The sequence below is a fragment of the Neltuma alba genome, unplaced genomic scaffold (assembly GCF_004799145.2).
Source record: "Neltuma alba isolate B1F8T4 unplaced genomic scaffold, ASM479914v2 tig00010134_pilon, whole genome shotgun sequence".
Classification (NCBI taxonomy): Eukaryota; Viridiplantae; Streptophyta; class Magnoliopsida; order Fabales; family Fabaceae; genus Neltuma; species Neltuma alba.
Window position 1 is genome coordinate 435251 of NW_021635082.1, and position 143516 is coordinate 578766.

The 143516-nt window shown below is 32.0% G+C and overlaps 12 protein-coding genes, 2 long non-coding RNA genes, 1 other non-coding gene and 1 pseudogene across 24 annotated transcripts; 4 read left to right on the forward strand and 12 right to left on the reverse strand.

The window, feature by feature from the left end:
* The first annotated feature begins 3478 nt into the window (after positions 1–3478).
* LOC114754362 (E3 ubiquitin-protein ligase KEG) lies at positions 3479–17159 on the forward strand. Its single transcript, XM_028943129.1, has 16 exons — positions 3479–4575; positions 5165–5530; positions 5639–5869; positions 6058–6183; positions 6288–6624; positions 6710–6867; positions 8014–8171; positions 11294–11415; positions 11504–11638; positions 12369–12493; positions 12699–12803; positions 12917–13150; positions 14045–14378; positions 14470–14658; positions 14764–15069; positions 15550–17159. The coding sequence occupies exons 1-16, from the start codon at positions 3830–3832 to the stop codon at positions 16762–16764; spliced, it is 4887 nt and encodes a 1628-aa protein (XP_028798962.1). The 5' UTR covers positions 3479–3829; the 3' UTR covers positions 16765–17159.
* Positions 17160–18728: 1569 nt separating this feature from the next.
* On the reverse strand, positions 18729–22553 carry LOC114754380 (nudix hydrolase 16, mitochondrial-like). The gene is made up of 4 exons (XM_028943147.1): positions 22297–22553; positions 20416–20527; positions 19266–19349; positions 18729–19007 (listed from the first exon to the last, which is right to left on the reverse strand). Exons 1-4 carry the CDS (start codon positions 22365–22367, stop codon positions 18729–18731), a joined length of 546 nt encoding a protein of 181 aa, XP_028798980.1. The 5' UTR covers positions 22368–22553.
* A 2720-nt stretch (positions 22554–25273) lies between these two features.
* On the reverse strand, positions 25274–27722 carry LOC114754409 (uncharacterized). Of its 3 annotated transcripts, none has more exons than XM_028943177.1 (7): positions 27633–27722; positions 26926–26997; positions 26742–26813; positions 26567–26666; positions 26399–26485; positions 26243–26323; positions 25274–26042 (listed from the first exon to the last, which is right to left on the reverse strand). In XM_028943177.1, exons 1-7 carry the CDS (start codon positions 27696–27698, stop codon positions 25426–25428), a joined length of 1095 nt encoding a protein of 364 aa, XP_028799010.1. In that variant the 5' UTR covers positions 27699–27722; the 3' UTR covers positions 25274–25425. The 3 variants fall into 3 exon arrangements, with proteins under 3 accessions (XP_028799010.1, XP_028799011.1, XP_028799009.1); XM_028943178.1 differs by having other exon boundaries at positions 26243–26317; positions 26567–26669; XM_028943176.1 differs by having other exon boundaries at positions 26567–26669.
* A 1386-nt stretch (positions 27723–29108) lies between these two features.
* On the reverse strand, positions 29109–34776 carry LOC114754381 (uncharacterized). The gene is made up of 5 exons (XM_028943148.1): positions 31753–34776; positions 30851–31489; positions 29727–30341; positions 29223–29611; positions 29109–29148 (listed from the first exon to the last, which is right to left on the reverse strand). Exons 1-5 carry the CDS (start codon positions 34774–34776, stop codon positions 29109–29111), a joined length of 4707 nt encoding a protein of 1568 aa, XP_028798981.1.
* A 3929-nt stretch (positions 34777–38705) lies between these two features.
* Positions 38706–43969, reverse strand: LOC114754416 (uncharacterized). The gene is made up of 4 exons (XR_003741171.1): positions 43382–43969; positions 43045–43166; positions 42395–42550; positions 38706–38735 (listed from the first exon to the last, which is right to left on the reverse strand). It is a non-coding gene; the product is annotated as an uncharacterized LOC114754416 (long non-coding RNA).
* LOC114754417 (uncharacterized) lies at positions 38872–41853 on the reverse strand. The gene is made up of 3 exons (XR_003741172.1): positions 41828–41853; positions 39787–39791; positions 38872–39536 (listed from the first exon to the last, which is right to left on the reverse strand). It is a non-coding gene; the product is annotated as an uncharacterized LOC114754417 (long non-coding RNA).
* Positions 43970–45273: 1304 nt separating the features above from the next.
* Positions 45274–47577, reverse strand: LOC114754355 (pentatricopeptide repeat-containing protein At1g09190-like). The gene is given in 2 exon segments (XM_028943123.1): positions 45274–47067; positions 47070–47577. Coding segments are annotated over 2 exon segments (1452 nt in total). The 5' UTR covers positions 47332–47577; the 3' UTR covers positions 45274–45877.
* Positions 47578–51906: 4329 nt separating this feature from the next.
* Positions 51907–54587, forward strand: LOC114754356 (uncharacterized). Of its 3 annotated transcripts, none has more exons than XM_028943124.1 (3): positions 51907–52614; positions 52988–53121; positions 53666–53810. In XM_028943124.1, the coding sequence occupies exons 1-3, from the start codon at positions 52471–52473 to the stop codon at positions 53760–53762; spliced, it is 375 nt and encodes a 124-aa protein (XP_028798957.1). In that variant the 5' UTR covers positions 51907–52470; the 3' UTR covers positions 53763–53810. The 3 variants fall into 3 exon arrangements, with proteins under 3 accessions (XP_028798957.1, XP_028798958.1, XP_028798959.1); XM_028943125.1 differs by having other exon boundaries at positions 53729–53810; XM_028943126.1 differs by lacking the exon at positions 53666–53810 and adding an exon at positions 54508–54587 and having other exon boundaries at positions 51908–52614.
* Positions 54588–71971: 17384 nt separating this feature from the next.
* LOC114754425 (thioredoxin-like protein CITRX, chloroplastic) lies at positions 71972–76870 on the reverse strand. The gene is made up of 4 exons (XM_028943192.1): positions 76562–76870; positions 75825–75947; positions 73408–73488; positions 71972–72172 (listed from the first exon to the last, which is right to left on the reverse strand). Exons 1-4 carry the CDS (start codon positions 76817–76819, stop codon positions 72056–72058), a joined length of 579 nt encoding a protein of 192 aa, XP_028799025.1. The 5' UTR covers positions 76820–76870; the 3' UTR covers positions 71972–72055.
* A 1922-nt stretch (positions 76871–78792) lies between these two features.
* Positions 78793–78866, reverse strand: TRNAN-GUU (transfer RNA asparagine (anticodon GUU)). The gene has a single exon. It is a non-coding gene; the product is annotated as a tRNA-Asn (tRNA).
* A 3187-nt stretch (positions 78867–82053) lies between these two features.
* On the reverse strand, positions 82054–91873 carry LOC114754414 (U-box domain-containing protein 4). Of its 2 annotated transcripts, XM_028943183.1 has the most exons (2): positions 91869–91873; positions 82054–83158 (listed from the first exon to the last, which is right to left on the reverse strand). In XM_028943183.1, exon 2 carries the CDS (start codon positions 83123–83125, stop codon positions 82289–82291), a length of 837 nt encoding a protein of 278 aa, XP_028799016.1. In that variant the 5' UTR covers positions 83126–83158; positions 91869–91873; the 3' UTR covers positions 82054–82288. The 2 variants fall into 2 exon arrangements, with proteins under 2 accessions (XP_028799016.1, XP_028799015.1); XM_028943182.1 differs by lacking the exon at positions 91869–91873 and having other exon boundaries at positions 82054–83261.
* A 3013-nt stretch (positions 91874–94886) lies between these two features.
* On the reverse strand, positions 94887–98586 carry LOC114754363 (aspartyl protease AED3-like; annotated as a pseudogene).
* A 10820-nt stretch (positions 98587–109406) lies between these two features.
* On the reverse strand, positions 109407–115783 carry LOC114754364 (hydroxyproline O-arabinosyltransferase 3). Of its 4 annotated transcripts, none has more exons than XM_028943132.1 (10): positions 115684–115783; positions 115121–115188; positions 114163–114684; positions 113137–113204; positions 112854–113055; positions 112299–112396; positions 112119–112188; positions 111933–112004; positions 111574–111687; positions 109407–109984 (listed from the first exon to the last, which is right to left on the reverse strand). In XM_028943132.1, exons 3-10 carry the CDS (start codon positions 114562–114564, stop codon positions 109922–109924), a joined length of 1089 nt encoding a protein of 362 aa, XP_028798965.1. In that variant the 5' UTR covers positions 114565–114684; positions 115121–115188; positions 115684–115783; the 3' UTR covers positions 109407–109921. The 4 variants fall into 4 exon arrangements, with proteins under 4 accessions (XP_028798965.1, XP_028798966.1, XP_028798964.1 ...); XM_028943133.1 differs by having other exon boundaries at positions 114163–114648; positions 115121–115191; XM_028943131.1 differs by having other exon boundaries at positions 115121–115191.
* A 10709-nt stretch (positions 115784–126492) lies between these two features.
* LOC114754382 (cell division cycle 20.2, cofactor of APC complex-like) lies at positions 126493–129535 on the reverse strand. The gene is made up of 6 exons (XM_028943149.1): positions 129500–129535; positions 129160–129418; positions 128803–128903; positions 128137–128358; positions 127117–127335; positions 126493–127014 (listed from the first exon to the last, which is right to left on the reverse strand). Exons 1-6 carry the CDS (start codon positions 129533–129535, stop codon positions 126493–126495), a joined length of 1359 nt encoding a protein of 452 aa, XP_028798982.1.
* Positions 129536–134391: 4856 nt separating this feature from the next.
* Positions 134392–137134, forward strand: LOC114754389 (biogenesis of lysosome-related organelles complex 1 subunit 2). 2 transcript variants are annotated; one of them, XM_028943157.1, is made up of 4 exons: positions 134392–134596; positions 135789–135866; positions 136506–136630; positions 136787–137134. In XM_028943157.1, exons 3-4 carry the CDS (start codon positions 136520–136522, stop codon positions 137051–137053), a joined length of 378 nt encoding a protein of 125 aa, XP_028798990.1. In that variant the 5' UTR covers positions 134392–134596; positions 135789–135866; positions 136506–136519; the 3' UTR covers positions 137054–137134. The 2 variants fall into 2 exon arrangements, with proteins under 2 accessions (XP_028798990.1, XP_028798989.1); XM_028943156.1 differs by lacking the exon at positions 135789–135866.
* Positions 137135–141845: 4711 nt separating this feature from the next.
* Positions 141846–142896, forward strand: LOC114754383 (uncharacterized). Its single transcript, XM_028943150.1, has 3 exons — positions 141846–142118; positions 142308–142523; positions 142723–142896. The coding sequence occupies exons 1-3, from the start codon at positions 141846–141848 to the stop codon at positions 142894–142896; spliced, it is 663 nt and encodes a 220-aa protein (XP_028798983.1).
* The last annotated feature ends 620 nt before the right edge of the window (positions 142897–143516 follow it).

Consider the following 143516-nt stretch of genomic DNA (forward strand, 5'->3'; position numbering starts at 1 on the left):
TTTTTTTCCCCCATAATTTATATAAGAAACTTGGCATCATTAGAAGAACTTTGATAGTTAAAAAAATTTTTAAATTTGAAAGAAAAAATAGTATATATTAAGATCTTATATTTATAAAAACAGAACTCGTAAATTTAAAATTGGAGGGATTACGTTCTTTCCTAATTTCTTCCAAGAACATTAATTTTTTTTGCCCAAATTCTCATCCTACTCAAATAGCAAATCCAAGCAAACGATCTTCCAGCAAAATAGGATTTTTTTGGCATGAAACAATTTGAAATCACTTATTTGCCCACTTCACTATGATCAAATATAGAAATTTGGTCCCTCAAATTTGTCTTAATTAACAACTGGTTTTTGAAGTTTAACTCAAATTCGCCTCAGTTATCGATTGGTTTTTAAAGTTTGATTTTTATAACCAAGTCTCTAAAGTTTCACACACAATTTCATATTTATATTTAATCATCATCGCTTCTACAATTTTTTTCTACGATCCATAAAAAGGTTGTCATTCTGGAGTTAAAGATTACGCCAAATACATTTGTTTAGGATTATACATCTTCAAATCATAAATGACTAACCGCAGACAGTTATAAAACTTCAGGGATTTGATTGATAAAAATTAAGCTTTAGAAATTAAATCAATAATTGAGACAAATTTAAAGGACTAATTCTAAAGATCATCTGCTAGTTATTTCACCTCCTAGTTGCAACCAGCCTTCTACTGCTCTTCTTCTGGACTAAACCAAAAGCCAAATACAATCTAATTTGAGTGCATACATTCTTGAGGCATTGTCTAAAACCTCCTTGGGATTTGGGGTTCCTTCCTTTTGAAAAAGATTTCATTCCTTATATCTTTTTCTATTAAATGCCCAGTCCATAAGTGTTGGCTGTTAAATTCCTTTATTATATATCTTAAAAATCCAAGCCTCCAAATTTCAAAGGTTTGCAAAGCTTGTTGGAATCGATCATATTAAATGAGTCTCTCTGAGTCCTCCGGCCACCCAAGAAATCAACTACAATAATCATGCCAATTTTATGACATATATGTTTAGGAAAAAATAACGAGAAATAATGACTCAAAAAAAATTAATAAATTGTACTCTCTCTAGTCCTATATATAGAAACCAGATAACTAATTTACAAATATTAAATAAATTAGTTATACAGTTTGGTCGCGTTTGGTATGAAGCATTTAAAATGAGAGACAATGATTAAGATTGAGACTGAGATTGACAAAACTTATTAAAATAGTGTTTAATGTGAGAGATTAATTGTTATTACCTAGGATTAAATAAACTTATATAAGTGGGATTAGAGAATATCGTAAAAAAAGTTGGAAACATGAACTAGGTATCTATTAAAGAATGTTTTGTTTAACCTCATCAATCTCAAACCCTACCAAACTAAAATTCTAATCAAGAGCAAATCACTTACAAACCCATACACTCCCTTCATTCCATAATATAAGTCACATTTGATCCGAAATATAAGTCACTTGAAAAATATTTAATGTTTATTTGTCAATTATGTTCTTGCAATTCATGCTTAGTTGTCATTGTATTTTTCTCTCTCCTTCACAACCTAATTTAGTATGGGTAAAGTTGAAAAAAAAAATTGAATTTGAAACACATTTAATAAACTAAGCACATTTAATAAACCAACTACCATTTTTTTATATTAACAAATATGTTAAAATGACTTATATTATAAACTGGATGGGATAGTAATCATAATTTTCATTCCCAATGCATTACATAGACCTTCTCATAGCATTTCAAGGCTTTGTGGAGACAACATGTGGATAATTTAGTTAATGTTCATCATTCAAAGAGACCATAATCTTACACATAAAGTAATATTACCCATGATTTATGTTTAGAGAACATGACTAAATATCCATAACAAATCTCTTACAAGGCTTCATATGCGTCCCAACTAAGGCACAACTTAAACAAAGATAGTGTAATAATTAGAGAATGCTTAGATAAAACTCTCACCATCCCCTCTCTTTATATCCTAAAACAAGGCCTTCCAAATTCAATCATGATTATCAAAGTTCCTTTTATTGGGAAAAAAACAAATATTTTTTAATTCCAATCCAATTTTAGTGATACAGATTAATTTAAATATTAAAAATCATCAAATCTCAATTATGAAATATAAATATATAATCCAATAGCCCACCATAATAGATCATACATTTTGTGCAGAGAAGTCATAACCTCTATATATATTTTTTTTCCTTTTCTAATTCCAATCACTTAGCTGTTGCTTCAATCTTACAATTTCTTGAATCATATTTACAATTATTCCATTAATATATATGATCTAATCATGATCAATTTTCTAAGTTACTAACATAATCATAAATCCAGAATTTAATATGAGTCAATTATAAAATAATTATTTACTTAAAATTTAATATCTCTCATAGCCAAATAATATTGTAGCAAAAGTTTCTAATAAAATTATGCAAAATTACAAAACTTATATATATATTATTTATTTTTAAAATTATCCATTAATGATTATTTATACTCCTCCGGTCCTTAATATAAGACCCATTTAACTAATTTGATTAGATTAAGGAAATTAGGTAGGTTAGTTAATTATAAGAAATGTGACACGTTTTTCCTAAAACACCATAATCATCTTTTTTAATACCCCCTCTCCCTCTTCTACTTGATTATGGTTGAGGGAGTATTTATAAGGGTAATTTAGAGAAAATTGATAAATATGAGAAATGGGTCTTATATTTAGGACCAAAACCAACTCAAAATTTGGGTTCTATATTAAGGACTGAAGGAGTATTATACTAACATTAAATAATTAATAAATATAAATAAAAATTGTAAATTTTTTCTGTTGGGCACATGTATTTTTTAATTAAAAATAATAATGCCATTCGAGTTATTATCAGATATTAAAGTTAGATATAAGCACTCCTCGTTGGTGATGTTGCGTCTAGTCCCGTTGAAAAACTTGCACCTGTGTGATCGTACATAAATTGCACATAGATATATTATGCTTTGGCCCTCTAACTTTATACAAGATTTTATTTTAGTCCTTTATCTTTAGAATATAAACTTTTAATCCTTTAGTCTTAAAACTGTTAACAAAAAAATGATGATATTAAACTTATAAATATTGATAAAATATTACTAAATACTAATATATTAAGTTTAATATTCAAAATAATCATGATTGTTACAAAAAATTATTATTTAATATAATAATTTTTAGGTTAAAGAACTAAAAGTATACTTCTCAAAATTAAATAATCAAAATAAAATTATAAAATCTTATTTATAATATATAAATGAGATTTTATAATTAAAAAAGAAAGGATTATTATTATATGAATATGTACTGTACAAGCAGACGAGAGAGACGGGTTGGGGACTTGAAAGTCCAAGCAGGAGCAGCCAGCCCACTGCATTACCCACCTAAGCCCCCTTCCATAGAAACCGAAAGAAAAGGAAAAGAAATTAGAGAGAGCTGATTATAATACCAAAATCCCTCGCATATCGCTCCCTTCCTTCTTCTCTTCCCACTCCTTCTATCACCGAGCCTCTCTCTCCCTCTAGATTTCTTCCTTCGTTAGCTTATTTGATCACTTTGGTCCCAGCGTAATCTCTCTCTGCAATCTTCCTCTTTTATTCGGTTGCGGATCTACCATTTCTACCTCCTATCAACTTCAATTCTGCGTGAATAAGATCTTTGGGAGCTCGAATTTCGATCGAACAATATCTGCTCTGGTTTGAGGCAAGTGAAGGTTTTGTTTTCCGGGTCAGTCTGAGATTGGAAGTTCAGGGAGCAGGAGAATATGAAAGTCCCCTGCTGTTCGGTTTGCCAAACGAGGTACAACGAGGAAGAGCGAGTCCCACTTCTGCTCCAATGTGGGCATGGGTTTTGCAGGGAGTGTCTCTCAAGAATGTTCTCGGCGTCTTCAGATACGACGCTAGCGTGTCCGAGGTGTCGCCATGTGTCCATCGTTGGAAACTCTGTGCAGGCTCTGCGCAAGAACTACGCCGTGCTGGCTCTTATTCATTCGGCTTCGAATGCGTCGGGTTCGAATTTCGATTGTGACTTCACAGATGATGATGAGGAAGTGGGTGATGGTGGTGAAGAAGATAGGGACAATGATGAGGACTCGGTCATGCGCCGCCGGTGTAGCCGCAGGTCCCAAACATCGAGCTCCGGCGGCTGTGGACCTGTTATAGAGGTCGGAGTGCACCAAGAGTTGAAATTTCTGCGCCGGCTAGGAGAGGGGAGGAGGGCCGGTATGGAAATGTGGACAGCGGTGATTGGTGGTGGTGGTGCAAATGGACGGTGCCGACATCAGGTGGCTGTGAAGAAGGCTACGATAGTGGAGGATATGGATTTGGATTGGATGCAAGGGCAGCTTGAGAATCTGCGTCGTGCTTCAATGTGGTGCAGGAATGTATGTACATTTCATGGGGCAATGAGGATGGAGGAGAGTTTGTGTCTCGTGATGGACCGGTGTTATGGATCAGTTCAGTCGGAGATGCAGCGCAACGAGGGCAGACTTACTTTGGATCAAGTCCTAAGGTTTTGAATTGCGCTTTCTTTTTTGCTGTTCTGTTATCAAATTTTGGCTTAAGCATGCTTCTATCTGATGGGATTTTTTGTTGACCCGTAGGGAGGATGTTATTGTTAAACTTGGTAACAAGTAATTAAAAAGAAAGTAAATTGTCTTTCTCCTTCAATAGTTTGAATTAATTTCTCGATGGGAGTTTGATGAATAATGCTGCAAATCCGCAAGTAAAAGATGAATGCACTGCAAAATGATGAAATTTTAATGTTAATTTGGAGGTAAACTGACGAAATGTATCTTCGCTATCATCTGGACTAAGGCTAGCATAGAATGTTTTATTTAACATTTAAAACTATCATTGTCCGCTGCCTTTGTCTTTCGTGTAGCCTCTGCGTGAACACAATGGAAGAGTTGAGTAATTCTCTGGGAAACAATTTTATGAGAACAAGGGCACCCATGTCCTGATTTCACGTCATCTTATTCATATGATTTAGCTAGCTTTGAAGTTAAATAAATGGAATTTGAATTCTCCCTATTGCATGCTAATTTTACATGATAATTATTAGAGTTGAGGTGGTGACACTTAGTTTTTGCCAAATATAGATATGGGGCAGACATTGCTAGAGGGGTAGCTGAGCTTCATGCTGCTGGTATTATTTGCATGAATCTCAAACCATCCAATCTTCTTCTTGATGCAAATGGTCGAGCAGTGATTTCGGATTATGGACTTGCCACAATTTTGAAGAAGCCTTCCTGTCGGAAGGCCCGACTGGAATGTGATAACTCCTCAAAGATCCATTCATGCATGGAGTGTATAATGCTCAGCCCACATTATACAGCTCCAGAGGCTTGGGAACCTGTGAAGAAATCATTAAATTTGTTCTGGGATGATGCAATAGGTATATCTGCAGAGTCGGATGCCTGGAGTTTTGGTTGTACATTGGTGGAAATGTGCACGGGTTCTGTTCCGTACGTGGAGCAACTCATTCTTTATTTATGAATTTTTGTTTTTCATACCCAAATATTTATACTGTTCATATTTTAGAAAGTCTCAGTGGAAGACCTTTGCTTGTGCAGTTGGTCTGGCTTAAGTGCAGAAGAAATCTATCGAGCAGTTGTCAAGGGAAAGAAACTGCCACCGCAGTATGCTAGTGTGGTTGGTGGTGGAATACCAAGAGAATTGTGGAAGATGATTGGAGAGTGCTTGCAGTTCAAACCAGCCAAAAGGCCCAGTTTTAATGCAATGTTAGCAATATTTCTTCGCCATTTGCAAGAGATACCGCGCAGTCCTCCTGCAAGCCCTGATAAGTGAGTTGGAATTTACTGTAAACAATGATTTACACCTTCTAAGTTGGTTTTATGGCATCTGGTTGGGAAGCCAAAGAGTAGATTGTATGGCCTGTTATATTTATTTATGAGCTTTCTTGTGAATGAGAGCGACATACACAATTTACATCAATATTCATTAACTGTCATTGTGTTATTTCTGTTCATAGTGACATTGTTCAATCATCTGTGTCAAATGCGGTAGAGCCTTCCCCTCTACATGAGCCAGAAGTTCCACGAGAAAACCCAAACCATCTTCATCGACTTGTGTCTGAAGGGGATGTTAGAGGTGTTAGGTTAGTCAGCATGGCAAATTACATCTGATCTGCTTCAATTTGCTTTCATTTAGCCTCATTTTGATCTTGCTCTTTCTGTATATGATCTCTCCTTTTTGATACAGGGATCTCCTTGCAAGGGCTGCATCAGAAAATGGTAGCAACTACCTGTCGTCTTTATTGGAAGCACAAAATGCTGATGGACAAACTGCTCTTCATCTGGCTTGTAGACGTGGTAGTGCTGAACTTGTTGAAGCTATTTTGGAGTACAGAGAGGCAAATGTAGATGTCTTGGACAAAGAGGGAGATCCTCCTCTTGTTTTTGCGTTGGCAGCTGGATCTCCAGAATGTGTCCATAGTCTTATAAAAAGAAATGCTAATGTGAGGTCTCGGTTGAGAGATGGCTTTGGCCCTTCTGTTGCCCATGTTTGTGCTTATCATGGACAGCCAGATTGCATGCGAGTATGTTTTACATGAATTGTACTCTGATTCTTTTTTGTCTTTATTAGAGCTGTCTTCATATAATTTTGTCGTGAAAAAATAACAGGAATTACTGTTGGCTGGAGCGGATCCTAATGCAGTGGATGATGAAGGAGAAACTGTACTGCATAGAGCAGTTGCCAAAAAGTACACAGACTGTGCTCTTGTGATATTGGAAAATGGAGGCAGCAGATCAATGGGCATCTTAAATTCGAAGAATCTGACGTAGGAGTTTTTATCCTCCCATCCCTTCTTCTTCTTTTGTTTTTGTTCCTTTTTTTTTTTTTTAGGGGATCAAATCCACCAATTATCCTTTGAGTGTAGGATATGCATGTTGAGTAGTTAAAACATTCAATAATTAATTTTAATTAACTGCTGAGAAATACAATAACAGCCTTTATATTATAATGTGCGTGGAATAATGTCATAATGATTTATTTTGTGAAATTTTAAAGGGTAATTTGTGCTGGACAAAAGCGGGTAGGTTTTTGTATTTAAATTAGAATTAGGGTTTTGCTAAGTGGTTTAAAGCTCTCAAGGGTACAAATTTGGGAATTGATTAATTGAAAGCTCTTTTGGGATTTATGCAGCGCGTGCATCTCATATGAGATGGCCATGACCATCTCAATTTTCATTATTTATGAAGAAGAGAGAATTTTGAATAGGATCACCGACTTACAATGTTGGGTTCCCTCATGCGTCTACTTATACTAATACGAGTATTTCAAGTACAAGAGTAGAATAACCAATACAAGCCCAGCCCATTAATTTATGACATACCTATTATTTTAATCTGCACTTATGCGATTCTAAGTGCTGCTTCAAATGATCTCCTCAATCACAGTTAATGCTTGATGCTAGTCAATTTCCTGGTAAATCATGCCCTATAACTTGGATTGTTTAGCTTCATTGATACAAATGTAGAAAGGAGAATCGCTTCAAGCATCTTTTTTCTTTAAGTTGATTCAACATTCACCAAACTCTGAGGGATTTTTGGGCTTTTGGATTCCCAAGGTGACGTATACCTAATTTAGTTTCTCAATGTTGAGCGTAGCCTTTGGCTCAAGTACACTCTACTGGCTAGTTTAGCACTGATCAAGAGTGGAACTATGTTCCTTCACTCCTAAAGCTTTTAGGAGAGCTAGCTATGAGCTTTTGCTACATGGTTGGGTTTCAAATTTTTTGAAGTAGTATAGATGAATGTTGGGGACGAGATTCCTTTTGTTTGTTTTTGAAGCCCTTTTATCCTTTGGAATATTAAATGCTTTCTAGTTACTGTGACATTGATGTTGAATTTAGATATGTCTTTGTTCAAGTCTCATGCGAAAACACAAACATCTGCTCTTACTGTTGTGGATTTTGATGTTACAGACCACTGCACTTGTCTGTGGCAACATGGAATGTGGCTGTTGTGAAAAGATGGGTGGAAGTTGCAACCTCTGATGAGATTGCTGAGGCAATTGACATTCCAAACCCTATTGGCACTGCACTGTGCATGGCAGCTGCTTCTAAAAAAGACCATGAAACTGGTATCTGGAAACTGGGATTATTGCTTGATAGTGATTTAAAATTTGTTTGTTTATTTGATAGACCTGTAACTGTTTCCTATTTAAAGATTACCTCTTATATTTTGCTGAAAATTGCGCGTTTCCTTTGAATAGATTAGTGATGTTCCTTGATGCTAAGGAAAGTCTTACAACAAGTAAAGGGGATTATCACGTTATAACTGCGTCTGTTTGAAGGGGCTAAAGCCATTCATGTTTTACCACCAAGCTGCAATAAAAAGTCAAAGAGCTTCAATTTAATTCAAAAAATTTGCGCAATATCATATACTATTTCAAGGCTTTGCACAATCAGGAAAGCTATTTTTCAATAACTTCTGTCATATCAAGGAAACAAATCGAGCATGTATAATTTTTATCATTTATTTGCTTGTGAAAAGTGACCTATATACGTGTTTGAAAACTCTGTATTGGTATATATTTCCCCGATATTGAAAATTTTTGATTCAGCGTTCCCATATTTATTCACTTTTGGATCCTAACAAAAGTGAAACCTCCGCTTAGGTGAATTTAATGAGGATTATGGACTTGTTTCATGGTTCTTGCTACACTCAATACTCGCACTTGGACAGAAGTTCAGCAATCACATCTTTGTTTTAGAAAGCTAGAGAATAACGACCTCATCAGTTTCTCAGCCTCTCTTACAGATCGAATAGCTGCATGATGTTTCCAGAATAAATGTCTTGCAGCTTTTGTAGAAAATTGGGCATGTCTTGAACATTGGAGGGTTTCCTTTCTTATGTGTCTAAAAAGATTTTGAAGGAAAAAGTGGCTAAAGTACCATAGCAATTTCCAGTATTTGCAGTGTATCTCTGTCTTTAGAGATGTGAGAAAATATGGTATCCATGTCCTTAGTTTGGTGTTCTTCTCAAATTTTTTAAGGAGTTTGCTACTTCAGATTTACAGCAAGATCGGCTGTTCTGCTGCTTTTCTTTAGATTGTTTTATGTTTCGTGCTTATCTCTCCATTTGTATAATTATCTTCTCTGTTCATATAACTTCTTTGTCTATAAGAATAAATATGAAAACTAATAACATAAGTAGGTTTGTTTGTGAAATTCCTTTATTTAAATCACCATGAAGTATATATAAAGTGGATTTGGGAGAATAACACTTAGGTTGAATTTAATGATAGTTAAATTTGGTCAAAGAGAACACTTAATGGAGTTATTGAGTGAGATATTTCGATTAACAATCTATCTGAAGATTTAGTTATTGGTAGAGCTCAATGGTGTCGTGCAATACATATAGTCAATCCCACTTGAGTAGGTGGGTTTGTGAAATTCCTTTATCTAAATCAGCATGAAGTATATATAAAGTGGTTTTGGAAGAATGACACTTAGGTTCAATTTAATGATAGTTAAATTTGGTCAAAGAGAACACTTAATGAAGTTATCAAGTGAGATCTTTTGATTAACAATCTATCCGAAGATTTAGTTATTGGTAGAGCTCACTTAATGGAGTTATTGAGTGAGATATTTTAATTAACAATCTGTCTGAAGATTTAGTTATTGTTAGAGCTCAATGGTGTCGTGCAATACATATAGTCAATCCCACTTGAGTAGGTGGGTTTGTGAAATTCCTTTATCTAAATCAGCATGAAGTATATATAAAGTGGTTTTGGGAGCATGACACTTAGGTTGAATATAATGATAGTTAAATTTGGTCAAAGAGAACACTTAATGAAGTTATCAAGTGAGACTTTTGATTAAGAATCTATCCAAAGATTTAGTTATTGGTAGATCTCACTTAATGGAGTTATTGAGTGAGATCTTTCGATTAACGATCTATTTGAAGATTTAGTTATTGGTAGAGCTCAATGGTGTCGTGCAATACATAGAGTCAGTCCCCGTTGAGTAGGTGGGTTTGTGAAATTCCTTTATCTAAATCAGCATGAAGTATATATAAAGTGGTTTTGGGAGAATGACACTTAGGTTGAATTTAATGATAGTTAAATTTGGTCAAAGAGAACACTTAATGAAATTATCAAGTGAGATCTTTTGATTAACAATCTATCCGAAGATTTAGTTGTTGGTAGAGCTCAATGGTGTCGTGCGATATATATTTATAGCTAATCCCACCTCGTGGGACAAGGCTCTGTCGCTGTGCTGCTGTTGTTGTAAGTCCCAAAAAGTTTTGGTGGAAGACAAGTTTTAAATGTCAAATTAAACAATTACAGATATAAGTGTCTCAGTTTTTAATTAATCATTTAAATTTTATGGCCATTTCCATTGAATACAAGTGAGATTCTTATATTTGTAGTTGTCTAAATTGATATTTGCTACTTATCTTTCAGCAAAAGTTTTTGGGACTTACTGTTATTAAGTTCATCTTTTGGAGCTTAAATATCATTCCCCCAATGGTTTCAAGTGTTGGCGATCTTAATCATTGTGAAGTTAATTGAAATCTATATTTCTGATTAGCGTGAAGATGAAGATTTCCTTTGGTATGAGAAAGAAAGTGGTAGACTCCATATTCCCAATTTAGTTGGATCTCTAATTTCTTTTTCTGTTTTCAATTTTTTTTTAAAGTTTTAATCCTATTTGAGTTCTATTATGCCTTACAAAATGACAACTGTTGCCTTACTTCGCCAGTTCTTCTTCTCTCTATATCTCTTTCCATTGTTCTTGTATGTCTGATTCCTGAACAGTTTTCTTGGGTCAATTCCTTCATATTTACACGAGATGTTTGTTTCTGTTTGAAATATCTTGTAATTTCTGCTGTTGTAAACATTTTTATTATGTTGGTACTAAATCAAAACTTTGGACGCTAAAGTGCCTTTTCATTTTTAAAGCTTTAAGTTAATGTACTTGCCATTTTTATCATACATATTAATGCTGTTGACAAGCATGAGAATGGAAGCTTTGGTTTGTGATATATTGGATGGGGTAACTATTAGCCTGTTGCTGGTTGAGTTTGAAGTATGTCCTGAGTTTATGATTGAGTGCTGTCCTCTTGGATCCCCTTCTTCTTTTCATCTGTTAAATAAGTCAACGAAGTATGAGCTTGTATGAAAAACCAGTTGTGTTGTCTTTTCTGTTCATTATGCTAGTTGAATAATCTGATCTTTTTTGTTCATGCCAAATGTAGAGGGCAGAGAATTGGTGCAGATATTGCTTGCTGCAGGAGCAGATCCGTCTGCTCAAGATGCACAGAATGGGCGGACGGCTTTGCATACAGCTGCTATGACTAATGATGTTGAGTTGGTCAAGGTGAGTGAATAATTAGTAATTAGTCATGTCTTTTTGGCAAAGTGTACGCATTTTATAACATAATTGTGTTTGTGGGTGTTTTGAGTAGGTTATTCTTGCTGCTGGTGTCAATGTGAACATCCGCAATGTGCACAACATTATACCCCTTCACTTAGCTCTGGCTAGGGGGGCAAAGTCATGTGTTGGGTTGCTTCTATCTGCTGGGGCTGATTATAATTTGCAGGTTTTTCATTCAAGCCTCCATTTCTGCCATTTCATATAATGACATAAAATTGACATCTTTCGTTGGTGTATTGTTTGATCAATGGAGATGGTGCTTTTGGTGAGGGATTTCATTTTTCCCCCTTAGATTTTTTTCCACCTTTCTGATTTATTATAATTGTTTCTGTTTGTCTGTGTTGGATCTGAAACTGGTCTTTGTTATATACAACTTACTCATCACTGAGTTGAATCTCCACAGGTGATTCAAGTGTAGTGATATTTTACAAGCACCGTATTAATGTTTTTACAGCCTTCAAGCTGGTTGAATGTATGAGAAATTTAAGTCACATGAATCCTTACAAAAATTCAAATGGGCAGAATGTGCTCAAAAAGGCATGTAACGGAATATCGAATCCATTTACCTTTGTTAATACAGCATACATCTATGTAGGAGTGGGTTGTGAATCATATGATATGTGGATATATCTGGAGTTTAGTGCTTGTTACTTAGCACAAATTAGAAAACTTCTACTTTGAGGAAGAAGCTTTTTATTATTTATTTCGATCATTGCCTGATCTACAATTCTATAAATCTTACTATTATAAGTGGTTTGAATGAAGCTTTCCTTAAGCTTTAAATTTGTTACATGTGCTAGAAATATTTGAGGGTTGACGGCCTTCTGGCTTTTGGAAGGAAACCCTTGTTAAGATCTCTGTGATTGCAGATTCTAATACTGATTATTTTGTATCAGGATGATGATGGTGACAATGCTTTCCATATAGCAGCAGACACAGCAAAAATGATTCGTGAAAATCTTGATTGGCTCATTGTGATGCTGAGAAATCCTGATGCTGATGTGGAAGTGAGAAACCACAGGCAAATAGTCGTGAAACATTCTTCCTTTTTTTCATTTTATGTGCATATATTTGGTACAGACAGACACTCTTATACATATGTGCGAAGAACTTGTCAAATAGTGTGAAAACGAAACTCCTGAACAATTGATGGTTGGATCACCTTAACATCTTAATCACAATGAGTACCAACGCATGACTGTAACTGTTGGTTTTTTTTATGACAGTGGCAAGACATTACGTGATATCTTGGAGGCCCTTCCCCGAGAATGGATATCTGAAGATCTGATGGAGGCACTAGCTAATAGAGGTGTTCATCTATCTTCTACAATGTATGGGAAGTAATCTATTTCTGCTATTATTTTTTATTTTTGGGATACCATATGAATTGTCAACTCAGATTTGTATAATATATATTATGATGTTTGTTTTTCATTGTATTTAGATTTGAAGTGGGAGATTGGGTGAAGTTTAAAAGAACTGTCACAACTCCAACGTATGGGTGGCAGGGTGCTAGACAAAAGAGTGTTGGCTTTGTGCAGAGTGTTCCTGATCGGGAGAATCTCATTGTGTCCTTTTGTTCTGGAGAGGCTCGTGTTTTGGCAAGTGAGGTTGTAAAAGTCATTCCATTAGACAGGGGCCAACATGTACAGCTCAAAGCAGATGTGAAAGAGCCCAGGTTTGACTTGCATAGATGCTACATTATGATATATGTGCGCGCGCGCTGTGCACACACTAGTATTACTAATGCTCAATGTGTTACTAGTCCTCAATATATCGAGGTGATAACTTCAGCTCTTTCAATTATGCAAGAAAGTCCACATATCTGCTATGAATAAATAGGCTTGTGGGTTATTAAGTCATTAGATAAACAAAGTTCTTCTGCCAATCCTGGGCTCTTTTCTGAGCTCTTTGGTGATTAGCTCCCACCCGTGGCATCTCTGATGACCAAATTTGTTCTGAAAAAATTTGCAAGCCGCAAGCCTACAAACTACTACAATTGAGAGGATATCATCTACTTGCATACTTCATCCCCTCTGTAAAGATACAAAAAAAGACGGAGAAATTAAGAAAATTCTGTCTGAGCATGTAAGTCTAAAGGAAGAGGAGAAGGACGGATTGAGGCAAGAGAGAGTCCGTTTAAAACGATGTATGAGGTTTTCAAAAGATTAATTGGAATTTTCTATTTAGTTAATCACTTAAATGCTTACAAGACTCGTCTACTTTAGGAGAGTGAAAACAACTATTTGTTCTGTTGGAAATTTGGAGGTTGATAATTTTCCACATCCCCATGTGGAGGTTAGTGTCCTCGACATTGCACTGTACCTTCTCTTTTGGATTTCTCCCTTAACTCCTAGGATCGATGTGGGTAAATTATATAATAATAGTGGGAAAATTTGAGTCATTTCTAAATGCGGCAAGCTCTAATTTCATGACAAACGAAAAGTAAAATAGAAAAGATGCATATGTGACTTGACTTCTTGTTATTTAGTGCTTCATGCATTTCATAAGTTCTTAGTTCTTGCTGCCTTTTAATTTTCCTACACTATTAATAATTGATTGTCTGTGTTAGGTTTGGTTGGCGTGGACAGTCACGGGACAGCATTGGGACAGTTTTATGCGTTGATGATGATGGGATCCTCCGAGTAGGGTTTCCTGGAGCATCCAGAGGATGGAAAGCTGATCCATCCGAAATGGAACGGGTTGAGGAGTTCAAGGTTGGAGACTGGGTTCGCATTCGCCCCACTCTTACATCTGCAAAGCACGGATTAGGGTCTGTGACTCCAGGAAGCATTGGTATAGTATATTGTATCAGACCAGACAGTAGTCTCTTAATTGAATTGAGCTATCTGCCAAATCCATGGCACTGTGAGCCAGAAGAGGTTGAGCATGTTGCTCCTTTTAGGGTAAGAAAAATGTAGATTGCCATTTCCTTTCATTTTTAGTAGTTGTTGTTGTTATATAGTAGTGTCTAACAAATTGTTGATATTATTACAGATTGGTGATCAAGTTTGTGTGAAGCGATCTGTTGCGGAACCTAGATATGCTTGGGGTGGCGAGACGCATCATAGTGTTGGAAGAATAAGTGAGATAGAGAATGATGGTTTATTAATAATCGATATACCAAACCGACCCATACCGTGGCAGGCTGATCCATCTGACATGGAGAAGGTGGAAGATTTCAAGGTGGTTATTCTTGCTGTTTGCTGCCTTGGAGTTTATGCCTTCAACTATCTATTGCTGGATGCCTAACACATATTTTTTCTATTTTAATTTATCAATTTGCTGCAGGTTGGAGATTGGGTCAGAGTGAAAGCTTCAGTGTCTTCTCCAAAGTATGGATGGGATGATATTACAAGGAGTAGTATCGGGGTAATTCATAACCTGGAGGAGGACGGGGATATGGGTATTGCCTTTTGCTTCAGGAGTAAGCCTTTCTGTTGTTCTGTCACTGATGTGGAGAAGGTTCCCCCTTTTGAGGTGGGACAAGAGATTCATGTGATGCCATCTGTTACTCAGCCTCGGCTTGGATGGTCAAATGAATCACCAGCTTCTGTTGGGAAAGTAGTGAGAATTGACATGGATGGTGCTCTAAATGTAAGCCTTCTAATTTAGTTTTTCATAAATCTAGACCAGATATTTTCTAGTTCTCTAACTGAACAAAAATTTTTGATCTGTCGTCCAAAACGATTGCTAAATAGGACCTTAGTTTAAGTAGAGGCATTTGCTTAAATCATACAAGTCGCATAGTGCTGTTCAAGTAGAGATAAGCATTCATTTTGTCTTGCAAAAGCCACTAAATGGAGCCATATAACATCACTTGTAAATAGCCATTCATAGCAGTTATTACTGCTGTTAACAAGTTGCCATATAGCTGTGATCGCCCATAAGTTGAGGCATTTGGCATTATGACACAACTGCTTTGCTTATATCCTTGTAGACACTGACCAACCCCGGGGGGGGGGGGGTGTTGAAATGTTGGTCACTTTTGAGATAAGAAAAAGGAAGATTTGCAATGGCTAGGTTAACTGAATTTACCTCTAAATTACTAGACTCTGATTCTGCTATTCTTCACAGGTGAGAGTCACTGGTAGGCAGAGCTTGTGGAAAGTTTCTCCTGGAGATGCTGAACGACTTCCTGGATTTGAAGTTGGTGATTGGGTACGCTCAAAACCAAGCCTGGGAACCAGACCAAGTTATGACTGGAATAGTGTTGGAAAAGAAAGCATAGCTGTTGTGCATAGTGTACAGGATTCTGGATACTTGGAGTTGGCTTGCTGTTTTCGTAAAGGGAAGTGGATCACTCACTATACAGATGTTGAAAAGGTTCCTAGCTTTAAAGTTGGGCAATATGTTAGGTTCAGAACTGGTTTGGTCGAACCAAGATGGGGCTGGAGAGGAGCTCAACCTGAATCACGAGGTGTTATAACCAGTATTCATGCTGACGGAGAAGTGAGGGTGGCATTCTCTGGTTTGCCAGGTTTGTGGAGAGGAGATCCCGTGGACCTTGAGATTGAACACATGTTTGAAGTTGGAGAATGGGTGAAGTTGAAAGATGATGCTGATAACTGGAAATCTGTTGGACCAGGTAGTGTTGGTGTTGTACAAGGAATGGGTTATGAAGGTGATCTATGGGATGGAAACATTCATGTTGGCTTTTGTGGGGAACAAGAAAGGTGGGTAGGACCAACTTCATATCTCGAAAGAGTTGAGAAACTCATTGTTGGACAAAAGGTTAGAGTTAAACAAACTGTAAAGCAGCCAAGATTTGGATGGTCTGGACACACCCATGCTAGTATCGGAACCATATCAGCTATTGATGCTGATGGAAAACTTCGAATATACACTCCGGCAGGATCAAAAGCATGGATGCTGGATCCATCAGAAGTAGATTTGGTGGAAGAGGAAGAGCTCCGGATTGGAGACTGGGTCAAGGTTAGATCAACTGTTTCGACCCCAACCCACCAGTGGGGAGAAGTGAACCATTCAAGCCTAGGGGTTGTGCATCGTATGGAAGATGATGATCTGTGGGTGGCATTCTGTTTCACTGAGAGGCTATGGCTTTGCAAGGCATGGGAAATGGAAAGAGTTAGACCATTTAAAGTTGGGGATAAAGTACAGATCCGAGACGGATTGGTGTCCCCCCGGTGGGGATGGGGAATGGAGACACATGCCAGCAAGGGACAGGTGATTGGAGTAGATTCAAATGGTAAGCTAAGAATTAAGTTCCGATGGCGGGAAGGGAGGCCTTGGATAGGAGACCCTGCCGATATTGTTCTCGATGAGAATTGATCTAGGATCCATATTTACACCATTTGAGATTTGTATCATAGCTTGCTTTTCTCATTCAGCCCTTCAGCCTATTGTTTTTGGGGCCCAGACTTGTGCAAAGAAGTGGAGAACTACTCCTTGCTCCCACATGTGCTCTGAACTATAATAACTTAAGCTCTGGCTGTTGAAAAGCAGTTTTAACTGGATTTACTCTTGTGATAAACAGTTAGAAAAATGGGTGGAGTTGGGGGGGAGAAAGGAAGGAAATTTGGCTTGCCATGCCAGAGATTATTGGAGATTCCAAGGCAGACACGGTGGAAATTTGCAATATGTCATTCATTCATAACTCATAAAGCATGTATTCCCAGATTTTGAGGTATATATACGTTACATATATTATTGTACAAATTCTCTTCTGATCGGCTTAATTCATTTTTCTTCTCTTTCTCTCCATTTTTCTTTTTCACGCAATGCAGTCGCTTTATTTTATTTTATTATTTTCCAATGGAATGGTCCCATCTGCAACCGTTTTGTTTTTACTTGGAGTTGGCTTAATGTGAAGTGAGCTGCTGTTCGTGACCCTGATCCTTGGGACACTCGTGTGTTGAGTCAAAAAGTGTTTTAGAAAAAGGAATAATTTGCCCCAACTGTTTGAGAATATTTTGTTATGCTGTTAGAACATCAAAGTTTAATCTCGTACCTCCACAACCATGTGCAAATGGCCCCCTCAGTTTTGAACCCCCCCCCCCCCAAAAAAAAAAAACTCTTGAAATTTTATTTTACCAAGTTGTCGAGTTCATGAGATAATTTTCTTGGCATTTAATACTCAATTATGTTACTGATAATGTCGGATTTTATTTCCAGCAAATAAACATCATCTGAATTGTTATTTGTATAAAGTTTTGGGAAAATTGTAAATAAAAACCCCCAAATATGTAAATTGCAATTTGGAACCCTAAATTCAGAAAATAACAAAGAAGGACCCAGTTTTATTTTTATAAATATGAAATGTGGGTGAAATGTCTAAAATCTTTTTTTAGTCAAATGACAAGTTGACTATAAAAAATGACAAGTTTATTTTAATAAATGACAATTTTGATAAACCAAATGTTTTATTTGTATAAAGTTTTTTTGGGTCAGGTATAAATATAAAGGCTTAGAGGGCTTGCTACTAAGAGAGATGTTTTCATATGATTCACGGTTCACAAAGATCGTGCATAATTTAGCCAAAATATAGGTAAAATCCTCTTATAAATTAATACTATATAATTGATCGAGAAATTATAGTTTTGGAATAAATTAAAATAGGGTAACCATAGGTAAGAATTACATGAATTTTTTTCCAGAGCAGCAGCGCGAGATAAACCCATGTAATGGTGAAAATCAGGTAGGACTAAGAACTACTTGAACTAGTATGTCAATATATATAAACTCAAGAAGTATGGAATGCAATTTAATACTCCTCCAATCCTTATTATAAGACCCAATTTGACTTTTTATTTGGTCCTAATTATAAGATCCAATCCATTTTCTCTCTTATATTTATGCATTTTTTTCCAAGATAATCCTTCTAATAATGATAGTTTTAGCCAATATACTTAATTAGCAAGGATATTTTAGGAATGACAACACTTATTTATTATAAATAACCAACTTAACTTACTTCCTTAATTTCCTCAAATAAGTCAATTGGGTCTTATAATTAGGACCGGAGGAGTACTTAGATTAATCCAAAGACTTAAAACAATAATCATGTAATTATAATTATTCTACAAGTATTATAAGAAAACCCTACGTATCTCATAAATGATGAAAAACTAATCAAATTTATGATTTGCCATCAAGTTTTTCAATAAAAAACATGTTTCTAAACTTCTGCTCAGGCCATGACAACTAATCAAATTTATGATTCATCATTCCAAAAATATTCTCTCACATATTATATTTTCTTATTGAATAATCTGATAGCAACCATCTAAAATATTTTATTCTAGTTTTGAACTCAAGGAAAATTGTCCCTTGCGCGTCAACCCACACTCATGACATTTGCAGAAACAATCCAAAGCATCCCTCATCCATGCATGTCGACAGCTTCCAAATGATTCTGATAGAGACAGCCAACTCCTATTTCTAAACTTCTGCTCAGGCCATGAATGAAGCTCTTCCTTGACAAACAATGCAAACATTGCTGCTTTGCACAATCCTTCTGGATTAAACTCATCTTGGTGAGTCTTACTCCTAAACTCAAAGTACCCAAGAAAATCCTGAAACCGTATAATACCCGATTAAAGAAAATTAGGAAACAAATAAATGAATACTTCAACAATTTTCTGCATTTAACATGTAAATTCTTTTCATTTTTAGAAGAGACAATCCCCTCCCTGATGGGGAAAAATTTCATTCTTATTCCATTTTTAAAGCACATTAACTTTAGATTTGAAAAAAAAAAATAGCATTAAATTCTTGAATAATTAAAATCACAAAAATAGAATTGAACTAGGTGGAAGATTAGGAAAATTCACCTTTAGGTCTCCTCGAACTCCTGCTTCTTCAATTGATTCTCTTATAGCTGCCTCCTCAACAGTTTCATCGTTCTCCCAACCTCCCTTTGGTGGAAATAACATCAGAAAAAGCAAAACATATGAGGAGACTGCCGAAGTTCAACAAAGTCGATCACAACCAAAATAACCAAAATAATTATGACTTAGTATATTTTTAGGCACCTTGTAAACATGATAATTTTAGATTTTTGGTATACCAACTTGCATAGGTCAATTTCGGCAAAGGATTAAAAGAAAAAGACAGCAATCTTATTTATTTAATGCACCTTTTTTATCATAAAAAATTTCTCGGAGATAGCTGACTTTTGTTTTAGATTTTATATCAAAGATTGTCTATCAATTTTCTAGCTTTTTAAAACCAGCAGCCAATGGAGAACCTTAAGCTCTACACACTACTTCATTCAAGATAAGCCAAAAACCTATAGGAATGAGCTACAAAAGTATAAATCGTTAGTCACAGCTGTGTTGCTGTTACCCTCACATTTATATGAACGCCTTGAATTGATGTACAGTGTATGATTTCCTTTTCTCAACAAGTTACTAAGATTAATATTAAATGGCACAAGAATTGAAAAATACAGTTTTCATTTCCATGTATACACTGAAAACAGAAAAATTCACAACACAATAGACTGTAAGTACTTTTTAAGCTTTACAATTTTGGCAAAAGTATTTTAGCTATGCAATAGTGTACAGAAGGAAGTTGACACAGTTATGTCACCACTGCCCCACGCACAGTAAGTTACGGTTTTAAACTACCTATAAAATAAACATCTCGATATCAATAAATATGAGACCTTCAATTTGAAAAAAAAAAAAAAATTACTGGAAGTCTGACACATTAGAACTCTTTATGCCTGCTCCTCAAAACAAATACATCCATCAGCAAAAAAGTTCATCATATATCAAACACTAGTTGTTAGTTAACTTGTGGGGGGAAAAAAAAATGGAAGGCTAGACACTGTGGATCAGCTTAAAAAAAGCACTGAAGCAATTTACGAGATAAAACTTTTCTTGCATAAAAACCTTGTATAGCACAAAATCAATTATCCACAACTAATTCAAAATGGCACTAAGATAAATATAAAAATGAACATTTTAACATTCATACCTTTGGAAACAAAAGGCCTGGTCCACTAGGTGAGCTAATCATAAGGACTTCGACAGTCTTCCCGGAATTAGAATCACAAACATCAGAACCTCTATACCTAAATGGAACACACCTGCAACAATTGGAAATGGCTGTAACATTATCATTGGAAGATCAAGACCACACATGGATATAGCTAACACAATCATATCAAAGTTCTCTTAATCGTCATGCAATTAACAGCCAAAGAATATGGTTGACATGGTTTTAGTTGCTCCTTGCTTCAACTAAGACATGCAAGGAATGTCACCACCAGCTATGTCCATCCTCTCCCTCTGTGGTTGCCTTCCACTTTTTGCCCCCCAAAATATTCACAATTTTGCCAGCTCAAAATTGAGAAAGACTATAAATTGGTTGCAACAAATGATCTATTAATGCCTATAAACTGAGTTACTTGATTAATAATTTTGGAGAAAGAGAAATTAAAGGTTTCTCTCAATTTTTCTTAAAAAAAAAGGAAGAAAAAAAATAACAAAATAACAAAATAAATAATATATCAAATGATATGACAAGTCAATGTGATGATCTAACGACTCCATCCCCATCAAACGCCATGCATGCAAGTTTGCTTGGATTATATCACTATAAGGAAAAGGAGGAAGAGAACAAAGAAATTCCACTCAAAATTTGCCTGATGACAGCAAAATTCATGTCTGAAAGCCAACAAGACTAATAGAAATTCAAGAGAAACAAAATGCAAAAATTACAATTGAACACCAGAGTGCTTTTGCAGAATTGTTGATAAATTAAACTACCATGCACTACACAGGGCGAAGGGCATGCTAACAATTTCCAGAATTCTGTTGTGTATCACCGACATGCAAAAACTTACTAAACTGGACAGAGTTACGTCAAATCCTGACCTCTATATAAACTAATTTGTTTAATAGAAGAACCCACACCCAAAATAAAGCACAAAATTCAACCTAACCGGGTCAGCCCAAGTGTGCTCTCAAAAACCTCAAAACAGGAAAATATCACATCAGATTGGCAAAACTATATAACATTCTTCCAAGCACCAAAATTCAAAGACCCAAAAATATACTTTTACGTTGACTGATTAATTAGTTCTGCATCTGTAATGGTGAGACAAAGCATCCATTTTACCTTGATTAAGCAAGGTAAATTTAACTCCGAAATCCAAAAAAGCCTCTGTTTTGAGAATTTACATTGGAAAAATTTCACTTTTTGCCTCAGTTTGGAATTATGTGAGGATCCCAACTACGTTAATTGCATTAATTAATTTTGACGTAACGAAAAGAGAACAAAGAAACGACAAGGCATGACTGCTAAGTAGGCCTGCTCATCAAAAATGAAGAAATTAATTGGCTAAAACAGTCCTCGACCCACAATCATAGGAGCAAATAGAAAATTCAATAACTCAATGCGTCCGGTCAACCCCAAGGTCCTTGATAATCCTATTCCTTCTGTATTGGAAGGATGATTTGAATTTTGAAATACTAGGTAAGAGTAATCATCCGGAAAATAGAAAATTTAGTCAATATACTACTATAAACCGTGCAAGTTGCAACCCAACAGCACCACAAGACTCAGAAAAAAGAGAAGAATAGAAACCAAAAAACAAGATGTAGAAATCAAACCATCAATCAACTATTAATAAAATAAAAACTCAACCACAATGTGATGAGCCAGATTCTAATTTCTTAACATGAAAGGTACGTTTATACATATAGCACCTCGGCCTGATAATGACATTTCTCCCGTACATCATCCAACAAAGCAACATTTCAAAAAGAAAATATACCAAAAAAAAAAGTCATCATAATACCCACTAAATGCTCACGAATGGCATATCAAGAAATTGGGTGGGAAAAAACATACCCGGCGACAAGGCGATATCCGTTCTCATACCGCTGCTTAAGCCGACCCGTACGGGCCACCAAATCAGACATAATAAAGACCGAAAACAATAACAATCGCAGTCTTCAGTATTCACGAATCCGAAGGGCTCTTCACCATTGGCAATCCGATCAGACGAATCCGACAGTGCTCAAGTTCGCACTAGAAAACCATTCCACAATGCCGCATATCTTTTCAGCGATAGTAACCGAACGCAACGAAGCATCAGCCAATGGCTCCTCGAGAATGGTTGATTAGGGTTTTTGCTCAGTTTACAGGACCAAAAAGAAGAGACAAGGAGCGAACTGAAACGAATGCGAGAAAGAAAGTACGGAGCGAGGGAAGGGGGGGAGAGAGGCGCTCAGAACGGAACGGACGGTGGGGTCCGTCAAAGATGACGTGGAAATGTGGGGCCGTCATAAAGGTCGGGACTAAAGTGTTAGAAGCGAGGCTAAATGTCCAGAAATGAACAAATGGGGTGGAGACGCGTGGCATATTTGAATTTAAGAGGAACGTGATTGGTTGGGTTTGCGGCGATGTTTGATAGTCGTAGCTGGTGATGTTGAAGATGAGGAAGAGGACATAGAACGGAGGTTTGAGTCTGGCGTGGATGATTGGTTTTCGGTTATCATGTACGGAAAGGGTGGGGATGCAATATGGGAGAAGATCTTGTGGGCCCTCATTTTCTTTGATCCAACAGCAAAACAACCCAAAAATATTACATCTCAAATTAAAAATTTCCACAAAAATACTTTTCTGTTTCTTAATATATATTAAGTTAATTTTAATCTTAAATATAAGACTTATTTATCATATTTATTAGTTTTTTCTAAATTATCCTTATTAATACTCCCTTAACCATAATCAAATAAAAGAAGAAGGAAAGATGTTAAGAAAGATAATTATAGTGTTTTAGAAAAAATATATCATATTTCTTACAATTAACTAACTTACCTAACTTCTTTAATCAAATTAAATTAATTAAATATATCTTATATTAAAGACCAGAGGAGTATATTGTTATTTTCTTATTATAGTTAAAATAAAAATGTAAGAAATACAACTAATTTGAGATTCAGTATTTTTATGTTCTTTTTGTGAGATTTTCTGAAATGAGTTTTTTTAATAGTAAAAAAATATAGCAAAAATATGATTTAAAAACAAAATATATAATTTCTCTATTTTTTTTTTGTTCACATGTTTCATTGGAGGAAATTTTATTAGACACTGTTCCTGAGTATTTTTACGGAAAATTATCATATCAAATTCAATTATCATCGAACCTAAATAAGATGGTTGTCTAAAAAAATTCGTTTATAATGTGAGACATTATGTTTTTACTCATCATAGCCTTTGGATGTGGTCCTCAATTCAAACAATGTTATTTTAGTTTACTACTTCTCCGATTCTTAATATAAGGCCCATTTAACTAATTTAATTAGATTAAGAAAGTTAGGTAAATTAGTTAATTATAAGAAACATGACATATTTTTTCTAAAACACTATAATCATCTTTTTTAATACCACATTTCCCTCTTCTACTTGATTATGGTTGATGGAGTATCCATGGGGGTAATTTAGAAAAAATTGATAAACATAAAAAATGTGTCTTATATTTAGGACTAAAACCAATTTAATAATTGGATCTTATATTAAAGACCGAAGGAGTACATAGTAATTAGTTTTGCAAATAATATTGACAAAGAATTCAAAAATAATATATAAAAATTTGAAGACCAAAAGTTTTGTTTTAATCATATTTTTCAATATGTGCTATTCAAGGTCAAATGACAAAACAAAACAGGAAAAAAAAACCTATCTTCATCTGTCTTTACAAGTCCGAGAGCTGAGAATATAATTTTTTTAATAAATGAGAATATAAGTTAAAATGGATTTATTTAGGTTCATTCGAGTCTTTTCTGGTGAGGTTGGACTGCCAAAAAAGCAACTAAAAAAAAAACCTTTTTCTTTAGCCAGTATCTTAACCCACAACTTGAATAAAACAACCCATACAAATTATCAGTCGACTGATTTGATCCGTATTTTTTAAAATCAATCTTATTTGTCTAGACATGAAGAATCAGCTTAAAAATGCTACTTCTTTATCATGTTGTAGGAGAAAATTAAATTTTTATTGGACTCACAATTATAAACTCAAGATAAACTTATATATTTATCTTGTATACTATAAACTATGGCTTAATAAAAACAAATGAAATATCCAATATATGGGTTAAAAATGGGTCATATGACCCATGGATTATATTTAAGGCTGAAAATTTTTTGGGAAAAGTTTAGTGTAGGTTGGTAAATAGCCCAAATAACCCATAATTTGGGTTGGATTGGAAAAATACTAATTCATTGGAAAAAGGATTAACTCAACTAACACAATTTTACACTGAATCGATCCAGCCCATACGCTTTGGGTATGTTTACATTTCCCCTTCTAAGCTGGAGGAAGTTTACTTAACTAAATTAAAAAAAAAAGGAATTACATTAAATTTTTTTTTAGCAAAGGAATTATATTAAATTTGAACTGTCCAAATTGTGCTCTTGAATCCACCCCTACGGAAAATAATGCATCAAATTAAACCAACTCAAAAACACACCAAATATTTCCAAAAAAAAAATTATAACAAGTTTTCTTTTTATTAATTTGTTGATAAAAAAGGCACAAAAATGAAAGTTTTAATCTCCCACACTACAATGAAACACAAATTTATTTGTGGCGATGAAATGTAAGGATATTTTGGGAGAGTCAAAATCATTTTAAAGCATAAGTTATTGCATTGCAAACCGGGAAAAAAAAAAAAAACAAAACAAAACAAAGAGAAACGTACGCATCATCAATTATCAGTTATTGCTTCAAAAATCATACATATGCCAAACAGCTAAACAATGCATCATTCTTTACGTTGGATTCAATTTAAAAGTAAATGGATAAACACGTTTCTCAACATTACACACACAAACTTCTGAACTGGGAAATAAAAGTATGACGATATTACAGAGTCAATGACAGTATTAATTTTTGGGAAATAAAAGCATGTGAATAAGCACAACTGAAAAAAAGAAAATTGCAAAAGTAGACATGGCGCGCGCGCGCACATGCTAAAATCCAAAAGGCTTATATTTTGCAGCAATTGTTTCCCAACATTGATCTCGTTGTTCCAGAATTTCTTGGCATTCCTGGAGAAGTTGAGAATGAAGTTCCCTACTATTTGCATGCTCTTGCTGTGCAATGTCAAAATGGGATTGAGCTGCCTCTAACTCTTTCTGAGCCATTTCTGCTAATTGTGCAGCTTTGGCAAGTTCTGCCTTTTTTGTGTGGAGCTTATTGCCCAAATCATTTAGAACTTGTTGCATGAGTTGAACTTCAGATCCATCATAATTGAAAACCTTCATTCTAACAGACCCAAGCCAATCTTTGTCAAAACCAAGAACAGAAGCATCATTTAAATAATTTTCCAACATTCTCTTGTCTGCGTCGGTGATAGTGAAGGGGTTCCTAGTGGCCAAAATGTTCAAGATATTTAGCAGAACCCTATAAGAGAAGCACAACAAGTCAGTGCTTCGGTACTCTGAAGAAAGACATAGTTGTGGGTGAGTCTTGAATGCCTCTGCTAACATGGAAGGCTCAGCACCCCCTAGTTTCATCATATCAGCTATCTCTTGCACCCCAGGAACACTCAAAGCATTGTTGGCATCATAAAAAGAAGGTTCCATCCCTAACAAGCATTAGAAAATAATGAGATATAATAAAACCAAGGGTTAAAGTGCATCCAACACCCGACTTGTTTTCTCAGATGCATCCAGCACTTTGAAGTATTTTATTAAGTGCACCCAATACCTTGAAGTATAAAATCTATCCAAAATTTGAAAATGCAAGAAGGGAAAGTTAATAAAAGAAGATAGCAAAGGAACTCACCATAAGTGGACTTGGAAGGAGTAGATGAAGGAATTTGCCTGGGACTTGCTGGTAAGGGTGGCAGAGAAGGTTCACCTATGACTATAATAAATCAAATATATAAAAATATAGCTAACCAAAGGTTGAAATATTTCATTTAAAGAAAGGAATATGTACCATGAAGGGAAGTCTCGTGCTCTTTTCTTGATGAAGAATCCTCTGCCTTCATTCTACTTCTCTGTCTCCTGGTAGCTATCAAGCCACCTATAAAAAAACCCAAGATACAAAAGTAATATTCAAATTAAAGGAGCTACAAATTTTGAAATTAAGGCACTAAGATCTTACGTTCCTCTTCCTCTTCCTCTTCAAGAATTTCAATATTTTTGCTGGTGATGCCTCCAACCGAAAGGACATCGAATCTTGGACTCACAGGAACAGGTACCTTCTGCTGAAAATGATGGACACGTTATAATACCAACGACAAATTCATTAAATGTTTAAATGATTGCAAGAAGCCCACCGTTTTAGAAGTTAGGGAGCTTGGACGTATGGTCTCTGTTGAAATACGTTCTTCAGGTTTTGCTTCAACAATCTGCACATCACCAAAGATATTTATGTTGGATTTTTGTATAATATGAAAGTATGAGGAAATCAGTCTTCAGTGAATTGTTAATATTTGTTGAATTATAAGATCATATGCCAACTCTGGTTTTTGGAAGTGACTGGGGATCCATCTTCATCGTTTCTTGTTCCTCATCTCTGCCTACCAACTCATCCTATATAAAAGTGAACAAGAAAGACGCGTAAATCAGCTCATCTAGCATAACTCTGTGTGTGTGTGTGTTTGTTTGTGTGCGCGCACACACACACACACACATAAATGCATACATCTGGTCTGAGAGAGAACTAAAGTTTCATCTTTGAATATGTATCTTGTGAAAAAAAAAAATGTTGTGAAAAAGAAAATATTGGTTCTAAAGCTGTTATTTGATTTGTTGTTTCAATTGTATTTGAATTGAGTAAGATATGAATACCCTACTTTTTTATTAGTCTAAATAAAACAAAATGATAAATCAGTAATTATATTTCTTTATTCAAGAAATATTTTTGCTACCAGCATTCCAAGGAATTTTAAATTAGATGATGAAGTTGCCATTTTTTCTGTATTTCGAACAGGATGCTCTTTACCAACTTATTTTCTTATTTCTTGAGTACCCTGACAAACAAAAGCGCTAAAAAAAAAAAAAAAGTTTCTAGCTAGGTAATGTTGAATTTGTAAATAAATGAATACATACACAAATGAATTTTAATTCATCTTTGTTGAAAAACATTTGGATCAAAATATGGCTGTTTCCTTATAAACATGCCAAATACCTGATATTCTCAGACAATCAAATGCTATCAAATATACCTTTGTCGATTTTGAGGTGCCATTCGTGGGTTGTTGTGGATCCATCATAGTTTTCCCATTTTTCATTCCTTTGCCAACCGATTCTTCATCCTACATAAAGATATAAATAAGAAACATGCTTAAGTTCTAGACATGTCTTGTATACTTCTGTACGTCCATAATGGAAATGATAATATTTTCACTTTTGGTGATGCTTTACACAGATATGCTATCTGTAGAAAACACTTAATAGTTAACCTAATTTTTTTTAATTATCCCATATTTAAAAAAAAAGGTAAATTAGTCTTCAAAAATTTTTCCTTGCTTCTTTAGAACGCTTACATATAATGATGCATGTGATGTAGCAGTAGAAATAAAAAATGATGAGCAATATATATGTTGAATTCATCGTGTTTGTGTGTCTGATCGATCCACACAAAAAATTATGTATTCCTCCTTCACTTATCTTTCCACAAAATTCCTAATATTCTCAAGAAAATAACATTAGTACATTCCTTTGTGATGTCTGGTGCACCAACTATTGATTGTTGTGGATCCTTAATTATTTCTTTATTTTTCACCAATTTTCTTCCAACCAACTCATCCTACGTACGTATATAAAGATTAATTAGCAAAGGGTTTAATTTGTAATAGACAACCTATCTACATTAGAAAGAGCAACAATATTTAAATTTTTGAAAAAAAATTTTGTAGCAAATATTTATAACTTATTTGATTGATTATATATTTATTTAAAGAATTAATCAAATTTCATTCAAATTTTTTATGGTTATATTAACTAAATTACTTAATTTTGTGTATAAAAACATTAAACAAATAACTGCTTAAAAAATAAAAAATAAAATTAAGCTAAAGAAAAAATTCTTAAATTTTTTGAAATAGTTTTAGCCAAAATTTAGGGATGAAGGGTAAATCAGTAAATAAAAAGTAGTTCCACATAAATTTTAATTAAAAAAGTATTTTTTTTTTTAAATATTCTTAACGACATTAACGGTTTGGAGTTAAGTATATATTTTCAAACTAGAAGGAATGTCTGTGTAATTAGAACAAAATATAAAAAGGGTTGGGGCATATATAAAGATTAATACGCAAAGGGCTTAATTTCTGATAAACAATCTATGTATATTAGAGAGCAACAATAATCTCACCTCTTTGACGTCTCCCATATTTACATGCGAGGAAAGCTTTTCTGGAACCTGAGGAGGAGTTGTAGTTTCTGCACAAGAGATTTCCAATGTTATATTAAAATTAACGTAATAATCTTTAATTTTGAAGAATCACTTCTCTAAATGCATACCGTAGAAAGAAAATCGAGGACAATCATTCACTCTAGAAGATTTTTCCAATTTGCGAAAATCAACTTCATTACAGATACTGACAAGGCTTGAAAGCTTTTCAAGGGTTAGATCTGTAATTTTGGGAAGCACTTCCCTCATCCCCATCTCTTTTGTCTCATCTTGTCCGATCAATACGCGCTCAAGTTTGGAAGATTCTTTTATATCCAAAACTTGTAAATCTGGAAGGATACCAGAAACTGTGATAGAGAACAAGTATCTCAACTTGTCACAACCTTCAACCGTCAGATAAGACAGGTCTGGAAAGCATGGTTGATGACACAAATGATCATCATCAGCATTTTCCCCAATGATGTGAGTTAACTCCTTGCATGATAATATCTTCAGCCGCCACAACTTCGGTAGGCTCTTCAGTATAGAGTTCGAGAAGATAACTTTAAGCTTGTTGCATCCTCTGATTATCAATCGTGAAATGTTGTTGAGGCTAAGCATATATTTGGGGCCCACACATATATTCTTCAACTCACTTAAAGTTTCCAACTTCAACCAATTTAAGGTTGATGTCAGTGGTTCACGTCCTTCCCCTTTTTTCTCTGTTTCCATATGTGTTAAATTGAAAATCTCTTCTATTTTAGATTCACGAAATACAATAAATCGTAAGGATTGCAAGAGCATCTGCACTGCCTGTAATATCATATTTAAATTATAAATAGCAATTAACGTTAATATATCAAAATTAACTTATCAATTGAAAAGAAAATTACAAAACACCAAAAGAAAACGTTGAACAAAGCCATACCTGTGCAGGGGTGGAATCCTGTTGTCCTCCAAGTGCATGAACCGTGAAATCAGTTAAAGATGTAATATTAAACTCTGGAGTCCCTAACAAAAAATAATTTAGAGAAGATAGGCCTCTCAAATAATAATTTTTAGGATAAATGCTCAAGAGGCTTGGTAGGGATTCAAAATTTAACCATTCCAGAACAGGGAAATCAATGTAAGTTTGGATATTTTGATTCTCATGATGGCTTGTTCCAAACACATATTTCAACTCAGAAGCATTACAAATATCTAGAGATTTCAAATGTGTGGGTGATCTGAAAGCATATGCTGGAAATAGATATTCCAGTGCATCACAATTTTTAACCTCTAACTCTTTCAACTTTGGAAAGATGGATCTGTGATTCATGAGAGCTCCAACTTCTCCCTCATCCGCCACAATGTGCTTTAGTTGCTCACATCTTCTGATTGTCAAATTTTCCCACATAACCATGGAGGCCATTGGTAGAGTAAACAATGTCTTTGATTTGGAAAAATTACAGAGAGTCATCTTTTTAATATTATCCAATGATTGTACTGAAAGGCACCGAGTTGCTCGAGTAGGAGGCATCACATTTTCAGATGCATCTGATTCCTACATGCAAAAATTAAAAAAACAAATTAATGTACAAGGAAAAATAACTTATGAAATAATTGATAAACCACTTGAATCAACTATTGACTTTATATATTCACTTTAATTTATTAATAGTTGTTCAAATTTTTCTAATAGTTTTAAGAACAAACTGTTGCATTTAAAACTTCATTTACAAAATAAAAAATTATAGCTAGATGGGAATGTACTTTACCTCAATTTTCATCGATAAAAAAATAGGAAAAATAAACTTTTCTAAATTTGATGTATGTGAAAGCTAATTCATTTAATATGATGACTTAAAATTTATATTTACTTCTCTCTTTTTTTCTTCCTATTCTTTCTTAGAGCAAAATAAACTTTGTGGAGTTATACAATTGGCCTAAAAAGGTTAACATATTTGAAGATTCAAAAATAATTTTTTTTTATCAAATCAGAGTTTCAATTTTTAGTAGCAATTCGCAAATATATAAAATAAATAATATTAAGTTAAATGGAGCATTAAGTACCTTGATGGTTTCCTTGTTTGGTTGTCCTTCAAGGCAAACCAGCAAATCATCAGTAAAAGATTCAACGTTGCGATTCTCCAAAGTAGCATCCTCTAGAGAAGGCCATGCCAAGTTATAATTCATTGGAAAAATACTGATAAGCATCGGTACATCTTCAAGGCAGAGTGACACTAAATTCGGGAGATCAAAGTGAAGCTCAATGTTATGATTTTGATTTGATGGATGACCCACATAATGGTATTTTCCAGCAACATATTTTAACTCAGGAGCATTCCGGACCATCAAAGACTTCAAATTTTGAAGTCCTATAGATATTGAAGATGGAAATAAAAATTGCAAGTCCTTGCACTCCAAGATTTCTAGTTTCTCTAACTTCGGAAAAACAGAGTGGCAACTCATCATCATCTGATCATTATAATCATCTTCCTCCATTGTTATCACATCCTTCAACCCATCACATCCTTCAACCGTCAGCTCTTCCCACAATATCAACGAGGCCATGGATAAAGTAAATAATGACACTGAATTTAAAGACACTTGTGCCAATTTCAACCTCTTGATATGACCGACATTGAAATATAGTTGTCTCAGAATGATTCCAGAAGTTTCAAACCATGTCTTGGATGCAAATGATGATCCCTACAAACAGAAACCGTTGTTCAAATACCAGACCACATATAACAGTTTGCTATTTAAAATATTTAATGGAATGCTATATCCACATCGATGACGAATACTGTAAATTTTGAACCCAGAGTAGTGATATTTGAATCAAATATTTTTAACACTCCTACCTTATTTTATTTAGTTTTTATGAATTGTTTTATTACTATTCTATTAATTGAACATATCAATTAAATATCAGAGAAAAACGAAAATAGGGAACAATAAGAGTAACACACCTGTTGTGTTGCGTCGTTCGGAACTCTGTCCTTACACACGACGACGTTGGTCTCTTCACTCGATTTATGCCCAAAACAACACATTTGAGCCCAAGAGAATGCAGATGTCTTTGTTCTCAAAATTGGAGGTGATGGCTTTTGCATTGACAAAGACACGGATTTGTGATATTCTCGAAAAATGCTGATGAAACTTGGTACTTGAGAAAGTTCCATTTTCTTTAGTGAGGGCAGCATAGTATGGTCTCCATTTTGGAACTTATCAAATATATAACTCAGCTGCTCACAGTCACTTATCGTTATCTCTTCCAAGGATGCAAGAGCTCCGCTGAAAAGAACTAGCAAGATCATTCGTAATCTTCCACATCGTTTAATTTGAAGAGTTCTTAATTTTGGGAACAATGACTCATAACTCTTCTCTTCATTATCACCACCCGCTATTTCTCCTTCCGAGCTCTTATATGCTATGATGTGTTCTAGGGAATCACAATTCTCAATACTTAGTGTTTCCAATTGCGTGAGACTCTGAGCGGTGAATGATTGAAAAATTGATGTCAATTTTGGACAAGCATTCAATTCCATGACCTTAAGATGACACAGGCTCAACTTGCCATCAAATGATATATTTCTCAATTTTTGGCACTTCGTCAACCTCATAGTCTCTAATTGCTCTAGAAAGCCAGACGGCAAAGAACCTCGATATAAATCTTCAACATCCATCTCTTTGAGATTTAGTTCAACTAACTTGGAGAAAGTAGTCACATTAGTTTCATGATTCTTACTGTCAATGAGGCACTGCATGTCAGGCCAAGAATACAAACGAAGAACAATTAAATCATTCATGCCTCCTTCTTCCACTGGAACAATATCTGGGACAAGATTCTTCCATCTTGTTTCTTTATACCCTCCTAATATAAGAAGCTCGGCAGTTCGTACAAATTGCTTGAATGTTGCCTCTGAAATTAGATTCCGCCAATCACATGGGTAAAACCATCTTGATATGAAACCATACTTTTCTATTCCCCGAATCCTTTCAAGATTCCACCAAGATATTTTATATCTATGTAACGTAGAAGGAGATAAATTTTCAAAAACAACACATGCTTCTTTTATGTCAAACTGATTTCCTACAAAGCTCAATTCTTCCAATTGGGAGCATTTTCCAATCACTTCAAAAGGATTGTTCTTTTCAATTTCACATTTATCTACCTCCAACAACCTCAACTTGTTTAGGTTTAAAATTTCTTTTGGTAGCTCAATGATTGAACAATCAAATAACCAAAGACTCTCAAGCCTATGTAAGTTTCCTAGCAAGGAGATGTCGCCTAATTTCAAATTCAATAGGTTGAGAGTCCGAACATCCTTTAATGATCGAAATGAATATATTAGTGTTGGAACTGAAATTTGTTCATCACTTGCTAAATACAGAACTTTCAGCCTCATCATCTCTATAAAAAATGTATCAGGTACTTCCAAATTCTTTGAACCACCTAGAAATATCATTAAAATTTCTAGGTTCTTTCCATCGAATTTACCAGGAAAACCATCATTCTTCCAAACCAAATACCGCAAGTTCTGTTTTATAGGCTTTTTAAGATCCATGATCCATTGAGTATCTTTCTCTCTTATCCATAAAGCTACTTCACGAACCAAATCATGCATCTTCATGCATTCTTCATTGTCAGTCAACAATAAAGAAGAATCGATCACTTCTAGTATGGCTTCACCCACTTTGCTTCTTACTGAATGGTACCTGTCCACCTCTCCAAAAAGGCCCAATCCTATAGCAAATTTGCTTAAAATTTGTATAGAAATTTGAAAATCTTCTGGGAACAAAGAAGATATGACAAATATTTCTTTGGCTTTTTCATTTTTCAAGTAATCATAGCTCAATTTCAGGCATTTATAAGCCTCTGTCAAACCTTGCTTAATATCATTGGATTCCAAAGCTTTCAAAGCATCTGTCCAAGCAAATAAAGGCCGATTTTTTAATGCTCTTGCTATTGCTACAATTGCAACTGGTACTCCTCCACATTTCTCCACAATTTTTTCTGCCACAACCCTCAAACCACTAGAGGAACCATTAATGCTAGCCTGTGCTAGGAAAAGATCCAATGCATCTTTGTCAGTCAATATCTGAACTTGAATCAATTTTTGGCACTTCATTAATGAACAAACATGTGGATTACGTGTGGTTATTAATACACTGCAATCCATGTGTTGGTGACTAGATGGGATTCCCAACTTTTGTATAAGATCAAGCTCTTCCCATACATCATCTAGGATTATAAGAAGCCTCTCTTTCATATTAGTGATTTTGGACCATATTTTCTTTGCATGTTCTTCTTCCTTTCCTTCCTTTAATTCCAAATCAAGATCTTTTGCCAAATCATGTTGAATCTTTTTGAAATCTAGAAGCTGAGAGACAACAAGAAAGATGACTTTGTCAAATTTGGATCCTCCGAGTTCAGCAGCCACTTGTAATGCCATTGAGGTTTTGCCTGTTCCCCCAGTGCCATGCAATCCGATCATATTGCAATTTTCATCTTCTAGTGCCTTTTTTAGATCTTGAAACTGTGACTTTCTGCTCTCAAAATGCATGAAATCCTGTGAAGATTGGTATTTTATGCTAGGAAAATCAGCTGCCCCTGCCACTATGTTAAAGTTACATCTTTTCAAAAGTCTGTCAATCTGTTGTGTCTTCTCCTCCATGTCTTTGCCTTTCCGATATTGTTGCCAGCAATTAAGACACTTATCATTAAAGCATTTCTCTTTTCTAGTGTCACACTCAATGAGACTTCCAGCTTCCCGTGTCCATTGTAGTGCTTCATCTGTAACCCTAGAAACACCTCTGGCTTTTTCTATAATTCTATTTACATCTAGGAGCTTTGCTTTTAGTTCTTCCTTTTTCTTATCAAATGTTGCAGCATAATTGTGAAAACAACATAAATATCGAACTTCGCCTTTGACAAAATTTACTAAACTTTGGACCTCATTCTTTGCAATTTCCGCACCGATGCCCTCCATCTAACAAGGATATATATAAGGTTACTATCAATATCTTCTAGTCTACGGTTTTATTTATGAATAATGATTAAATCTTAAAGTCATGACTATAATATAATAATCTATGATCTTAACAAGCATACAAATAAGAGGTAAGAAGACTAATTATTAAATGATGCTACAAGTCATTTATATATATATCAGAATTCGATCGTGAATGTGACTTTCTTTGAGAACCAGTCATGGGACCTAAAGTATCAATTTATGGGGAGAGCATGGAGAATAATAATAACATAGAAATAAGTAAACAAGGCAATATTCCTTTCCTTGTCACTAATGCACTTGAGAACTTCTCTCTTCATGAATTAAAACCACTAAAACTTGACCTGAACTTGACAAGGATCCACAAGAAAATGAAACGAAAAGACATGAAACAAAACGGAATAAGTCACTAGAGAAAACTAAGCTCGTGTCTAGGATCTAATGGTCTTTCCTAGAAAAAAGAAGGATTTCTCATAGATGTTGCAATAGCTAGAATCAACCTCAATCATGAAGAATCCTTCATATACAAGTCCTGAATAGAATCGATGATCAATATGATATACCTACTCCAAATTCTTAGTAGTCGAGCAATATTGTTGATGAAAGTCATGAGATCATATAATCAACACCCAATCAGAAAGTATATATCTTATCATAAGCTATCACCTAATTTGTGGGCTTCACAAGTCCAGTGTGGTATATAAGTTTAAGGGTCTTTCCCACGCAATAGACCAGTGTTTTGGAATGGGCTTTTCCTTTAATTTAGTGCACTAACAACACTGATTCATTAATTTAGAGTCTGATGCTTGCGAAGAGGCGGGGCTATCGATGGAGGATTTTGACTCGCAGGAAGCTAAGTGAGCTATTATGGTGTGGAATTGCGAGGGACATCAGCTCTCGAACAAGGTACATTGTTACATGAGTCTCACATTTGAGAGATTCATAAAGTGAAATATAGTTTGAGTTAAAGGGTCTTTCCTGCCTGGTAGGATAGTCTTTTGGAAAAAGCCATAATGCATCCCACATTTGGAAACTTGAAATGTAGTTTATAAGTTCCATAGCCCCTCACACCTAATAACTTAGTCCTTTGAGATGGATTCTTCCTTTTGACTTATGTTCGTAACAGAATTTTCAAAAAGAAAATGAAGGATCTGAAGTGAAAAGAAGCTATGTTTGATTTATGCAAGACTCCGCGGAAACAACTTCTAACAGATTCCGTGTAGGCGTATTATATATAGGTAAATTAGTTTTGTCCACATTATATAGTTTTGAAATTCCCCCGTTATTCACTCGTGCAAGTTTTGCTTCAAATCCAACAAGCCTGACATTGGATCTACCTTAAAAGTTTCATAAAAACCTTTTCTAACTCCTCAACACAACTGAAATTAACCAGTTTAACTTGATTGAATATGTTTTCAATTAAGAGCATGCATATTGTAACATTCAGTATTTTAAATACTGATGGCAAAAATTTTTTTTAAAATACTGATTAAACAAGTAAAATGAAAAATAATATGATATGTATGTCTAATAAAATGTAAGCAAGAAGTTTTGGATACCAAGTAAGCCAAAATAAGAGGAAAACTTTTTGGGCCAAAAGATGAAATAATGAGAAGTTTGAGGGCAAAAGTGTATATAAATTTTAAGGAATTAGAGAAAAGCTCCTTAAGGGCAAAAGTGAAAAAAAAAAAGTGTAATTATGAAAAAAAAAACAAAGTCCAAAAATTAGAGAAAAAATTTCAGAAAATCCTGAAAAAAAAAAAACAGATTTCTACGGTGTTTTTTAAGCTTAGAAAAATTATTTAAACTGAAAATGCCTCAAAAACTTATTGGGCCAAAAGCAGGTGAAATTTTAAGGAGATTAATGAGTACATGATTATTAAAATTATGTAAAGGCTCAGAAAAAAATATAAATCATTATTTTGGGAATTTAGATATTTTTTGAAAATAAATATTTCTCAAAAAGGGAAGCAAATAAGTTAAAAGCTATTTTGTTGTAATCAAGGGCCTATTTTTCCAAAACAGATAAGAAAAAATAGTTAAACGTTAATATTTAGCATAAAAAATTATTCTATGTGGTAAAGAAGATAATTAAGGCAAAAACTTGTGGTCAAGAAAATAATTAAGGCAAAAAGTTCTTATATTGTGGTCAAAAACTTCTTACAAAGTCATAAATAAGCATGTAATAAAAACTATAACACATAACAACACCTTACCACTTTATAACTAGCTAGATAGTGAACATGGCAAGGGCAATGAACTCAAGCAAGGAATTTGCATGTTCTATTACTTAATTACAATAAATGTGGTACAAACAAATACGCAAAAACCAATACATAATTAACATGAGAATAAAAGATTTAGCCACCTTTAAATTTTTCTCCAAACTTACACTTCTTGCTTGCTCCTTTTGCTCTTGGTTTCTTGTGGGACTTGGGCATAAATCAAAGCTTAACAATTGTAAGCATATAGTCATATTAATACATATAATTTTTATGCACTTTCATTGCATAATTAAGTTCAACCCTTTGCCCAACTCTTAGCTCCTCAAATTTAAGCCTTAAACTTTGGTTGTTTAACGTTAATTCTTGAAAGTATTTCTCTGCTCTTACTTAAAAATCATACCTCATGCTATTCCTACCGCAAAATCGACAAATCCTAGCTCTTGACTATGTCATTAGGGGTGAAATAGGTTAGACCCCCTATCAGGGGCTTATAGCCTAGCCTACATAAAGTCTAACTTAGCCTATTTTGTAAATAGATAGGGCTCATATTCAAGCCTACTTTATGGTCTATCTAGGCAAACAGGTCAGTCTATTTCCATATGAACTAACCCACAAGCCTACAGGCTGACCTGTTTAGTTTTTTTTTAAAAAAAACAATTTGCATTATTATATGAAATATAATATAAATCAATCTTATAAATTATTTATAAACTTAAAAACTTTGATTTGACCTTAAGTTTCACATCACAGTATTCCTACATATGATCAGCTTTCTTTCTGTCATCAGTCATTTACCTCTACCTTCTTTTCAATTGCTCAAGGTGACAATGTTAACTCACTTCCTCTTCCTGGTTTATGTTGTTTATTAAAGCATAATAATTATTGTAAGTTTATTTTAGTGATTCCCAAATGAAATATTATAATCTCAGGAGAAAGAATGTGTCACAATTTATGCAGTAAAACCAAAACAGGTAAAATTCAGTTTTACATGTCATTTGATGTGCTTAGTTGATTTTAGAAAATATATCTATTTAGTCAATAAATAATTCATTTTTCTTGTTCCTACTTGATCTAACAATGTTGTCACCATGCATTCTTCTCTTTTTCTTGCTAAACTCTTATATTGCAGGTGAGAATGTATTCTAACTAAACTTTTAACACATAACATAGGTTTTTAAACAGGTTTGAAAAGATTTTATATGATTTTAGAAGTATAGATTTTTAAGCCTATTTAAAAGCTTGCATTTTAAGTAGGCCTTTAAACAGGTTTCAGACCTTGTCAACCCTTTAAAGGCTGATGCTCAGGCCTTAAAAAAGCCTATATGCAGGCCCAGACCCATGTTTAAATATCTATTGCAGGCCCAAACCTATTTATCTAAAGTTTAGCCTAAATTATTTTCATCCCTAGATGAGAATAATTTCCCTTAAAAAATATTATACATTAAAATTTCAAATAATCTTCTAATACTCCAGACCAATTATATAGCAAAAGACAAATATACACACTGATACGCATATAAGAATAACGTGAAAAGAAACATGATCAATTTACCTTTTTTTGAAAGAGATTCCAATGTTGCTGGACAAAGAGACCTCCTTTTTTCTTTCACTTTTTGCTTCTTTTTTTTTTTTTTTTACTTTTTGAAATTTGGAGCAAAACAAAGTGATGAAGAGAAAAATTAGAAGATCCTTCAGAGCAGAAGAACAGTAAATCTGTCAAATACAAAGACAAGATTTAGTGACAAGAACAATTGACACAAACTACATATAATATTCATTTTTTTTTTGGGCCAAATATATAATATTCATTTGGCATCACAAAATTAATTAATTTAGTAAATATATTTAGATCCGGTCAATCTTCATTTATTTTTTTCAATTACGTTTCTGTGGAAATTATTTTCCCTTTCTCTATTTGGTTGTGATTCTTCATTTTTCTTGTATATTTAAAAATATAAATAATTCTGACATAATAACGGAAAAAGGTATACAGAATCACACAAAGTAAGGGTTTTATACTTTTATTTAATATTATTCTCATTGTATAATTTATATGTTGATCATATTTCATCCTCATAAAACTATATAATCCTTTAATTTCTATAATATAAAATAATGATTGTAGAACTAATACACAGAGAGGACTAAAAAATATTTGAGAAAATTTGATGATAATCAGTACGAGTAAAAACAAAGTCTTTTTTTTCTTGTGCAAAAAGAACAAGGTCTTTTTAATACATAACATTTAATTAGAACATCATATTTACTTCTAATCGTAAAGATATTGCAAATATTAATTAAAATTAAAAAGCGTAAGTCCAACCCTAATATACAAAAGACAACCATATAAACGTAACATGATGACAAAATCACAATCATAATAAATTCTCACCTTTTTTTTCAGGGATTTCAAATTTCAATGTTTTTCAACAAAGAAACCTCCTGTTTTTTAATTTGAAGAACAAAGTTAATGAAGAGAAACTGAAATATTTTCATGCAGAAAGACAATACTACCTCCGGTTCTAAATATAAGAGCTAATAGACTAATTTGAGTATATTAAGAAAATAAGTTAAGTTAATTATTTGTAATAAATAAGTGTTGTCTTTCTTAAAATATTCTTAGTAATGAAGTTTATTAATTAGAACTACTATTATTAGAAAAACTATCTTGAAGAAAAAATGGAGAAATATAAGAGACAAAGTTAATTGAGATTTTATATTTAAGACCAAAATAAAAATCAAATAAGATCTTAATTAGCATTACAGAATCTGCCAAATAAAAGATCAAAAAGTTTAGTTTGTTGTTTAAGGGGGTGTTTGGGTTTTTTTCCAAACCATGGTTTGGAAAAAAATTTGCCAAACACCCTTTTTTTTTTTTGGAAAACCATGGTTTTCGTATATGGAGAAATATGTTTGTTGAAATAATAATTGCTCTAGTCAGAGAAGCTTTAACGGTGGAAAACAAAATTCTCTCTTCTCCCATTCTGCCATTATTTGTAGTGCTTTCACCTCCTCCCATTCTGAAATTTGTCGCCACCGGTGACAAATTATTTTACAAAAAACATATTTAGTTATTTTATTAATATATATACGTATTAATTTTAATTATTTTATTACTATATATTATTTATTAATATATATTTAATTACTTTATTAAATTATTTTACAAAAAAACATATTTATTTATTTTATTAATATATATACGTAAGGTATATTTTATTAATATTATTTATTTACTTCAAATAAAGATATATTATGAAATATATCTTATATGTAATTATCATTTAAACTTATGTCCTTTGTAATAATTTCTACATATAAAAAAACATTTCTAATAACAACTATCCAAACACTCTCATTTTATCAGAATCACTTTTTCAGAAAATCTATTCTTTCAAAATCTATTCTTTCCAGAATCTATTCTCCAGAAACTATTCTCCAAAAGCTATTCTCCAAACCATAGTTTGACTTCATCTAAACACCACCTTAGTTTTGGTGAGATATCATAATCATTGCAAATGTACACAACCACATAGAGGGCAAGAGACAAATTAATGATTTAAATTCCAGCTCATCATTTATAATGATGATAATACGCATTTGTAATAGAAAATTTTTCTATTTATTCTATTTTTGGGATCACAATATACATATACACTCTGCATTTCTCATTTCCTTTTTTTTTTGGCCGACGCACATCTCATCTCTTACAAAATATTCTTCAATTTTAATTTTTGACAATATTAAGAATCACAAAAACATTTTTATGGATTAAAATATATGCACGTACATAACATAAAATGAAACAAGATAAAGATATATTCTTATTATTTTTTTATTTAAAAAAATTGATAAAGAATAAAGGGATAATTAGGAAGAAGGACCAGAAAAAAACAATATTTATTGGGAAGGATCTTAAAAACTATAATTATTTATAAAGACCAAACACTAAAATATAAATATAGAGATGCTAAATTACCCTTAACTAAATTTCTACATTTTCACTTATTACACCTCCATTGAATTTTTTTTCTTCACAACTTCTTAATTTTTACTAAAATTCTGTAAAATCTTTTTATCATGATTATTTAGAAAAAAATTACTGAAATCAAATCAAAATTATTTATTTGTAATCCAAAATATATTTTATATACCTAAACACGGAATGAAATGAAATTATTCATGTAATAAACCATGCTACCAATAGTTAATTTTTTTCATCTTTCATCAGGTTTCAATTGAAATTTACTTTTTTCAAATATCTCATTCTTTACCTTTTGTAGTATAAATTGTTTTACTGTGTGTGTGTATACATTTTATAAATATATATAAATTTAAATAAACATATTTTAATGTACAATAATATAAATTGATGTTTAAAGTATGATGCTTGGATGCTTTGATAATTATTTTGCGGTTTTGCCTGATTTATTTGCATAAAATATATATTTAGTTATATAAGATATTTTGGGTTAATAATAAATAATTTTCATTTGATTTCAATAAATTTCGTTGCAAATAATTATGAGAAAAAGATTATAATGGGTTTTGGTAAAAATTAGGAGATTATGAAAAATCAATGGAATAAGAGAAAATATAGAGATTTGGTTAAAGGTAATTTAGTAGTTTTACATTTATATTTTAGTGTTTGATCCTTATAAATAATTATAGTTTTTAAAATCCTTATTATTAAATATTATATTTTATAGGTCCTTGTTCCTAATTTTTCCAAGAGTAAACAATGAAACAAGAAGACAATAACACAAATTTGAATAACAAAATGATGAAGTAAAGATGTATCTCACCAGAAATCCAGAACAGCACAGAATCTGCTAAGAAGGAAAAAAACACACACAAACAAAAATTTTAATGTTAATAATGATAAGTAAAATTATATATAATCATATGAATTAATTGGCTAGTCTAAAATTAATGTAACCCGAGTACTCTCCATAATTTTATGGATTCAAATGTAATATGCATTAATTACATTTGTCATATTTCCTCACGAAATGTTCCATTATTTATTATGCCAAATTGCACATATTTAAATAAGTTTTTTTGCCAACATATTTAAAAATGATACAAGTCATTAAAAATTAATAATTGTTAATTAAAGATATAATATAATGAAAATATTTAATGCTTGATTTGGACTTTGGAGCAAAATCACAAAGTTCTTTTTCCAAGCATCAAGTTCAACCTCCAAATTAAATCTTACATCTCATATTTTGCAAAATAATAACCTTCAAAATATAAAATTATAAAATTTTAAATAATTTTCTAGCAGTCCAATCTAGTTATATAGCAAAGGGCAATGATATATAAGCATTAAAATAAAATGAAACATGCATGATCTAATATATTCTTACCGTTTTTTTTTTGGTGAGACTTCAATGTTGCTGGACAAAGACCTCCTTTTCTTTTTCTTTTCTTTTTTTTTTTTGTTTTTTAAATGTGGAGCAATCCTAAGTGATAAACAAAAAAAATGAAAAGATTCTTCACAGCAGAAGTAAAGCACACAAACTCTGCCAGATGTAAACACACAAAATTAGTATAAGCAAAAGGAAAATTAATAAAAAATTAAATGACAACTATATATATATATATATATATATATATATATTGTATATACAAGATGACATATACAACATTTGGCATCATCACTACATTGATTTAAAGGTTAAGAATTTGTGGATCTTAAGAATAGTCATGAGCTTTTAACATTTCTCATGTTAAATTTTGTGAAAATATTTGGATATAATCAATTGGGATAAAACTTAATTAGATCAAGATAATTAGATATTTGCACATAAAATCTCTTCTTAATGCCCAAAATTTAGAGCGTCATATTTAGTTTTGACCCAAAAACTGTTTCTGTATATAAAGGTCAATATTATGATTATTGCAAGATAATGATTAGAACTAGCTAAATTAAAAGTGCAAACCCATCATATAACAAAAGACAAAACTATAAAATTATAACATGGTAAAAAAACTTCAAATCAAAATAAATCCTCACCTTTTAGTAGAGATTTCAATGTTGTTTAACAAAGAAACCTCCTTGTTTTTTTAATTTGACGAGGAACAAAATAATGAAGAGAAAATGAACAATCTTTCCACAGGAGGATAAGGACACAGAATCTGCGGAGCAAATGACAAAAGAAAAAAAAAAAAGGGTTTCAGTTTTAAAATTTAAAGGTGGAAGAATCGATCATTACGAAAGTATAAGGCAAGAGACAAATTAATGATCTAAAATGCAAGCCTATTACGGCGACCTCAAGCAGATTTCTTTATACAGAATTGAAGAGAATGGTTACAGAAGAATTTGAGAGATGGAAAATTAATAAATAGCTTACCGTGGAATGTTTGTGTTTGGTGGAGCTTGCTAGAGAATCTGGAAGCAGCGTAATTTGCAGATCTTCGAACATCAAAGAAAGGATCTGGAAGGTTGGCAAATCTGGAGCTTTGCAACGGACATAGTTAAAGCTAAATCCTTCCAGAGGAACCCCGGTGAGGTAAGAGAGGAAGAAGTGAGAATGGTTTGAGTAGTTCCAGCTGAAGGTTGGATCAAGGTGAGTTCTGATGGATCGAGCAGAGGAAACTGATTCTGAGGAGCTTTTTGTTGCTCCAAAAGGAAAGGAGGTTGTAGGGGAGAAGCCTGCTGACTGTGTAAGAATGGTAAGAGAAGCTGTAGCTCCTTGTAGACAATGAGTATCCCTAGTACGCAGATCTGGTGATCAGTGTGCTGATGTCATGACGAAACTAAGCTTCTGGACAGCTATGAACAAGGAGTGTCGGCCGTGCCTTCAGATCCCGTTGGAAGTTGCGAATGTCTTGGGTGAGGATGAGGAAAGAAGGAACTTTTGGGACATGGGTTAAGGAGTTTTTGGGTCTTCTTTTGTTTTTAATTTTTTCAGTTTAGGCCTTGGGCCTCCCTGTTATCAAAAATAAAAAAGTGCTAATAATATGCATATAAGCTATTATCTCGGGTCTTTTGTATAAGAATTTGTTGACTAATTTTAAAAAATTAGTTAAATTAGTTATTTGTAATAAATAAGTGCTGTGTTTTCTAAAATATCCTTATTAATCAAGTGTATCAGCTAGAACTATCATTACTGCAAGAACTACCTTAGAAAAAAAAAATAAATAAATATGAAAGATAAAAAGAATTTGGATCTTATATTTAAGATCGAAATTAAAATTAAACTAGCAATAACTAATTTTTAACATACAATTAAGTGCTAACATATAAGTAAATCATAAAAGCATAAACTCTTTTTTGGCATTAACATTCTAATACGAAAATACCTAATTAAATAAATAAAACACAAAATAAACTAAAAATAAATCAATTGGTCAATGACACATAAAACCTTATCTCATTTAGTCATTAGACCCCGTAGTTGTCCACTTAGAAACTTACTCAGTGGGTTAGAGTTGTTTTTTCATATTGTTCCTGTGCATCTTTCTGTTCCCACCCTTCACAATCAGGGAGACTTGTTCCTACTAAAGAAGAGTTTATTCATAGCTTCCTTAATCTCCATAGTAATTTTATGTTTCTACTCGAGTTATCATTATATTCTATCACTTGTGCCATCCTTTATATGCCATCCATTTTTTAATCTGAGTTTTCATGTGATATTTGCGTACTTCACTGTTCTCTTGAAGGCTTGATTGGTCTTTTTTTTTTCCCATCCATCAATAATGTTTCTTCTCTAATGCTTCTCCAATCTTAAATAACCTATTTTGTAGTACAATTACACTATAAAATAAATCTTATATTTAAAGCCAGATGAGTATATTCTTATCCTGCTTTCTTCTTGGGTTAGCCATGAATAATTCGCAGATGCATGTGGGATGTGACAACCATATACATTAAACCCCTCGGGGAATATTAATGCGTTTGTGTAGGGAACTTCAGTTTGGGAGATCACGTTGGTGGAGAAATAAGCACTGCCTCCAAGTTACCAATTTGGATTAAATTCTATGCCTTCGTCCTGGTGGAAGTAGCAGTTAATTTAATTCAATGTGACACAATGACCAGCATTAAGAAACAGAAAATTGCATGACCTCTTTGCGGCCAGATTGATAGGTTATTAGGTTCCTTGTAACCTTAATTGCTTTCGTACTAATGTACTTCACAAAATAAAATCTGAAGAAAAACCTTCCATACACAAATCTACATTATGCAAGTGCATTTCTGAACTACTGGGCAAATTCTACAACGAATCAACCGCAAGGAAAATAGAAATTTGGTAAATGTATTACATGTATGATGTAATATGAATCACAAATAATCAGCCCGATACAGAAGAAATTACCTACCGATCTTCTGTTCAAGGAGATGTAATACGAATAAGTTAATGATGCAGATTAACCTGTAATTATAGCTAAGAATGATAAGCATGCAGAGCCGTCTCAGACCCCTTAAAATATAGAATCCTCATCGACCACAATAATTACATCCATTTTCAACCTGACATTGGTAGTTTCTTTCTTAACTGCCATGCCCTTCTGGTCTGCCTTAGAGATTAGTCCCATACGAACATGAAAGTGTCCTTAGCATCCTCAAAGTTTCTTAGCAAGCGATGAGAGATAGGGTTCATTCAACCTCTTTCAAAGCAGCACGTCTCCATCTTTGGCTCATCAAACATTGTTATTGGGAAATTGTGAAGTTGAATGCACTTTTCTGGTTTATTGCACATGAGGCTAATAGTAAAGACAATGAGAGACAGTGTTCATGCAACCTCTTCCGTTTCCCTAGCACGATCTTTGAGCATGAAAATCGATAATTCATGTAGTTAGTGAAGACCAAGAAACAAAGCCATTCCTCAACTAACTCAAACTTGCAACTAACCAGTTGCACTCTGTCCAGGACTTTTCATGATGCTGTTTTGCCGCATCAGTAATCTAACCTTTTCAACCTCATCCCATTTTCCTTCTTCTGCATAAATATTTGACAATAACACATAATTGCCAGAATTCAATGGTTCCAGATTGATAAGCTCTTTTACTGCAATTTCTGCGAGTTTCCTTTTACCATAAGTGCGGCAAGCACTAAGCAATGCGCCCCACAAGGCAGCTGTAGGCTTCATGGGCATGCTTCTGATCAAATCATGAGCTTCCCATACCTGTCCACAACGTCCAAGAAGATCTACAACGCAGCCATAATGCTCCAGTTTTGGCTGAAGTTCAAATTTTGCAGTCACCCAAGCAAAGAGTTCAAGCCCTCTATCTGCTAAGCCTGCATGAGCACAACAAGCTAAAACACTGGTAAAAGTCGAGTCAGACGGGCTAACGCCCTTCTCTATCATCTCCTGGAACAAGTCAACCCCCACTTCACCCTTCCCATTATAAGCCAACCCAGATAACATGGCGTTCCAAGAAATAACATTTTTGTGAGGCATTTCATTAAAAATGCTCCAAGCAACTTCAAGATTTCCAGACTTGCAATAGAAATCCACAAGTGAATTTCCCACAGCAATGACATCTCGTTGAAACCCTCTGGAACAGGCATAAGAATGGATCCATTTCCCAGAATCTAAGGCTCCTAGGTGAGCGCAAACAGGCAGAATAGTGACCACAGTTGCATCATCTGGTTCACAGCCCTGTTCCAACATTTCATGAAAAAGTTCAAGGGCTTCTCGGTCCTTCTTATATTGTGCTAGGCAAGAAATCATGATATTCCAAGAAACAATACTGCGTTCCTTCATATATCTGAAAAGCTTAAAACCTGTTTCCAAAGAGCCAGTCCTACAAAACCCACGAATCATCAAATTACAAACAATTACATCTGTATCAAACATTGGATCAAACACCTTCTCGGCATCTCCAATTCTCTCACAAGTTGTATACAATTCCACCAACCCAATGCGAATGGAACCATGGCTTTCAAATCCAGCTCGAATAACCTGGGCGTGAACACACTGGCCAAGTATGTAGTCCCCGAGGTTTGAAGTGGACTTAAGCAAAGGCGCAAAAGTATACTCATCAGACAAAATACCACGGGTTTTCATAATGGAGAAAAAGTGGACAGATTGCTGGAAGGGGCACATAAAGAAAAGCCTTTGATCATGGAATTGAAGAGGAGAATATTGGGATTACGGGTTTGGTAAAAGACACGAGTGGCGTAAGACATTCGATGTAGAGCAGCGCAAATGGAGACGAAGTGAGCAAGGATCTGGTTGGAATGATGGAGGGCATGGCGAAGGAAATAGGCATGAATTTGGGTGATTTGGGTGCGAGTATTGCGACCATGAAGAAGACGAAGAACTTTTCGCTCAATTTCCTGGCAGTTTCTGCTCATTCTGTGTCAATACAATCACCATGCAAGAGGACCCACCCTTTGTTGTTAAATGGAAAAGACAGGATTGGCAGGAACAAGCCCAGGCCTACTAAAGAAACGGACTTTCATGTTACAGCAGTATCTGCATTCCGCAGCGTTGTTCCTCCTGCAGTGGCATCAATCTCATTCAACAACTATGACAGTATTCAGGGGTGGAATGAATTGAAGATGTCAAAGAAGATGATCCCCAAATCTGAATCTCTCTCAAAACGCATCGTATCACGAGGTCCTTTTTGCCACTTCTATTAATCTCTGGTCCTTGGCTGTTATATGACCAGTCCCTTCAGATCATTACTGGAATTTAGGAATTTTTCTCTTTAAACCTGCAGACAAAATCACATAAAATATTTTAATATCATGTAGTCCCAAAATATTCAACATTAATACAATTTAACCCATAAAAAAAAAACCGCAATCTCACATGTTAGCATAATAAATTATGGGTTTATCAATGTCGTTGGCCAAACACCTGATTTTACCCTCCATGGCCACGGATCAAACTGACCAACTTCTACTTCCCGCGAGTGTGAGAAATTTGTTCGTTATCTCCAGTTTGAAATAAAGCCTATGCATTCAACAACAGAATTTGTTCTAATAATTCTAAATTCAAGAGTTCTCACTTATATGCTAACACCACGAAAATGTAAAAAGGAAAACAACTCATTAAGGGGGGAAAAAATCAAAACCAAATCTTCGTTAGCCAAGGTAGAACTTGGATATCCTAAACAGTAAGGTTTTTTTCCCCCTAAAATTAAGTTGTAGCCAGTTTAAATGTGCTAATTTCCAGCAAGCGGAGGAATTGAATTCCACAAACCAATTTATAAATAGCCAACAATCTTAATTTAATTAAATTCTTCTACAAGATTGCACAAACATTCCAAGCATATCTTAGCTTAACTCATACAATAAACACTAAACTTTACCAATCAACAACCATATAACTCTTAAGCACCCAAATAGCTTCCAAGATTAGTTACAACACCTTCATTATGGCGTTATATTGTTAGCCAAGCAACTTCAAATTCCTTAGTTAACTTCTCAGCATTATTTACAGAGCACATAATTGGATTCCATAGTTCTCCTTCCGCAATCATCAAAATTTTTAATACAATACATATCCAGATACACTTCATTCTCTCAAGTCTAAGCCAAACAAGATCTCCAAGTCTCTTTCTTCTTTCACACAATTCGTCAAACACCTTATAGGCATTCAACTTAGTTCAACAACCAGCCATCTTAAGCCACAAGTTAGCAGCCATAAATTATTGTTAATACACACACATATCAGTCTCCACATTCAAAGGAACTCGTCAAACCCATCAAACCAAAACTTATCAAAGTTCCATGCAACACCCCCCGGGCAACGCCAAACTTGAAAAATAAAAGAAAGAATTAATAAGTCCAATACAACATCACACACCCCGATTAAATAGAAATGAAGCAAGTTATCTCCAATCCACTCCCCACAACAGCAACGACGAAAACAGGGGAGAAGAACAATGAAAAATCCTCTCAAATGCACCGCTACCCAAGCTTTGGAAAAAGATATCGGACTCGAGCTTACTTAAATCCTTACTAGCCACGGTTAAGAAGGAAGAAGAAAAGGGAATGAAGCTCAATCCTTTTCAAGCTACCAAGGCACCGATCAGAGCAAAGAAGAAGACAGAATGGCAAAGCTTGAAGGAAGAAATGCGGAGATTAGCATTACCGGCGAACCCACGGCGCATACGCAGCCGACGAACGCGCGGACAGGGGAGGACAGTGGGGGGAGCGATGGAATCGCAAGTTCACGCACCAGAAGCTCTTCTTCAAAAACACCCCCCCCCCAAAAAAAAAAAAGGCAATGAACTGATTGGGAAGGGAAGGAAAATAAACTCTGATTTTTTTGGCAGAAAATAAAATCTAATCTTAAATCTTCAGATTTTTTTAAAAGGCAATTTTACAATTTAATTCGTAATAAAAAAAAGCTGATTAACTTATAACTATTAAATTACAAAAGTTATTACAATTACTATCTGTTTTCTTTCTCTTTTAATGAGCTTTTTGTTTTTTTCATTTCAAGATGAGGTTACTACTTTAAAATTTACTTGATCACATAATTGTTATTGTTATTCTTAATAATTCTCAAATTTTGGGTTCATTACAATTATATAATATAATTGAGATCTTAATTTAGCAACTGATATATCTAAAATTATACTCCTCCGGTTTTTAATATAAGACCCATTTAACTAATTTGATTATATTAAAAAGTTAGGTAAGTTAGTTAATTATAAGAAATGTGACATGTTTTTCCTAAAACGCCATAATTATCTTTCTTAATACCCTCTCTCCATCTTCTACTTGATTATGGTTGAGGGAGTATTCATTGGGGTAATTTAGATAAACTTGATAAATATAATAAATGGGTCTTATATTTAGGACCAAAACAACTCAACAATTGGGTCTATATTAAGGATCGAAAGAGTATATTCAATGGAGTTTAGAACACACTTAATAAATAATCCGAAATTCCAAATGATTTAGGGGGTGTTTGCCTAACTCTAAAAGTGCTTTTGAAATCACTTTGTTGCTAATAAAGCAAATTCTCCATATATTTAATTCATATATGTAAAAATACTTTTAAAATTATGGTTTTGTATCTATCCAAACACCTGCTTAATTGAAAATCCTTCAAATATGAAAATACCTAATTGAATAAATAAAACACAAAATAAACTAAAAATAAACCAACCGGTCAATGGCACATAAACCTCAAACATTCTCATTTTGTCATTAGACCTCGTAGTTGTCCACTTGGAAACTTACTCAGTGGATCTTGCTTTGAACAACAACAGTGTAGAAAATGTCTACAAGATGTGAAATAGTATCTCCAATTTTAATATAAAAATAGTTAACTAATTTAAATAAATAAAAATTTATTAAATTATTTATTTGTAAGAAATAGGTGTTATCTTTTCTAATAAGGTATGTTAGCTGTAATATTTGATTAAACCTTTAATTTTGAAAAAAAGAAGAAGAATAAATATGACAGACAAAGTAGATTTGGGTCTTATATTTAAGACTAAATTAAAAGTCAAACCAACTCTTATATCAAGGACCGGAGGTAGTATTACAATATTAAAATATTTAATACCTATAATATTAAATATTTGTTATTCAATTTTATCACTTAATTATGCTACAAATATTTAAATTATATAATTTGATTTTAAACTATATACTACATCCGATCTTAAATATAAGAGCTATTTGACTAATTTGAGTAGATTAAAGAAATAAGTTATGTTAGTTATTTGTAATAAATAAGTGTTGTCTTTCTTAAAATATTCTTACTAATTAAGTTTATTGGCTAAAACTACTATTCTTAAAAGGACTATCTTAAAAAAAATAAATATGAGAAAAAATAGATTATGATCTTATATTTAAGACCAAAATAAAAATTAAAAAAGATTTTATATTAAGGACCGGAGATAGTATTTTAATGTAACGCCAAAATACTTTCTCTTTATCATGTTTTATCTCATCCATGTAAAGAGAATGAGAAATAATATTTTTTTTCTTCTCTCTATTTTTTCTATTTCTATTTTCTTTCTTCTTAAGTTTTTTACCATGCAGATCAAGGTAAGAGTCTCTCTATCCGCATTAAACTCTTAGATAGAGTTTATGTCCAAAATCTATAAAACCTTTTTCAGAAGGAGATCCCCTCAAAATCTTCCCTTTTCTTTTCTTCCTAAAATTTCATTTTTATTGTTGGATCAAAGAATATAAGGTTGAAATTTAATAGGTAGAGATAGGATTCTAAGAGAAAATGAGGAGAATCAGGACCCAACTTTTTTCCAACTTTTTTTAAATAAGACAAAATGATATATACTTAACTTCATTTATTTATATACATATATGTGTGTATATCAACATCATTAATAACCAAATAGACTAACAATGCATAATACTCCCACCTTTTTTTTAGTCAATCAAAACTGACTTTTTTTAAAGAAAAATTAGGGATAAATCTCTCATTACAAATTTAATTAAAAAATAGTCCCTAGAATGATTGATTGCATAAAAAAAAATTAGTTTTACGCAAAGAAAAGTAAGTTATACAAAAAAAAAAATTGTTTGCACAAAACATTATTTAGATATAAGTAATTAGTTTGCACATAAAAAAGATGACTTGCACGTAAGAAAATTTTATTTACACAAAAAGAAATTGAGCTACGCATAGTACAAGGAAAGATTATTGCATACAAGAAAAAATAAATTACACCCGCAAAAAATTAAGTTGCACACAATGAAAGTTGAGTTGTAAAAAGTTTTTATGTTCTATTTGCCAATTAATTTTTTAACCAGGGATTTATTCTCAATTTTCTTTCTTTTTTTTTTTAATTTTATTTTCCTTTCTCTTTATTGTCTATTTTGTTGGTTTGATTTCAACCCTTGAGGTCTGGTTCATTGCTCGGTATACGCGTCGTTGCCAAACTGCAATGTGGCCTGGGCCATTCGTTCCAACCTTTTTGTAGGGTTCTAGATGCTAAGTTCTCATCTTCTTATCTGTTCTGCCTCCACGTCTTATCTATATTCCGCCCTCTTCTGCTAATTAGATAGCTCAGATTCTTAAGTTAACCAATCATAGCCATTACTTTCGGTTCTATTGTTTATTAATTTTTCATGTCGCCTTTCCTAATGTTTCCTAGATTTTAGAGTAATGGGTTTGGCATTGGGCTTTTGCTTGGGGCTTATGATTTCCATGCTTGCTTAATTGGGGCAAAATCTCGATACAATTAGCTGGATTAATTAAATTTGTTGGATGTTTACACTTGGGGTATAATGTGTTGTTGCTGAAATCGTTTATAAGTTCAAGATCCTCAGCGATTTCATCTTCTGATGCATGATTTCGTATGTTCCAAGACTTTTGAGTCCATCATTACACCCGGTACTGATAGTGAGGGAAATGTCCCCCACAAGAACGAATGTATAACAGTTAGAAAGAGAGATTGATAATGTCCTGTTGGTTTCATCCTTCCTGTGACTTTTGATTACTTGGGTAATTTTTTGTTCTTAACTTGCTTTCCTGATAGGATTGAGACCTTATAAAGTTAAATGGCTGAGATAAAGATAGATGAACCAGGAGAATTTGGAGAGAGGCCTATTTTCAGAGATATTAGACGCTATTCCTGTGAGTATTGTGGCATCTGTCGATCAAAAAAGACCCTGATAACCTCTCATATCAATTCTTGCCACAAGGTACTTCTCTTCTCATGTTTTGATTTTCTAGTGCCATGAGAATGTTAATTTTAAAGTCGTAGACGTGATGAATGATTCCTTTGAAGGAATTAGGAAATTTACTCTTTTTGAATTTAAAACGATTATACTGTGAATGACAGTGATTGATGAGTATATTTTACTTAGTTATATTGGAAAGGTTTAATCATAAGAGAATGTAATTCTGGGAACTTAGTTTTTGTGCTAGTTTTTTGTATTAGTTTAATGGAGATTACTATAATTTTGCCATTTTTGGCAATATGCTATATTTCCTGGAGATGTGTTTTTTTTTTTTTTCATCTGGTGATCTCTGCACTTTGAAACCATGACTATATCGTGATCTCTTATCTCTTAGGAGGAGTTGGAAAGAGTCAGAGTGGATAAAGATGAGGAAGCCACGGCACAAAATCCAATACTTGCAAGGAATGTGGTGCTAGTTTCAAAAAACCAGCCTATTTGGTGCCGCACATGCTACGCCATTCTCTCGAGGTATTTGTTGACAATCTATTACCCTTAACATCTATTGTTCTAATGTTCTAAATTTTTTATTTCCACCAATACATCTTCGGACCACCTTGTATTGGTGATTCTAAAATTTTGTTCAAGATTGTTTGTATGGGTGAAGATAATTCATAAAACAATTGGTTCTGAAATAAGTAAAGCCTTTCTGATTACTATATTCTCCATGCTCTGCCAATCATCCTCTTCAATATCAAATCCTTAAATTTGCATCCAACATAAAACATCAGTCTACACATTTGACTTTTTGTGAATTTACTCACAGACAATAAATTACATTTTAACTCAGGAACAAACAATACATGTACATTCTTTATTTCTAGATGCTCAAACAGTTTAACTACTCTAATACTGCACACCCTCATGACAAATTCCATTAGCTACTTTCACTTTAAAATCCTAATGGAAATACTTAAGAGATTTGGACATAGATTTCTCACCGATTTGTGGCTCTTAAGTTAGCAATATAGGTTTCATCACTAGTCACCATAAACGGAATATATGTATTTTATAGGGAAGATATTTATACTATCAAAAATTATGGATATTGTTGCGTGAAGCATTGGATCCCCAACAGAGAACTCCAAAATTCAAGAGGCAGATGTTATTGACTTGATGGATCAGTATGAAGAAGGGAGAACTCTTTAGAAGCTCCATCAAGGGGGGCCTCAGTCACACTGTTTAATGAGGTTTGCAGTTGGTTTGCTTGTGTTGCTTTTATTAGATCTCACATGACACCTTAGTTTGACGTTCCAAATTTAACAAATTTTTTTAATGATTCAGAGGCCATATGTGTGTTCTATTGATGATTATCAAGCAAGTTATAGAAGAAAGGACCACTTGACCCGTCACCTTCTACAGCATAAAGGGAAAACCTTTAAATGTCGGATCAAGGATTGCAACCGTGACTTTGCATTCCAAGGGAACAAGACCATCTGTATTTTGCAGTTAAGCTAGACCTAGTAGAGGTAGTCTGCTTGGATCCTGGTTGTATGAAACATTTTACTAATGTTCAGTGCCTTAAAGCCCATATCAGAACCCGTCATCAATTTGTAACTTGTGAGACTTGTGGGAAAAAGGAACTGAAGAAAAATATCAAGCGGCACCTCTGTTTGCATAAAACTAGCTCTTCATCAGAGGAATATAAATGTGAACATAAAGGCTATAGCAGCACATTCACTAGTGTAAGTCATTTCTACTCGTAAGATTGTATGATTTTCATTTAACTGAAGAGGTTTATTTGAAGCTAATATTGGTGACGTTCTGTTGGTTTGCATTGACAGAAATCTAGTTCCCCTCCTTAAGTTCAAAACTTTCCATGCTTCTAATTTACCTTCTTTTGGGTTGCATGGACAGAAATCCACTCTTCATGAGCATTTAAAAGCTGTACACTTCAAAGAAAGACCATTTGTGTGTAGCTTTCCTGATTGTGGCATGAGATTTTCCTACAAACATGTGAGGGACAAGCATGAAAAAATTGGGATACATGTTTATAGACATGTAAGTTGTTACCAATGCCTAATCATTCTAATTTTCACTAATCATTATGCTTGTTGCATAAGCATTTTTGAAGTTATTGAGTATATATTGAAAGAAAGTTTATGGTTGCCTTGCTGTACGGGGATTTTGAAGAATCTGATGAACAATTCAAGTCAAGGCCAAGGGAGGGCGAAAGAGAAAATGTCCTTTAGTTGAAATGTTAGTTAGGAAGAGGGTCACTCCTCCCAATCAGTTGGAGCATTGTTTGTTTGGAGAGGATGCAGAGTAAATGCATTGAACTACCTTGAATATAGGGAGCCTATAGATGGTGCAATTTGGTTGGAGTTCTGAAGTCCTGTGATTATGTACATAGGAGCCCATGGATTAATTAGTGTAATTCTTATTTGTTCATAATATTGTTGTGCTTGCCTTTTGTTCCATGCATTCAACTGTAACCAATGTAGGCCAAGAACTGCGCAAAAGAATCCCTATACTGTTGTCCAGCCTAGAAAATGCCTATCCCGAAAGCAAGCTTGATATGCACCTCCTGTTGTCATCATCATGTTATATTGGGTTTGAAATCATGTTAGAATGCTTCCAGAACGACACTTTCAGCGAAAAACGAAAATCTATCACGTCTTGACGCTTCCAAGCATTTAGGCTTTCTTTAGAAACGTTTATAAGCACTTGAAAATATATTTCACGTAAGCCGTTTGTCTTTTCTTATATATTTATTTTGTCTTATGTATCACGATGAAAAAGTTGTTTATAAGTCATTCTAAATAAACTCATAGTATTTTTCTGAAATCATTTAAATAACCACTTATAAGTAAGTTTCACGCAAGTCGAGATAAAATTTTTCATACATATATGCTTTGTATTTCATAAATCACGATTGAAAAGCTACCTAAAAGCTATTTCAAATTGTTTTAGCCTGTTATCAAGTGGAACACAAGCTCGGTTCAAAACAAAGTGTTGAAGATTTTACTAATCTCAGGAGCCGCTAGGTTATGGTATGGAATAGAAAATTCTTGATGCAAAATAGGTAAAAATATATCCATATAGATGCCAAGATATGTCATCAACGCGCCTTCATATATATTAGTTTATAAGTCAAATAAAGATAAATATAAATATTTTTAAATAATTTATGTAATTTTATTAATTTCCTCAAATTAATTAATTGGGTTTTGTATTAAGAATCAGGTATAATATTTAGTAGCAAGTTAAAAGTATAGGTAATTTTCAATATATTGTTTAAGTTTTTGAAATTAAAGTAAGATTTAGAATAATATTTTTTTTGCAAATAAAAACAATAAAAGTGGGTATACAAATTTATAGTTTGCTTTTCCCCTCCTTAAAAAGGAAATCCTTGTCTATGAGATCTTGTAGCGAAATACAATGAACTAGAACCGGTTTATTGCAGTTGGCAATGTGGATTATCGTATTTGTTCCTTTTCCCTTTCTTCCTTTATTTATTTATTTTTTTTATTTTCTTATTCCTCTTTATCAAGTAAAGCCGAAAGGCTTGCCGCTTTCCAGCTTGGAAAAAGACAGGATGTTTTGTTTTCTTCGTAATTATTTTGTTCTGCCAACTTTTCTTGGAATTGTCTGATGGCTTATATTTAATTGGTATTTCATTTATTATTTTTAAATATAATCATTATTAAAATCATAAAAATAAACTTTAGATCATACAAATCAAACTCCAGATCAAAAAGAAAGATCATACAAATTAAACTTATACAGTATAAATATGGCTAAAATATAAGTTTTCTCTTTTAAGATTACATCAAAGTTTACCTTTAGTCCTCTAAGTTTATCAAATTTATTTTTAGCCACTTAATCCTAACAACATTAGTATCATTTTAAATGTTGATTCGTATCGAAAAAATTAATTATTTGATATAATTATATTCGTAATTTGTATCAAATTTGTTAACTCATTATTTTTTATTAAATGAGATTACTAAATATACATTTAACTATATGAATATTACTTAAGAGAAAGAGGGAGGCTAGAACGACCATTCGTTAAGATAAATGCAAAAGAGGCAAAAGCTCTTTAAACAAACATTTCATTAAATTCTGTGAGAAATTTTCATTACTCCCTCCAGCCTTAAATATAGAAGGTAGTCGGCATAATTATTTTGATCATAAAAAGAAAACTTTAATTTATTTTATCTTTCAAATTTATAATTTTTTAATAAAATAATACATAGTAAAAGAGGCTTATATCAATGAAGCAGCTTCCAATGCAAATAATTAAATGAGATATTTTATATAAATAACCACATAATATTTTTATAAATAACCAAATTAATTAATTTTTTAATTTTTATGAATTAGTTATCTAATTCTTATACTACCTCCAGTCCTTAATATAAGATCCCGTTTGACTTTTTGTTTGGTCCTAATTATAAGACCCCAATCTATTTTGTCTCTCATATTTATGTATTTTTTTTCAAGATAATCCTTCTAACAATGATAGTTCTAGCCAATACACTTAATTAGTAAAGATATTTTAGGAATGACAACACTTATTTATTACAAATAACTAACTTAACTTACTTCCTTAATCTCCTCAAATAAGTCAACTGGGTCTTATAATTAGGACCGGAGGTAATATTTAAAATCAAAGTAAAATATCACGTGTAGAATATCATAACTAGAAGAATAAGAGGGGTATTTGTAAGTCAAAAATTAGAGGATTGATCATTTGGAATTCTCCAAAACAAATTTACAACCAAATGGCTAATTGGATTGGTCTAGTAAGTCAAAAAGCAAAAAGTTGGTGAAGTTGATGGATGGCATCAAAAGAAGCAAATGAACGCAGCGCGTCTTGGTACGTACGGTCATCGTTCAAGAAATTGCACCATTCATATCTTTGGATTCACCTCGCGACCACACTAACAAACAAATGAAGAAGGGTGAAGAGAATTTGAGAAGGATTAGTCTTATTAAAAGTGCTACTTTCGATTTTTAATATAGGATTTAATTAACTCTTCGACTCATTTGAAGAGGTTAAAAAATTTATTAAATTATTTTATAGTATTTATATTTATCCTTTTTCTCCAAACTAATTTGACTTACTAATAAATTAATATAAATATTTTAGAGAGATCATGTAACATATATTATAATTAAGTAATTTAATAGCTTTCTTAATCTCTCTAATTTAGTCAATTGGATCTTATATTACAGAGGGGAGATAATAATTGATAAAACCTTTTGGAATCCAATTGAGTTGGCTGACTAATGTGATAGTATATGTTGTTTTTGCTAATTAAACGCGGGGTTTGGTCGTCCCACTAGCTAGTTAATTAACCCGCCTTTTCTATTCTATTCACTATTATATGGTTGCTTGGAATTTCCTTCGAAAGTTCGTGACTTGGGTGAGTTGTTTAGTCTATAGTCTCCTACGAAAATTGCAAATTTTACTTATAATTACTACTTTTGATTTTAAATATATTAACTAGTATATGGTTTTGTTTTTATCTTAAATATAAAACTTTACTGCCTTCTAAATTTATAGTTTTTTTTATTATATCTATCAATTATACATATTAAGAGAGTTTCTCAAATTACTCATTCCTTCTCTTATTATAATTTATAAAAAAACAAGTATCAAAATCATACAGTTTAAAATGTTAGATAAATTTAATTTAAAATAATAAATATGTGAGATATATGTATGTTTAATTTTACCTTTGTTTATAAAGAGAGTAGATGAGATATTGAGTGAAAATTTATTATATAGAGACAATAAATGACATATATTTATAAAAGTAAAAAGACAAGTTGAAAATCTCAGACAAAGAAAATTTATTTTATATATTAAAAACCACTATTATGAGGAAAACAAATTTTATGAAAAGAGACTGAAACCGGGGAATATGTTTATAGAAAAAGACAAAGTTGTGTGAATGCCGAGAAATGAAATGGAAAGATTTGGCGTGACCTGAAAACAGAATATGCCACCATGAAATAAGAAAAGAAAATAACAATAAAATATTTTCTGATTTTTAAAATAATAAATAAGGCATTTGAATAAACAAAATAACAAAGAAGGCATCAGGTACTGATTTAGAATTTTGATTTTTGGCCTCACAACATGTTACAAAATCTATTAACAAAGTAGTAACTCTCACTATGAAAGTTGTAAATCCCACTATATGTTTTGTAAAATTCAGCATGGAATTGTATTTTTTTTACAGAAAAGTTGCCCAACCCCTCAAAACAGGTTGCAAATCCCATTGACCAAGCAGTAGATCTCACTATGAAAGTTGTAAATCTAACTATATGGTTGTAAAATTTGGCGTGGAATTATATCTTTTTTTACAGAAAACTTACCCAACTCTTCAAAACAGATTACAAAACCCATTAATGAAGTAGTAACTCTCACTATAAAAACTGTAAATCCCACTATGTGTTTTGTAAAATTCAAAATGAAAATTTCAGATTGGTACCTGACACCTTCATTGTTATTTTGTTTCCTCGAATGTCTTATTTATTATTTTAAAATTCAAAAAGTATTTTATTGTCATTTTTTCAAATAAGGAAGGACTTACATTTTCGAAAATAACAATTAAAGAGCCAGTTCCTTTGTTGATCTTTTGCTTTTGAACCCCAAACAAACAAAAAAATGTAGTGCATTAAAATGTCCTCATCATTACTACGTTCGAAGTTTGGACAGCAAAAAATTTGGGTAAAGATGTACATTTATCCCTAATCTTATTTTTTAGGTATACCGAGCATCCCGATCTTGTTAATAATACAATTTTACCCATATTTTTTTAATGATGCAATTTTACCCATAATCTTTTTTGTGCAATTTTATTTTGGATCTTTGAGCACAATTTTACTTAAAAGGGACAAGTTGCATCAAAAAAATAAGATCATGAATAAAATTACACCACTAAAAAAATTGAGATATTGGATGTATCTGAAAAATAAGATCATGAATAAATTTACACCTTCACCCAATAAAATTTAGTTATTTACTTTTTTTTTTGGAGTTCCATTTAATTTTGCTATCCAAGTGTCACCTTTTCCGAGTACATTGAAGCAAGGTTTTAGATAATTTATCACTGAATTTTCAGTTGTTACTAATGAGCTTTCAATTTTTAAACTTTGTGTTTTCCCAATTATTAAATCTTAAATTTGGATTCGTCATTATACTTTAACATATTTTAACATCATTTTTTGAACAAAAAATTTTAACAGCATTTAACTTATAAATAATAACATATTTTTGTAAGAATTCTTGCTTTGAGATTTATTAATTTTCATGATGTTTTTCTGTCATTCTACCTTCCAATTAAGTAGAAATATTTTGGTCTATTATTTATATATATTTTAAATAATTCTAGCACAATAACTTGATTCCTGATTGTTATTCCAAAGTGTCCTCTTGCCAGAGCATGCTTGGGGTTTCTTAGAGGACCCGTGATAAAATCATATCGATATCAAAAAGACAAAGTAGTTAAAATTATTGTTTATAATTAATATGTATAGAACTTGTGATGCTTTTTTCCTCAATTACCATTACCATTTTATTATAAGAACTTAATGTGCAGGGACAAAAATATTCCAATAAATAGAGGTATTATGAGGAAAAAAATAATTAACATAAGAGATGAAGGAAAATTAGCTCTTATATTTTGAATTAAGTTTCTCTTAACTGTTCAGATATAATCTGAACAGTCTAGATTTATGTTTTTGTTTATGAAACAATTATTTTAATAGTATAAAATTTAAAATAAAGATAATCTATTGATTGTCAATTTTTCAAAAATATAATTTTTTTATTTAAAGATCATTAGTTGAAATTTTTAAATATGAACAGTTGAAATTGTAGTTAGACACTTATCCGGTTCTTAATATAAGACCTATTTAATTAATTTGATTAGATTAAAAAGTTAGGTAAATTAGTTAATTATGAAAAATATAATATGTTTTTTCTAAACCACCGTAATCATCTTCCTTAATATTATTGCTCATTTTCTACTTGATTATAATTGAAGGAGTATTAATAGAAATAATTTTTAAAAAGTAATAAATATGAAAAATATGTCTTATATTTAGAACCAAGATCAATTCAATAATTAGATCCTATATTAAAAACCGGAGAAGTAGTTCATATCTCACTATAACAATGGAACAATGGCCGCTATGATGGTGATGGTCACTAACTTATATTTAAGGCTAAGTTAGAATTTTCAAATGCACTTTATAAATTACAACGTGATGAGGTGAAACATTAGGGACGAATCCGTCCCACTCATAATAAACATGTGCTTTTGGACAAACTAATTGACCTGCTCTCTCTTTTTGACCTTTCATATATTACTCCACGACGTATGAACCTTCCTATATAATTTCCTTTAAATTATTGTTACACATATATATTTGGAAGAACCATATGGTTGGAAACCAGCAACATAATAGAACACCTTTTTGCCCTACCAATATACAATGAACCTCCAAGAAGGTGTTCAATTTGAATTTTATGTATCCACGTGTAAAATAATAATTATCATGGCCGCAATAAATTTATGAAAAAAAGCAAGTGAAAGAGAATGAGAGTGAAAATGAGACAAAGCATGTGGTAATTAATGTACATTCATATATTTAATGGGAATAAAGGTAAAAAAAAAAATTGATTAAAATTCTAGAAAAAAAAAGTGTAGAGTCACTCTTATTGCAAAAAAACAAATGTAACTATACGGTACTGTATTAAGTAATATTGTGAGTAGCTATGATTAAATTTAAGGTTAACATCATTATTTTTAGTTGTTAAAATTTGATTTTATTTTGATTTTGATCCTTAAAAGTTGAAACCAGTGGTTTTGATTAGGGGTGTTCATGAAGCTCAGCTACCCACCATGCCCGCCCAAACTCGCAAAAAAAATACCCAGCCCGTCCTAAAAGAAATGGCCCGAGGGCATATTCGGGCTGGGCAAACTGTTGGGCAGGGCTGGGCATCGGGCACGGTATGCTGTCCTGCCCATTTGGCCCTACCCGCAAAAATATATATAATTTTATTTATATATATTTTATTTGCCTCATATTTATTTTCTAAGTCAAACGTATTGTTGTATCAATATTCAGTATTCATTATACTTATTTATTTTTGAATGATTTTGAGAGCTAGAAACTAGAAAAACAATTAAGTTTAATAAAATATACTAACAACATTTTTTGTCATAGTCCACTCCTCTTAGCTACTACAAAAAGTAGTTTCATAGTATATTAATTAGTAATAACAAAATTAAGGTCAAGTTTCCATTTTCATATAAAGTTACATTCGATTATTTACAGGGATATAAATAATTAGTTAATTAATATAATATATTGACTTGTTGGGCATAGAACCCCATCCTGCCCAGCCCGCATTTGCCCAGCCTAAACTTATTAAAGCTTTTCATGTGTAAGGCTGGGTAACGGGCTGTATTTTCCAGCCTATTTATTTTTCTGGCTGGGTATCGGCTAAGGGTCCTGCTATGCCCAACCCTGCCCATGTACAACCCTAGTTTTGATCCCTAAAATAGTAAAATTTGACTTCACTTGTATTTTGACATCTAAAATTTCATCTCATTTTAGTTTTATCTTTATTTCAAGGATCAAAATCACAACGCTAAGGACCACAAATCTCTTGACAACCAAAATGAATTTAAACTTTAGGGACCAAAATTACTGGTTTGAAATTTTATGAATCAAAATCAAAATGAAGTCAAATTTTAATGATCAAAATCACTAGTTTAGAATTTCAGTGATCAAATGTAAAATGATGTTAAATTTCATGGATCAAATATAATATTATTAACCCTTGAATTTAATGAGTTAATTTAGTATATAATTCCTTTTCATTCCGCCGCTACAGTATTGATTCATTTAACCTTAGGTTGCTTAAAATAACGTTTTCCTTTATGGTCGGTGGAGGTTCGTACTTCATATAATATGTATTTCCATGTGCCACATTATTTGTAATGCCAAAATGAAATAAATGCTGTGTCTTATGCAATTAATTATTGAATATATTTAGCCCTCTTCTTGTTCCTTCTTTGGTTTCTTTTTTACTTGAATGAAATCAATGAATTATGGCTTCAATTCTTTTATTAAGAATTTGCTCTCTTCAATCTTAATCATGGGATCAAGTTAGTTAATTTGATGGATTTTAAGGATATTTTTAAATTTATTAAAAAAATTTTTAACTTTTTTAATTTTAGCTTTTACTGAAATTAATTACCACAATAAAGTACTCTTCAAAATTAAATATGTAATTATATAATGGTGTAAATTAAAAAAAAAGAGATAAATAGATTAGACGTGTGGATTTATAAGTTAAACCTCAAAAAACCAGGCTTGATCTATTTCTCCTAAATGATTTGGTAATAGGCTTGAACCAAAACCTAATCCGTTTATTAAATAGAATAGGCTTAGATTTAACGGAGGTCAGTTCATAGGCTCCGACTGGAAGCCAAGGCTACTCTTCCACCTCTAATTCTTGGACTAAGCGATTTTCAAAATTTTGCACTATAATTAGAATCAAATGGAGTAAATTATTATTTAACCGGTTTAAATTCTAAAATAAATATAAATTGTCCTTAGTCTCTTTTCTAGTTTCCCTCAAATTTAAAAGGAGACGTTGATGAAAAATATTTAATAATTCAAATATTCTACAATATTTTTTGTCATTGAAATTTCCCATATAAAAAAGAAAAATATAACATAAATTGACAGTAGCTTTCTAACATATACGGAGAAAATTATTTAAAGGTAATTTAACTAACTGAATTTGTATTAAAATATAAACAATTATGTTTCAGATTTGCCCCTAATTGAATGGTAAATTAACAATGGTTTATGTTTGTTTAACTAATGAGGAATATTTACGAAAAAGGCATTTAATGATCCAAACAACGTAAAAAATGACTAATATTTTGAATCAACAAAACTCTTCGAGTGATTCTTAGGACTATTTGAGAACGGAGGAGTATTATTATTTATATTCAAGTTATTATTTAATAATAGTATTATTTTATTGGATAAAAGACATGTATGATGTATCATTAAAAATTATATATTTTTTTAATTTTATTCATTTTCTATGTCCTTAAAAAGTAATATAATGATATATCGAACCTTCATTTTAAATTTATTGAAGAGTTTTCATATAATTGGATTACAAGGTTATTCGCGTAATCTAAAATTTGCAATAGACGAGTTGTAAATGCAAGAATTTTAGTGTGTTGTGAATTACTGGGAATGACGTATGAGATTTAAATGTTAGATTAGCAATTAACAATCTTATATTTATAATTATTTAAATTTACATTTGCAGCTCATTTTTTGTTAAACCTACTTATTATTAATTGATTTTTTTGAGATATAGTTATTGTTCTCGCAAAATTATTTGTGAAAGGAGCCAAATGATACCTTGTTATACGTTTTTCTCTTGCTTGTTTAACCTTGTTGTTTATTTATTGTTCTTATTTGTGCCTTCAACTAATTGATCTAAAATATTGATGAATTTGCCATTATCCATGTCATCTGGATGAAGGATTTTTTTTCTTGACATTTGTAAAAGAGTAATTTGAAATCAGGTGTTTGGATTGAAATCAAATCATAGTTTTAAAAATATGTTAGAAAATTTTTATCTTAACTTATATAAAAATATTTTTAAAAAGTGTTTTGGAGGGGGAAAAAAAAAAGAAAACACCCCCTTAAACCTGGAAGTTAACAGAGAAGAGAGGGAGAGTGAAGAATAGAAAAGATCCTCAGAAAAAAAACTAATGCTTAATTTATTCAATTCATAGGGTGTTCACAAAATAAGGGGCGGTGACAGCTATTTATAATTTCAAATATAATTTTATAATTTAAATGCATAATATTTTAGAAATCCGAGAATTAAATAAAAAACATAGAAATAAATAATAAATGTTAAAAAGATAACAATAAATCAAAATTAAAACAAGATATTTTTAAATCTCTTCCAGTAAAGCTAAATATTTAAAATGTCTAAAAATCTTAATTAATCATTATCTCATATCTCATTATTAATATTATAATAACTAAATAATAATAATAATTCGACTACTAGACGTTGGCCTGAAGTACTTGTTATATTCGGGTTGATCCAAATAAGTCTAACTTGCCCGAATAAATCTTCTTTTTGCACGATCTCAAAATGTCATTTTCTTATGAATGCAAATAAAGAAATTCTCTATGATTTTTCTAGTTTTGTATTTTTCTTCTCTTGCTGCGCAGACAATGACTAAACAATTTGAAAATGCTAGTGCCAATATCTTCTTCACTTATACTATCATCGTTAATGTCAATTAATTTTTATTTAAAACTTCTTACTTTCAAAATTATTCTTTCCATAACCACTACCATGAGATTGAAGGAAGGTTGAATTTCATCACACACCTTTGCAACAAATTTAATATTAAATGAGAAATAAAGAATTTAATATTAAATACTACCTCTGGTTCTAATTATAAGAGTCAGTTGACTAATTTGAGGAGATTAAGGAAGTAAGTTGAGTTAGTTATTTGTCTTAAATAAGTGTTGTCTTTCCTAAAATATCTTTGTTAATCAAGTGCATTGACTAGAATCATCATTGTTAGAAGGGCTGCTTTGGAAAAAAATATAAATATGAGAGACAAAGTGGATTTGGGTCTTATATTTAGGATCAAAATAAAAATCAAATAGGGTATTATATTAAGGATCGGAGGTAGTAATATCCAATGATGATATTACCCTTCATTTATTTTAAAACAATCATTAATTACTACTAGAGCCTTAATACCACCATATGAACTCGCAATCCAAGTTCTAACACTAAGAACAAAAGAAATGCTCAAAGAAAAGATGAAATAGGGTTTGAACTCATCACTCCCAAATTCACTAAAAACATATAAATATCAAGGAGTTATAGGTTGAAATTCCTTAGGTCGCCTTTGAGCATTTATTTCATTTCTGGTAGAGATGAGTAATATTTTTTTCCCAAATAAATGAAGGAGATTTTTGTTATTTGATGATTAAAACATAATTTTAGTTTAGTTTTGTGGCCGCCAATATAACTTTAAAATGTTTTATGCTAAAAGGGTCCTGTAATAAGATTCTGTCTTGAAGGAATGTGATCACCTTTTCTTAAATCCACCAAATCTTGATTCTGGCAATGATCTTTATCGTCATGCGCTTCACTTGTTTTTTTTTTTTTTGGGTGAAAGAATTTTAGGAAAGAAGTTAGGCTCACCCACGATCTAAGGGTAGAACAATTAACCCTTGATCCCAACCCTGCCCAACGCCGTAGCTTTACTAGGACGGGAGAGCTCCACATGTGGGGATCATCACATGTTACGAGTCGAGGCCTTGGTTTCGAAGATGCCTCCCCCAGCACTATGATTGGAGCCATAACAAAGTGTCACTCCCCAGGGTCGAACCCCCTCTCTCTTTGGTGAGAGTGTCCGACCCCTTCACCAGCTGAACCCACGAACGAGGGGTTGCGCTTCACTTGTTTAGAAGCCTGGAATAATTTCTTTCAAGACCCATGTCTTATTATTACTCAATATTTATTTCTAAATTATTTTATAAAATTCAATAATTATATCAATTTAAATACTACATAAATAACAAATCTATTAAAAGGAGTCAATCAACATAGCTATTTCTTGTTTATTGATTTTTCTGTTATAATTAAAAAAACTACTCAGGTAAAAAATTGACTATTATGAAAATAATATCATAAAAATAATATATATATATACACACACATATATATGGGAAAAGATTTTCAGCAATTGAAAATTAAAAAATTAGTACATGACCGACGTGGCAGATAAAAGATACTGTATCTCCTGCTTGTGATTCGGCAGATCCGGATCAGTTCACTGTAACAGATTTTCCGACCACATTAGTTTTTTATTTTGAAAAATTTAACTTGTGTGGGTCCTACAGAGACTGGGGACCACAGGAGTCGGACCTATAAATGAACACTCGTCCTTGCACCTTCATCTCCTAATCTCCATCACAGCAACACGCTGGCGCCGATCTTTTATCGTTTAGCTTCGTCTTTCTTTTATTCTCTCTCACCTGTGGTTACGTCATCGCCGTCGCCTGATCTTTTCGATAACCATCTCCGGCCGCGAAGAGGAACAGTTTCTTAAAGGAGCGCTTGGAAATATTGATGCGGATCAGATCAAAATACGACAGAAGAAGAAGATATATACAGGGATTAATACAGTTTATTAAAGTTTCGGTGTGATTCCTCTGAAAGTAATAAGAGCATGGAAAGGTGTTTCGGATTAGGGTCTATTGTGATTCTGGTGGCTGTAGCGGCGTCCATGGTGGTGTTGCCGTTGATGTTACCGCCGCTTCCTCCACCGCCGTTGGTACTTCTTTTCTTTCCGGTGGGGATAATGGCCGCGCTTTTGCTATTGGCGTTTTCTCCCGTGGAAGCACGTCTAGAAACGTCGTCGTTGAGGTGGCGCGTGTAGGTTAGGGAATAATCTGTGCGGCGTACGCGATGGCCGCCCCGTTCTGCTTTTTCGCAAGGCTAGCCACTGTGATTATTATCCGCGTGAAAATTGTGCTCCATTTTCGTCTTTACATAAAAATTGTAAAATCAGGAGAAACAATAAATATTCATTCATCATATTTGTAGTGACTACGGAGATATACAGAGGGATTCTTTTGTTGATTCTTAATTGCCTCTGTTTTTTTTTTTATAGCAAATTTAGTAATAAACAAAAATAAACTTTTAGCATCTTAATTTTAACATAAAAATTTGGTAATTTTAATCAATTTCGATTTTGATATGATCTATTTAATTTATAATTGTATTTTTATCATTTACCTTAAATTTGATTACTTAATTAAGTGGGCTCATGATTGGTCTGAAGTTTGATGATGGATCGTTTTCATTTCTTGAAAAAGGCTAATACTATTTTTAGTTTATGAAATTTAAGTTCATTTTAATTTAAAATTTTAGACAAATCAAAATGAGAACAAATTTCAAATTTCAGAAATTAAAACTATAATAAGGTTTAATTTTAAAGGCATTTCAATGATGGCACTTTTTTAAAGTCTAATTTCATCCTTTAATTTTTTTTGAAAAAAAACTCCTATGATCCTTAATATAGGACCTAATTATTGAATTGATTTTGGTTTTAAATATAATACCTATTTATTATATTTATCATTTTTTTTAAATTATCTATATTAATACTCTCTTAACCATAATCAAATAGGACAAGGAGGGAGGATATTATAAAAGATGATTATGATACTTTTAAAAAAATATATCATATTTTTTATAATTAACTAACTTATTTATTTTTTTAATCTAATCAAATTAATTAAATAAGTCTTATATTAAATACCAGAAGAGTACTTAGTATTATTAAGTGTTTAAAAATAAAATAGAAAATAAAGTGATCAAAAGTTTACTTACGTTATCGTGACAAAGACTCAAATATCCAATTGCTGAACCAATCTGCCAAGAACAAGTACCGAGGTAGTATTACTGTGGGGAAAAACGTATATACAAATTAATTAATGAAAAAATAAAACAAAAGAAAGAAAAGAAAAACAAGCAAAGTGTGCCAAACATGCATGTTCTTCATATGAAACCACATGATTAGTTGAGTTTGTTCTCTCGTACCTTACTTTGCATTTGAAGAAAGAAGAATTTACACGTAACCTTTTTGTTCAACTATATAATCATTATACATAATTTTTTGACCAAAATTTTATAAGCACCATATTTTTAACATTAAAGTATAAACAATTCCCATAAACTTTTATGTCGTGTGCAGATGAATCTCATTTGTTTTTGAAACTTCACATTAAATCCTCTAGATTCTTACATTTATGTAATTAACTTTTTTCAATTGTAAGTCTGTTCATTATTTATTTATATAATTTATTTATTATTAAATTTTAAATGTTATGGAGTTATTTGTATGAGTTAAAGTCTACGAGAGTTTTATATAATTTATTCTATTTTTTTATGTCTTAAAATAAATTACTTTACATATTTTAATTTAATCAAAGTTTAATTTAATTAATATAACAAACACTTGCTTCAATTGATGCATCGAATGTGACTATACCAAAAAGAAAAAAAAGGAATGGAATCGCACGTCATTTGGTACACGCAAGTGAGACTGTGAAAGAAAGCTTATTAAGCAAGGATTAATATACTTTTAATTAATTATTCATTAATAATTACAACAGTACCACATTATTTAATATTAGTGGGAAGGCACAACGCTTGAAAAGGAATGCTGCCCAAGATTTTAAATTATTAAAAAGAAACCGTGTTGGGCTTTATTTAGCTATCCCTTTTCTTCTTTGACTAGATGCTTATCTATACATTGTCTTACAAAATTTATATTTATTAAAATTGCACAATTCAAGTATCATACTACCTTTGGTATTTTATATAAAATCCTGTTTGATTTTTATTTTGGTCCTAAATATAAGACTCCAATCCACTTTGTTTCTCATATTTACTCAATTTTTTTCAAGATAATCATTCTAATAATTATAGTTCTAGTTAATATATTTGATTAATAAGGATATTTTAGGAAAGACAATACTTATTTATGACAAATAACTAACTCAACTTACTTCCTTGATCTCTTTAAATTAGTCAACCGGTTTTTATAATTAGGACCGGAGGTAGTAATTCATAGATAAGAGATCCCCTTAATCATTCATCACTAATTTGGCAAACACTACTTGTTTTAACCAAAATGAATTACAGTTTACATTGTTGTTCTTCACTCAACTCTTTACATTTTTATCCTATCGATTTTATATTTTGTTTTGTGCTGACATGTGTATTCAAAGTATTTAGTATTTACCACTATTTTTCCAAAAATTTCTTTCAAGCTTCATATAATCAGTGTTGCTAAAACTTGGTTAAATATTTTGTGGATAATCAACAGGCATTGGTCTTAATGGAGGGAGTCTTGGCATATGATGTCTGAGAGTTATCCTGTTAAGGTCTAAAATATTAGAATAATCATCTTATATGGGGTCTTTTCTAATATTTTACTAATACATCAAATTATATTAAGCCAATTTTCCATTTCAGTACAACATGTTGAGGGTAGATAGGATCCAACCAATGATGCTAGATTGACTGAAGTGAGATATGTAAATGGACAAACAAACAGACCATGGAGCTTTGGAATAATTACAATGTGTATAGAGGTGATCAATGGTTTCAAGATTAAAGGAGCCAAAAGGACAGTTAATTATTGTTTACAAGATGATGTGGCTGCAGAATGTTACCCACTAGTAAGGCTTGCTGAACAAGATTTCAGATGAAAAAATGTTTTAATGGTAATTTTAATTGGGTAAAGGTGCAATTTTTACCTTTGATCTTATTTTTTATGTGTACATAGCACTCTGAGAGGTTCATCAACTTTATGGCGTTATTTTAACATGCGAGAACTTCTATAAATGAAATTTCATAAAATTTATGAAGTAGAGGGATTTAATTCAAAATCAAACAATGAGGACCCAATTCAAACAACATAAATTATAGGGACCTTATTCAAAATTACAATAAATTATAAGAATTTACAAATTAATTTTTTTAAAAATAATACAAGCTGAATCAATCAGCATTGGGCATCACGTTGATACTGGAAGCAGACAACACCAATTTGGTCAAAATTAATCAAGAATTTAATTAGGACTTCACGGTAAGTTATGGATTTACAAATTAAGTTTTCCTTTGAATTAATTCTGGAAAAAATGACAGAAAAGGAACCTAAAAATTATCAGATTTATTTTCTACACTTTAACAACTTTTGATTACAATTGACTTGTAAATAAAAATATATTTTTGTAATAATTTTTAATTTGGGATTATGTAATTTTCAGGTTCTTTTTCTATCATTTTTCCTTAATTCTACATTTTACTGAGGACTTTAGATTAAATTATGGATTTATTTCTCTTTACATCCACGTGAGAGCTAAGATGTTTTCCTAACTCTTCTAGAAGGCCAACCCAAAGAAAATTAATTAGGCAGGCCAATTTTATCATCATGAAAAAAAAAATTAGGATTGAGTATATGATAAAGTATTTGCTTTTATTAATTTCTTCACCTTAGGTCTTTCGATATGAATCACTGAGAATGAGAAATGAGACTTGGGATTCGGACAGAAAAATTTATTAAAAAAACATTTAATATAAGAGATTGTTTGTCATCAAAAGATTAAAATTGAATAGATTGCTTAACTACTAATACAAAATGATTATAATTATGTTTATGTGCCGGTGGCCAAAAACATTGAATGTGGTATGTTCATTAAATCTTCTAAACCAATTTGCTGAGATTAATCTCATCACAAGCCATAGAATACACTTTACAAAATAATAACAACCATCAAAGATAATCAATTCACTTCATTTTTTCCCCCTCGATAATCAATTCAACGGACAATAGCAGTTTTAAATGTTGTTAACCATTTACCCAAAGGAATCCATCAATTTTTTTTTTTTTTAAACTTCGCATGATCCGGATTAGAATTAGGCAATTATTATTTTAATTCATTTTATTCTTAATATTTTAATTAATTTTTTTTATCTTTACTGATGCAAAAGATAAGGTTAATATAATTTTCTAATTACTGTTTTGAATTAAAAAACATATTTTTAACATAAAAAAGTAAACTCAAAATTTAAATATTAATTGTATAAATTAAATTTAGATATTCCTCATTTTATTTTAAAAATGAGCACATGGTGCTCGTCCTCCCAAGCGGATGGGGAGCAGAGCAGGGCTTAATTGTTTTTGTGTTGTACTTCTGTAATTTTTTACCTGTCTTCCTCTTTTCATTCAAAAAAAAAAATACATTCACCTATTTGGCACCAAAATCCAATTGTTAAAAAAATTATTTTTAAATTTCACAAAAAATAAAATATGATATATTTTTCCTATTTCTATAATTATTCAATAAGAATGATCATTTCCTTGTATAATTCTTGCATTCTTGCCCACAATATTCTTAAGCAGTAAAATCAAAAAAGTTTTTGGTCAAAAGCTCAATCATTTTGTTACTCCTCATTCATCTTACTACCTTGAAAACAAGAAGAAAACACGTTTTTAACTAAATAAGCTCAACTCTCCAGCTACCCCAAAAACAGAGCAGCCTTCAACAACCATTATACCATGTTCGATGAATCAAATCTGACCGTGCCCAAAAGGTCGTCAAAATTGGCAACATGAATTCCCATTGAATATTTTTCTTATCCGACAGAAGAAAAACATGATGGCTTTGAACACATGTAATTGCCATCTTTGTGAAGGGTCGATTCGATTCATGCATCAGATGTGTCCTACAGAAGCTAACATTACAACAGAATTCACAATGTCTCATGGCAAAATCACTATTTTCACATCTCCTTGTCGAGGATATCTCGCATCATCTGTATAGGGATAAGTCCTTCGGTTCGAATTGCTTCTTTGTTTGGATCGGGACTGATGAAAAACAGGGTAGGCAATCCTCGAACCTGAAACATGATCAATGTCAGTGTTAATGAAGCGGTTGGATTTAAAAACTAATAAATCCATTGGATCTAAGTCATTTTCAAAGTTTCATAAAGGGGATTGAAAGCATAAACAGAAACCTATAGAATAATAAATGAATCTAACTATTGTAGAGTTATTATCTTAAAAGACTAATGAACAGGATCATTTTAACATTTTAGCAGCAGTGACGTGGAATTTTTTTGGTGATTTAGTCCAAAAAAAGTTAGGGTTGTTCATGGGTCAGGATGGCAGGCCTGAAACCTTGCCCGCTGCCCCTCTCAAGATAGGCATGGCTGCTTTTCGCATCTTGTAGCCCATCACGGCCAGTTTTAGCCTGAAGACCAAATGGAATGAGCTGGGATAGAACCTAGCTAAAACAGATTCCTCTCTTCTTAATTTGATCATCCTCTTTAAGAATTTCTCCTAATCAAAGTGGCTCACAAAGTTATGATCAATTGAAAAACTTGTTAGAATGGAAAGGATAAGAGCTGACAACAAAAATTGGTCTAATTGGTAAAGAAGTTACTCATATCTTGGATGTTCAATCTCCTTTCCATGTGAAAACTTCATTGGTGCATGATAAGTAAGTAGCTCTACAAGAACTCTTTAAGCTGTGAAGCTTACTCTAATTTTAGAGAACGTCTAGAACCCAACTCACCTAAACTTTGATCTATTCACCAAAAAAAAAAAAAAAAAAAGAAGCGGGAGTCATTCTTGATATTAGCTCCAAACTGGGATTAGCCTAACTGTCAGTGTCCCCCAAAATAAAAAATTCTTGGGAAAATTATAGCCAGGTGAGGCGGCACAGGATGATGTCTTGTTTGCCATCAACGTTTCTTTTCTTTTTCTTTTTCTTTTTTCTTTTTAATGATAAACATGTATATCATCAATTGCGTCTAAAAGATGTCATTTTAAGGAAGGAAATGACAAAAGGGTGAGTTCAACTTATAAATAAATGCTTATGTAAGCTCTTGTTTATGCCGCATCAGGAAATCTATTAAGTGACTGTCACTTTGCCTAACATAAGGACTGATTTGATTCAGAAAAAGAAATATTTGGAAGTTTAAATTGATAAGTTTTATCTTCAAAGGACCAAATCCCAAAAAAAAAAAAAAAGGCTATCTTTACTAAATAATTAAATTAATCAAAGCTGTTTTGCATAATCATCCAAGTAAAGAGTCACTTCAATAAAGTTACACATAAAGAGGCCTATTACCTGCATGTCACGTGCAAATTCATACTCATCGTCTGTATCAACCTTGACAATCATTGCATTGTTCTCATACTCCACCGCAAGCTGCAGAAAATGAAATCCAGATGAAGAAAGTCATTTCTCAGCTCCCAAATTAACCGATCACCAATGAGAAACATGGCTGAAACAACGGTGTTAAATTATATATGGAATGCTTGTAATTCCCATGAGTCAATAAATTTGAGAAAATAAATGGTAGTTATCAGAAAGTGTAAGCCAAACAATTCTAAAACTGATCTAGTAGCTCTGGATAACGATTACAATGATTTAGCTAGCTTTTGGCTAATGCCTATTAATAAATATAGTTAGCAATCATTAAGTGGAACATAAGTTCAATAATTTTTCTTGTGCAGTAGTCTCCAAGAATATATGAAAAGTTTCTTAACCATCTCGACTCTTTTACAATGAAAGTTGACTAAAGCTCCTCTACTGTTTAACTGTTTTTTGGATGTGTGATCAAATCCTCTAAAACTACTCAAGTTGTCATAGTTATTAAGGATTCAAAATCTCGCAAAAAGCCAAATTTAATGGGTCGTCTAGAGCATCAAATATAAAAAGAACAGGATACTATATATTTATTGATCATATTTCATTGAACAAAAGATCACATTTAGGGGATCCAAATTCAAAAGATTTTATACAGAATTATGATGATTTAAATCAGGTTTAATGATCAGACGCGGGGGGGGGGGGGGGACACCAGGGTCATTGATGAAAATTACAGCTCTAAAGTGATATGCTCAGAGTTAGACATTAGAACTAAATTAACTATAGGCTCATGTCACCTAACCTAATGTCAGAGGAAGCGCAATCCTCAACATGAGAATTGACTTGTGCATTGTCACCAACAAAAAAACCATACAACTTCTACCAATTTCTCTCAACATGTTGAATGATTTATCACCTAATGCATGTGTATGACAATCAGGCTATGCTAGCTGACTTACTTTCGAGAATCAAAATCACTCTAAACATGAGTAAACCAGAATAGAAAACTTCTGGATAAAACTGTATTAAACTTCAAGGTCGGATTTCATAAATGACTTTGCATAGCCGTAAGTTTTGTATTGATTTTCATGTGCCTACTGTCACGTGGTCCTCACTGCATTTCTTTAGTTATTTCTTTTCTAGGCAGTTCATCGTATTTCTTATCTATTCAGTCAATCATGCGCCTTTTTTGCCTAACAAGTGAATTCCAAATGAATAATGAATCTCTTTTTGGGGGGGGGGGGGGAGGGTTGGATGAAATGCAGTAACACGATACCAGATTATGCTCTCTCCAACTATCTCAACTTTCACCTTCTCTGTTAAGCACCAAGAACTAGACGTCAAACCTATCCTTTGCAGTTATGTTATCCACTCTCCACTTCCAGTTATTAACAACAAACCCACAATATCATCTTATAAATCATCCCCAAGGACCCCAACCAAAAAGATTATCAAATAAATGGTAACCTGAACATTTGGGTCAAAGGGTATGCAAGAAATTTCTAACACAATTCCAGTCCCATCTCGGATAGGCCATATTGGGTGGGAGATTTTTCTCTCTTTCAGGTTCCTTCCAACTTTATAACCATATTTTTTAACGGCCCAATGTTTTCAGTCTGCACAAGGAAATGGATTTTCTTGGAACCCTCATGTCATTAAAGATCCTTCAACCTTCTAATCAACATGGATGGACAAAAATCTCTTATGATCCTCCTTGATTCTGTTCATGCTACCTCACGTCAGATTAATGAGTCTAGTAATTGGATCCTAACGGAGTATGGTGTCTATCCAGGCAAGCCTTAATTCACTTTCCTTAAGACTTCATTTTAAGCCTATTTGAAATTTAACAGATTCATCATAGGCAATGTGAATAACAGTACTCAACAGAACCAATACTCCTGAACTGCTCCACATTGGCAGGCTGAACATAATTCTTTCCCTCACCAAAAAGTTTCATTTGTGTGAATGACTCTGCTACAGGGGCTCACTTGTTTTTACATCTTTTAGCATTTATTTATGGAACAAGTTTCCAGTATCCTTTTACAAGGTGACTCCTCTTGACCTTTGTGCAACCTTTTTTATTCTTTCAATTATTCTCTAGTCACTCCACAGGGTTTAGTGTAATCTTTTTCTTTTCAACGTTTCTCCACATAATTCAATAGGACCTGATTGTTGACAAAGATGAGAAAACATCGAGAAACTTCTTTATTTATTATCTGTTTCGTGCACCACATGGGAAAAAGATATATACTTTGAGAGAACACGTATTTTGGTAGTTTCTTCAATTAAAATCCACATCAGAATGGACACTTAAGGATAAATACAGGGCAAACACATCCTCATCATCAAGTTAGTGCAGATTTAAGAATCAATAGAATCAGTCAAGCACATACCATTTCAAGTTCTTGAGCCATTAAAATACAAGGTCCACACCATGTTGCATAGAAATCAATAATAAGAGGCACATTTCTTTGTCCCCTCACCAACTCTTGGACTTCATCGGCTGACAACTTTTTCTGCACAACCAAATTGATGATAAATAGCATCACCACATCATCAAACTTCATTTCTTTCCATAAATAGAAATATAATGAAGGAAAAAAAAAATCCTGCAAAACCCAGTTTTTATTCTTATAAAAGCAAAAACGCTTTATTATTTGCCCCTCACTGAATTCCTTCATACGATGATAAATTGAGATTTACTCCTCAGCCTTCTGATTCTCTCCGTCTAAAATAACAGTCGTTTACAACAAATTTCTGATTGTGCAGTCCAATGTATTAAGAATAATTACTTATAGCTAAAAAAAAAAAAAAAAAGTATTGACCATTCATATAAGCTTGTTTAGAATGACTCATCTTTTGCCAATAATTCTCAGAATTCAAACTTTACACTTTAAGGAACTGAAAAATGCTGTCATAGCCCATTGCTAGGAACAGAAGCACCGAAAGAAATTAAACGGTTCTTCCTTACCCGAAATTCTTATCACTGACCGCTAACGGCCAAAAAGAAAAAGAAAAATACAGCCACACAAGCCAGGAAACAATCAGGCTGCAAAACCGAGAAAACAGCAAAATGGAAAGCCTAGCTTAGCTTGCAGTGACAAACAGGAGTGAGGGGCGTATAACGTACCACAAGATAGTCTTCTCTGACAAATTTTCCTTGAGGTGGTTTGCAGAGCAATTTTCTGGGGATTGTAGTTGAGAGAGAAAGAAGCCTATCTCTATCGTTGGAGGTGAAGAGTGGATAACGTTGATGAGTTATGGAGGAAGATGAAGGATTCGCAAAGGAAATGCAAAAGGGTTTCAATTTAGAAGTGAAAGTAGTGAACGGAGAGAGTGAAGCTACGCTCCGATGACTGTGAGGTATGTGTAATTGAAGTACAGCCATTGGAGTGAAGGTTAGAGAGAAGAGACCCGGGCAGCCTTCTGCAAGTTTTGAGTCACTCTGATACAGGTTATCTCCCGGACCAAGATTTTTTTATTTTGAAAGAATTATAACGACGTCCCAAAAAAATTATTATTAAGAAATTTTAATAATTACTTAAGCCATTTATAATAACAAATTTTAAAGCAAGAGATTACTTGTTTTGTAATTATTTTTTATTAGGTACCTCATTGTAATTTTTTTTTTTTTTCATTGATTTTATTTCCATTTTTTTTACCATGGTTTGTATTTATTAGTAATATCTTCAATTGACGTCGGCAGAGTACAACTTTTTAAATTTATTAAAATTAATTTCACTATTAAGGATTAAATTTGGTTGATTCATTCGGGGGGGGGGGGGGAGTACAGTTTCAGGTACTTGGTATGGCACATTAAATTGAAAGAATATTTCAAATTAAATATTAGAATTTTTAAATTTAGAAAACTAAATGTGTATGGATTTTCTTAAATAGACACAAACTTCAACTCATTATTGTCAATGTATAATACTTATTATATTTATTTCGTTGAGTTTCTTATTAATTTTTTATATTATGTTTTATTCTTTTTGTCACACCAAAACCTGAATGTTGGCATAATGATCTTGTTGATAATAATATGCAAGATAAAAGCCTTGATGAATCATATAATCCAATTTATATAAATGTTATTTTGTGAGAAAATAAAAATAAAAAGCGATGTTGATTAATGATGACTGATAAGTGATAGGCATACATTTAAGTTTTATCTCAATATTTTAAAGTTTCTGTTACAAATTTTTTAAAATTACTTCAAATACCATGTCTTGAAAGATACCAAGATTTAAATTTTTTAAAATCACTTAAAACCACAAAAACCAAATCAATCATAAAGCACATTAATAAATAACCAAACAACAATAAAAACAATAGTACTCTAATTTACTTTTCTATAGATATTAGTTAGGATGGGCCTTGCCTATTTTTTCCTCAAAAAAATTGAAATTAAAAAAAAACATAGATTATGAAAATTAACAAACTAAGTGGTAAAAATCTTTACACCTAAAAAACATAAGTTCTAATTTTGAGAAGTATAATTCATATTAAAAAAAACAAACATTATAAAAATGTTCTTGTTAAGCTATCTGGAGAAAGAAAAAAGAGAAATTCTATGCAAAAGAAAATATCTGATTTGTCGTAGAACAACATGCTTTAATAGAAAATATAAATATCATTAATTTAAAACAATAAAATAAATAATTTACGCTATAATAAGAGAATTTAATTTTTCTAAGAAAACTATTTTGCAGATATAAATACTTTTTAGTAATTTTTAATTTAGTATTTATATGTTTTTCCTCTTAATTAAATACTTTAAATTTGCTATGTTAACACAATTAGCTCTTGCACAGCGACCAAACTCCATTAGACTTACATTTTGTGGAGGAGTATTTTCATCGAATAATACATATATTCAGGTTTTGTGTTCCATCAAGGTATCAGAATCGAAAATGTTGGGGAATGGTAAGCAAAAAAACAAAAATGAAGAATCAATTGGATAGAGAAAAATTAAAATTTTTTTTTTCTACACATAAATATTCTCCTATTAGAGAAAATCATATTCTAGGAATTACATGTAAACATCTCTTTTCATAAAAATTCGAATCTTAGTTTATCATATTTTGATATATCAGCTCTTTTCATTAAACTCAAACTAGCTAGTAAAATTAAAATATCCAGTTAAGAGAAAAAAGTACACGAGAACCAACTTAAAAATTAAAGGAAAGTATAAATATCTGCAAAATAGTTTTTCCTAATTTCCTCACCCAAGTAAAATTGGGTCTTGAAGTATTTTACGAGGCGAGAGTCTTTTCTGCCCACAACCAGTCGATTTGGGCCTGAAAGCCCACAATACGACACAGTATGGAAGACGAAGAAAAAGAAAATTGAAAAGGAAAACGCTAGAAGGAGGGCTTGAACCTCCGACCTTGTGGTTAACAGCCACACGCTCTAACCAACTGAGCTATTCCAGCTTTGTTGGGGGTTCTTCAAATGTCATTATATACTGACTTTTTCTAAATGATTGACAAAACCACATAAATATTAATTTTTAACTATTGTAATTTTTTAAGGTTGACATGCAAATTTGTCACAATATTTTAAAATTATAATAATTTTGTCTCATACCATTAAAAATGTTAATAGCCAATATCACTATTTTAATAGTCAATTTAAGTTTTTTAATAATGGGAAGAAAATTGCTACGAATTTATTTTTTTTAAAAAAAAAAAATATTTGCACGTTGAAAAGATTTCAGGGGCAATTCTAAGGCAATTTCGGCTAGGGTGTTGCGCATTTAGACCCAAGAAGAAACACTTGAATATCAATCCAGCTCGAGTTTGTTTATTTTGTTAAAGTTAATAAATTTTCTATTTTATTTTCTAATTGCTTCTCATTGCTCAATTTGTAATTTCTAGGTTTTCAAGGACAAGTTCTAATGAGAGATGTTTTAAAATAGGGTAAATCAGATGGCGAAAGAAATCTGATTAGAGGGATATAAAATCAAGTCATGAAAAATAATCTCACTCGTACGGCGATAGTACTATGGGTTTTTAAACTAAAAAAAGACTCACATAACAACAACAACAGTAATAATAAATAAATCCTAATATGTCATTAATAATTAAATGGAACCGAAACACTAGTTAATGACTCTTGGCTCATGACCTTATTAAAAAAAACGAAAATTACAAAATAAATTTGATGACTTAAACAAAATAAACAAACTGTAGATGAATTTATATTCAAGTAATGCTTCTTGGGTCTAAATGCGCAACACCATGAGCCAAATTGCCTTGAAATTGTTTTGTAGGTTTGCATTAGGGTGCATAGCCCTTGTGAGTGAAAAAAAAAAAGAGCACATTAATCCTATTTTTTTTAATATTCACTTTTATATGTTTACTGTGGGCATAAATTTTTTTTTTGGGCCAAACGTAGGCATATAATTAGATAATTATTATTCTTAATAGAAAACTCAGTCATCTAAAGAATGCATTTGAGATTCTTGTTTTTACATTTCGATATAACGGAATAACGGATGCTCTTTTTTTTTTTTTTTGCCAACAGGAATAACGGATGCTCTTAGAATACCACTTTGGTAGAGTTCATTGGTTTTTGTTATGGAAAGATAACATCAAATATTACCTCCGATCCTAATTATAAAAGCCAGTTGACTAATTTCAGAAAATTAAAAAAGTAAGTTGAGTTAGTTATATATCCTAAATAGGTGTTGTCTTTCCTAAAATATCATTGCTAATCAATTATATTGATTAGACCTATCATTGTTAAAAGGGCTACTTTGGAAAAAAATATAAATATGAGAGACAAAGTGGATTGGGGTCTTATATTTAGGACCAAAATAAAAGTCAAACAAGGTCTTATATTAAAGATCGGAGGTAGTATTAATATGTTATGTTTGTTTTCGTCTCTTTCAATAAGTATATCTGATCATATTATTTAGAAGTCATTGATTTAGGATCTTGCAAGTGTTGATCAAATTATACTTAATCTCCATAACTCATTCTTCATGCGGAAGAAGCCAGTATTCTTATTCTGTATGTCCTACATGATAAGCTCATCGCTGTAAAGTATTATACAAGAAAAATTACTGTGAAGTTCGAAAGAAAGAATACAGGGTTAATATAATTTTTAATTTCTGAAATTTGTTCTCATTTTTAGTCTACCAGGTTTCAAACTATAAGTTTTAATCTTTTAAGGGATAAAATGGTCCAAATTTTTATTAAATTATAAGGGACTAATATTTTAAATAAAAATAAACTTCAAATAATAAAACCTATGTTTAAAATTTTAAGAATTAAAATTAAAATGAGGATAAATTTAAGTAAGCAAAAATTATATTAACCGAAGAATATAATTATAAATAAATCTTAACTTGCAATAAATAAGTAAGATGCAGTGACAAATTTCAATGCAATAAATGACAATAAGTTTATATTGCTTACTTGTTGCGAGTTCAATATCTTAAACACCAATTTTTTCAAAAAAAAAAAAAAAGGGAGTTATGTTAGAGAAGTTAAGATGAATTAGGTAGTTGAAATAGGCTTCATATACAAGATCTTATTATTATTGTGTAGGTGTAATGCAACTATAAAAAAGGTATTTCTAGACTTCATGAGATCAAATTGGTAAGGCATAAAATTACTTTAAAATAAGTAATTCAAATACTCACATAAATAATCATTTCTGAAAAAGGTTCATCGAGCATAAATTTTCAAAACTATTTTATGATCATTGCAAAATACGAACATTAACTAATATATGCCCTTTCTGTCTTTTCTTAATTTATTTATACTTCAGTATTTCATTCCAGTTTAGTTAGATCCTTGATGTCTGCTCTCTTAAGAAATTTGCTTCTACGTACTTCTGTTCTAAATTCAAGTCCCAACAGCATCGTTCTTTTCGAAAAATGAAAAATTCAAAGTTTTAAGTGTTAATAATCTTGTAGGGAAAATGAATACATACATTTCTATGATTCCATGCATAGGAATTTAATTAAAAATTGGGTGAAATATAAAAAATTAACTTAAATTAAAATCTATTAAAATTGTTTTCGTCAAAACTCACGTGAATTGTGAGATGACGATTGAAAACAACAAGAGGACATGATAATTGTGGTTCTTAAATATCATTTCTCTTATAAATAATTATATTTAAAAATACCATTGATGGGATGTCTCAAAAAAAAAAAAATCAAGTAATCAACCAATCGTAAGATAGACGATCTGCTCTGTGAAAGAACTAGAAATTCTCAATGTGTAACTAAATATCATCAGATTTAAAATAAATAAAATATATTTATAAAGTACTCTTTCAGAGTTTCAGTTTTAAATATAAAGTTTTTTTTTATAATATAATTTCCACTATAAAAAGAATCTTATATTTAGGATAAAAAAATATATTACATATTTAATTCAATTAAAATATATTATTCTATTTGTATTCTTTGCCACTTCTTATTGAACAATTACTATACGTTTTTCTTAAAATTCATATTTTTCTGTATATTTTAAAAATATAACATTTCTTTTATAAAATAAAAAAAAAAGGCATATATATAAATATATATATATATTCATGTCACCTCTTATTCCAAGAAATTCGTATTTCTCACCACCCAAAATCGGATAATAGACGGTCTGCTTTATAAAAGAATGGTATAAAATCTGTTATTAATACGCCATTTTCTGTCAGACTTTACAGTACATGATGATGATTATTATGCTGTTTACAAACAGAATTAACACCCCTACTTTGTACATTATCCATCTTAGTCTTAACCCTAAATTCAATTTAGAGGGAGGAAAACAAGAAGGCGGAGGAATCGGACTAAGATATGATCAAATACAGCAAAATCAGATCAAAATTTCAATGAATTTCATGAAGTTTGATCCCTCAATCCATTCTCATTGCTTCCAAATCCATCAAACAATACCGTCAACAACGTCACCGCCTTGTTCTTCCCCTTGGCGCTGCCGTTCTCCGCCACGTCGGCGAGGCCGTCCGTGGCCGTCTCGGCTTTCTCTCTCACATCCGCCGCAACCTTGTCCCCTCCGCACATCACCAGATTCAACAGCGCAGACACGGCATTCTCCTTCGTTCTCATACTTGACCCAGTCGCTGAATCCATTAGATCTACCAACACTCCGATTCCTGATACCTTCCGAAACGCCTCTTCGCTCTCCTCGCAACCGGCGATTTGCGCGATCACCGCCGTGGAATCCTCCACGATCCCGATTCTTCCATCCTTCACAACTAGAGAAAACAACGGCGCAACCGCACCTAGATGGATCATCGTGCTTCGATTAAGAGGATACAGCGAGATTCCGAACAAGGCCTTGAGAGCGTCCTTGATCGACCGAGACGGCGAATTGAGGCTCTTGATTATGTCCACAAGCGCGTACACGATGTCACGTTTCGATCCGATTATCGGCCGGTACTCATCAACAACGAGGAGACTGTGCAACGTGGCGGCGGAGGATTGAACGGCGGTGGGAGAAGACGTATCTCGATGATGCGACAAAACGTGTGAAATCGCGTCGAGGACACCGCGCGTGGACACGAGAGCCTCTTTACAAGATATCGAGATATTCAAAAGCGTCGCCGCGGCGTTCTCCTGAGAATCAGGCGTAGACGAATAAAGTGTTTCTGCTAAGTAAGGAATCGCACCAGAATCAACAATCAGAGGACGAATTTCTGAATCTAGCTTCGTCATAAGACGAAGCTGACAAAGAGCATCCACTCGAGTCTTCTCGGAAACAGAACTCAATTTTCCGACGAGATTACGAACTGTTCGGCGCTTAGCCTCCGTGGAAGAACCGGAGAAACTCATTTCTGCGGCGAAAAGCGATTATGGGGGAATGAGTATTTCAATTTTCAGGGTTTGGTGTGAAAAGCGTGAGGGGATGAGGATCGATGTTGTGGGGGTAGATGAAAGCGAAAGGTGAGTGCAGGAAAAGAAGTGAGAGAGAAGAAATAGAAAAGATGGCGGAGAGATGACAACTGGGCGGAGGTGAATGAAAAGACGAAAAAGGGCTCGCCGTCTTCGATGAGCGTCGCTGTCAGCTTCGGAGAAGGTTAGAGCTTTTGACTATTACAGAGGGGCACGGACAGGAATTGAGGAAGAAGACAACTTGCTTCCCAAAGATTCCTTTCACTCTGATATTCATTCTTTTTTTTCCTGGAAAAAAAAAATACAAGGATAAATAACTAATATGAATTTTTAATTTTAAAAATTATAACTAATATTGTACTTTTTTTATTTTTTCAATATGCTAGTATAACTTAATTTTAAATTGGTAATTTTTTAAGGGAAAACCATATTGGAGGTACCTATACTTTTTTTCAATTTTCAATTTGGTACCTATGTGTTTTTTGTTCTTAACTAAATCTTTATTTTTCCTCTATTAACATCATTAATCCTTATGTAGAGACTAAAAATATCAATAGAACAAAGTTATAAGAGCTAATGTTGCTAAAAAGATAAAATTAAATGTTTAATTAAAGAGAAAAAAACACATAGGTACCAAATTAAAAATTGAGAGAAAGTATAGGTACATTCAATATGGTTTTCCCATTTTTTAACAGTACAAACAATAACTTTAAAAGGTTCAAGCAGAAATCTTAATCCTCTAAAATTGAGGATAATAAATATGAGTAGAGAATGTAACGGGGGAAAAAACTCGTTTTTAATGATTTGTTGATTGGGTAAATTTCACCCAAATTCACCATACTCAATGTCAGAAATTTTATAAAATTTGATTTCATATAATTAAGAAAAAATGTTTTTTTTCCCCTTTGTTTTTGCTGAACAGACTATAGAGACGATGTCCTATGAATGAAGAAAGTGATAAAATATAATGAATTAGCTTTTTGTTCACACGAAGGATTGTTTAGAATGAAAAGAATCTTTCACTTTTAACAATTCTGGCTTTCTTTGGCAACAGAAGAAGATTAGGTCTAGCAGAAAGGATTAATTTCTCATAATGTGACAAATTAATGTTTGAATCCTTACTGAAAGAAATATTTATATTTAGTACTCGACAGTATTTCAAATAAGATTACTTTCAATAAAAGGATACTTATGCTTTAAAAAAAATTGGGGCCTTTTCTCTCTGTCCCCCCCCTTTCCTCTTTTTTCACAAATGAATTTTCTATAGACTCGTCTTTAACAAATAACAAACAGTCATCCACGTTTAAAATGCACCAAAGGCCAATCTCTTTAGGCATGAAAAAAAATATAGTGATGAAATATACACAAAGAGGGGGGACGGAAAAAGGAAATCAAACGTGCTCTCGTAGACGCACATCTATTTTGATTGTTTTTAGTTGAGTATTTTAATGTTCAATTAAACATATTTTCATACAATATTACTGTTCCAGTCTTTAATATAAGACCTATTTAATTACTTTAATTAAATTAAAAAAATTAGTTAAATTAGATAATAATAGTAAATATGACATATGTTTCCCAATATAACTTCATTTAAAACTTCTTTAAAAAACTAACGTTTCAAAGAATGTTTTAAATTATTTTATTAAAAATATAAAACAGTAGAATTGATGTATGTGTGGAATTAATGAATAATAAGCACTCGCTCACTTTATAAAATATATAGGTGTATTATTAATAAGTAATAAGTATTATTGTAGTATTTAATTATTTAACAGGAGTAATTTAGGAAAGAATTGACAAATATGATAAATAGGTCATATATTTGAGATTAAGATTAACTTCTAATTAGGTCATATATTAAGCACTAAAATAGGATGATCTTTTTTTAAGGTCAAAATTTGCACTTAATTCAATTCGGTATTAAGTCGGTGAGTTGATTTAATTAAATCATTCTTTTCTGAAAATATTTTTTTTATAATATTAGGCCAACGGATGCATCTTTCTTGCCGGACTCAGCTTGGGCTGTTCCGATCCAACTGTTAAACTATTTGCTTTCATGTTTGACGATAATTCAATCTCAAGTCTGTAATTTTTAATTTTCAGATTATAAGGGTCTAGTGATTAAGACAACATGATTAGTAAATTTCACAAATGTAAAAAACATAAACAATTATTTGTTAAACAATTTTTTATGTTCTAATAATTAAATCAATAAAAAAATTGTTTACACGTACAATTTGTCAGGATAAAAAATTACTATCCTTAAAAGTAATTTTGAAAAACGTAGTTGAAATTTGTCAAACCTTAGCTCCCTTAGGGAAGGACACGAATGATTATTATTTTATGATTTTTGCTTGGATTTTGTTATGGGTGCCTGAGATTGTATTTGAATTTAATACAGGCTATCTTATGAAATTATTTAATTTAGTTCAAATGATGTAACCAGTAGATGTAATCCTGCTTATAATAATAAGCCCTTGCAATTTGCAATTAATTTATTGCTTTATAGTATAATATGATTGATGAAACTCATCCTCTCCTTTATTTTTTGAGGATCTTTTGATGTATATTGATTTATGATAAAAGGGCATGAATTTGGTATTTATCAATTATCATAAAAATAATTATTTTGTTGTCATCCTTTACCCAGCGAAAAAATTCAAAAACCCATAATGTCAGGTACACAAATTTATATTTAATTGAGACCTAATAAAATACAAATAATCTAAATTAAATTTAAATATTTTATATTTTATATTTAAAATTTTAATTTTTTTAGTAGCAAGGTCACTTTTAAATAAAATTATTAGTTAAAAAATAAAATAACATCAAATCTGATCCACTAAATTCCAATATGAACGGATGAAATCCATGGTGCATATCACCAGTTCCGTCTCAAAACAACTATTAGTATAATTATTTTCTATTTAAATAAATGATATTTGGTACAACTAAGTTGGATTTAAATATTGTGGGACATATAAAGGTTGCCTTTTCAACAATTTTTGTCAACAAGATTTAAATATAATATTTTTAAGGAGACGTGGGCACTATATATTAATTCTTAGTCTTTCCTTCTTTAATTCTATTTTGTGTTTACTTTTCTCTGGGTTTAATCTTCCAACTGCACCTTCTTGTGTTCACTTCATCAACAAAACAAGTCAATCTGGGTTTGGTGAGCAACTCATAATAGGGTCAAACTTCCACTTCATTAAAATTATGGCTAAGGAATCCATATGAACCAATCAATATTTTAATGCTTTTATAAGTCACTTTTTCTGATCTTAAATGTAAAAATTAAATAATTAATTTTTTGATATTAAAAAAAATTAATTCTTCTATAAATTAAGTTGTTGATGGTAAGATTATTAATTTATAGTTATAAGAATTTAAGAATAAAGTAAATTATTTTTATTAATCGTTACATTTAGAATAGAAGGAAGTGCTTCGAAAGTGATAAAAAAATTTATTTAATAATTAATTGCAAGATTATTAATTTTCTTAGATATAAGAATATATTAGGAAATTGGGTGATAAGAAAATTTTACGTGTCAATAAGTAGTACACAGAGGAAAAAAATAGTGCGACTTATTAAAAAGATGGGATGATAGAGAAGGATATACATATATATATATATGTATATGTATATGTTGGCCCAAAGAGAAGGATAATAGTAGTATATTGATGTTTATATAATTCAATTCATTCGCTTGTTTGGATAAACTGTAGTTTGTTTCAATTAAAATCTGTCAAATTAGAAAATTTAAAAATATAAATGATATGATTATTAAAATAAATGACGCATGAATTTGAAATGAATATATTTTGAGGGGCAGCTCAAGATATCTCACTATTTTCTTTGCATAATAAATATATGATTCTAAGAAAATTATATTTTGAGTAGGTGAAACATCAAAAGATTATTCTTCCAGCGCAAGACATAATTAATCAATTTGAGTATATTAAGAATGTTAATTAAATTAGTTAGTATGGTATGTTTAATTTTTTCCTAAAACACCCGAACATCCTCCTTATAAATTTCCATCCTCCTTATCCTATTTGGTTATTATTGGAAGAATATCAATATAAGTAATCTGAGAAAAATTAATAAACATGTGAAATATGTTTTATATATGGGACCAATATCAACTTCCTCGTTAGTTCTTATATTAAAGGCCGGAGGAGTATTGTTCTTTGTTTTATTTTTGCGCCATCCTTCAGAATATTATTAGCGGAGCTTAACTTTAAACCTATTAATTTAGTCTAATTTTTTCATAAATGGCTGTAGTAATACAAAAGGCAAGAAAAATATGGTCAGAAAAGTTAATATAAGGCCAGCAAAATTAATTTATTATTTATTATCATTGCACGTGTTAACTAGCAAGGTTCACGACTATTTCCAGTGTGTCTGACTTGATGAAACAAAACAATCCCAACTTTCGGAATTTGAGTCCAATTTGTATCAGACCATTTATGCTGTAAAAAAATATAAATTGGTAATTGCAATTCTTTGAAAAATTCTGCTGAAAATTGCTTTTTAGCACAACCAATTCTATTTATTTATTTTTTTTCACCAGATTGGATAAAATAAGGCTTAATTAAATTCCTGTATACACATAGAATTAAACACGCATGTGTACTTAAAAAAATATAATAAAAGTAAATATGTTCAACTAATCCAATCATGGTCCTATTCGGCAAACTGAGTTTAGTCTTCGAGAACAGATTAGTTCTAACACTAAAAAGTGTTTGGTTTAAAAAAAAAAAAACACTTTTGAAAAGTACTTCTACATAAGTTAAGATAAAATTCATCTCACATATTTATTTTATATATTATAAAATCACTTTTAAAATGATGATTTCGTTTCCATCTCAATATCTTTAAGGCCAGGTCAAGATTAGTTCTTTTGTTAATATAATAATTTTTTCTGATTTTGGTTTAAAAAATAATGGTTTATATATGCGTATGTTATTTATATTATATTAAATTTTTATGAACTCAATTAATTTTATGATAATTTTTTATGTATCATATATAATAAACTATATTTATTATTATCATGAAGATTTTTAAGAATTTATTATTTTAATTTAAAATTTAAAATCAATTCATTAACTTAATATTTTGTAAGAATAATGTATAGTTGTTTTGGTTTTGTTAGAAACATAAATCAATTATTATCAATATGAACGTCTATTATCCCATGCTTATCATAATAGACTTTTATCATGTAAATTTATCATGATAGATCTTTATGATTCATTTATCCTAATAGATGTTTTAGTTAATGTGCAAATTTATTTTTGAACTATCTTTCTATACACATTTGATATCATAAAATTTTATGGTGTAACAATACACATGAATATTTCTAAATGAAACAAAAATGTCATTTCTGTTAACATTTGTTACTCATGGGGTTATACTGGTTTTTAGGGGAACTTAAAGATCAGCATTGATATATTTATTAGAGAGATCACTTTTGCTCCATTTTTAAACATTCATATGTATTGTTGGACTCATGAAACTTTGTGATGTCGAATATGCATGCAGAATATTTCATGGGTATTTTTACATTTTAAAAATTATAAATTTGAGCTAATAAATAAATATTATGTCAATTTCTAGCATTCATATTTTTCTTTTAACTGTTCTAAGAGACAAGGGGTCTTTTACCATAAAATACTTTAATTTTATACTTTGCATATATATAAATATCATGTCAATTTCTGGCGGTCATATTATTCTTTTAACTATTCTATGGAAAAAGGGAGTCTTTTACTATAGAGTACTAGACTTTTATACTCTCCAGAAGTGAAGAAAAATAATAACTTTGACTTTATCTTTTAGATATAAATGTGTTTCCAAGACCATTTGGATCTAAATGGGGTTGTCTCATCATCAAGTACTTAATATAGATAATTTCTTAGATAAAATTCATTATTATGAAGTTGTTTTTACAAATTTAACTTGAGCCGATGGATCCTGTTGTAAAAATTCTTGAAAATCAGGCTTCTTGTGCTTATAACTTGTTATGAATAATAGAAGAAAAAATAATTATTCAATTTTTGTAATTTTGGTTCAATTACAACTCAGTCTTTAAATTTTAACTTGGTGCAATTTGATAACTTTTATTATTTTGATTCAGTTAAAACTTAGTCTTTAAACTGTAACTCAATTCAAATCAATTATTATAGTTTCGACTATTTAAATGATGGTCTTTATATTTTAGAAAATGAAAATATGAGTACTAAAATTAGTTTTCAAAACTTAGGGATCAATATTTTAAACAGCTAGATTATAGATGCTAAGTCGTACCAAATCAACATTTAATGATTAAGTTTTTATGAAGTCAAAGCTATAAGGACTAAACAGATTGAGTTAAAATTTAAAAACTAGGTTGCAATACAGGAAAACTATGGGGACTAAATGATTAAATTTTCTCCTAATGAAACCCTCAAATCAAGGAGAGAGATAGGAATAATATGGACTATAGAACAATAAAGAGAAAATTAGATGGAGATAATAGGAGAAATTCTCTTGCATAAAATTCTTTTATATATCATGAAGCTATTATTAAAAAAGTTATTTCCTTTATCATAATATTATTTTTCAAAGGAATTTTTCAACGCAGATAACTTTATTTTTGGCAATATCAAAAATTAACTCATTATTTTCTTTTATAATTTTTTTGAATAATTTCTTTGAAGTGGGACCGCATCCGATACTGCATATCAAGTAAGGATCGGGTTGATGGCTAAACTTGTCCGTTCGGTCTTTGTACCTCCTTAAGTAGAAGCCCTTGGCAAATAAATATTCATGTCTGCAGGTAAATTTAATTTATTGTAATTTGTATGGACAATAGAGTAATTTCATAAATAATTTAATTTAACTAGCTACTACAGAAACTAGCTTTTAACTGATACAATAATAAATAATAAACATCCCAATAAAACATGTAAGGCTAAAGTATGCTTGTAGTCCTTTAATTTTATACAATGTTTTAATTTAGTCTCTTAATTTTAAAAAGTATATTTTTAATCATTTAACTCAAAGATCATTAATAAAAAATGATGATACTAAGATTTTGAATATTTATAAAACATTCTCAAATGTTAAAATATTAAGTTCAGTTTACAAAACAATCATATCATAATTATTCCAAAAAATCATCATTTAAAACTAATGATTTTAGATTAAAAGACTAAAAATATACCTTTTAACATAGAGAAACCAAATAAATACTTTAGCTAACATGTAAAAGATGATTAATGTCAAAAGTTTTACTATAATTTGGTTTAAATTAAATGTGGGAGAAATATTATATCATTTACATGATCGAGTATTACTATTAATGGTCAAAAGTTTTAAGGAATTTAGGCCCATAAGTCTTTGTAATGTCATCTACAATATTGTCTTATGAGTAACAGAGTTAACAAAGTCTTGGACTCTATTATAGCACCAAACCAATGTGCTTTTCTAAAAAGAAGATTAATTTCAAATAACATCCTTCTAGCATTAGATATTCTCTCCCAAATTCACAATGCCCGAAATGGCTGGAGGAAGATTGTTGCTATTAAGATTGACTTCCCCAAAGCTTTCGATAAGCTATCATGGAACTTCATCTATGCTGTTTTGAAAGTCATGAATTTTCCACAGAAATGGATCTCTCTTATTATGGAATGTCTCACCATTGTTGACTACTAGATTCTCCTTAATGGAAAGCTCACCCTAATCATCACTCTTGACAGGGGTATCAGGCAAGGTGATCTACAATCTCTTTACCTTTATATTATCTTTGCCAATATTCTATCATGCTCGATCAATCAGCTCCAACTTTCGGGTCATTGGAAAGACATTAAGGTCTGTCAGAGGGCAAAGGACGCCTCTCATGTACTATGTGCCGATGATTCCCTTCTTTTTCTTGAGTGTAAACCACTAAATCTTCACTTTGCTAAACTTGTGCTTAACATGAATGGGCTTTGGTTTGGTCAATTGTGCAATAGCTGGAAATCTTTTATGATTTTCAGCCCCAATATTTCCTACTCAAACAAGGTTAGATATTCCAAGTTTATGTGTTTTTAATTTTCATCTAGACTATGCAAGTACTTGGGCACTTGGATTGACCGTAGGAGAACCAAATCACAAATTTATCATCAAGTTATAGACTTAGTTGAGCACAGGATCACTACTTGGAATTCTAAACTTTTATCTTAAGCTTCTAGACTCATATTAATAAAATCAGTCTTGGCCTCAGTCAACATTCATATTCTCTCTTGTATCAAACTCCCTTATATGTTTGTGAGAGAATGGATACTTGTTTTGCTTTTTTTTTTTTTTGGGTACGTCTTCTAATAAAAGGAAAATTCATGTGCTAAAAAGAGACAAACTTTTTTAGCCTATTGAAAAGGGTGGATTGGGTCTAAGACCAACCAGGTTAGTATATCAAGCACTCCTTGTAAAACAGATTTGGAGAGTCATCAACTCTGAAGAAACCATCCTTATTAGCTTCCTCTTTGAAAGTGAAATATATTGACTTTCATTCTCCTTGCATGATCAAACTCCCTTATAATTCTTCTTGGATCTAGAAGGGCATTACTGACCATGCTAATTTGATAGCTAGAAGATTAAAAAGGAGGATAGGAAATGGTTTGCTTATCCCTTTAAACCACCATTTATGGTGGCCTATATAGCAAGATCTTCAACATCATATGAATAATAAAATGGTGTCTAATCCTTTATTGTACGTCTCATCTATTTAGAATCTAGTAATTTGAAATTCTCATCTGATTAACCTTATTTATAGCCAGCATATTGCCAAGCAAATTATGAATTTGCCTACCTCCTTTTTAAATCCATCTAACAAAATAATCTAGAATGGTTACTCCTCAAGTGAGTACCTTGTTAAAGATGGAATGAAGATCATTTGGTCTACGCCTGATATTATGAGCACAATTTGTTTAGATTTTTGGTGTCTTTTGTGGAGGCTACGACTGTCATATAAACAATTGTTATTCTTTTGGAAACTATTAAATCAAGCGTTGCTATCCTTTGATATCTTAAGATTCATCATCTCAATAGTCTCACTTTATGCCTATTTGGTTGTGATGAAGAGGAATCCTTAGAAAAATTAATCTTTTCTTATCCTCAGCTTTTCAATTCAGCTTGAGCTCGATAGCTTTGAGGATTTCAAAATTTGGATCACTTCAACTTTTCTTGCTTTGCAAAAGGAAAGTCATTCCCACTTAATTTGTGGGATTATTTGCTTATTGCATACAATCTAGTAGAAAAGAAATAGATTTTCACATGAGGGTAAAAGGGAACCTCCCTTGTAAGTGATTCAGGAGGTTTAACGTTTAAGCTCATTTTTTACTATGTTTGTGAGCAAATCTGTTTACAGCAAAATATACAATTGGATCCGCCTCAACAACTTATTCAAATGCATGATTGGGATATTCTTCTATATAAATATAAAAATACTCACACCCACTATTGTCATCGTATCATTTGTTATCAAGGCAAACCCCTAAAAGAATTTCTTTGGCGAAACCTCACTCTGACAGGGCAAACATTTCTTTCGAAATGTCTCAGGGCATCTTTATTTTGAATAAAACTAGAGGTACACATGGGCAGGGCTGAACAGGACAGGAACTCTGCCCGATACCTAGCTCGAAGTATAAGCGGGTTGCATTTTGTAGCCCGCTGCCTGGCCTTGCCTGTAGAAGCCCTAACTATTTTGGACTGGGCCTATACGGGCTGGGTAGGGTAGGCTTCACTACCCAAATGGTGATGACTTGCTAATATCACATGTAAAAATATTTTCATCTATACTTGAAAATTACATTTCATAATTTTACATTTTCACACATTGAAATTATCCAGAAATAGTTCAAAACAAGTCTTAGCAAATATCCAAATAAATAATATTCATAATCCATTTAGAACAAAACAACTTTCAAGATTGTAATTAAAACCTTAAAATTCAAACGGTTTGCATCAATCTCCAGAAAGTTGAAAAAAGAATAAAACATCTAAAAAAATTGAAGAGGGTTTGAAGCATATTGAGATATTCCATTGAGAGTCAGGGATGGCGATGTAATAGAAGCTTGATTATCCATTCAAGTGGCAAAAATTAAATGTTACCTAAAGGATTGCAAAAGGATATTAAAAGTGAAGCAATGGACTAATAGGAATAATATAGAACATATAAAAATAGGGTGAAAATAATTGTAAAAAGAAAAATAAAAAATCTTAAAATCTTATAATAATTTAATATAACCACTTTTAATATGCAAACACTTATTATGCGATACAATGCAGTTAGCATTCCATACAACTAAAAGACTTCTTTCTATCATATGACTTGTTCATAGAAAATTAATACAAAATAAGCAAATATAAATTAAATAAAAAATAAAACATATAATTCAGATAATTAAACCCCAATTTTCTTTCCCTGCTCCTACTCCAATCTTGTTTTCTATCTTGTATAAATATTCAAAATTGTTTATTTATACAAATATGTAATGTATGAACTCCATTCTCCAACCAAAAAAAGTTGTTAATAGCATAGAGGGGAAGACTGACTTATAAATAGCCAACATTACAACAGCAATACACAATAGGATATACCCAATAAAGCTCATGAAGAACAAGTTAAAAGCAAGATATTATTGCTTCTTTAGAAGAATTAGATCCCCTAAAATAGAAAACTAATAGACATCTAACAATAAAAAATTAAATTGCAAAGAGGAGGGAGATAACTTTTTTTTTTTGGTAAAGAAATATAATATATTAATATTATTTCATAAATTATACTCCTTCGGTCCTTAATATAGGACTTAATTGTTGAATTGGTTTTAGTCCTAAATATAAGACTCATTTATCATATTTATCAATTTTCTCTAAATTACCCCTATGGATACTTCCCTAACCATAATCAAGTAGAAGAAGAAGATGGGGTATTAAGAAAGATGATGTTGGTATTTTAGAAAAAACATATTACATTTCTTATAATTAACTAACTTACCTGACTTTCTTAATTTAATCAAATTAGTTAAATAGGTCTTATATTAAGGATCGAAGGAGTAATATATATAATCCGTGCAGGGCAGCATGTCCTGCCCGATGCCCAGCCCTACCCATGAAATGCCCAACCCAAAGATGCCTATTCTTTTTCGGGCTGGGTTGGGCAATTTTTCTTCGGACTCGGGCTAGCTCAGAAGGCATTTGGGCTTCATACACACTCCTAGATAAAACAGTCTACCATGTTAAATTCTCAAGCCAAACTATTGCTGGGCATCTATAGTGTTGATAAGAGATTTCTACAACTTCCTGCTAGTTCCATCAACCATTCAACTATTGCTTGGCCAGAAATCCTTGCACTTCTTCACAATTATTCTTATTATAAATTTAATGTTATTTCTAAAGATTGTTTTCTTCATTTTAATTCCTTTTCAATTGGTTTACTCTCAGTATTTACTTTGTAAACTTTGCTTCTTTTTGATATCATTTTGTCTTTGATTAAAAAATAAAATAAAATAACACAAAGTCACAACCATATAGATGGAAACTTTGTAATAGATACATAATCACATTTATTATTATATCATCTCTGATTAAAATACGGAAATAACATTCAACTTAATTAAGCAACATAAATTTAGTTCCATATAAATCATAGTGTTCACTATGTTCCACATAACTATCAATAAACCCTAAAGCAAAAGCCAAACACAATCCGAAAAGATCAAACACACCTTAACAAAACTTAACTTAAGAGACAAGATTTATTATGAAGAGCAAAGCTCTCGAGCAACACCAAGTTTTGAGTTTGGCACATCATAGAGGATACGATGGTTTTGTTGTTGCATGTTGGCGATCACATTCAGAACAGAGTTCACATTGTTCGGCACCGCCGCCATTGCTAAACAACTGGTGCTGCCGGCGGTGCTATGTATTAGGATGTTGTCTTGTGGGAGTGTGACATTCATGCCGGAAAAGATGAATGTGATAGTCGGAGCAACTATTGGAACTGTGTAACATGTGTCAAATCCTCCCAAAGTTGTTACTGTAAGATTCTTACCTACTCGTTTTCGAAATTCATCTCGAACAGCAGTGTAAGCTGGTTCAACGAGACGAGTGAATACCGTACCTAACATAACATTTAATAATAAAAAATCAGGCATGAGCTATAAATGTTTTCTATGCATTATAGGAGGATAATCAATTTTTTCTGGGGAAAAAATGACTGCAAAAAATTGGTAGTGCTCATATTATTACAATGAATGAATAGTGATAAAAACTAGTTTTATAAGAATGTCATATTAATTAATAATAAATAAATAGCATAAGTAATTATAGTGTCGTCCAATATGTTACACTATTTTTGAAATTTTCAAAAAAAATATTACGCTAATTAAAAGTTAAGGGTAACAAACACACTTGGTGGAAGACTTGTGTGACAAAATTTCTATTTTACTTTATATTAAAAAAAGGAAAAATATTTTCTATTTAACTTTATGTTTTAATTTTCTGATGTGTGAAATGTTAAAAGTGTAAGCACTTGGTCCAATCATGTGAAGCTTTTTGACCTAATTTTGGAGATCATTTGACCTAAATTCAAAGCTGTAAGGCTGCCGGCATACTTTTTTAAAAAAAGGAAGCCATTTAGTTGGACTTCATAAAATATGGACATGTGAACACAAGGAAGATGGAGGGATTCTTCCACATGCCCACTGTCTTTGAAATGTATTATATATTTATAATTAAGTTTCCTAATTTGCAAAAAATACAACCAAAGTTTTTTTTTGGCACCTCATTGTAATTTGTCATGTATGTGAAAAGACCGCATTGTCTTATTCAACCTGGACAATATAATATTTTGATATCCATGACAAATTACAACCAGATTCCAAGGGACTTGACCTTTTTTTTTTTTTTTGCAAATAAGTTTTCCTCGTATTTTTCAATTTCCAGATAAAAGAATAATGCGGTTGTTTTTAATTATTTAAATTTGATCATGATGAGAAATATTACCTGAGTCAAAAATAGTGCCAGCACCGGTGTTGGTGTTGAAGGCCAAAGCCGCCGGCGGGATATCTACAATTTTCCGACCAACCCTAATGCCTACCAAGTTGACGTAATAGAGAGATGGTCTCCGGGGATTTTTCAGAAGAGGAGTAAACTTGATCCTAGTGGGCTGGGCTACAGGCCCAAGCCTCAACGACCCAGAGAAGTTGAGGGATTTGAAGCTGGGTAAACAGTAAGAGAATGTAGACTGGTAGAGATTTTGGGTCTGGGAGAGTAAAGACAATGGGCCTCGGCCCAAGCCCAATAGGCCCTGTGGAGGCACAGAGTTCCCCGTTGCCTTGTGAATACAGCCCAATGTATAGCCCAAGTGGGTCAGCGGCTAGAGTCACTGTGTCCTGCACCAAGTTAGCAGCAACGGTGGAGCCGCCGTATGTCAAGTTGAACCCACACGCGCTGCCGTCGCACGTGGGATTAGGGACCTGAAAAGTGAAAAAGTAGCTTTTATAATGTTTTTGTTGGATGCAAAAGCTTTTATAATGTTAGCCCCGTGAACTTCTGCCCACTAAATGGCAGGACACAAAAGCGAAAACAAACAAGGCGATGGAATTTTGGATCAATAATTGGATATGACGGGGGAGTGAACTCCACGCGCAATCGCAGTGGCGCGTGGCCTATAGGTGAATATGATTGAAGTTAGCTCATAGGGTGTTGGGCAAGCAAGGGTGCATAGTGGGGCGCCGGAAAAAATAATGAATATTGCGTGATTACTTTTAATATTAACAATTTAAAGTTAGAAATTGAATAATTCACCCCACAATTCCTTATTTACAAGATGCTATGTGAGTCCTTAATATAAGATTTATTTAACTAATTTGATTAGATTAAGAAAGTTACGTAAGTTAGTTAATTATAAGAAATATAATGTTTTTCCTAAAACACCATTATTATCTTCCTTGATATCCCATCTCCCTCTTCTACTTGATTATGATTGAAAGAGTATCTATAAAGGTAATTTAGTAAAAATTGATAAATATAAGAAATATGTCTTATATTTAGAACCAAAATCAACTCAACAATTAGATCCTATATTAAAAATCGGAGGAGTAGCTAACATGCTAGTAAGTGACTAAGCCACAAAATTATGAGCCATTACTTATATACTTTTACAATCCCACTTTATTTACTGATATTTCTGTTTTATTCTTTATTTTCTTAAATAATTTCAGTCTAATATGAATGTTTCCTTTATTAATTTGGCATCTAAATAATTATTTTTTAAAAATCAGAAATAAAAATTCTGTTTATCATGCTCAAAAAAGTACGAAGATTAATAAATTAATATGAACATAGTAACTTGCTTACTCTATGGGGTATAAATTTATAGATTAAGAATACTTTCATAATGGGTACGAAAGAAAGTGACAAAATCATTGAAGGAAATCAGAAAAGTTCTCACGTGACTCCACAGTATGATTTGGCTTGTTCGTCCAACATGCATCTTCCTCTCAACCCCACACTAACGTTTCACTTTTTTTAAATCTTCTGTAATTTCCAACCTCATTCATCTTGTAGATCTCCCACAATTCTGTTCTCATAAACTATGTTTAACTTGCAAGTTTAAATTTGCATCTTCTTAAGAATCTGACAGAAACCTCATCAGATTCTAAGACCAGAAACTCAGAAAGAGAGAAAAGAATGCACATAAACTGTATGAGAAAAGTTCATCACCTGTTTACACTGAGAATCTGCACAAGTAAGGCTCTTGAAGGAGGAAGACTTAGCAGGATCGAAGAATGTGGAAGAAGAAGGACAACCAACACAGCCAGTACAGGGGATCCAAGCAGCGTCATTACTGGTGTCCATGGCCACTAGCAAGGTCTGAGGAGGTGACCCAATCTTGGCTCTCACAATGTAAGTGGGGCTTTGAATGATCTGCCGGCCGGAGGCTATCGGTACGACGGATTTCCGAGCCACCAGGCTGCTCAGGTACTGAACCCTGGCTTGGTCCTCGGCTTGCTGCTCAAGAACTGTCTGTTCCCATGAGAGTGGCTTTGAGGGCTTGAATGGGGAACATGGGCTGAAGATGTGGAACACTTGCAGGGTTGAACCATGGTCTTGGGTTTCACATTTGGGGTTGAATGCTAGGGTTTCAGAGAAGAAGACGAAGAAGAAGAAGGAGATGTAGAAGATGAGTGGAAGTGGGACTGTGTTTCCCATGGTTGCTATTTGGTGTGTGATGACTTGAGAGCAGCATATAGTGCTGTTTATATAGATGAGAAATTCTTGCTTTTGGGAAATTAGCAAATTGCTAAGATAATTAATTGTCGGCTGATTTAATTTGTTACCTATTAACTAACCCCAAACAAGGTTCCTTGATTCAAGTCTTGCCACGTGAGTAAGAAATAATATTAGCTCTTGTCATTTGTTTGTAATATTTCAAACTTAATTGATATTATATTTGTATAATATGCATCTATTTCTAATTTTTTAGGATTTTTTGGGGCCAATTTTTCCGATCAACTAACGGTTAAAGTAACGGATATTAATAGATGAATCACATTGGACTTTTTTGATATTTTAAGGGCGACATCACTTCACTTAATATATAATTTATAACACTTAGTGCTTTATAGAATATTATAATTTAAAAGCAAAAGGCCCTTTTGTCCTTATGATATGTTGAGTGAAACAAATGTCTAATTACATTATATGAGCATACAAGAATAATTTTGTGGCAACAATGTAAAAATTATACCTAATTTTTGCTCTTGAGTAAAACAATTTATGAAACTTCAATTAATGATTCAGTTCAAGCTATATATGCAATCATTACTTAAAATACTCTGTTTATGGAAATATGCATAGAAGTTTTCCTCCCCTTGTGTTGTGGATGGAAGAATCCAAATTCTTTTTTTTTTTTTTTTAAGGTGAAATGGGGAATAACCTCACCTTTCAATATGTGGCGCCCTTTTTGAGCCCTGATTTTCTAACATGAACTAGGTACTCGACAAATTGACTAATTTAGACTCAAGGAGGTGAAGCGGGTCGTTTAAGAGGTTGGGTCGTCTACTAATTTGTCTGAATTGTTTAATGTTATAAATTAATTATATAAAGGTCATATATAATTAAGAATAAAAAGGAAATGTAGGCGAAACAACATGGATACTTTACTTTTTATAAGTTGAGGGTGAAAAAAATAATTTTAAATAATTCACTTCTTATTGTGTCTCAAAAAAATTTTTTTTTTTTGAGATAATTTTTTATTCAACTTTATTCAAATTATTCGTGTTGAATATGATTATTAGTATGTAACTTATTAAAAAGCAAAATAACTCGTTAGAAGATGTGTTCATATTTAATATTTAATAAAACCTCAAATAGAATTATCTTTAATAAAAGGATATCTATATGTAGGGGGAAAAAATGCAAAACAGCCAATAAAAAACTTGGAAATTAAAATGTGAAATTCCTAAAAGAGTACCTCAATATGCATAATTTCATAAAAGTGTAAAATCCTAAATTTCATAAAAGTCTCAAATATAATTATAAGCATGTAACTTATTAAAAAGTAAGATGTGCTCATATTTAATACCACCTCCAGTCTGTAATATAAGGCTTTATTTGAATTTTATTTTGATCTTAAATATAAGACTCCAATTCACTTTGTCCGTCATATTTATGTATTTTTTTTCAAGGTGGTCATTCTAACAATGGTAGTTCTAGCTAATACACTTGATTGGTAAAAATATTTTAGGGAAGACAATACATATTTATTATAAATAACTAATTTAACTTTTTTCTTTAATCTCCTCAAATTAATCAACTAGCTCTTATAATTAGGACCGGAGGTAGCACTCAACAATACCTCAAATAGAATTACTTTTAATTAAAAAAAATATCTATGCGTAGAAAAAAAATGCAAAACAGCTAATAAAAAATTGGAAATTAAAATGTGAAATTCCTAATAGAGTACCTCAATATTGAAAATTTGAAGTTAGTCGGAAATGACTCAAATGCCTTCATTTATTTTTTTACAAAAAAAAATCCAAAAGCCCTCTCGCTCGAGACCCCAATGGCCACTGGCGTCACAGCCCCCTGCTGACCAGAGGAATGTTTTCGGGTAATTTAACAATCATGACTTTTAAATTTCAAACTTCTAAAAATAAATAAGTGACCTTTGACTATAGAAATTGTTAATATATGATGAAATGTAATTAATGTCCAAATAAAAATTGTGAATAACATGAAACAGTGGCCTTGTTACTTGTTCAATATATAAAAGTTGTTAATAGCTCATGTAATGTGGTCGGTGCTTTTACAAAAGTCACGAATAACCTGAAAGAATAGTATTATTAAATGCTAAACAAAAGTTGTCAATAGCTCATGAAATCTAATTAATACCTATACAAAAATTGTGAATGATCTGAACAAGTGACATTATCTCAATTTCTAAACTTGAGATGGTAATAACAAGTTCTGAACCCATTTTACCAATTTCGAAATAAAAATTAACAAGTTACGATTTCAATCTAAACATTTAGGAAAATAAGGAAAAAAAAATCACATCTTTAGGAAATGTTCGACTCTTAAACTTGATAAGGAAGGCAATAACAAATTTTCAATTCACTTTACCAATTTCTGAATGAAAATTATAAATGGTGGCATTTATACTTTTTGCTTGAATTTGAAAATATCATTTTAAGTTTTTGCACTTTTATGAAAATTATGCATATTGGGGGTACTCTTTTGGGCGTTTTACAATTTCCCGGATCTTTATTAGTCTTTTTTCCTATAAAAAATGAAAGGGGAAATTGCAAATAAAGACCCTCCAATATATAAAATAGCTATCAAGGACCCTAAATTTGGAAAATAGCTTCAAAGGACCCGGTCCCAAATTGCAAATATGAAATGATGGTAGAATGTCCAAAATGCCCTCTGTTTTTCTCTCTTTCTTCCTCTCCAGATCATCTTCTTCCCGACCTTGCCTCCTCATTTTCCTCTCTCTCTTCGTTCTCTCTTTCCTCTCCAAGTTTCCTTCCCTTTCCTCACTCTTTTCCCAGAGTATATGGAACTCCCAATGTCTTTCGGTGGTCCTCTCCTCATTGTCATCTCCGTCACCTTCTTCTTATCTTGCTTACCTGCTCTTTCGTCAACAATGAAGCCTCTTCCATCATTCTCTCTGTTGCTGTGGAAGGAGAGGAGAGTCGGGAGTTTGAGGGAGAGTGACAGTCATTTGTAATGCTTGTAATGTTTGCTTGCAATGTGTGCGGTGATTGCTTGGTGCTGAGACAATGCCCAATAAATCTGGATTTTTATTCTTCATTTCTATTTTGATTTTCAGCTTGTGTTCGTAATTGAAAATAACGAGTTTGATAAGTTGTTGAAAATAACAAGTTGACAAGTTCTGATACCCAGTTCACGACAAGTTCAGTAATGCGAATAACAAGTTTAGCAAGGCGAATAACAACTTCTGATAAGCAATTCATAGAAATTCGAGTTTCTCTGTTAAAATGACAGCATTTTCAGATTTCTTTAGCAGATGACAAGTTCTGATACACAATTCATGACAAGTTCAGTAAGACGAATGACAAGTTTAGTAAGGCGAATGACAACTTCTGATAAGCAATTCATAAAATTTGAGTTTCTGTGTTAAAATGACAGGTTCCCAGTAGGTTTTCATACTTTTTCCTGTTAAAATGACTGGATTTCCACATTGATTTATCAAATGACAGGTTTATAATAGAAAATGACAAGTTTTCATAAGATTTTTATGCTTTTTTTTTGCTGGAATTACAATTTGCACATTTCTGACAGCAACAACTTCTGATAAATACGAAATGACAAGTTCAGAATGAAAAATGACAAGTTAAGTATAGCAAATGACAAGTTCCCACAATATTTTCATACATTTTCATACTTTTTCTGCTAAAATTACAATTTGCACATGTCTGACAGCACCCACTTCTGATAAACACGAAATGACAAGTTCATAATGGAAAATGACAAGTTAAGTATGGCAAGTGACAAATTCCCATAATGTTTTCATACATTTTCATACTTTTTCTGGTGGGATTACAATTTGCACATTGCTGATAGCAATCACTTTTGATAAACAATAAATGACAAGTCCACAATAGCGCATGACAAATTAAGTATGTAAAATGACAAGTTCCCATCACGTTTTCATACAAATGTAAATTTCTCTACTGAAATAACAATGTTCAGATTTCTGACAGCAACCACTTCTGATTAACATCTTTCATCATCAACTTCACCTCTCATTTCCTCCTAATGTATAAAACTATAGCACCAGAACTCTCATAAGCCCCTCAAGAAGCATGCTCATATCAACACCAGTGGCAAATGCACTACGATGATCATATCCACTCACAAGTGCATCCTCAACCATGAAATCCCAAATATAAATTGCCATATCATATGAACAAGAAACCATCAAATTCTACATATAAAGCGAGAACTTTATTCGTTTAGCACTGTATTTAGGGCTCATTTGTTCCTCACATGCCACACCTTGATCTATTTTTCCACCGAAATACAATCATCATACTTGATTTTCACAATTTAGAGCTTGTTTGCAATTATCAGAAGTGGGTGCTGTCAGACATGTGCAAATTGTAATTTTAGCAGAAAAAGTATGAAAATGTATGAAAACATTGTGGGAACTTGTCATTTGCTATACTTAACTTGTCATTTTTCATTCTGAACTTGTCATTTCGTATTTATCAGAAGTTGTTGCTGTCAGAAATGTGCAAATTGTAATTCCAGCAAAAAAAAAGCATAAAAATCTTATGAAAACTTGTCATTTTCTATTATAAACCTGTCATTTGATAAATCAATGTGGAAATCCAGTCATTTTAACAGGAAAAAGTATGAAAACCTACTGGGAACCTGTCATTTTAACACAGAAACTCAAATTTTTATGAATTGCTTATCAGAAGTTGTCATTCGCCTTACTAAACTTGTCATTCGTCTTACTGAACTTGTCATGAATTGTGTATCAGAACTTGTCATCTGCTAAAGAAATCTGAAAATGCTGTCATTTTAACAGAGAAACTCGAATTTCTATGAATTGCTTATCAGAAGTTGTTATTCGCCTTGCTAAACTTGTTATTCGCATTACTGAACTTGTCGTGAACTGGGTATCAGAACTTGTCAACTTGTTATTTTCAACAACTTATCAAACTCGTTATTTTCAATTACGAACACAAGCTGAAAATCAAAATAGAAATGAAGAATAAAAATCCAGATTTATTGGGCATTGTCTCAGCACCAAGCAATCACCGCACACATTGCAAGCAAACATTACAAGCATTACAAATGACTGTTACTCTCCCTCAAACTCCTGACTCTCCTCTCCTTCCACAGCAATAGAGAGAATGATGGAAGAGGCTTCATTGTTGACGAAAGAGTAGGTAAGCAAGATAAGAAGAAAGTGACGGGGATGACAATGAGGAGAGGACTACCGAAAGACATTGGGAGTTCCATATACTTTGGGAAAAGAGTGAGGAGAGGGAAGGAAACTTGGAGAGGAAAGAGAGAACGAAGAGAGAGAGGAAAATGAGGAGGCAATGTCGGGAAGAAGATGATCTGAGAGGAAGAAAGAGAGAAAAGCAGAGGGCATTTTGAACATTCTACCATCATTTCATATTTGCAATTTGGGACCGGGTCCTTTGAAGCTATTTTCCAAATTCAGGGTCCCTGATAGCTATTTTATATATTGGAGGGTCTTTATTTGCAATTTTCCCAAAATGAAATTAATAATAATAATTAATAAATGGATTATGGGTCATTATTAAAATTATTTATGCATAATGCAGTTATATATATTTAAAAAAAATAAGAAAGAAATGATCCAAATGGAAAGAATATTTGTCGGTGGAAGATATTTATTTAGGGTATGGGTGATGTATAGTAAAGAGAGAGGCAAATAGAGTTTGGTGTGTCCAGTAAGTGGAAGTTCACAGACTGTCTCCCATTTCCATTTTGTTTATATTTGTTGCCAATTTGCTCAAAGTTGGACTGATCAATGAGTTACGTCATTTTAGGGTCACCCATCTAATTGTGGTTCGATCAGAGTCAATTAATTGTGATTAAAATAATGTAAGTTAATGAAAATATGTAAAAATATTCACATAATTTAAAAAAATGTAATATTTAAATAAAAATGAATTAATTTATGAGTAAATGAAATATTCATGTATGAATCACACATAATCCAACAAAATAGGTTACTAAGATTTGATTGGTCAATCCTAGTTAGGCTTTAGTATCACGGTCCCCACCTCCCAAAGTTCCCATTTTTCTAATTAAAATCAAACATGATTTTTTGTACGTTGGCAACAATTTGTATGTATACTATCTCCATTTTTTAATATAAAAACTACTTAAGAAATTGAATTTGATCCTATAAAACTTTAATTTATTTTATTTTTCATATTTATGATTTTTTTCCAAATTAAATTTAACTTAAAAACTGATATTTCTATATATAAAATGTAATATTATATATTATTATTTTAAGAAAATTATATCATATCTAGTATGATTAACTAATTTATTTGATTCCATTAATCTATTTAAATTAGTTAGGTAACGAAGCATTAAGTATATGGGGAACATATATAGTGTGATTTATTATATATTTTGTAATTTATTATAAATTTTATGCTTTGTATATTGATATTCATAAAAAAAACTTATTATCAACAAAAAATTATTTCATTACTAATTTTTAATGGATTACTGACAAACTTTTTTGCTATATTTATCAATAGATTAGTCACGAAATCTCATTTCATTTCTAATCCGTGACTAAATTTTTAGCAAAAAAATTGTCACTAATCCCGTTAATAATCTGCTGTGTTTTCTGTAGTAATTCGTAATGAGTTAAATTCTCATCATATTTCATTTCGATGGGCATGCAGTGGGTCAAAGTGGTTTTTTACAAACTTTTTTTTTGGTAAAATTAAAGAAAACTTCATTACTCAAGAGAATTAACGAAGTCACTGCCACATCAAAAACTACAAGGCCACAAAATAGCTAGATACAAACTGGAGGCCAAAAGATGAATAATGAGAAAAGTATAACACCTATATAATACTTTTTTGATTTTAAATATAAGAGTTAGTAAATGAATTTATTTTAATTTTAAATTTATATCTTAGTTCGTTTTATTTCTTAGAATGTGTTTGGTATGAGGAAAATTAAAAAAATGAGAGGAGAGAAAAAATTTAAATATACCTAGTTTAAAAAACTAAAGAAGCAAGGATATAAAATTTTGATAAATCCACTTCTTAATTTTTTTAAAATCGAACTCATTAAAATTTTTTCTCTTCTCTCATCCTCTCCAATTCTCTCATACCAAATATCGCGTTAAACTTATAAATGTTTACAAATCATTCTTATTAAGTACACAAATTATTAACACAAACGATTAAAGAGATGATTTTAGGAAAGATAACCAAAACAAATAACTATCTTAACTAATTATTTTAACCTTTACAAATTGATTATTTAGTTTCTATATTAAAGATTCGACAGAGTATATTTAAAAAAAGAAACCATGGCCCTCCTCATTGACTCATTCATTCGTCGATCCCTCCTCCCTCTCCCACTAAAGCAAAGAAATATAAAAGCCTTATCTCGTAAGCTTCCAACATACCACAGCAAAGGGGATCTTCCATTATTGCTGATTCCTGAAAGTGGTTTGCAGATTTGTTTCATCCACACATCGAAGGGAGAGCTTAAGAAGTCAAAAAAATGCAGTGGCCATGAGGAACAATAAGTTGCCAGCTGGGAGGAGAAGTGGCCTCGTGGACGGTGCCTGAGCACTTGATCCAGATCTCTTCTTCTGGATGCATCACCTCTAGGTCCAAAGCATCTCTCTCTCTCTCTCTCTCTCTCTATATATATATATATATATATATATTAAAGCATCTGATTTAAATTTGATTATGAAGAGAAACATCTTATTGGTTCTCTTGGGAACTGTATAAGAAAGTGCATTGTACTGCTTTAGGGAAGGAAGTGTTAAAAATATAAAAGTGAACAGGACTAATGGTAGGGGCAAATTATTAAATAATTATCCTTTTTTTAAAAAAAAACCAGAATTGCATTGGGAAGCCGTTGATGATTAGTAGGATTTTATTATTATTACTTTCTCTCATTCTAATTGTAGAAGTTAATTAAAATATTTGTTTTAATCTTAAATGAAATTTTTTAAATTATTTTATCTTCCAAATTTGTATTCTCCAAAAACTGTTGTTGTTAGTTGCACATATTAATGAAGGATTTTTAAGACATATGATCATATGTTGTTGGAGAGTTTAACCTAAGATATAAAGAACTTGACGTGTATATTATCCTTTTCATATATATGGGGTAATTTTTTTTTTGGTCAAATATGTGGGGTCATCTCCATTACAAATTATTAAAAGGGTATCTTAAGGAAACCAATGCATTTTTTTAATATATAACTCAATTAATTTTTTTATTTGTGTAAATTAATTATCTAATTCTTATATTTAAGGTCAAAAAGTGTTGTTGATGTTGTTCTTGTTGTTGTTATTTCTTCTTAAGATTAACTTGTATTTTATATTTTTAACCTACATAAATTCGTTTCAACTTATTCTTTCATACTTTTCAACAAAACCAAACGGCAGATTTAGATTTTCTTAAGAAAAGGTATCAGATTTCTATACAACTATATATATTACATATTTAATATAAAAGTTAGTTGGGAATTGTATTTGATACTAAATATAAGACATTAATTCATTTTGTTTATCAAATTTATCATTCATCCTCCAAAATATTCCTACTAATTGTACGTATCAATAATTGAATTATATCTAAGGATAGTTATGGTTAAAAAGATACTTTAAGGAATTAAACTCATATCTGTTATAAATAATTAACTTAATAAAATTTTTTAATTTAATCAAATTAGTTAAGTAGCTCTTATATTAAATATAAGAGGTGGTATAATTAAATAAAAACTGTTGGACCAAGTTGATATGGTTGCTTTATAAACCATATACTGTAAAACAAGTCACATATATATTTTTCTTTCTTTTCTTTTCTTTTTCTTTTTGGACGAACATCTATCTATCTTTCTTTCTTTGTGATTATGATTGTTATTATTTAATATTTAATATCCAAAACCATTTCTGACGAAGACCTTGGTGCAGTCAAGCTCAGCTCCTGCAGGAAAATGAGCACTTTGCTATGATATTGCTGTGACGTACGGTAGTAGTGATAACTCATAAGACATCATTTTCAGTCATCCTCTCTTGTCCCCTGTTATCTTCAATGGGTTGCATGAATACATCGTTTTAATTTAACTGAAGTAGTGACTATTGGGACCATAAGTTTTTTGATTTAGCTATTTGCATAATTTCATCTGAGAATAGAGAAGCTGAGAACTATATCATAACTAGGAAGATGCTCAAATGGATAGCACTCAATTATCGAGATCTTTATACAAAGTTAGTAATATGAGTTGAAATCGCGAGTCCAATTGTCAACTAATAGATTCACTCTTATATATGGACACACATATGCCAAATGATGCCTCCCAACACCTAGTTTAAGTATATAATTAAGTTTATTTGATTTTATTATATTTGGTGAATTAGTTGATGAAAAGGAAAAAGAGGTGAAGCCATTACTTCTAGAGGCCTAATACAGGATGAGTATTTTTATTAGTGAAATAATAGATAACAGATTTATTGGTAAAAGAAATTATTTGCATGTAATCTAAAGTTTGCGGACATTCATTTTAAACTTTTGAAGGGCATCAGGCCATATGAACTAATCTTGAAATAATAATGGCTAATTTAGGGTTAAAACTTGACCCATTTTTATCTTAACCGGGTATTATAAAATTTTAAGAATAAAGTTGATTGATTCATTTAACTTATAAACTAATATATTACCTCCAGTCCTTAATATAAGAACTTGTTTGACTTTTATTTTGATTATAAATATAAGACTTCAATATACTTTATTTCTTATATTTATTTATTTTTTTCAAGGTAGTTCTTGTAATAATGATAGTTCTAGTCAATACACTAGATTACTAAAGATGTTTTAGGAAAGACAATACAAATTTATTATAAATAACTAACTTAACTAATTTTCTTAATTTATTTAAATTAATCAATTGACTCTTATATTAAAGACTGGAGGTAGTGCAATCTAATTCTACCTCTAATTCTTAATATAAGGTCTAACTGACTAATTTAGAGAGATTAAGAAAATTATTTAAGTTAGTTATTTCTAGTGTGTTGTCTTCTCTAAAATACATTTATTAATCATGTGTGTTTGAATTATAATTACCTATTAATAATAACTCCCTAACATATGTAACTACTATATGAATTACTTGAGGGCAAAATGAAAAATTATTGGAGACAAGATGGATTGAAATTTTATAATTAAGAGCAAATTGAATGCCAAATTATCTCTTATCTTAAGGACCAAATATAATACCATACATGAATATTTTAAAGAGATCATTTTTTTTTATTTGACCAAAGGGAGAACATGTATTTAACTTTTTTAATTTACCCAAATTAATTAAGGATATTTTACATTAATATTAATGACCTAATAATCTTTTTTTTAAAAAAAAAAAAAAGAGTCCACCATAGATCTCATGAAACGTAACATTCCATTCATGCAATAATAATGGAAACAAGGGGAAAGGAAATGAGACCAAATCATACTCCTCCTGTTCTTAATATAAGATCTAATTGTTAAGTTAATTTTAGTCCTAAATATAAGATATATTTATTATATTTATCAATTTTTCCTAAATTACCCTCTATAAATGTTCCTTCAACTATAATCAAATAAGTGAGGGAGAAAGAATATTAAGAAAAATGATTATGGTGTTTTAAGAAAAACATGTCATATTTCTTGTCACTAATTAACTTATCTAGCTTCCTTAATCTAATCAAAAGTATTAGATAGCTCTTATATTAAGGACTGAAGGAGTATAATATTTTCTTCTTCTTTTTTCGGTGACAGGAGTATAATATTTTCTTTTTGCCAACCAAATCATGTATATAATAAATTTAATACCATTTTATCAGCTCCTATATTGCTGATACAGCAAGTTTAGTTTAAAAAAATTTCCTAATTGACAGATAACATAATTAACTAAAGCCAAATCTCAAATCAAATGCTACTTCTAATTCCTTCAACACCTGACAAATGACTTGTTTGGAACAAAATCTATAGATATAGGACAAATATGAGCATGACAGGCGAACAATTAAACTGACAACTGAGCCCTTAAAGTGGGGAAGTTAGCCTCTGTAATAAACCTGCTGCACACTAGTATTTACCAAGCAACTCAAAACTGCTAAAAGAACTCGCGTTCAACAAGTTTACTATTTTTGAGGCCAATTCATATACGTACTGATTTGTTTTCCACTGAAGCCAATCAACCTGGTAATTTAAGGCCAAACTGCCAGATCTCTCTGATACTCTACGCCTTTTGCTTTCTCAGAACAGAAACTTGACTATGGTGTATTGGTGATGAACAGAGCCTGGATTTAGACTGTGTCCCAATTAGGGATGTTAGCAGAGGCCTCGTTCACCATCTTTACAAGAGTAACCTGAAGAGACATGATGAGCAAGAGCAGGTTAAAGTTGCTTCCTATCATGTTTTCTTGTTCAAGAAGAAAGCAAGAACATGCCAGGGTTGAACCTGACAGCCCAAGCCAGGCAAAGATGAGGAATCAGCTTTATAAGATGGTCATAATAATTTTGATTGCTTGCCGCTCAGATGAGAACTGTGAGCCAATAGGGTGGGGCATGAAATCTATTGCATTGTGCTGTGGACCACTTGGCACCTATTTCTTTGTGATTTCAATTTCTTATATAACAAGGAAACTGGGGGGAAAGACAAACGTTTATGGTGTATTGTAGCATATACCAAGATTATAATGCAAGGCAAATAAGCGACAAGCTTAATTCATCTCAAAGCTGCAAGTTTTCATCTTCCAGCCATTAATTATTTTTAAAATTTGATATAACCCCATATATATAATAAATTATATTAAAGAAACACGTTGAAGTTGAAAGAAAGCAGATAAAGCATGCAGAACGCCAGAACCTAATCCTAAGTCTAAAATTGATATAGCAAGTAGGAAATTAGGCAGTGCCAAAATGTCATGCCACATTTAAATGAAACAATCCGAAAATAACCGTCACAAATGATGCACTAAGGATATCTTGGTTGATGATGCTCACTAATTTATCTAAAAAATAAAAAAAATCTAAACTAATACAAGAATTTAACTAAGGACTGGCAAACGAGAGGAGCACCATAGATATAATCAGTCAATTGCATAAATCCCAACTTTTCTAGTCGAAATGGTGATGTCAAAACAACTCAAACCTACAACAGCAAGATATATCATGGTTCATTTTGGCAAGGCTTTCCTTCCCTTCTAACACTCCTGATTTTTTTTTTGGGTGTTAGTGAGCATGTGCGTGAGAGAGGAGAGGGCATTGTGGGATTCGTTCCTCTTCCATGACATGATGGTCACGTAAGAATAGAGATGAAAGTAAGATTTGATTTCGGAAAGACATATAAATCTAGCATATTATCTCTCTCCTCACATGAATGTTATGCCAAATCAAGTATTATGACAATATTGTGCAAGGATGGGATAAAAGTATACTTGAGACGAAATCTAAGCTATCTAAACTTTAATCATGAGATAAAAGCCCAATATTTTATGCGTCATTGCTCAAAATAATGAAACTAGCATCATCACCTATCAAACCATTCCCTTAAAACTTTCAAACCTTAACGCATACCACAAGCTCAACATACAGATCCATTGCAAAGGTGAAAATAAGTGCAAACATGCAATCAAAGAACACAACAGAATAACTAGTTCAACGGTCAAAACATTCCGTCGTCTTGAACTCGCAAAATATGGATACTTTAGTTCCTAATTCAGATAGTTTTAGGTAATTGTAGACATACAAATGGCAAGTATACTGTTTTTCCTAATAGATTCCATATATGAATGTTATATTTTTTTAGATGTGGGTGACTAGTTAAAATTTGTGACAGATTCTGCTGTATTTGAAGCAAGAACCATGAAATATGAAGCAGAGATCACATATAAAATACTACTAGCCTTTTTTTGTTAACCAGAAGAACAGAAAAGAAATAAATCCCTATACATACCACACTTTCAGGAACCCCTGGCGGCGGTAAGGGCAGGTTTCTTGGGGGAGGTCCACGCAGATGTGACCTTTTATCAAATCTCCACTCGCCAATTTTACCATACGTCAACTCACCCTGAGCATAATGATTAATGAAACATCATTAAGAGTCCTATAAGATAATATCAGAGTGGATAAGAAATGGGTGTCTTTCATAAAGAGAGAATATCAGCCAAAGCATTGCTTTGTAGCACAATAGAAAATAATGCAAGTTTCAGGAAATCAGATGTCGGTTCAACAAAGAAAGGAAATTCATACGCATGTATTCAACAACAAAAAGTTTTCATAATTAGGAAAGAGGAATGATAAGAAATAACTGACCTTTAAATTGTAATCGCATCCATATGTATAATGGATGATAAACTTATTACGAGTTTCAAGATCCCATGGAGGCTGAAAAAAGGGACAAAGATGAAAAAGAAATTTTAGACTTTCATATGATCGTGACAAGCAGAAACTAAATGACATGACCCCATACAAAACCAGGAGATTCACGTTAAACCACACCTGCAGCATGAAGTCTTTCCGCAAAATATGTCGAACACCATGGAGAGCAGATGCTATAGCATAGCCATACCTTCGTTCAACAAGAAAAAACCATTAACATGACATGAAAGTTCCAGTATGCTTAGCCACTAGGATCTTGAATGTATTAAATTGTAACAAGCGTCAACTTGGCAGACATACATTTCTAGCACCCATCCAAAGGCCTTATCAGTCTCTGGGTCCTCTTTCATCTTCATAGAGATATTCATCCATGTTGGAGCAATCTTTGAAAGCACATCCTGGGGAAAAAGAGAGTGTATATAAAACTATTGACTCACTAAAATCTCTCAATAGAAGGATAATGAACTATATTAGGAGAAGCAGCAGCTGATATTATTGATTGTAGGAATCACTATAATGACAAGGCGGTTAGAATGGAAAGGGCAGAAAAGAACAAAGAAAACATTTCTCGAAATTCAATGATTAAAAATTAAAAGGTAATGACTACGATGGATTATATGCATATTTTCAGGAAATATATCGGCTAACCTAACCTAGGCCCAAAAAACAAGAGATTTTGCTCAAATCACTAACTAAATTTTGAGTTATCCCAACTGCCCAAAATATGGACCCTAGTTCCTAAATGTCTTCCCATACTGCATCACAAGGTCACAGCAAGTCATGTAACCATCGAGGAAGTAAATGGATCATGGTTTAAGCAAGTTGGAGGCTAGCAACTTTATGAGGAAATTCTACCTTTCTTATGATTACAGGAGAATTGCCGATTGGATCAACATTTGTGACAGGTCCATTCTCCTCAGGATAAAACTTCCTTACTATTTTCTCATTCTGATCTGGCCTGATATAAAAAAATGGAAAAGCAGCTGGATGCTCCCCAAAAGCCAAATTCGGAAGAGGATTCACAAAAATGTGATCAGGTTCTGCCATCAAAACATATCTGATAAAAACAGTGGAGGAATTACTTCAGGTTCAGGTATTAGTAACACAAGGAATGGATAAATGGGTATAAAGATCTTACTCTTCCTCTATTGTTGCTTTCTCTAGCCATTGCACAAAGGCCCACGGTCTGTTCAGAACTATGTATCCCTACGTACAAATTAAGTGATATGTCAGAAAATCATTGAATGGTATTAATGAAGAAAGAGGAAAAAATGTATTCTGGTATGCTGAGAAAAGGGACACACACTATTCATTTCTTTATTTAACAACACCAGAGCTTTCCTCACTTTTCATAATTATAGTTTATAGAAATGGCGGACATTGTACAATCTCTTAGTTAATTCTAATCGTTATCCCTCCCAACTACTTTAACTAACGGCCATTAATTATCAACTAACTAGCTATTTCAGGAGACTGATTTTTCTATAATTACCATGTATCACATGCACATATGTACGGAATCTAGACATTTAAGATACTCCCAAGCATGGCATTCAAAATTCACTTTTGATTAAAATTTTAACAACCAGAACTCCAGAGTGAAAAGCAATACATGCATGCATTCACACATATACATCTATATGCTTTTATTTATCCATATACCCAGCAAGCAGATTAAACCTTAAATCCAAATATAAATAAAGTAACTGCCAGGGAAGACATTCCAAGTCCATAGCACTGAGCTTCCAATTTTTCTATTTAGGGGGGGGGGACCCCAAACCTTTTAGAATGTGCGCCATATCCCCTTTTTTTTTTTTTTGGTTGAGTCTATAAACACAAACCATGTGAATCAGCTCAAACTGAAACATGTGATGGTTGTTCTTGGTGATGCATTGCATTCCTCCAAATCAATATTTCCTAAATACTGCATCAAATTTCACTATTTTGTGTGATCTAAGCGTTTCAAAGCCCAAGTTTATCTTACAAAGAAGGAAAATCAATCATTGAAATAGAACAATAAGGATATACATACACAAGCATGTATTGTACATTAACAGACTTTAATGATCATGTAGAATGCTTCTAGCAGAAATAAAAAAAGACAAGGAAATAAAGATAGTAAATAATTAATAAATAGCTTTGATAATAACAACAGCATCCTCACCCGGTCCAACCCTGAAGGAAGAGGATTAACCACAAGAGTAGGAATCTCATCCATCAAGTTGTCTGGATTTCCCGAATGTAGAATCCTAGTGAATCCTCCCATTTCTGAACCAGGCAAGGCTTTTTTCTTTTTATACCAGTAATACATGATGCGGCATTGCCATTTATTGTATGTTGCATTAGTAGCTGTTAAGGCTACATGAAAGAGTGCTTTTGGTCTCTTCTGATTCTTTACATTCTCAGGCATCTCAACAATGGGGTCAAATGATAATTTAACATCTATCTCATTAACTGTCAAGTTTGTTGAAGATGCATAGCGAATTATCATTGTTACCAGATTATAAGTTGCAAAGGAAGAGCCAAGAACCAACAGAATTAGAAATAATGGTGAAGCCCGTGCCATGGTCTTCCTAATCCTGTTGGATATCAAATTATCATGAGCCAAACTTTCCTCGGTTCTTTATCCTTATAAAGCCAGATCTCTTCTCTGTCAACTTATAACTGTCAGTCAATGCTGCATGAACTGAAAAAGAATCATATCAAAGGTAAAATAAAAAAATAATCCTTTACTATAATATTAATTAACAATTCCACGCTCAATCAGCAATCATTACAAGTTAGAGCAATTTAACCAATCAAAGAAAAGGAAAATTGCAATTCAGACATGAAAAAGCAATCAAAGAACTACATATTTAATAAGCATCAAAACAAAGTAGGAACCAAAAAAGGGAACAATCTAAGAAGCCATGGTACTAACATGGATTCAGACGCGGGATATGAGTGATGGATAGATATCGAACAAGATATAACTCCACTTTTAGGCATTGATGCTTTGAAGTTAAGAACTAAAAAGGAACACTCACCGAAGCCAAAGTGGGAGAAAAAGGAAATACAGAAACAGCAGATTCATAAATTTCAGGATTTGGATCAAATCAACCACACTGTAAGTTGAGACTTACCACCAGCTCTGCCAAATTAGTCCCTCAATTTGATAAGCTATTGGAACAATATAAATTACAGCGGCCAACTGCTGATTAAAAAAAAAAAAAAAGATCCACTTGAAAAATGGGAATGAATCGCCAAGATACAAATTACTGAGGAAATCGATTGGTTAAGCACAAAAAAAGAAGACAGAACAGGCAAACAGGGTGCAATTCACAAGAAGACACTCGTTAATCAGTTAAACAAAGCTAAATCAGTGCATCAAGAGCAATTTAACCAGCACCGAACCAACATAAAATTCGAACTGTCAATTGACGACAAATTACAGTGGTGAACTGCTAATAAAAAGAAAAAATTCCACTCAAAAAATAGGAAAGACCAATAGAACTGAGGAAATTAGGTTCTCCAGCACAAAAAAGAAGACCCTGATTGGCAACCAGGGTGCGAGTCGCAGGAAGACACTGCGTTGTTATTGCTTACTGTCAATAATTCAGCTCAAAATTAAGCTAAAAATAAAATGTAACAAGAAGAAATTGAAAGGCAATCCGAGATCATAGAACAAGGGAAATATCAATGTTACCTTCGAGGGAGAGCAATGATTTTTGGATCCGAAGGATTGATTTGAAAGAGAAACTAAATAAATAACACAGAAATGTACTCAGCGATTTACAGTCTTCCCTTCGTCGGTGGCATCACGGCGCGGAAGTCTTTGAAGCTGATTTTCACTCCCTTAATTAATTAATTAATTATTGGCTCAAAATTAATTTCGTTAATCTCTCATACTCCTCCGGTCTTTATTATAAGACCCAATTTGACTTTTCATTTGGTCCTAATTATAAGACCCAATCCATTTTCTCTTTTATATTTATGTATTTTTTTTCCAAGATAATCCTTCTAATAATAATAGTTTTAGCTAATATACTTAATTAGCAAGGATATTTTAGGAATAACAACACTTATTTATTATAAATAACCAACTTAACTTACTTCCTTAATCTCCTCAAATAAATCAATTGGGTCTTATAATTAGAACCGGAGGAGTATTATTTTTCTATTTTTTTTTCTTTTGGCGGCAATTTTACGAGTTTGGTTGACTTTGGTCCAAATTCATTTTTGTCTTTTTTTAAATTATTCCAATTCATCCATGCTTGGTTGTCTTTTTGTCCTTTTAATTATTTTATTCCGAAGCTTAGTTGTACTTTGAAGAAAGAAGGACAAATTCTGATAGACGCGTCCCTTTTATAATTTAAGTTCTTATGAAAAATTGGAACCATAAATTGGAAAAAATTAATTTTTCTATTCTTTAAGTTTTGTTTCATTATAATTTAGCGTAATTTAGTCCGTAATATTTTTACATTTAACAGGTTAATCTTTATCATCTATAAATTATATTGAGCTATCAATTAGTTAACTTATGTGGCACCAAACTTAAGATCTCAGCCCACAGTGCAAAGGCCTCTGCTTCCACGTTGGCTTTCACTGTTCTAACACAAGGCAAAATGGAAGGTATTGAGCAGAAAACAGGGTAGAGCCAGGTATTCAGGAATGGGTAGACCTGGAAAGAAAGCATCGAGAACGATGGGGCTTCTACTTTTTGGAGTCAAATACTATTTGGGTGTTCAAAAAACACATTTTGATCTTAAATGGAAAATTGAGGCACAGAATTATGTTCTTCAAGTTATTGGATCATCTTGAAACAGAGCAAAACGAAATAGGCAGGAGAAAGCAGAGCTGAGCTCCGATGACGAAAGAGTCATTGTCTTTTTTTTTTTTTTGCTTCGTTTCTCTCGTCTCACTTTATCCCAAAAAAATTGATATGATTGGTAAGAAGTTGACTCATAACTTACTAAGTCGTGAATTTGAATCCAACTACTGATATGAGAATTTTATTAGTAGGCGATCTGTAAGTATTTCTATAAGTACTCTCTAAATCTAAAGTTGCGTCATAGTCTTCACCCCTCTCAGGAACCAACTCACATAAATTTTTTTTGTAAAAGAAAAAGAAACACTAGATAAACTCACATTTTTAAGATTAATGCACTGTTTAGAAGTTGAAACTCACATTTTTAGGTGGATAATCCTAAACACTAGAAAATGATAATCATTTTACTACATCAATACAAAGCATAATCACAAAGATGAAATAAAATTGTCTGACCATAAAAACTTAAAAGAAACTCAATCTTTGAGTCCAATCACTTAAAATGCTGATTTGGAATTAAATCAAATTAAAAAAAAAAACAGGGGTAGAATAGAGTATAGCTGAGCTTTTGTGAATGAATAACAGGAAAATTGCAACAAGCTAATTGTGAGTACAAAGAGGAAAAAATTTAAAAGGTTGAATCGGTGTTATAGAAACTTAATGGTGGGAGATTAGGCTGCACAAGGCGTGCAACAAATCCTGATTTTGTCATATATTTCTATACTTTATTTTAGGGATTTTGTCATGATTATTGTGCTTAAAGTGTATCTATTGTGATTATTTGGGATTGAGTGATTATATAGAATTAATGCTTAATAGGGCATAATCTTCACATTTTATGATTTCATGGTCTACTCGGTTGCTCTCATCTCAATGATATCTTGAAAAATTAAAGGATATCAACATGTTGTTTCAATTTTTTTCTAGTTACTCTTCAAGTCAATACAATTTTTAGTCTCTCACATTTGTCATCATTTTTTATCTTGGTCCTTCAAATTTCAAGTCACAGCTTTTGATCCCTCAAATTTCTTTTTGTTTAAGGTATTGGTCTTTATAATTTAATAAAAACTTGGATAATTTTGCCCCTAGAGGAACCAAAATCTATGATTTGAAATTTGAAGGACTAAAACTAAAATGAGGACAAATTTGAGGGACTAAAGATTATATTAACCCTTACTCTTTTTACAAAATTCATGTTCTATTAGTTTCTCATTCCTAACTTGTTCAATATCAAACTTAGTTGTATAACTCCTTTGATTTTATAAAATTGATTTTTTATTAAAGAAAGAATTATAGGTTACTTGGGAAAAATTAGAGTTTAAAAGTTAAAAGAAGAAAATGAGAGCCCAAGGACTAGGATTACCGCTAATGAAGGATTTCAAGAAATTTGTTTAGGTGCCACATGATCATCAATAATGCATTCAATCCTGTTGCATAAGACCTCCAATATAATTTTGTAGCTCACATTCCATATAAGCTTATTATTCCCTTTAGGAATTAAAGTAATGATCAAGCAATTTAACTTTTTCAGTAAATAACCACTGCTTTGAAAATTCAATACCATACCATAAATCTCTTGCTTTAAGCAGCTCCCAATTTTTTTGGAAAATTGGTTCTTTAGTTTCTTCAATTGAGAATATCTTTTTTCAAAAAATTGTTAATACTGTTGACAAAGAACTGAAACTGTCACCCGCTGCAAAAACCTGTTTAATAGAACTTTCTTTATCATTCCTTCCACCATCAATAGGACAACTAAACAACAAGAAGATTTAGCAAATTGAGCTCTTTCACGTACTTACCTTAAAATTTGTAAAATTACTTTCAAAAAACTAATCCAAACACTCTGATATTGGGAAAAAAAAATTGAATAGCTAGCTCCTATAACTGATCAGACTGATCCACTCACTTCCCATCAACATCTTGAACATGAAGAGCTCGATTGACAGCATGTCTCTACTTCATTATTGCATGAAAGGATCATGTGTTACAATCTCTACTAATCATCCACATAGATTTAACACATTGAGCTCACATCATCTCTTGACCGTTATATGAAAATTCTGACTCATGTTATAGGTTATTGTCCATATTCTGCTGCTGATGTGCCAAGTCTTCTGGTGAGCTCCTATTTTCCTCATGTTTCTAACTTCATAATTCTACTCGCAATCCGTCCCACTACTCCCCTACTCCAATCAGCGAGAGAGCCCAATGTAATTTTCAATTTTGTTTTTAATTTAGAAGTCGACAATCTTCTTACCTTAGTGCTCCAAGCTTGATTAATTATTTAATTTGATTGTGGGAACCGTTCCCAAAAGAACTCATATTTGCTGAAATTATTATATCTGAGTTTGTCAAAGAAAACTAAAAATTCCACATTTCTTGGTCCATGCTCCGCTTGGTAATCTTATCCATGTAATGTGCTCTATGCTGAACAAATCTTATCACTTCAATAAATCCTTTCTTTTCTTGTCCTTTTATTTCTTCTTTCTTAAGTCAGTATTGACACATCTCCCACTTGGTAATCTCATCACTTTATTAAGTACTTTTTTATTCTAACAAGCATTTGTCATGGCCCATAAAAGAGGATTTAATGCTCAACTTTATATCACACCAGCTTTTAAACTTTCAAGCTATTCTCTCCTCTCCTTTGATTTGCTTACTATTAAGTCCATTATTTATATTTTGTGCTAGTCTGCCATCTTGTTTTTTTTGTAGGAATAGTTTGTTTAATCCTAGGATTGCCCCTTTTGTTTGTTATTTCTTTCACAGGTTTTTCTAACAATATTTGCAATAGGATTTTAACTTACATTATCTCTTTCCACTCATAGACCTTAGAATCAGAGCATGGTTTGAAGCAATTCTTGGTAACAAGATTTTGGAACCAGAGAAAGAGCCCCATAGATTGATGATTATAAAAACCTTTATCCAGTCAAATCCAAACTTGTTCATTCACTTTTTTATTATTGGACAATGTAAACTAGTAGCCTCTTTACGGAATCTCTATTAACCTTTGCACAACTGTTAAATCTTCAAACAACTTGGAGCCATGAACAGTTAAGATTTTTGAAAATTTCTCACTAAATTGGCTTACCAAATCTAAATCCCCAATAATAACCCATGGGTCCATCACACGTTTCGCAATTTAATCATTCCAATCCCACAAAATATGCCTCTATTCAACTCTCAGATAACCATAAACACAAGAAAAATAGCACAAACAGCCATAGAAAACAAGTCATTTTGCTTCTCTGGGGCACTGCACATCTTTTTGTTTTTTGATGCCAAGATCATTCTCCAAATCCTAGAGGATACGTTCATCATTCATGCGAACTTCACAACTTCTTGCATACCATTACCCAATTGCATATTCTGTTGAAAAAATTTGCATTTTTCTGCCTGGCTGCCACGTGGAGCATATTTCTTGATCTCAAAACAAACTGAGCCATCCCACAAGTCCAAAAAGAAAAAAGGAAATTTCCCTTATTTTGGGTTGGAAGACAACTTATTAGAATAATTGACAAGTTGAGGGCTCATTTAATTTCCACCCTGTGCGTGGCCCATTGGGAAATCTCCACTATTTTTAAATTTTTTTATTTAAAACGACTATTATTTTAGTTTTACAATTAGTTTCGCTGTCTTAGGGTGTTTTTTAAATTTTGAATGTAAGAGGGATGTAGGAGATTTTAGTTAGGGATAATTTAATATTTTTAATTTAAAATTTTTATTTGTTCCTTTTAATTTAAAATTTCCTTTTCTCTAGATATACTTAGTTTTACTTCCGGGGCAAAAAAAAAAAAAAACCGTCAAAGCTGCGCGCTGAGCCGTCAAAATAAAAAATTTAAAATATCCCGCCATCAAAAAATTCAAATTCTCTGTTCCTGCTCCTGAAAGCCATCTCCACCCCTCAACCCAGGATTCGTTGGCTCCCCATCAGCCACCTCAGCACTCTAATGGGTTCTCATATTCCTCTTTTACGCCCACTTTGACTTTCACTAAAGGTGCGTCCTTGATGCTTCTAATTCGTTTTCGTTTGTCACATTGATCTAAGGAAGTTGTATTTTCGCTTCAGTTTAATATCCGTTAATTTCTTGATCGAGTTCTGAATTTTCTGCGTATTGGTTTTCTCTTTGATTCATTTCTTTCCTTTTTTGGTGTTTTAACTTCTTGGTGATCTTATGTTAGCTGACCGTGGTTTTCATTTCAATCTGATCACGGGTTTGTTTTACTGTGATGCAATGTGAAAGTGGGTTTTATGAACTTCGAGTTCAAATGAGTGAGTTTGGCTTTAATTTCTGTATTCAGTGATGTTTTTAGTCTAGGAATAAGACCAACGTTTTTTGGACCCTGACTGTGATGCTCGGACTTAACATGGTAGAATCATCGGAGCGGATCTGGGCAGGTAGGAAATTTTCGAAGAGCAGGAGAATTTGGAGATGAAGGCATTATTGGAGTGAACATGCGATGCATAACAGAGGATGATTGCCCAAGGGATTTTAAATGTGAAGGGAGAATAAATGTCCTCAGCTTATGATTAGTTTTGGTATGGGGAAGTTTGACAGTTGGAACGTTTGGAATCAACTACAATACTTGAAATTGGCTACCGTCTCTAAGCTCAATTGATTACTCTGACCAGAGACCCTCGAACTAAAGTGTTCTTGCTGGCATACAAAAGAGGTTTTTAAATTATTATCTTAATATTCTTTAGAAGAGCACTCTGGTAACACCCACATATGCATGCATACACATATACGTATGCTTGTAAAATAATTCGTCATGTTTATTGTAACTTGTTAACAGCGTACAGCAGTAGCAATTCTTCATAGAATATACATGTTCATGGAATAGGTCAAAGTGGGAAGTGGAAAGTTAGGTTTGCAGATTGCTTTTTTTTAATTCTGTCTAGAGCTATATCCTCCATTCCTACCCGATCACTTGGAACCTTACACATCTCATTGTTTCAGACAATACCCTCTAACATGTACATCATGCTATATTATTCATTTTAATCTCCGTGGCTTCCTCCTCATCATGGAGGAAGCAACACCTTCTCCCATAAGGGCAATTGAGACCCATCTTCCAGGAGTTGCATACCTCTGTCTTATATCCCTTCCTCCTTAGTGTCGGGATTAACTCCTCCGCACCGTGTGCAAACCTGCAGGCCTCTCCATAGGGGCAGCCCAACTGAGGGTTCCACCTGCTACAAAGCCGAGTCTTGGGCGCTCCCGGAACAGCTACTGTGATGGATTTAGGTTGCCCACCCTCTGTAGCGGGGAAATATATCTTCTGTAGATGATTAACCAGGGTAGCAAACATGTTAACTTAATTTTAATGGCAAGATTCAGGCCAAAAAATCTTAATAACAGGATTAATAAAGCAATTGAACGAGTCTGGTGCTGCAAGTGAGAATTGAAGAAATATAAGCAAGGCAAGTGTACAATAATCATATTCATGAACATGCATGGGTCTCATCCACACGGATCTGTATATGTTTCTTGAGGAATCAGACGATCTCTTTCCCTTCTTAGACAGAGACAGCGTAGGAAAATCAGAAGCTTAGAGAAACCCACGACATTAGGCTCTCTCTATGTATATACCAGCGCAAGCATATAAGAGATTATTGTTGTGAGATACACACACACTTAAATTGGTAAGGACAGAATATAAGAGAGAGATCATCATCATCACTTCTATATATATACACAAACATATAGGAGATCGTTGTTGTGAAATATATATATTGGTAAGGACAGAATATAAGAGAGATCATCGTCATCATCTGTATATATATACACAACCATTTAAGAGATCGTTGTTGTGAAGTATATACATTGGTAAGGACAGAATATAGGAGAGATCATCATCATCATCAGGGATTAAAGAAGAAGTGAGAATGGTGAATTATTGGAGGGTTAGAGGGAGAGCGAAAGTGCAATGTGTGGAGTATAACTTTGTCGGTCGGGAGGAAAAAGCATCGACATATTGGAATAGACATACCTTCTGCTTTGATTGTAACTATCAACACGATCCATCTACCTATACACTTCGTGCCAGAATATAGTAGATTAAATCTTGATCTCTAATCTTTATGCAAAATTGTAAATAGGTCATCTTCCCTCATAAGAATATCTCAGCAGATAAAATTACCCCTCAAGCCAAACCCCGTTCTTCAATATTGGATTCAAGTTAAGAAGGCCCAGCACTGATTTTGAAGTCAAAACTACATCACAAAACTTAGGTACCCAAGCAAGACCATCATGTCGTTTTATGAAGAAATTAGTGTATCTTGAAGCATAGCTTCAGAACTTATAGGAATACAAGAATGTTACAGTTGTGTTGGGATCACGGTAACATGAGAATAAAGTTATGCTCAAATTCTTTCGAGGCCCTGGAAGTCATATAATTTGAGGGTTCTTTTAGCGCAATTGGGAGACAAAGCTCGGTCTATATGGATTCGACTGTCTATTTGGCCACCCTTCGTTATTGAAAGGGAGGAAAAGGAAAGCCTTTGTCTGTTGTGCCATCATTCATGTTAACATTTTCTTGAAAACAGATTGCAGAGAGATAGAGATTTCATGAAAGCAAAATATCTTACCATCACATTTCGTTTTAGCCTCGCTAATTCTTGCTGCAACCTTCGGATTTCCTTGTCTAGTGCATGAATTGTATACTCCTGTTCTACAACGCGGAGCCCGAGCATTTGAGTCACGCGTTCTCTTTCCATCTCTTGAAATCAGACTCTTCTTGACTCACTTTCGACTCAACTCTCGTATCTCGCTCTCATTCCCTCAGTTTCAAGTTAACGGGAGGTCAGAGGCGTTTCGTATTTAACGGGAAAAATTAATAATTTTTAATTTAATATTTGTTTCGTACTTTTCTGCAGACCGTTGAACTCAGCTCTGCATTGGACTCGTGGAGTTTTATTTTATTTTTTAATAGTTCCCATCTATTGTATGTCTTCTTGATTCTTGATATATTTAGTTAATTAATTCTTGTTTCCTTTTCTGGAGTTTGTAGTTGATTTTCGGTTTTCATTACTGTTTTCCTTTTCATGGTTTTTCTTGATAAAATATTTGCTTTTTTTTTTGGGCCAACGATAAAATATTTGCTTTACTTCATGTGATTGTGACTTGGTTATTTTTTATTCCCTTTTTCTGTTGTGTTGTAGTCTGGTACCTATCACCTGAAGGATATATACCATGGACGTATTTGAAGATTGAAGCCATTTCAGTACTTTTGTGTTACGCGTTCACAAATTCGTGCTTTACTCTGCTTTGTGCCTAATAAAGATACAAGTCTGGACAATATTTTTTGTAAATGACACAAGGCTTGTTAGATTGTTTTTGTTGCTGAACTATTATTTGTTATTAGTACATCTTGCTTAGAAGTAATTGTTCTTATCACCGATGAATTTCGCGTATCCACTTTTCATTCATGAAGGTTGGTTTTTACTTAGACGCTTTCCATGTATTTGTATTCTAATACGCATATTTTTATCCCGTTGTGAGCATTATAGTAAGCCCATGCTGTTTTGATTTGGATTAAGAAATAAGAACATTTGCGCTTGCAGGTGAGGAGGACGCACCAACAGGGGCTATGCCTGGATGCTATAGCCTTGTGGAAGAGGGTTTTTATCTGCTACTGATTCCGTTCTTGCACAGCTATGCATCTTTTGTTAAAAGCTTATCTTTTCAAGCAACAATTCATGATTATAGACTTCATCTAGAAACTTAATGGGTTAGGATTCTGAAATTGCAGTAGAATCAGTCTCATGTTCATCTGCGTCAGAACCATTCGAACAGCAGTAGCAATGTAGAAAGCCGGGAGATTGAAGAGTTCCATGTTTGATTAAGCACGGGTAACTTTTTTATTGTGGAGATGCCTGCCGTATTGTCATTAAGCTGTATATTTGCAAGAACCTTGCCCCGGACTATATTGTTTCCTTCTTTCTTTCATGGCACATCTTTGATAAATATGATACTTGCTTCTTCTGGGTGGTAAAGAATAGTTTCTTTTGCTCATAAAATTGTCTTTATCTCTTAAAGCATTGACTGGCTGATATTATCTGTAGATGTTCGTTTATGATTTGTATATTTGATTATTACATTTGGTTACAATATAGTAGGCGTCCAATGGGTAATACACTTTGCAATTTTTATGCTGATATTTTACTCTTGAGAAAATTGATATTTGAGAGTTTATATGAATGAAAGCTATAGAATGAATGCGTGAAAAAATTGATGAGATTAATGAGTTCTCAATTGTAGGAAAATTATTTGACACGGTATTATGTAAATATATATATATATATATATATATAATGGACTAGGTTTAATTATTAGAGCCGTGTCACCAAAGTAGACACTTATTCATTTAAAATCGTGTTTTATCTTAATAATAATATAAAGTGTTTGTCATGTTATTAATAAAAATGCATACACACACACACACACATTTTCAGCTAAAATATTTAATGCTTGGAAATATAAAACTGAACCTTTCGTTTCCTTTCTTCAGTTGTAAATTACCCTTCAGTATAATTGGGTGATTTGTTCCGTCTGCGTCATGGGATTGAAAGCATATCTAATCTACAAAAAGAAAGGAGAATGGAGAGAAACTGAGATCAAAGACGCTTTGAAGGTGGAGACCACACCTTGAGAAGGTGCAAGTTAATGAAGTTAGTGATTGTCTTTTTGATAAGAGTTGTAAATCACATTAAAAGTATTTAAAATAAAATATCAACTTAGAAACTTGAAACAAATGGTTAAGTGTTAATAGAATTGTGTATATCATTATAAAGTAAGGCTGTTCATATAATTATCCAATGCTAGTCTCATCTCGTTCCGGACTGAGATAACATGGAAATCAGGATGGCTTCTTCCCTTCCTATTTGGGATGTATATGTATTTTGTTTAAATTGTGTTATCAATTGTTTTTGCTTATCTATTCTAACAATACATAAATTATAAATATCAAGTTTACATATTTGAATAAGAATTTTTATTTTGATGTTTGTAAAAACAGGAAAAAAAAGGGTTTTACAAGCTTCAACTAATATATTACGATAATGCATTTTTTGTCAACATATGTCTAGATTTAATTGGAATCAAGAATAATGATTTTCACATGTAACATTTACTTTTGAGAAATTTTGAAACATGAAAAAGAAGAACAAGTTTAAGAAATCAATCTTTACTTGTCAAAATTAAGAAAATGATGTCATTATTTTGCTAATTAAATCAAATATTCACTATTAATTACATATTATTTGGATACTTAAAACTATATTTTGAAGGAAATATGACTTTGATTAATTATTTTTGGTAAAAAAAATAAAATCAAAATGGTAATGAGATTTTTCTCATTACAAAAAAACAAAGCTCCTACAAGATGTTCCAATCTTGTCCTATCCTAATTTGAACCAAAACGATTTCGGGATGGGATGAGATACGAGACAGGGTTGTGTGGATCTTGTACCATCTTGTGAACACTTAATATTGTGATTTGATGAGCATTATGATTCGAAACTGGTTCCGTGATATAACCCCATTAATTATATGAAAAGCGGTGGGAACAAAATTGCTTCTAATACATTATGTATATGCGTGGTTACATAAATTCAAAGTCGAAAAGATTTTTTTTTTTTTAAAGAAAAAACCCTCAGCGAATGAGGTAAACACAAGAAAAGGGCTAATCAGAGGCAGGCATATTGGGAGCAGCTGGTTTAGCCATCCTTGATGAGTCTCCAAACACATACCAAATACGCATCGCGTCATTAAGCGCTGCAGATGCCACAGTGCAGCCATTTGGGCTATCCGCCATGCTACCTCTATGACTACTAAGCTTCGCCATCTTCTTAATGGAAGGGAACTTCCAAAGTATGAGGTCATTGTACGGAACTCCATGGGAGCTCAACAACTCAGTCTCTTCCTTGTTCCATAAAAGACCACTCACTTGTGATCCTGCATTAGCAGATTCCACACAAGCACCACTGCCAATATCCCAAAGCTTAATGAACTTATCGTCGTCGTGTCCGCCGGAAGCTAACAAATTAACCCGGAATGGACAACAAGCAAGTGCCTTAACGCTTCCTCTGTGGCCTGCAAATCTGTGAAGCCACTGGGTATTGTTGTTGTTGGTGGTGGTGGTTGATGAAGCCATAGATCTGTCACATATGTGAACTAAGGGCACGTTTGGATAGCAGCAAAAATTCTTTATAAGAACGTTTTACGTAAACCAAGACAATTTTTTTAATATATTTGCCTCGTATTGAGTAAATCACTATTAAAAAACTACTTATAAGCTATTTTAAACGGTGTCTTTGCATTTGCTGGCTAAGCGTTGTCCTGACTCGGACCATTTCAAGCCACAGACTTCCCTGAAATGGCCGCTATAGGTTTCCACAATGTGGGATGGGATTGGAATGTCGTGGTTTACAATATAAGTGTCTGCTCCTCCTGTTGTTAGGGTTTGATCGTTGTTCCATGGTAGTACGCCTACTCGACATCGATGCCCACGTGTGAACATTCTCAGCTGCGTTCATGAAAGGAAAGAGAAGTGAGGAGGTGCAAAATCCAATTTTAGTGAGTATGCTCACTTTTAGTGTATTTTTTGACCTGACGAGTTATATATAATGTTAGTTCTGTTATTAATATAAAATTCAATTAATTAATTTAAAAAAATTAATGAAATTAAATAAATTATTCTAAAGGATTATATTTATCATTTTTTTAAACTAATTTGCCTGACTTATAAATTGATATATTATCTCCTGTCATTAATATAAGACTTAGTTGATTAATTTAGAAAAATTAAGTTGCTAAATTACTTTAAACTATTTATATATATCGTTTTTCTTTAAATTAATTTGTCTTACTTATAAATTGATATATAATCTAATGATACGTATAATTATTTTAAAGAGATCATTTAACTTATATTATAATTAAGTAACTTAGTAACTTTCTTGATCCCTCTAGTTAAATTAGTCAACTGTATTTTATATTAAGGACAAGGTAGTATAATCTAATGAAGTACATAAGTATCTTAGAGAGATCATGTAATATATGTCATAATTAAGTAATTTTTTAATTTGCTTAATTTTCTCAAATTAGTTAATTGGGTCTTATATTAAGGATCGGGGTAGTATATGGACACCTAGCTAAAACAAATTGTGGATTGATATATATATATATATATATATATAGCATATCATCTTCCAAAATTGTTGACTTATTAAAAGAGGATAAAATTGAATTGGTTTTGAAAGATTATATACGATATTACCCTCCTATGTCGTTTTTTTTTAAAAAACATAGTAGTAGAAAATCTTACCCGCTTTGATGTAGTAGCATCCCATATCTGTACATGGGAATTGAACAAACCACCCCATTGCCGAAGATGGAATTCGGCGACTATTGAAAAAGAGTCATCTAATGGATTCCATGTATATACCCAATCTTCAACGGCAAAACACAAGACGTTTCTGCTGCTCCAATCCAGTGTATTCAAGTATACATCGGGTGTGAAAGGAGCCTCTGACATCTTGTGAGGTTTCTGGCAAAAGGAAAAAAAAAAAAAACAATCCTTCAAACAATTACGTAAAACTCGATACCTCTAAAAAGAGATGATATTCCTCCGGTTCTTAATATAAGACTTAATTGTTGAGTTGATTTTAGTTCTAAATATAAGATCTATTTCTCATATTTATTAATTTTTCTTAAATTACCCCTATGGATACTCCCTCAACCATAATCAAGTAGAAGAGGAAGAGAAGATATTAAGAAAAATGATTATAATGTTTTAGAAAAAATATGTCATATTTTTTTATAATTAACTAACTTACCTAATTTCCTTAATCTAATCAAATTAATTAAATAGGTATTATATTAAAAACCGGAGAGGAGTATAACAACAAGTCTTATCTCAGTAAATGGGGTCCTCTACTACTACAAAAAAATAATCGACGGTTATTTTTATTCATATTTAATCATTATGAACCACCAAATATAAAAGAGACAAATATTTGTGGGAATAGTTGACGGTTTTAACAATAAAACCATCAATTATTATGACCCCATTTATCATGTTCTGGTTTCCACCTATATGAATCACACAGCATCATTATGTTTTATCAATGATTAAATCATATTATTTCATAGGATTTATGTCTTAAACTGTTATCTATTATTAAAATTAACCATTAAAGATACCGATCAAACCGTGTAATTTAACAGTCAAATTTAACACTGATCACTACTGCTGAATACTCCTTTGTAAATACTTTTGCAGTTTCTTTCCTCATCCCTGTTTGAATAGATAAACCAAAAGATCCTATTGATAGGCTAAGTTAGATACCTGAGGAATGTTTCGTAAATGGTCGGAGGATTGGCATTGGAGAGGATGGTTCGAGGTCGATGGGTTGTCTGAAGGCAAGTATTCTGGTTCGGTTCACGCCAGGAGCCTCAGCCAACTGTCTCTTGTAAACTTGTCGAGCCTTGGAATTTTGCAGCCAAGAGGATCCAAAATCTGCAGGTTCGCCTTTATTTGGTTGAGTCAGCATGCAGTGAGCGAATCCCAGGTCCATGGCAGACCTATTCGGAATAAATCGATCTATCTGCACAACAAAGACCCAAAAAGATGAGAACATTTATTATATTAAAGAACAAAAATCAAATTTAGAATTTTATCATCTCACGTTTTGCCCTGGAGAACTGTTTCTGTGAGTATCCATCAGGTTGCTGCTGGGCAATTTATCGCAAATTGAAAAGAAGATGGAAGAGAAGAATGTGGGCCAGAATTGGGAGAATATATAGGAGGAAGTAACATGGCACCCCCGGGAGATTATACAGATAATTTTTGATATAATTGATAATAAAATATACTTATCTTTATTTTAAAATTTATATTCCAAATAGATTTTTATTTTCTTTTAAATTTTCTCTCTTGTAATTTTAGCCCCGGTTGAACTTACGATTGGTTCAAACGTATTTATATTAGATTGAAACAAATCCCAATTAAATCTTGTTGAAGGTAGGTGTAGGTCTAATTTCAATTTTGGTAATTTTAATTGAATTTAATTGGAATTTTACTTTTGTTTTTCGTTTATTGAAAATTAAAAATAACATTACAATCTTATATCAAACCTATCAAATATAGGCTCAAAATAATTTTTGGGGAAAATATACACGCATGAAATGTTTTTTTAGAAATTGAATATAATTGTCATAAAAATGAAACTATTTAAATCTAATTTTCTCAGGAAAAATTTATATATATATTTTTATATTTTTATTGTGAAATGTTTTAATTTAATCAAAATCTGATGAATATATGATCATCAATATATTATATAAAGATGGAATAAAGTCATCATTTAAATTTGTTGAGTCACTAATTCTTTATTGGTGGAAATTAATGATGTTAATACGAAGGGACCGGAAATATACTTAGTAAACTTATGTTGAGATGCTAAACTGAAATCTGATGCAAATTTGAAAAAACCAAATATATATTTTTAACTTTGTTTTTAACTATAAGGGGTATCATGATCTTTCAACAACACACTAAAGTCTTTGATTGGAGCTCTTGGAAAATTGACCTGTTTATAAATTTGTTAAAGGTGTAGAACTGAATTTTAATTTTAATTGCAATTTTTCCTATTAGCCTTGAGAGTTATTTTTATATCATTTTATACATGATTAATTAATCTATGGATAGCTGTAATCAATTAAATTTATATTAAATAACTATGATTAAGCATGAACTTTTTTTTGTACATAAACATGAACTTTTTTTTGTGCATAAATATGAACATATTCTTGCATTCATTTTAAATTTAAACATTGGAAAAGGAACATATTTTTTTGCCAACGAAACATCCTTATGCAATTTTTGAATGATTTGAGAACTCGATAAATAAATTCAATTATAACTTGATGGATTTTTAATTTATAGTTGATATTTCTATTTTCATTTTTTCATGTATTAAATTTTTAGTTTCTTAACAAATTAAAAAAATTAAATTTAAAATAAATCATTTTACATTTAAATTATTAGCATGTTGGAGGCTTGAAGTCATATATCTCTTCTCATCCGAGTGCCAGTGTGTTGTTTCAAAGAAATCAAAAGACGATTTCGAGCCGTATATTTGAACAACATTACAACAGAATCATTTTAAGTGGGTGTTTGAACTGTCATGAATATTCAAAAAAAATTTTATTTGTGATACCTTATTTGGATTAACCTTTGGAATGTTTATCAATTTATATTAATTTGTTAGTTCCAAAAAAAACTTTATTTTTAGAATATTAATGAGTCTAAACAAGGATTAGCGGCTAAATTTTCAGTTGCCTTAACCTTTGCGTTATTTCTTTTGACAGTTAAGTTAAAATGAACCTGCATATTTTAAATGAAAGTTAAATTATAATATTTTTCTTCACAAACACAAATATAAATATATTATAATTAATATTTGTTACGGTAATATTTTTATATCGATACATTTTTTGACTTTATAATTAATATTCCTTTCTTATAAATAAGATATTTGTTACAATAATATTTATATTATGTATTTTACTTTTACTTTTATTTGTAAACTTTGTGTTTTTTTGTTTATACATAATATATTATTAAGAAATTCACATATGTTATATCATAATTTCAATTATAAATATGATATAACAATTTTTATATATTTATGCTACTAATTATATTATAATTTTTTGCAACAAAAAATTCCGTGACTAATTTTTTTGCAACGGAATTCACGATAAATTAGTCATGGAGTTTAGTAACAGAAAAATTTTAATACTAAATGACGGATTAGTGATAGATTAATTTTCTTTTTGATAGTGAACCAGCTATAAATAAAAAGGCATTGCAGACAAAAGCAAAATGTGTGGAAAAATGACTATTCACGATCATATGCGCTCCATCATACGTATTCAAGCTACTCTCTGTACTTCAGTGTTAATGAGAATTCATTTTAGAAATTATTAATTGTAACCTTCATTCATTAGTGAGACTCTGAGAGGTTGTTACCTTACAAGTAGTAATAAGTAGTTAAGGTTTTCAAGTAGCCCGCCAAACTTGAAGTAGTGGAAAGTCCAACTTGTGAGGGTTGTAAGTGTGGCTTTACAGTTCCATATCCAACTTGTGTGATTGTAGAAGTTCTCAAATACATGGTTTATGGGAATCGTAGTGGAAAGTCCCTTTACCGTTGATGATGGTCATGCATGTGTGGAGAATCATCAATAAGGCTATTCCGGGAGCACAGGTGCTTTGTAAGTATCATTTGAATATCTCTTTATTATTCTGTCCAAGTTGTGGATCAAGGAGAATTCATTAGGGGTGTGTATGGATCGTACTGGGCTGGGTTTGCTATCAGTTCAAAGTCCGGTTAGTAAATATATTTTGAGCTGAAAAAGATAGTCTGAGGTTAGATTTAGCACAATACCAACCCAAAGTCACGTTAGGTTGGATTTGGTTTACTTGACTATCTGGATTAGTCGAGACGGCCCAAGACTTCAAATTATTTTTTAAAAAAAAAAAATTCAATGGGAGGCAAGATTTCAATTTAATATATAAAACTTTGTACGTGTTTTGATTTAAATTTCATCAAATTTGATCATTCCCTTTCAATTTCTTAATAATATCATGTTTCATTTATTAATTCTCATCAATATAAATCTTATATATACACATGCTTCTCACTCAGTAAATTGATAGATAAATCTTAGTTATTTCAATTGACAAAAAAAACTTATATAGAAGAATAAAAAAATTAAAATTATATGAATAATAGTTAAAAGAATTTAAAAAAATTCGGCCCAAACTAGATTGAATCAACTGGTATGAGGAGTCAATTCCCAACCCAATCTAGCCCAATGAGACCAATCCAATCTAGTCTAATCTAATTTTGCTTAGGGTTATTATTTTTTTTTTTTTTGGACTGGGTTGAATCAGATTTGTTCGAGATGGAATGGACTTTACCGAATCAGCTGATTTTTGCATAGCCCTAGAATTCATTGATCATGTTTTTCAGACTTGTTCTTGGACACATGCCTTTTGTTATGTATTTCCGCTAACAATTAAATATGATGTCATTGTACAAGACAGTTTAATTCATTGGTCGAAAGGGTGGTTGCCCGTTTAGACAGAAAGGATACTCATGTCATGAACTTAACATCTTTTTAATTCTTCATACTATATGAGATTGAAGAAATGCAATTGTTCATGGCAATGGCAATAAGGCTATTGTTCTTTCCCCTGCATTGGCTCCCTTTGTAGTATTTTTTCTGAAATACTCCCTCCGTTTCTTATTATAAGATTCAATTTTTTTGAATGAATTTGTCCCTTTTTATAAGATCATTTTTGAGTTTATCTGGACATTTAATACAATATTACTTATTTTATTCCTAATTTAATGTATTTAATACATTCTATTTTTTTATTTATCTCACTACTACTCTCTCATATTTATCCTTTTGTATATAAAGATATGTCATTATTTATTTCACTATTACTCTTTCATATTTATCCTTTTGTACATAAGGATATATTTGGAAAAAAATTTGCATTTGCTGCACAGTAATTACTTTTAACTAATTTTAACTGTTTTCTTAAACCGTACAATTTAGTTAAAATGATATTATAATAAGAGACAGAGAAGTAGTTTTGTTTTAACAGATAGTGTTGTCAACGGGACGATGGGGACATTTTGACACACTCTCTGGAATATGTTTGACTGAATGTACAAGTCCATCACTGATGAGCCGAAATATTTGATTAGAAAATTTGAAAAACTAACTAAATAAGAGAGAAATCCGGCACAATGTGTCTCCGCTTGAATACAAGTTTTGTTACGCCGGTTTATAAACACATTTAGTCAAATATATATTTAATAATAAAATTAATCAGTTTTTTTGTGTTTAATTAAATTACTTGAACTTTTATCCCCACTATGATTAAAAAAAAACAACTATGTGAAAAAATAAAAAATAAATTAAAGAAAAGAAGAGAACCCCTAAATTCTTTAAACAATTTTGGCCAAAATCAGGGATTTAGTATGATGTAAGGTAGACTAGTGAATAAAATTTGCTTGAACTTTCACTTGCCCACTTATTTAAATACTCCTCCGGTCCTTAATATAGGACCCAATTATTGAGTTGGTTTTGGTTCTAAATATAAGACCCATTTATCATATTTATCAATTTTTCTAAATTACTCCTATGGATACTCCCTTAACTATAATCAATTAGAAGAGGGAGAGTGTGTATTAAGAAAGATGATTATGGTGTTTTAGAAAAAAACATGTCACATTTTTTATAATTAACTAACTTATCCAACTTCCTTAATCTAATCAAATTAGTTAAATGGGTCTTATATTAAAGATTGGAGGAGTATTTTTTTAGAATATTCCCAATGCAGTTTTTTTCGGCTAACATTCCTAATGGAGTTGTTCCTTTGCCAGATTCCGAACAGAGTCAAGAGTTTATAGATTCAAGGCAAAAAACAAAAAAATTAAAAAAAAAAAAGACAGAGGAAAATAGCTTAAGGTTGGGAGATTCTACTCTAGACATCATCGTGGGCATTTGGCTCAGTAACGATATCGACCCTCTTGGTTTCGCTCTGTTGGGTTTCGAGGCCTCAAATTTTCCGTTCCCGGTCGCTGCCCAACGGCGACGCCGCCTTTTCTCACGTCTCTCGTCTCCATTCCACCGCATCTCAATTTCTCGTTTAACATTTGGCTGCACTTAATCTCACTTTTGTGGTTTTCGGCTCTGTCCCTGTAAGTATCTCTTACTTTCTGTCAACGCCCTTAATTTCTTTAATATGTTCATGTTCCTTAATTGCGTTTGCTAATATGGATGTCTGTTTCGAAAATCGTCTTCTTGATGAAATTCATAACTACCTGTTAAAATCCCAATTAAATCCTTTTATGGTAATAATAGCCCTCGGTTGCTTATGTTAGGCAAATTGGAATTCCCTATCTGTACGGTTAAGTTCCAAATTTCTGACATTTCTCATAAATGTTGAGATCTTTGAGGTTTTTTACGTAAAAGAAGGTATTAAAGTACTAAATTGGCTGGTTTCACATCAAAATATAAGTGTACTACTGAGAACTCGTAGTTTTTATTAGAAAATTGAGCGATGACAAGGATAATGATATTGATACATTTTACGCATTCACGTTTGGTTTTTTGGCTTCAAGACTGTTGCAATTGACATTAATCGATTGAAAGTCAGCTACACCACCTGAGAATGTGCATATCTCATGAAAGTGTGTTGGATTTACCAGAATTATGCTTTAATTACAGTGTGGCCTGTTGTATCTCCGAAAGGGAAGTCTGCAAAATACTGAATTATTTCTCTCAAAGCGGTTCATTTGTGTGATAAACTGTACAAGAACAAAGATTCCTTCTTTGGTTTTGGCCCTTGATTAATTTCATTGGGTTTCAACGTTGTCAAGATTCCTTCCAAAACTAAAGTTGCTTGCTGGTAGTATTTTAGAGGATACCCTTTGTAAAATTGAATATGAAAGGACATATGTGTGTTTGTGTCTGTCTGTATTTCATCACCGCAGCCAACTCACTGTGTGTGACCATTCTCTGTTATTTTGGTTGCTTACACACACGCACGCACGCACCAACGAGTATACTTTCCCGTCAGATTGCTAATCAACTAAAGATCAAAGTCCTGCATTGGATGAATGATTGTCACTGAGACAACCAATTAGAAGGCAGCAGAGTTTGCTAATTGGGTTATCTATGTGGATATTTTAGTTCATTTGAGATGCATTCATTTCATTGGAAATCACTTCTTCTTATAATAGATTTGTGTACTCGGTCAAGAGGGCTGCACTTTGAACTTTTAATTAACAAATTTTATCCCAAAATTTAGGAATGCAGACTTGTTGCTAAACAGTACGCCGAGTTTGATGAACCTTTTTCGAAATTTAACGGTTCATTTTGGAAATTCAGTAGATGATGCTACCTCTGTGATAAGAACCGAAGTCATGGAAAAACAAAAGCCGGAAAATAATCTACTAGAGAGCTGAGGTAAGGATCTCACTCACAACTGACTAATAGCCAAGATAAATTTCTATTAAGGATAAGCAAAGCAGGGATCTCACTCTACAAACCCTCAATAGCCAACAAAAGTAGAATCTCCGATTGACTCAAAATAATCCTTTGATTTCTCAATGTCTGCCTAGCATAGGAAGTGGCTAAGATATTTATAGAAGAAATTACAACAGTAATAAAAATCTGGAAGTTCCTAAAATATCTGATGCAAACTCTTGAAACAGAATTGACCGTGGTTGAACCTTCCGCTGATACAATGGTCTACTTGTTTCTCAACTGATTCTTGGAAGTAATTAAACATATAATATTCCGGCAATAAATTGATACTACCTCTGGTTTTCAATATAAGATCTAGTTTGTAGTTTAATTTAAACTACAAATTAGATCTATATTAAGAACTGGAAGTAATAATAAATTATGATTAAGTCGGTGGAATAGAATCAGATTTCAATTGTTTTCTTTTTCTTTCATAACTCTGTGTACTATACTATAGTCATTATTAATCTTAGTGAAAAATTAAGATGAAGATGTTTCCATCAGGCCCATGATGTTTTGGCATGTATTCAAATTTGCTATTTCCTGGTCCTTAATACTTGGTGGTATTTGCTGTCATAGTTGCAAACAAAACCATGGCTACTGCAAAGGATGATGGACCTACGGAGCAGCGTCCTGATGAACTGGCTCAGTCACTTAATGATCTCTTCTCCAGCATTTCAACCATGGTCAAATCAGAGCTTCAAGTAAGCCCAGATTCTCTCTTTTCTAAAATGTACCTACGATTTATGTTTTGTTGAAATTTTTAGAGCTTGGAGATCAATATTCATCACGGTAGTTACATGATATTATATCGAAAGCTGAGCTATTTTGGAAAAAATTCTTCTTCCATTCTTTCCCAGGGGACCAACAATCATTTAGAGCTTCTGGAGAAGATGAATATGAGAGTAGCAGAAGAGTACAAAGGCTTTGGTGATTTGGCTTCTGGGCTAAGGGTATACGTAGAGCAGTTGAAATCCAAGAGTGGTAACTTTGATGAATATGTTCAGCAAATTGACGCTATAGAGCAACAAGTGACTGAATTTGAGGCTGTGGTGTCAATGCTTGATCAATATGTATCCTTGTTGGAATCAAAAGTACATTCTGTGTGTCGGGATCGATCTACCTAATTTACATGAGATTCATTTGACAAGCTTGATTGTGTTATTTCGGCTGAGTGCTCTCTGAAATTTTTCAATTTCTTTTGAGAAGCTCGTTTTTTCACCATGCTTTCTTGGAAATGGTTGGTTTGTTCTTGAAATTAGTTGCCTTTTGGCTTCCTACGCAAGCATACAAGACCCTATCTTAGCTCGTTAAGAAAAAGCGAATAAAAGAGAAAGGTATTGTAGGTGGAGGAGGTAGAAGTATTCGTTAACTGTAAGTCATTATAAATGTATTTAATGCTTGTCTCTTAATTTTATTTTTATATAATTTTTATTGAAAAGAGAGAAAGAAGGAAGAGATATAAGAATAATTTGTAAATATAGAAAAGAAATTTTTTTAATAAAAATAAAATTTGAAAATTTTGTTAAGTTAATACATTCATTAATACACAAAAATATGTTACAAATAATTTATACTCCCTTGTTTTTTAATATAAGATCTAATTAAATAATTTGAGTAGATTAATAGTGTTAATTAAATTAGTTAATATGATATGATTTTTTTCTAAAATACTTTAGGCATTTTTCTTAATTTCTTTCCTTCCTCTTTTACATAATTATTATTAAGAGAATATCAATAAATTTAATTTAAAAAAGTGATAAATGTATAAAATAAATTTTAGATATAAAACTAATGTTAATTTTTATATTAAAAACTCGAAAGAATATTAAATATAAGTGATATAATTATAAAAGTAGCACAACCAGTAGCGGCAGCCCTCCTGCCGTAAGCGTTTTGACTGGGGGCCGCCTCAAGGGCTTCTGCCGCCAACAGTCCTGCAATTGCCTTCCGGATCTGCTAGTTGTCCATTATTTACTCAAAGGTGAAATTTAATTGGTTTGAGCATTGACTGACCACTCCCGCTGTATAAAAAAATACGGAGTCTTATAGGAGCTAAGTAAGGCAGTGTTTGGATCACTCAAGAGCATTTTAAAACTGTGTTTTCATGTAAATATAAACAAAACTTTTCTCACATATTTATTTTAAATCTCACAAAATTATTTTTAAGAAGTTAACCCAAGCACTCCTAATACGACTTGGGTTGAAGGTAAGAGGTTAGTTCCCGAAACTAAAACATTATATCACAATTTATTTTCATGACTTTGGATTCAAAAAATTTCTATACACAATAATTCACAACTGTGAACTATTATTATTAAAATATTTTATAAAATAAACCCCGAGGGGTTAGGTCAGTTGGTTGGGACTGTTCTAGCTTAACCACGGGTTTCGAATTCGAACCGTGGGAATGCAGCACCCTTAGGGGCTAGAGGGCGCCGACCGAAAGGTTCCTTGCAAGCCTTCGATCTGGATTAGTTTGGGGCCGCTGTCACGGCTGAAAGATGTCTATTGCCCTGGGATACCGGATGGAGAAATCCAAAAAAAAAAATATTTTATAAAATATATTTTCCCGAATTTTTTTACTCTAGTTATGAAGTATTCAAATCAAGTTTTAATAGTTTAAATTTATTTATATAATTTTTATTTAAAAATCATAATAATTTTATAAAATATTGATCAGAATTACAAAAAAAACACATAGACAAAAAGGTGATTTCCATTAGCCCCCTCTAGTCTCCCTCAATGTCTTAATTTTCCTCCAAGCCCCCACTCTAGTAGTTTGAATTGGCTGCTTTGCTTTCTTGCTTTTAATACCTGAATTGGCATTGAATTTTTTTCTGCACATTTTTTCTTTCAACAACCATTAAATAAAAATTAAAAAAAAAAAGTGTCAGCGAGGCGTGCGCCGTGCGGCATATAAAATCGTAGAAAAAAATTAACGCATTGCTTTTATGGCATCTTTCTTTAATTGATTTACGTTACCCCTCCAATTTTTAATATAAAGCACAATTAATTAATTTAAATAAATTAATAATACTAATTAAATTAGTTAATATAATATGTTTTTTTTAAAACACTTTAAGTATTTTTTTTAGTTCCCTCTCTCTTTTTTCGTACTTGATTATTGTTAGAAAAATATTAATACGGTTAATTTGAGAAAAAATTAGTAAGCAAGTAAAAATAGATTTTATATACAAGATTAATATTAACTTTCTGATTAGCTCCTATATTGAGAATCGAGAGTATTTGATTTGAAATCACACCTACTTCCAATAATTATTAATGAAGACGCAGCCTTTTCTGTAAATAAAATAAAATAAAAAGAGAATTACAGCTCATTTCTAAAAAAGAGAAATAATTACTAAAAAATTTTAATCACAATTTAAGCAACATGTGATGATAAATTCTAAAGTAAAAAATAACAACTTTTAAAACTTATTTTGTAATTATTTCTTTTCTTCAATACTTTATTGCAATTCTCCTAAAAATAAATCAAAAGAAACGCAGTGATTAATAAAAAAGAAATAAGACAACATCCCCTCTTAAAAGACTGCTTTCTTATGTGCTTCTCTAGATCTATCTATAAAGCTGAGAAATTTTTTTTTAGTTCTATTTATAAATTATTTTATTAAATTTTTAACATGAATATATTATTTTATTATTTATTTATTATAGTGTAGATATTTATATTTTTTGAAAGGTGTATACATTAAATAAGAGTAAATTTAAAAAATTATTATATTTTAATAGAGAATTAACACATTTTAAAATTTTTCTTGATTTGCATAAAACATATTGAAAGTGTTTTATAAATAAGATAAGAGGAGTATTTTTTATAGTTTTCAATTAATTAAATTATACAAACTAAAAAATCTGTTAAACTTAATTAAAGATAATAAATATATAAAAAAACCTTATTTTTCAAAACATCCTTATTTATGAAGAGTCTTGGTGGGAAAAAGAAAGAGTAAAAAAAAAACATATAATTATAAAAAGAATCGGATGGAGTATACACTCCTCCGTAGAAGCTAAAAGATTGAATATGATCGTAAGTGTAAAATTTCAGGTCACTTCAAACTACCATATTTGATATCAATTTAAACTTTGATTGCACTTATTAAGAAAAATTTCAATGTGGATGATTAAAAAAATATTTTAGAAAAATCAATGTATAATTTTTTTCACAGAATTAATTTAATTAATTTTCTTAACCTATATAAACATTTAATTAATTTTCTTAACCTATATAAATTTATTATTTAACTTTTATATTAAAAATTAGAGAAGCACAGAGATCAAAAGAATTTTTCTAACCAGCCAGAGATCAAAACAATGAAATAAATACGGCAACAACTGAATATAAAATTAGACCGTAAAAATTTTATAGTACCATTATTATGAGATATTATCGATGGTACAATCACGGTGATTAATTTGTGAGGGCTTTGTAATTCAATTTCAAATAACGTCAAATATTTTCTTTAAAGTTTTTTTTAAGTCATAGTGTGTGAGTTTTGTAAAAAAATCACAATAATTAATCCTCCTCTAATATTAAGATACTTGTTATGAATATTGCATGAGTGGATGTCCATAACCCCTAACCCTTAGAATTCTCATAGGATTCCTCACCTTCAAGTGTCATAAACTACATAACCTCCATAATGAATGACTTGGGAGGAGTTTTTCATTGTTAATGCCATTATAATGTTCTTTATTCCTTTATAACCTTAGTATAGGACTTCAATGCTTGGAGGCCTATAAATAGAGGGCATGCATGAGGCATTTGTACCTTGAACCAAAGTGAATGAGAAAAGGCCATTGTCTTCTCTATCTCTTGCTTTCTTTTCTACTCTTCATTCTCCTTATTTCTTGTTTATAACACGTTATCAGAACGACCTTGCTCTGAAAATTTGAGGTATAAACCCTTCGTAAGATTATGCACTCTTCTCATCGTCTAATTATCTCCTTACTCAATCATCACAATATATATCTATGTATTGACTACATATTAACTTTATATTATCTCCTTTCTTAATTATCATGTTTTATATTATATAATGTTACTCTATTGTTCTTTTCTTTACATTTTATTTTTTTTTTCATTATGTTAACATTCTGTTTTATTTTATGTTAACATTCTGTTTTATTTTAAGTCATTTTATTTTTGTTGTCACATTGTAAAATATTATGTTTGTTTCAAATAATTGATGTAATTTATGTATCATCTCCATTTGGTATCTATGGTGTTTTACATTATTTTATCTGTGTTGTACTAACTCTCATATACATATAATTTACAGTGTCCCATGTTGTTTTATCTATATTGTACTAACCCTCATATACATATATACATATATATAATTTACTGTTGTTTTATCTATATTGTACTAACTCTCATATACATATATATAATTTACACTGTTTATTTTTTTTTCTATCATTATATTTGTTTGTATTTATTTATGTTGTTTATATAATTTATTTATAATAAGGCCTAATAATTTATATGTTGTTTATTCATTATTTATCAATTTATATTTATTTCGTTTACCTCACTGTAGCATTATTTTTATTTTTAGTTTAATTTTTATTATATGTTAGTTAGTCTATTGTAACATTTATATATTTATTTATATTACCGCATTTACATTACCGCTTTCCCCCTTCCCCCTATATATATATTTATATATACATTGTCTCTATATTATTATTGTAACTAATTATTTGTGTTGTTTTTTTTCCCCTCATATATGTTTATTTGTCATTGTTTATTTATTCATTTATTTTGTTTATAATTTTAAAGGAATAGTTTATTTATGGGTGACTTTTGAATCGTAATATTTTATTTATTGTGTTTCAGTGTGCATCAATTTTATTATAATTCTAATTTTTGTTATTATCATTTTAGTTTGATCTATGGCCAATCTTACCAAACTCGAGTTTACGGCTCTTGATATCACTGGAAAAAATTATTTGTCTTGGGTCTTAGATACTGAAATCCACCTAGATGCTAAAGGTCTAGGAAGTACTATTTTACCTGGAAATGAAGCAACTAGCCAAGACAAGGCTAAGGCCATGATTTTCCTACGCCACCATTTGCATGAAGGGTTGAAAGCTGAATACCTGACGGTGAAAGACCCGTTAGAATTGTGGAATAATTTAAAAGAAAGGTATGATCATCAAAAAACGGTAATTTTGCCTAAAGCTCGTTATGAATGGATGCATTTGAGGCTTCAAGATTTTAAATCTGTGACTGAATATAATTCAGCAGTTTTCAAAATAAGTTCTCAATTGAAATTATGTGGTGAGAAAATAACAGATAAGGACTTATTAGAAAAAACATTTTCAACTTTTCATGCTTCAAATGTGCTCCTGCAGCAGCAATATCGTGAAAAGGGTTTTAAGAAATATTCTGAATTGATCTCATGTCTTCTTGTGGCTGAACAAAATAACGAGCTATTAATGAAAAATCATGAGATTCGTCCCACTGGATCAGCTCCATTCCCTGAAGCGAATGTGACTGTACACAATAATTATCATATGCGTGGACGCGGTCATGGTCGTAGCCGAGGCCGTGGTCGTGGTAGGGGACACGTAAATTACCGTTCTTATGGTGGTGGAAGTAACAATTATAACCCAAATACCCACCAAAAAGAAGAAACTTGGTGATGGGCAGAAAAAAGATAAGAATAGCCCTTGAAGAGTTATTGAAAATCAATGTTACCGGTGTGGTATGAAAAGACATTGGTCACGTACCTGTCGTACGCCTGAGCATCTAGCAAAACTTTATCAGGCCTCTATAAAAAGAAGTTCAAATAATGTGAAAGCAAATTTGACTTTTCAAACTGATGATGTGGAGGCAAATTTTGCATACAAAAATGATGATATCAATGAGCTAGATGATGTTAATGGCCTTGATGCTATGGCACATTTGGATGTGGCTGATTTCTTTGAGAATCATGATTAGAAGAATTTGGATAATTTTAGTTTGCTTTATTTATGCTTTTTAATTTAGTTTATGTTTATTTATTTCTCTTTTTTTAAGAGTATTATTAATCATGATGTACTTCGAATTTATATTAATGAATGTTTTTTTTTTGGGTGAAGAATATGGATGTTTCTCTTCCTTTTGTTGGGCACAAGAATGAAGATATATGCCTGATAGATAGTGCTACAACACACACCATACTCAAAGATAGAAAATATTTTTCTCATCTTACGATAAATAGTGCAAGCGTCAATACTATAGCGGGTAATGCAAAACTAATTGAAGGCTCCGGAAGAGCAATTATAATATTACCCAGAGGAACAAAATTTGTTATTAATGATGCTTTATATTCCTCGAAGTCTCAAAGAAATTTATTAAGTTTTAAAGATATTCGCCAAAATGGATATCATGTTGAAACTATAAATGAGAAGAACATTGAATATTTACATGTTACAATAGTAAGAAATGGAGAAAAATATGTCATGGAAGAATTACCGACATTATCTTCTGGTTTGTACTATACAAATATTAGTACAATTGAAACAAATGCTACGGTAAACCAAAAGTTTACTGATAAAGATACGTTTATTGTTTGGCAT

What these genes read in the sequence shown, in the direction of transcription:
- LOC114754362 (XM_028943129.1), top strand. Translation starts at nt 3,830, where the DNA reads ATGAAAGTCCCCTGCTGTTCGGTTTGCCAAACGAGGTACAACGAGGAA. An exon ending in ACTTTGGATCAAGTCCTAAG is followed by an intron (nt 4,576 to 5,164) that starts GTTTTGAATTGC and finishes TGCCAAATATAG; the next exon opens with ATATGGGGCAGACATTGCTA. An exon ending in TAAAAAAGACCATGAAACTG is followed by an intron (nt 8,172 to 11,293) that starts GTATCTGGAAAC and finishes TGCCAAATGTAG; the next exon opens with AGGGCAGAGAATTGGTGCAG.
- LOC114754380 (XM_028943147.1), bottom strand. Translation starts at nt 22,367, where the DNA reads ATGTCTGATTTGGTGGCCCGTACGGGTCGGCTTAAGCAGCGGTATGAG. An exon ending in CAGGCCTTTTGTTTCCAAAG is followed by an intron (nt 19,350 to 20,415) that starts GTATGAATGTTA and finishes TTTCCACCAAAG; the next exon opens with GGAGGTTGGGAGAACGATGA. An exon ending in GAGTTCGAGGAGACCTAAAG is followed by an intron (nt 19,008 to 19,265) that starts GTGAATTTTCCT and finishes ATACGGTTTCAG; the next exon opens with GATTTTCTTGGGTACTTTGA.
- LOC114754409 (XM_028943176.1), bottom strand. Translation starts at nt 27,698, where the DNA reads ATGAAAAATGGGAAAACTATGATGGATCCACAACAACCCACGAATGGC. An exon ending in GCACCTCAAAATCGACAAAG is followed by an intron (nt 26,998 to 27,632) that starts GTATATTTGATA and finishes ACTTTTATATAG; the next exon opens with GATGAGTTGGTAGGCAGAGA. An exon ending in GCTCCCTAACTTCTAAAACG is followed by an intron (nt 26,670 to 26,741) that starts GTGGGCTTCTTG and finishes CATCATTTTCAG; the next exon opens with CAGAAGGTACCTGTTCCTGT.
- LOC114754381 (XM_028943148.1), bottom strand. Translation starts at nt 34,776, where the DNA reads ATGGAGGGCATCGGTGCGGAAATTGCAAAGAATGAGGTCCAAAGTTTA. An exon ending in CAAACAAGGAAACCATCAAG is followed by an intron (nt 30,342 to 30,850) that starts GTACTTAATGCT and finishes TTTTGCATGTAG; the next exon opens with GAATCAGATGCATCTGAAAA. An exon ending in CAACCATGCTTTCCAGACCT is followed by an intron (nt 29,149 to 29,222) that starts GTCTTATCTGAC and finishes GTATCCTTCCAG; the next exon opens with ATTTACAAGTTTTGGATATA.
- LOC114754356 (XM_028943124.1), top strand. Translation starts at nt 52,471, where the DNA reads ATGGCTGAGATAAAGATAGATGAACCAGGAGAATTTGGAGAGAGGCCT. An exon ending in ATATCAATTCTTGCCACAAG is followed by an intron (nt 52,615 to 52,987) that starts GTACTTCTCTTC and finishes CTTATCTCTTAG; the next exon opens with GAGGAGTTGGAAAGAGTCAG. An exon ending in TGCTACGCCATTCTCTCGAG is followed by an intron (nt 53,122 to 53,665) that starts GTATTTGTTGAC and finishes TGTATTTTATAG; the next exon opens with GGAAGATATTTATACTATCA.
- LOC114754425 (XM_028943192.1), bottom strand. Translation starts at nt 76,819, where the DNA reads ATGGCTGTACTTCAATTACACATACCTCACAGTCATCGGAGCGTAGCT. An exon ending in TCAGAGAAGACTATCTTGTG is followed by an intron (nt 75,948 to 76,561) that starts GTACGTTATACG and finishes TTGGTTGTGCAG; the next exon opens with AAAAAGTTGTCAGCCGATGA. An exon ending in AATTTGCACGTGACATGCAG is followed by an intron (nt 72,173 to 73,407) that starts GTAATAGGCCTC and finishes ATCATGTTTCAG; the next exon opens with GTTCGAGGATTGCCTACCCT.
- LOC114754414 (XM_028943182.1), bottom strand. Translation starts at nt 83,242, where the DNA reads ATGAGTTTCTCCGGTTCTTCCACGGAGGCTAAGCGCCGAACAGTTCGT.
- LOC114754364 (XM_028943130.1), bottom strand. Translation starts at nt 114,564, where the DNA reads ATGGCACGGGCTTCACCATTATTTCTAATTCTGTTGGTTCTTGGCTCT. An exon ending in CTCCTGTAATCATAAGAAAG is followed by an intron (nt 112,397 to 112,853) that starts GTAGAATTTCCT and finishes CTTTTTCCCCAG; the next exon opens with GATGTGCTTTCAAAGATTGC. An exon ending in TTTGGATGGGTGCTAGAAAT is followed by an intron (nt 112,189 to 112,298) that starts GTATGTCTGCCA and finishes TGTTGAACGAAG; the next exon opens with GTATGGCTATGCTATAGCAT.
- LOC114754382 (XM_028943149.1), bottom strand. Translation starts at nt 129,535, where the DNA reads ATGGATACTCACAGAAACAGTTCTCCAGGGCAAAAC. An exon ending in ATTTACGAAACATTCCTCAG is followed by an intron (nt 128,904 to 129,159) that starts GTATCTAACTTA and finishes TGATTCATATAG; the next exon opens with GTGGAAACCAGAACATGATA. An exon ending in TGTCTCTTTTATATTTGGTG is followed by an intron (nt 128,359 to 128,802) that starts GTTCATAATGAT and finishes TCCTTTTGCCAG; the next exon opens with AAACCTCACAAGATGTCAGA.
- LOC114754389 (XM_028943157.1), top strand. Translation starts at nt 136,520, where the DNA reads ATGGCTACTGCAAAGGATGATGGACCTACGGAGCAGCGTCCTGATGAA. An exon ending in TGGTCAAATCAGAGCTTCAA is followed by an intron (nt 136,631 to 136,786) that starts GTAAGCCCAGAT and finishes ATTCTTTCCCAG; the next exon opens with GGGACCAACAATCATTTAGA.
- LOC114754383 (XM_028943150.1), top strand. Translation starts at nt 141,846, where the DNA reads ATGGCCAATCTTACCAAACTCGAGTTTACGGCTCTTGATATCACTGGA. An exon ending in GGTATGATCATCAAAAAACG is followed by an intron (nt 142,119 to 142,307) that starts GTAATTTTGCCT and finishes GTGCTCCTGCAG; the next exon opens with CAGCAATATCGTGAAAAGGG. An exon ending in GTGGTCGTGGTAGGGGACAC is followed by an intron (nt 142,524 to 142,722) that starts GTAAATTACCGT and finishes AAACTTTATCAG; the next exon opens with GCCTCTATAAAAAGAAGTTC.